This window comes from Cryptomeria japonica, chromosome 3, assembly GCF_030272615.1.
Source record: "Cryptomeria japonica chromosome 3, Sugi_1.0, whole genome shotgun sequence".
NCBI classification, from domain to species: Eukaryota; Viridiplantae; Streptophyta; class Pinopsida; order Cupressales; family Cupressaceae; genus Cryptomeria; species Cryptomeria japonica.
The window spans coordinates 270,885,697-271,029,875 of record NC_081407.1 but is presented as its reverse complement, the minus strand read 5'-3'; the positions used below and the strand labels follow the sequence as shown (position 1 = coordinate 271,029,875).

At 36.6% G+C, this 144,179-nt stretch overlaps 1 protein-coding gene across 4 annotated transcripts; it reads left to right on the top strand.

The window, feature by feature from the left end:
• The first annotated feature begins 29,661 nt into the window (after positions 1 to 29,661).
• Positions 29,662 to 138,624, top strand: LOC131041790 (uncharacterized). 4 transcript variants are annotated; one of them, XM_057974999.2, is made up of 15 exons: positions 29,667 to 30,084; positions 30,180 to 30,245; positions 31,872 to 33,985; positions 67,692 to 67,844; positions 93,088 to 93,255; positions 97,263 to 97,289; positions 97,733 to 97,853; positions 112,012 to 112,111; positions 114,308 to 114,407; positions 117,125 to 117,203; positions 120,150 to 120,321; positions 120,683 to 120,763; positions 134,283 to 134,539; positions 138,061 to 138,106; positions 138,472 to 138,624. In XM_057974999.2, exons 3-13 carry the CDS (start codon positions 32,006 to 32,008, stop codon positions 134,482 to 134,484), a joined length of 3,183 nt encoding a protein of 1,060 aa, XP_057830982.2. In that variant the 5' UTR covers positions 29,667 to 30,084; positions 30,180 to 30,245; positions 31,872 to 32,005; the 3' UTR covers positions 134,485 to 134,539; positions 138,061 to 138,106; positions 138,472 to 138,624. The 4 variants fall into 4 exon arrangements, with proteins under 4 accessions (XP_057830984.2, XP_057830983.2, XP_057830982.2 ...); XM_057975000.2 differs by lacking the exon at positions 138,472 to 138,624 and having other exon boundaries at positions 29,666 to 30,084; positions 112,048 to 112,111; positions 138,061 to 138,457; XM_057974998.2 differs by lacking the exons at positions 30,180 to 30,245; positions 138,472 to 138,624 and having other exon boundaries at positions 29,668 to 30,084; positions 138,061 to 138,456.
• Positions 138,625 to 144,179: the final 5,555 nt, after the last annotated feature.

The following is a 144,179-nucleotide window of genomic DNA, read 5'->3' as shown; positions in this document are numbered from 1 at the left end:
ATCTAAACTCTTCCAGTTTGGAGTGATTGGAGAGGATTAAAGGGGGGCTATTCTCAAATTTTGACTTTGTGGGTGGCATTGTGCAATTGTTATTGTTGGATTTTATTTTTTTGTAGTATGTACTATCTTTTATACATTATTAATAAAATATTATATATTATCGAACAAAAAAAAGAACTGATTATGATAGGAGATATGATGTAATTCCATGATATAATCAATAATAATTTATTAAAATATCATTTTTTTGAAGTTTGTTGCAAATTCAGGGTATTATAGTGTTCATTCATAGAAGCTAGTTTGCTTATCTCTATTGATTTGCAAAGTTTAATCTAAAGAAGTTTAAAAGAATTTTAAATTTAATATTTTTATTTAGAAAGGGAGATTACACATAGATGTTCTTACTTTTTTGATGCGAGAAATCATACTTTTAATTTAAGAGGTCAATTGGACCCATTTTTTACATTGAAGAGTTTGAAGAGATCCATGTCCTACGAATTTGTGAAAGAGATGTTAAACTACCTAGCATTTTTTTTAGGGCCTAAAATGTCTTTTACAACCCAAAAATTGAGTTATTTTTGTTTGATAGTTTTTAAATTACACTTTCTGTAGTTTTAATATTAAATCCACGGTTCATAATCACTTAGTTCAATGGGACATTGAAGCAACTAGGACTCTTAGGAGTTACAACAGTGCGTTTTGTTTCTTTTTAACTATCTTGTTTTGTGTTGGTTCATCAATGGTTGGTTGTCATTTGGCTATGGTTATCTTTTAGGCAATATTTATTTGCAAAGGGCTTTGAGTCCCTTCAAAACCCATTTTACCTTTAATAAAAAATATTAGAACAAAGTTTGAGACACATTTTGTATCAATCATGGCCTACAACTTCATTAAAATCGCCCTTGCGACTAATAGAGTATTAAAAGTTTAATTTAACCACTCACGACATCAAAATTTGTTATTATTAAAATAATTGTCAATTATTGGTCTAAACCAATCTAACATCTCCTAATTATTTTCTAAATATGTATGCTTCAAATATTAATATTTTTGACAGTCGTGTTCTATAATGAAATCATAGTAGTTAAATTTCATTCATAAAATGGTGGAAAGTTTCCAAGCAAAGATAATGAAAATTGATGCACGTGTATCCGGGTGCACAAGCGATTCTACACAACCAAAAAGAAATGCATTATTTATTTAATAAATTTGGTTGTTTTTAGTTCTTACCTGGGAAGAATACTATTGCAATCATTCAATTCAATTTTTCAATTAATTTAACCAATTAGTGTCCAGAATTAAAAATTTTGAACCAAAATCTATAGTTTAAATTTAATTTTAATTTTAAATGATTATAAAATGACATTTTTCTCAATTCTTATTGGTAAGAGTAGATGCAAAATTTAATTTTTCAAAAAATAATAATAGTTTTCTATGTTTTCAAAGCATTAAATACCTGTCAGTTTACCCAACTTCTTGCCCAACTTCGTTAATATATAATTTAAATTTTTTTAACCAAAATATCTATAGTTTAAATTTATTTTTTATTTTAAATGATTATAAAATGGCATTTTTCTTAATTCTTATTGGTAAGAGTAGATGCAAAATTTTATTTTTCAATTTTTTTTTACAGATTTCTATGTTTTCAATGCATTAAATACATGTCAATTTAACCAACTTCTTGCCAAGCTTCATTAATATATATATTTAATTGTCACGTTATAGGTCAAAATTTTGTTTATTTAATTCATGACAACATGATTTGATAACTTTCGTCGAATTCTATTATATACATTTTTTTTTGTTGTTGGTTGTTTAATTTACACACACACACACACACACACACACATAAACAATATTGGATAGATCATCCAAAAACCTTATCTACCCATGGTGGAAAGTGGACGTATCTAGTGACTTCTTCAACTTTTCACTTTGTTACCATAGAATAATATAAATGCATAAATATTTAATATTCAATAGTGATAAAAATGTTCAATAATTCATATATATTATTTTAATTAATTAATATTGGGAGGTTATAAGTGAAGATTTTATAATAAAAAAATTAATATAATCTTTTAAGTTTTAATTTCAATTTCTTAATTAAATGTCATTGTGTTTATATATCATATATATAAAAAATCATTTAGTTAAATAATTATTTTATTTTTATTCAATAATAACAAATTTACATTAACAATTTTTTATATAAACAATATAATCATGTTTGATCATGCTTTCTTAAAATCAACTTTTTCTTTGGTCAATTTAGTACTTTAGTCTTAATATAGAAGTTTTCTCCCAATCCTATTCATTAATATTAATGGGTTTTTTTTAATTCAAAACTAACAAATTTATGTAACCAATTTCTTTATATATAATATAATATAATCATGTTTTATCAAGCCTTGTTAAAAAAAAAATTTCCTTTAATTTAAGACTTTTAAGTCTTAATTTAGAAGTGTTCTTTCAATTATATGCATGACCATTTAATGTGATGAAAAGTAATAATTAGATTATATATATATATAAGATTAAAAAAAAAATTGAATAATGAAAAATTTATATACCCAATTTTCTGGCATAAATATAAATCATGATTTAATAATTATTTTTAAAATCAACTTTTTCTTTGGTAAACTATAATTTTGATGCATTATATTAATCATACATTGATTAAAAAATATTTTATATTCTATATAATTCAAAGTTTGAAATGAAAATTGTAACCATGGTAATATACTTAGTCATGACAAGCAATGACTCTCTCCATCTCCATCTACATATCTCTACCTTCCTTTCTAACTATTGGCAGGAACTTGATGTATTGCGTCTCTTGTTTAGTTTTTGGTCTTATAGGTAGGATTTTTCTTCAAATTTTTGCTCTCCCACAACTCTGCAAACCATTATTAAATTAGGGAGTTTATTTTTCTAAGTTAAATCTTGTTTTTTGTTTTTTTTAATGGTAAGAGCTATCTTTAAAGGGGATAGCACCCTTATATTAACTTTCAAAAAGTATTACAAGACAACTTCCAGGCTTGATAGCAACTACATATGCCTTCTTTTCTACCCACCCCTGTATACAAAGTCTGATCATATAGATATTATCTATCTACTCCCCAATCTGCTTAACTACCTATCACATCCGCTATATTCTTGAACCATTGCTGAAATAGTATAACCAAAAACAAAGACCGTCTTATGGCCAAAGATGGGAACAACTGATACAAACATTATGCACCTCCATTGAAAGTTTGCATGATGATCCCGACAAACTCTCCCACACTGATCACGGTTTTTGTTGCTCCAGCCGAGAACTTCCATGTATCAATGTTTGTCACTCTACAGAAGGGAGCCATATTCTCATTCTGCACCGCACATCTGAAAACTTCTCAACATTCTCCCTGAACGTCCTCATCATCTCCTTTAGTTCTTCCTTCTCCAAACGCCTAGCTTTGACCCTATTTCGCTCATTGTCATCCGACATCTCACTCCCTTCATCCTCACTCTCCTCCTCTGCATCCTCGGACTCAGTGGGTAGGAACATGTCCAACTAAAAATATGTCTTTAGGATGCTAAACCACACATTCTCTGGTAGACTTAAAATGGCATCGGCAATGCAGTTCCCATTGATGGGTTTAGCAAAACCGCACAACAATTCCACATCCCTTTCCCTATTCTCAATGATGTCCACTAGAGGCATAAGGACCGCTTCATAAATTGTGGAGTCGTACCAAGGCCGTTCAAAATTGAGTGTTATCCCAACCAATCCTTTTATCGCCCCATAGACATACTCATCTGTAATAAACAGGTTGCGGATTTGGGCATCAAGTGTTTTCTCATAGTTCATGCAACCAACTCTACCAAAGTATGCCATTAGAAGATAGTATTCTCCTTCCCAAAAACTTGCTCAACACTCAAATTTAACAGTCCTTGAGGCCAAGCCATAGGGAGAGGGTCTTTTATAGACTATGAGATATCTAGTAGTATTTTAAAAAAAATGGCGAGCAAAGCATAGAGGGAAAGCAAGGTGCAGAGGGAGTGCGAGGAGAAGAAGGAGTGTGGATCGCAAATAGCATCGAGTAAAACGCAAAGGGTTCCATATAATGGCCAAACACAGGAAGATGAAGCCCTACATGATACGCATACACGGAAGATAGAAGGCTTCAATGGCGATCAAAAGAAGATGCAGTCGTCGGATAACCGGACAAAATGGCAAATAGTGGAAGTGGATTGGAATAATAACGGGTCGATTCACAGAATTCAGAATAATGAACAGACTCCATTCAAGGAGATGGATGAATCTCAACCAAAATTTATCGAAGAAACCAACATAAATAATCTGATATCAATTGATTTAACGGATGAAGTGGTGGATGAGAAGTGTATTTGGGAAGACCTAGCGTTTATAGCCCAAATTATTGGACCTAAACAACCAAGGAAATGCATTACGCCCTGGGTTGAGAAGAATTGGGGTAGCCAGGTGGTGGTAAAATACCTTCCAAAAGGTTTCTTTATCATAATTTTTGCAGCAAAAGAAGAAAGGGACTGAGCCCTAAACGTGAAAAACTGGTATTTTGAAAAGTTTCCACTATACATCCAACCCTGGACACCCAACTTTAATCCATTAAAATTGGCGATCTATGATTCACCCATATGGATTAGACTGTTCAATCTCTCGATTGAGTATTGGGGGGACCCGTGTCTTGAAAAAATTGGTCGATCACTGGGTACCTTATTAGAAATAGATGAGGGCATTATTGATAATGACTCTTATGTGTATGCGAGGATGAGAATTGCAGCAGTTAAATAGATTCCCTCTTGTTTAAATTTAATAACGATAAATGGGATTTGGAGGCAGGATATAGAAATTGAGAAAGATTTGCAGGAGTGTCTAAGGTGTGGAAGTAGAATACATCTAACCAAGAAATGCAGATTATTTCTGTGAAGGACAAATAACAAAATTTAGAAGGACAAATAACAAAATTTGGCTGGAGAAAATGAATACCAGGCCTCGGATGACTCCTTAAGATCTGATGACACAAACTAAGGATAGCATCCATACAGATCATATCCCTCAGCCTTGTCAGATGGACCCTAAATTTGTCAACCCAGAGTGGGAAGCCATCCCAAACCTAGGTTTGACTCACCCGATAGAGTTTCCTACTACGAATGAAAATGAGGATTGCACCATAGATTCTGATACTAGTATTTCGAAGCCAAAAGAAGATGGAGATGCTATTGACACTCCAGTTAAATCTTGTTAATAACATATGGTTGGAAGTTATTGTAAGACGTTGAATCATGAACTTCTTGTTCAAATAGTGCGAAATGCTTGGTTGATCCTGATCACTCCAACTGGATGATACTTCTGTTTTTCTCCAAGTCTGTTTCATTGGTTGTTCTATGAAACTTCAAGTTTTTTTTGGATAATTAATGCATTGTAAAGTCTTCTATAGTTTAAGTTTGTAGTTGTTACTCCTTTACGTGGGTAACATTGTTTTTAAATTTGAATAAGGATATGTATAGATATCATATGGTTTTCTTTAGAAAGCTAGTTAACTAGATCATAAGTTAGCCGTCAATTCAGAGTCTCATTTTCTGTAATTCCAAAACTTGTTTTACTCCCTCTGGGGAGCCAATTGCAATGAAAATTTGAAGTTGATTTGAGATATCTGTGTTCGCGGATCGCACTAGAGGAAGAACAAGGCCTACTCAACTGAAGGGAGGTGATCCTAAGTATATTCTTTGTTTTATTCAAATATTGCATGTTCAATTTAGTTACATTTCTTTCTGCATATTCATAGCAATTTTAAGAATTGTAAATCAATTGCAATACGTAGTTTTCATTCACAAATTGATTCAAAAGCTTTTGAGATAGATTAATTCATTCACATAGGTTCCGATTTATGTTTTCTTAGTTTAGTCTAGATTGATCAAAAGTTGCATTCCAGTATAATGTTAATCTTGTTAAAATAGATGGCAATCGTGATTGAAATTGCAATTAAGATAGAAACTTCATTAAATTTATTAATGGAATTTAGTTTGCTCGAAATATTATATAATATAGATTTCGTCTTCTTGCAAGCATAGATATATTTCATTTTCGAGAGTAAAATAGGGTTTGAATTTGTGTTGTAGTTTAGATGTGGTTTAGTCCTAGTTAGATAATTTCATGAATCAATTCTAATTGAAGTTTTGTCTATATTGCATCAGAAACACCAAAGTCTTCCTTAGAGTAGATTTATATCTTCAGTTTCAGCTTGAAGTAAAGTTTCATTAGCATAGGATTCAGTTCTTAAAAAGAGATCCTGAGAGCTCCTGATAGAGCACAACCGAAGCAAAGGTCATTTTTCTTACCAGTTGTGACACCAATGACCTCAACCATCATTTGAACCAAACACATGATTACTTACAACCATTACCAAGTTATTCCAACTTTCTAGTAATGAGCACAAAATCAATTGAGCCCTAACCTCACCATCAAAGGTTACTTTAATAGAACTTAGCTAACTAGTGACCATGTTAAACTCATTTAAATGATTGACAATAGACCCACCTTCAGGCATCTTCATATTAAATAAATGTTTCATCAGAAATACCTTATTAGAGGTCGAGGGTTTCTTATATTGTTTTTCTAATGTTGACATTAGACCCACTATTGTTGTTTCTTTTTCTATATTGAAAGCCATCGATGATGCCAGGCATAGACATATTGTTCCCAATGCCTTCCTATCGATAATATCTCATTGTTCATTTATTGTAGTCGTCGAATTCTTTGCTACTCCAACCAATGGTAAATAAAGATCCTTTTGATATAGATAATCTTCCATTTGCATCTTCCATAGTTGATAGTTTTGGTCATTAAACTTCTCAACCTTTAGCTTGCCTTCTTCTACCATTACTCCCACTTGAATTTGAAAAAACCTACCAAATGACTAAAAAAAACATAACTTTGGTACTAGTTGTGAGGTTTTTAAGGTAGATCTAAGTAATAAACAATTTTAAGTATAATGCAGAATAAGAAAGGCAAAATAACAAAACACAATAACTCAAAGACTTGACATGGTTCACCCAATGTGGGCTACATCCATTAGAGAAATAGTAATCCACTTATTTTCTATTATCCAACAAAGAGAAAATTACAATATATGATATTTTTTACTTTACATAACCACTTATTTATAAGTCTTTTTGGTGGTTTATAAAAGTCGGCTTACATACCAAAACCATGGCCAATTCCTTTATAAAATAATGGGTAAGTCCCATAGGAGGGGCTCTACCCCCATCCATTCCCTTGTTAAATAATCAGGGGGGAATTGTAGCAGACAATTTTACCAAAATTTAAGCCCAACATCATGATCAGTTTCCATATACCAACATGTGGAAGGTGGTGCATGATACCTAGACTCTCCGGAAATGATCATGTCCACCAAGACATCAAGTTGGCCTATCTCAGCCATGCTAGATCTACATCCATATGAGCCATCACATGTCACACTTAATGATGAATGTAGTGGACTATGCAACTGAGATGACATTAATGATGTCTTTGAATGCATCAACAAATCCATATAGCCTATTGTCTTCTACACCGTGTCCAATTCAACATCCTCTGGGTCAAGCTCATATGTATGATGCTCTACACTCGCCAAAGGATTTGCAGCCTGTGTGTCTCCCTTTGTAGCAACAAAATGATTCATGGGTGAATCCTGATGTGCACTGGTGTTGGGACCAATTGGGTGTGAAAATGATGAGAGCCTGAATGTGAATGAAAAATAGAATCCACATGACCTCAGACCTTCGCTATAGGGATATGATGCTTTGATAAAATAAAAACATATACATATAATATATCCTCAACAAAACTAGTCAAAGTAACTTAGGATATTTTAAAGCGGAAAATCGTGATCGAACCCTAAGTGTTCCCCCCACCACTCCAAGGAGAGAGAAAGGAGGTCACTAGGGTTGACGGTTTTCACTTAGGGGAGACTTTACATTCAAAAGAGGGGTTGAAACCCACAAGATCCAATCCCACACAATGCAAGATTGGATTCTAAATGAGTTTCAAGGGTTAAGACAGCAAGGCTACTCTCTTTTGTGAAGAATGTAGATAGAAGGATTGAACTAGGAATGCATGTAAAGTAAGAAAGATTCGCTTATAAATAGAGATAGGAATATAGGATGAAGCTGCGGACCTGGAATTAGCAGTAAAATGTCGAGACGGCGCTGTCCTGCAAATTTGAGCAAAAGTTGACAAGACGATGGCGCCCGGCGTGCACACGGTCCTCCGAAAAATCCGCGAAATGAAGGGGGATCCGTTCGTCTTTGCACAAGGATTCCAGATCTTCAATTACAGCCGCGTACCTACAACCTACACACAGAAAAGAGAGGACGATTGGGGGGTTAGGGATTAGAGGTTTGCCCTTAGGTCAAACCCCGGTTTTGGAATTAACCAAGAAATGAGAAATGTTGTAAATGTAAATGATTATAATGTAATAAAGTACCAATACCTTGTTGTAAGAATGTTTGTATTCTTACATGCGAAGGTGTAAATGTTGTTGTATGTTGTATGTTGTAAGTGGTATGTGATCTCCTCTTCAATGGTTGAATCCTTGTCTTGAATGCAACACTTAACCTTGAATGGAGACTTAGAATGCTCAATTGCTTGAAGGAATGCTTGAATGCTTGAATATTTGAATATCGCTTCCGCCTTTTTTCCATCTTACCAAAATGGGAGAGGAAATCTAGTTTATATACTTGTCAATTAGGGTTAAAAGACTTATTTTTCCGACCTTAGGCCGACCAGGAAACATTATTTTCCAATTTGCAAACATAAAGACCCGAGACCCAAAAGAGACCAGGCCCAAAAATAGGGCCAGGGACCAGGGCGCTGGGCGCCATGGTCCCACCTCCAGGGACAGCAGGGTGCAAGGAGGATCAGGCCAGGGTGCTGAAAAATGCAGTTTTTGATGTCATGAACAAGTTTTGGGGTCTCCATTCAGGTTCAGTGTTGCGTCGCCATCGTGAAGACCCAAATGCAGTCAAAATTATGAGTGTCGCAATTTTAGGACGCTACAGATATGTCTCGTATAAGACCCTCCAAGTTAGTGGGTGAAGGGATGTCTAGTTGACCACAAGGGTCATCAAAGCTGCTACTAGGCTGTGTTGTAAAAATTAAGGTTTGGAACATGGATGACTCATCAAATATTAGCCCACTTGATCACTAGATATCAAAGTGGTCACAACTATAATGTCATTGACTTTGTCAATTTCTCCCTTGAGTTGGGTAGCAAGGACAATCTCATTCGTTGTAGGAGATAGGATTAGGGCAATAGTTGGTGCCCTATTATCAACAAGGGCCCTATATATTGGAACATCTCTACTTTCTCAATGATAAGGGTCCCTATCAATGAACCTACCATGAACATGACCCAAATATGGAGGTAGATCATAGTAGTTGGCATTGCGGAACAAATGAGCCTCAACATACAACTGTTTTGTAAAATAAAGTGGAAATTTGGTCATTATTTGGATAATGACCATGTGTTGCAAGGAAGTGTGGGTATATCAAAGTAGCCATCACAGGATCCTCACATCTTGTAACCTAATATCCCTTCACCTTATTCTTACCCACATAGAATGGAAAACAATGCTCTTTTAGGGTCTCCTTGGGCACCAAACCCTAAACCTCAGTAAGGGACAAACCATGACAAACTTCTTGTTGCATCCTGGCAAGAATAGCAACTATAGACTTAGCTAAATAGGCACTAGTGCCCCATATATTATCTCTAATAGTCTCCAAGCTCTCTAGTATCCTTTAACAAGTGTTCTTATAAACACTTATTGATACTACTAGCTAATCAGGCTCTCAATTTTTCAATCTCAAAAATTTCTTGAGGTGGAATTAACTCATCTACCATGATGTGGATAGGTACCGAAGGACAATTCTGTCAAGCCTTGGATTGCTTTAAAATATAGAATTAAAAGACTAAATAGATACATTCAATTTAAATATGATAATACAATTTACTAATTCCATAAATAAATTACAAATACACTTATAGATCAATAAAATATAATTAGCTTGAATCATAAACATTCATGAATTTCAAACTAGTATCGAGAAAATTCATACATCACATGTAACAAATCCTTGAAAGTTAATTTATGATTAAAATTTATGATCTTGTAATTAAATAAGGATGTAAGAAAATGTCACTTACATTCGTGCATTAAAAGCTAATGAACTATCATGAGATGTCTCGACATGAAAAATAATATAGTAGATCATATCTAGATAATATGACTCACACATATGACCCGTTCATGGGTTTCCAAGGGTTAATCCTGTTTGTAAGAACCTTGGAAACAAGGAGGAGATTTGGTCAAAACTTGAGTGAGAATAGGTTAAGATCAACTTTGACGGGGCATCTAGGGGTAACCCGTGTACTTCTGGAGTGGGATGTGTGGCTTGCGATGATGAAGGGAAGGTTTTATTTAAAGGAGCAAAAAGCTTGCAAGATGGAACTAATAATGATGCAAAGGTGCAAGCGGCTTTGTTAGCAACTAATTTGGCAATGAATATGAAGGTTTTGAAAGTCCATTTAGAGGGATATTCTCAAGTTGTGGTTAATGCAATCATGAAAGGAGTAACCCCGAGTTGGAGATTAAATAATTTTATCACATTAATTTTCTCAAAATTAAAAACTTTTCAAGATTTTTGCATTTCTCATGTAAGGAGAAGTGGAAATGTCACTGTTCATGGGTTGTCCAATGTGGCATGCAATCTAGCTAAGGGAGAGGTGAGGTGGTGGGATGGAAATGACAGTACTATTCAATGGAGTTAAGATAATACGTTGAGTACGTGTTGTCCTCATTTTTGTTTTCAAAAATGAAGGACCACTACGGTGAAATTTTTATGAAAAAATTGAAATTTTTACTCTATGGCATGCTTCCCGAGGCAGAATTTCAACTAATCCTTGGACTGGCTTGATCCTCAGTCCATTTTCGAACTATGTTTCGAATTTCATCCAATTCTGGGTTCGTTTGCTATGCCTTTCCTTCAATTTCGGGTTTTAAAACTCAGACTGCAGGTGGAGAATTTTCTTCAAACTGCAAGTTTTAATGATATTCATTGTTATGGTCTTTGTAGGGGAATTTTTGATCAATTACATGTGCACTTTTATTTTAAATATGTCACTTTTAATTTATTTTAAGTTTCCCCTTTAATGTTTTTATCTTTTTATTGTTTTTTGGTCATTTTTAGTTAAAATAGGGATTTTTTGGCTCAACTGCAAGTAAACTTGCATTTTGTTCAAAAAACCCTACTTTAATGGTTTTTACATGTAATAGGGATTTTAAATCCCCATTACATATGTGCAAGTGTTTTTAACTTTTTGTAGGGATTTTATTTCCCTTTTACAAGGATTTTTAAACTTGCAGTTTGCTCCAAAAAACTCGATTTTGCCTTGCAAATGCATTTTTGACAATTTTAAACTTGTCATTTGTCCAAAAAAACCCGATTTTGGCTTGATGAGTGAAAAAGTGAAAAATTAAACTTGCTATTTGTCTTAAAAAACCCGATTTTGGCATGAAAGTGGGAAAAGTGAAAATAAAACTTGTTATTTTCTTTCTAAAACCCGATTTGCCTCATTTTGGACAAATCGAACTTGTCATGTGTCTCCCAAAACCCGATTTGCATGAAAAATTGATTTGTTGAAGATTTCAAAAGCAAATTTTTGTGGAGATTTTTTAGGGAGGAAAGGCATTTTTGCTTCTACCCTATTTTCATGCAATCATCAACATCTTTCATTCCAAATGGAGGTTATATTGACTGGTTTTTGGAGCTAAATCAGCAAAAACGTGGTTCTTTAAACCCACATTTTGGGCGCTTTTTACTTCATAAATTTGTGCACTCCTAAATTGTTTTGTCCTTTCCTACTAAGGCGTGGAGGGTGAGAGGTTTTTCGCACCATATGATGATGTCGTTGGAGTTTATTATGGTGGCCACGTGATTTCCTTTGGCCACGTTTTCTCCCTTTGGCAGCGTTTTCAATCATTTGGATCATTGCTTCTTCTTCTACCTTAGGCGTTTTTCTCTAATGCACACTCTCATTGGCATTTTGGTCCTCCAAGTTTAAGATTGTTGCTATATTTGGGGCATTTTTACAAAAAACGTGATAAGGGTTTGACATTCCGGATTGCTCCTTTTCACCGGTTTTGCTTCTTCATTTCGAGAATTGTTGCATTATTGGAGAAGCATTTTGCATTTTTTTTTAAGAAAGGTATGTTCTCCTTCCTTTCTTCTCTTCATTTTATTATTTTCTTGTTTTCTTTATTTTTCGTTATTAGTTACATTTTTTGGCATGTGATGTTCTTCCCCCAAAAAAATTGGTTTTCATGAAAGAAATCTTCCCCTTGAAATGCAATTGTTGAATTGCATTGTTCTTCTCAAAATTCCTTTTTAACTTGTATTCGGGATTTTTAATCTCGATTACAAGTTCGCTGGAAATTTTTGTCCTTCCCCTACAATTAAGGAATTTAATCATTTTTGGTTAAAATTCCAAGCTTGAAAAGTGTGAAATACCCCTCCCTTGCAAATTAGGGTTTTAAAAACCGAATTACATGTTGAAGAGTTCTTCCCATTTTCATAAAAATGACTTTTCCGGATATTCCCGTTTCTATTCATTCACGTTCCCCATATCCGTACTTTCTATTTCCATCATTTCCCGCAAGTCAGAATCTCATTTTTCATCCATTTCTCCATTTTTGAATTTACAAGTGTACTTGTATTCGGGTTTTAAAACCCCGATTGCATGTATGTCCTTTCCAACTTGTATACTTGCGAAAATTTTCCCAAGATCCGAAATTGGTCAAAGTCAAGATTTTCCCATTTCTCCATATCTCCCCTCTTCCTCTCACAAAACCGTAAAATTCAGAGATCAAAGTTTTACCCATTTAAAGAAGGAAGAATGATATTTGCAGCTGATTATGATGTTGCCTTAACTCTTTTAAGTCTTCATCACAACATTCTAGGTTCACAATCAATGTCAAAATTGTCGGCATCGCCAACTCCAAAGAAAATGAAATACAAATATGACAAATACTAGAATGAGGTTGCACCTTCCCAGGTTTCTTCTCCTTTGGATTGCATCAGGGACACGGAAATAGGGCACACTGATATGGCAGAATTCATCAACAGGGTAGAAGATCCATAGGATAACAACTTGCAACGGCTGTTGGACAGCCATATCCATCATGCATCTTCTTTCCCAGTGGTTGCCCTAGAACCTGAGTTTGTTCTTGCATGCGCCCATCATTTTGACAAAGAGTTGAGAGTCATCAAAAATGATGATGGTGAAGCTATAATTCGTCTTGATGCGGATACAATCGAGAAGGTCTTCAAAATACCTCCTGCACTTGTTTATATGGAAATCACCAAAGAAAGTGCATTAGAGTATTATGTGAAAAGGGAAAAAGATTGCAAGCGACACATCAATAGATGGATCCAAGAGCCTCGTCCTTCCTTCTCAAGATGGCCAAAGTTGTACCATTGTGATTTCAAGTGGGAGATAGGAGACACCATCACTCTTCTCAGCAGGATGATGGGCCTTGAGCACTCTAATGTCTTTGAGCCATGGATGTATCAATTCATTATGTTCATACGACAGTCGCATCACATTTCATGGGGTGAAATCATCAGCGATGCTTTGTGCGAACAACTTGCAGCAGTTCCTACCACTATGACCTTCTTCATGAATTCTTATTTGGTATATTTAGGAGCGTCACTTAGACACTTTCCAGGTCTTTCTACCAAGGGTGATCGCTCGCTTATACCAGTTTGGGAATATTATGACTAGTTGCCATTGAAACCTGGTAGACTGCATTTCAGAAGAGTCCAAGATGCATTCTTCAGATATTTCATGCGTCAGTTTGACGTGGATCTCAGAAACAAAAGAGTATCAGATGAGGCATGGGTCAAGGTGTCTGAGTATGGGTGTTTATTCCTGCAATTTCCCACCTTCACCTATATGAAGATTGGATGCTATGATGGACAACCATACATGCTTCCAAGATACCCAACCGATAAGATAATTCTTATGGAGTTGCGAAGACAGATCATGGCTGTTCATACTTTTCAGTCTACTAGACACAAGGTTGGAATGGGGATCTCTAGCACAAACCCATTGAAAATTGGTCGATACTCCCTTGTCACATCTGTGAAGGCTAAGGCCATGGAGGCTGAATTGTAGGAAATCAAGCTTAAGAGGTTCAAACCTAGAGCTGATTTTGATTATAGAGGTATGAAGGAGAAGATCAAGAAATCCTTTGTGCATGTTCATCGCATTGAAGACATCTAGGTAGATCTCCGCACGGAAGCCGAAGTTCTGAAGATGGATTACTGCAGGCTCACTGTTGAGCAAATTGTTGACTTGAACTTGGTGGATATCCCACAAGGGATGATCGATGATGGGCATATACTTGATCCTGAATACATTTCACAAAGGGTTCAGGAAGCTCCACTTCCTTTGATCCAATGGTCACACAAGGAGTGCGTCTCCATCCTTGACAGATTTCAGCCTATCTTGGCCAACACTAACGCATGGCTGAAAAGTAATGTTGTTAGACTTATCAAAATCAAGGTTGGTAAAGAAGATGATTCTACAGGGCCTCTTGGATGGAAGTCTGAGATTCAGATTGATAACAAAGAGGGTGCTTCATCTTCAGGCACAAGGATCAAGTTACGAGTTAGTCGTGCAGTAGTGCTTCCTCCTAAGGAGACGACTACTCGTGGGAAGGAGAAATCACGGTTCCATGTTCGGGTGATCGATCTGGATAATCTAGAAGAGGGGCAGCAATCAGTCTCCAGTTTCAGACTCACCTCATGAGATCATTCCTCCAGTTTCCATTGAGACGCCTCTTTCTCTTCCTGATTTGCTCGTAGATGAGTCTCCTCATAATGTAGTTCCCATTTCAGCATACGAGCCTTCTCCTGATCGACAATGAGAAAGTGTGTTGAAAGTACCTGAAGATAATCCCACTTGCATTCAGTTATCAGAAATTGATACTTCCACTTCTAGTTTTGAAGAATTCATGAGGCAATCTTCATGTCCATTGGTAACAGAGCAAACCATGGTCGCTATTCAAATAGATATTCCTCCCAGGGTGACCACGGTAATTCAAACAGAAACTGCTTCTCCTTTGCCTACGACTGCTACTGGAAGTGAGTTGATGACTTTGCCTCCGTGGCTTAGTTCTTTCACCCCGAAAAGAAAGAAGCAAGAGATCTCACCTGATGCCTTTGACTACCAGCAACTCAAACAGTCCAGATCCAAAGTTGCTAAGAAGGCGAAGACTATCTCTAGGGTAACTGTTGATAACAACAAGATGAAAGTAGCTGAAATTATGGAACCTATTGCAGATAAACCACTTGATGAAATGTCAGCTGCTGATTATAAGGTTACAAGGGTAGAATTGGGCAAGCAAACACATGAGGTCATTAAACATGATGCTCAGTTTTTTGTTGCTTCACTAGTGCAAAGGTGTGACGATCTTCTTGCAAAGAAAGACAAGCTAGAAGAAGAAAACCGACAGCTCATGGCAGCCATTCATAAAATCACAAAACTTGCTGCTGAAGGGAGTAACTCCATAGGTTCTTCTGGTTCCCAAGAATCGATTCATGGAGTGGAAAGGGCTGCTCAGAAAGTACAAGCACTAGATTCCTGGGTTGATCCGCTTCATGATCAATGTATACAAGTGGTAAAAGACATTTTTCAAATAATGTCTAAGTTGGAAACCATTGAGGAGAAACTGGATCAGACTTCTAACACTTTCAAAAAGAATCTAGAAAGCCTTGAGAAAAGTCTGGCAATCTGGCGTACCATGCCCCAACAATAGCTGAGTATTTTGCAGGAGCACACCATCATCTCTTCCAAGGTCATGTACTTGGAATTTGAGGAACTCATGGAAAACAAGACCCTTGTTCTTAAATCCCTCATTGAGGAGATCAGTGATGCAAGGAGATTTCGAGATGAAGTCTATCGAGGTATTGTCTCACGTTGTGAAAGGGCCTCTTGCAATATAGTAAATAAGGATGGAGAGCTGATTCTAGAAGAAGAAGTTCTTGCTGATTTACAGATGAGGATTCATAATGAATGGAGGAGCGAACAATTCTCGACAGCTTCAATTCAAGCATTGATGAAACACCAAGCCTTTCTGCATGAGATCCAGTCTATCCTGGATAAAAACAATTCCGCGCTCCTCCGCTATCACGACACTATTGTGAAGATTATGGTTGTTGCTAAGAACACCCATGAACCGAATCCTAAGGAACTACAAGCGAGCATCCAGAAATTTCAAGGATTCATGTCTTCACAAAATACAACTTAAGTGTTTTTCAACACTTAGTTGGATTTTCCCTCTTTTTGCAATCTTTAGTTGTAATTTTGTTTTGACAAGTTACATGTAAAAGTATTTTTTGTAAAATGCAAGTTACGCATTACTTGCACTTTTGTAATTACATGTAAGGCAACTACAAGTTGTGTCCAATTAGGACTATAGTTGGAATAAGTCTTAGTTAGTTAGAGTAACTCTTAGTTAGTTAATGAAGTCTCAGTTATTTATTGAATGAGTCTTGGTGGTTGAGAGAATCTCTCAAAATTAGTTAGGATCCTCCCACCTTTTTCTCAAGGCTCCTCTTCTATAAATACTTGAGAGGTCCATTGTAATTATCATCTTTTGGAAAGCAAGCAAAAACTCTGCCAAATTTACAGCAAGAAGTCTTTGAGCTTATGTATGTGGATTGAAAGTTTTTGAAGAATAATAAAGAAGGATTACTCAAGTTTTGAGTCTTTGAGCTACATGTTTGAGTTTGAATCTTTTACTTCTTCTATGCCAATTGTTTCTAAAGGAGCTTAGTTCAATCTGATTTGAAGTCTTTGAGCTGCAAGTGGAGAAGATTAATTAAAATAGGAAACTCTCTTGAAGGAGCAGCAAGTCTTTGAGCTTGCATCCATTCTTGAGAAAAATTATTGTTTGATAAGAAATAGCAGCAAGTCTTTGAGCTTGCATTAGTTCTTGTCTTTGTGTTAAAAGAATAAATTATTCCAGTCTTTAAGCTGTTGTCTTTTATTCATTGTAAAATTTAGTATAGCAAAGGGTAGATAGGACTTCCAATAGTCAAGTCTTTGAGCTTGATATTGTTGTTCCATCCCAAAGGAAGTGACAGAAGTCTTTGCGCTTTCAGGAAACTTCATTTCCTTTCTCTTATTTCACTTTAAAGTGGTTACTGTTGTTATTCAATCGCTATCCTTTTCTGTGAAGAGAAAAGGATATTGTCTTTCTTGAAAAAAGAAGAAAGATTGTTGTCCCATCCCATTTTACTTTCCAAGTTGTAGTTAGATAGGGGGAGCCTTCCCTTAATTAGGAGAGTTTTTACTCGTGTGCTATGGTTGAAACCACAATTTTGTATATTTCCTCAAGTGTACAAAATTTTCAACCAACAGTACAGTACCTTGTCATACTTGAAATGTGTTTCTTTTCTCTTTGTTCTTGTGCCCAGGCTGGCTTGAGTATTACGGGCAATTAATGTTGAATTCCTCTGCATTGGTGATGAGAATCGGGAGAGATTCATTTATTGTTAGAATGGGAATTTTCATTCACTCATTGTGGAAGTCGAGTGATTTTGGTGGTGGTAATAGTGGTCTCTATGCAGAGTTAGGTGATTTTGTGGGGAGCGTGATATGGAAGCCAATTTCACACTCAAAACAACTAAACTCATGCCTACTTTTTGGGATCCGATCCCTGCAAAATAGCTGCAAAACATGTTAATTCTGAAGGACCCCCTATTCTTGAGGGTTGTTCAGCTGGTTCTTGGTGAGGAGGTGGTTGTTATCGGACATAGATACAGAAGAAGGGTGGACATCTATGCCTTAATTTTGGTGTGGGGGTTCGAATTTGGCTATTCTTGTGTGGAGGTGAGAAACGTGATGATGGTGATAGTGCCAAAAGATTATTTGATCAATATGGAATCTCTGTTGGAGTGGGTGGTCCCGGGATGGGGCTTTAATGTTTTAGAAGGCATCCCGAAGGAGCACATTGAGCTTAGAGGCAGGCATATGCAAATTCTTTTTCTGAGATGCCGAGAAGAATTAAAAGCAAGATTTTAGGATGATGCGAGGAGAGGGTGGGAGGGCCTGAAAATGTACATTCAAATCATGGAATTGGAGGAGATTATTAGGCAAGCGAAGGAAGAAGCTTGGGTGGTGGAGGAGGAGAAAAGGATGCGACCAATAACCAGACACCTATCTGCAAAAATGGCAAAGCTGAATATGTTGCGGGCTAACAGACCGACTGGTGAAGTGTATAGGGCTAGGGATGTTGCAAGCTCATCGGATGTAGAGGCGGTGAAGAAAGAGAGATAAAGATACTATAGGCCAGGGTACCTCTTGGTGCCATTTCTTCTTTCGGTTAAATTCTTATTTTGAAAATTTGAACTTTCAGTTAGAACGATTTGAATAGTATATGCCAAGTTTTGTCTAGCATAATGTATACGAAACTATCGTACTTGTAGATGTTGGGCAGAGTTTGTGCAGGCTACTAGTTTATGTATGTTTTTTTTATGGGTGGTTTGGAGTTTTTTGTGGGTGTTTTGAGGGATACAATCTGGTTGAAGATGTACTGTTTAGTTTTATTCAATAAAATAAAAAATATTGCCGATAAAAAAAAAATGATTCACACATATCTATATAGATAAGAGTGAACTCACCGCACATATTTAACTTAATATATATTTGAAAGACAACTGAAATAATAGGAACTATAATATATTCAAGAAATTATTGTTAATAGGAACCGCATTGTCTTAAGGGGTTGAATTGAATGTCATAAGATACATGTTAGGGGGACCCTATGTCTCAAGGGGTCATAGGATGCCATACCTAGTGTGTTGGAGATAGGAGGGAGTCTTAGCATGTGTTAAGGGATCCTATGCCTCGAGGGGTCCTATGTCTTAATTGGTTGAATAGGATGTTATAGGATGTGTTAGGGGTCCTATATCTTAAGGGGTCATAAGATGTGTTAGAGATAGGAGGGAGTCTTAGGAAGTGTTAAGGGATCCTATGTCTTAATGGGTTGAATACGATGTCATGTGTAGGATGTGTTGGGGATCCCATGTCTTAAGGGGTCATAGGATGTGTCAAAGATAAGAGGAATCTTAGGATATGTTAAGGGGTCATACGATGCGTTATAATGATTAAATTTTATAATAGTCATTAATATGTTTATATGGCCCTTGGAAATATTTAAATAGGTCATAAATAATAACTCTAAGAGCCATATTAAATTTCAAGTACTTTTTTTTATACTTGCCAAATCATCGAATCTGTAAATGGACCATGATGTAGTGAAAAAAACCACTCAAAAGCATAATCCTTTAGGGTTCATAAAAACATAGCCTATAGCATGTCTCAATAGAAATATGCATGTGTAGTAATAAAATATCTTAAATGAGGCACCATACATACCATAGAGGATGTGTAACAATTTCATATGATAATGGTGAGTATCTAGAATCTTTAATTTCTTCATTTTCTTGTCCATTTAGTCTTGCATTTGTACTTTTCTCTAATTGATTAATCTTAATTTGCACGAGTACATATAGGATAGACAAGGGAATGGTGGCAAGAAAAGGTTGAGGGTCCCTCGGAGTATATGTAGGTATGAATATTATTGGAGTGGAAATGAAAGAGGCAACACGTTGAGAAAGAAGCATGGAGGAAGTGCAATGAAGTGTATAAATGGACATGTATGATGGTATGAAATGAGAAGTAGATAGTGTAAATAAGGAAGTGGTGGAAGTAGGAAAGACACAAGTGACAGGGGTAGTGTATTATTTATACTCCTTGATTTAATTATTTTCCACATAATAGATATTCAAAAAATAATATAATGGAAAATCTATGAAGCAAAAAAAGGGTAGTGAGGAACTTGGTAGACATGGGCACAATAGATGTTGTAGATGTGGACACAAGAGATGGTGTATGTGCCAAAAGAAGCCCCCTTTGCTTGCTTCGGTTTGCCTCTAATTCACTACAAATGACTATAAAAAATGACAATATAACTGCCATTTTTGATAGTTATACATTTCTTTAAAAAAACATTAAATAAAAGGGTTTGTTCGAAGGGGGTCTTTGAATGAACCCTATTAATTTTTTTTTTTTTTGGGGACAACATGACCTTCAAATGAAATGAAGGTGAATTCACCTTCGTTCAAAGACCGTTGCTCATTTGAAGGGGTAAAAACAATTGTTTTGGAAAAATCACAAGATTTGCTCATTAAAAAAGTATAACCCACTATTGTGGGTTCACCTGTGTGTATGTTCCAGATTCTTTAAGTATAAGGTACCATGAATAAGAGTGTTGCTTTTTAATGCTTTTTGAAAACCACAAATTTGTACTTGAGTTTGCTACAATGATTGACAATTCATTCTTGAATTCTCAATCACTGAGTTGCATAAAAAATTGACCTATCTGAGTGAAGTACTAAATTGCTACATATGTTGGGATGTTTTCATGAAGGTTGTCATAAATAAGGAAATTGACCTATCTGAATGAAGTATCTAATTTGTCACTTATGTTGGGATGTTTTCATGAAGATTGTCATAGTTAAGTAAATTGACCTATCTAAATGAAGTTACTACCTTTGTTAATAACCATTAGTTGCTCATTGGTAAAAATAAATAAACAAAATAATAATATTTATTGACATGAAATTTTGAAATAAATTATAAATGATGACAATTAATGTGCTCCTTATATTTTAAAAAAAGTTTTAGACCTTGGTGAATAATTTAAAAAATTAGGATCAATTTCAACTCTTTTTTGGAAGAATTTGGATATAGAAGAAATTAAAAAAGAAAAAATGTTGTTTATTACTGAAGTTAAATAGAGAAGCTATATTCTTTTAAATTGTAAGTGTATGCATTAACTTCTTTATTTTAAATATCATCAATGGTTTTTGGTTTACACATTTTTGTCAAAAACTTAATTGAATTTTGCAACATGCTTTCTTTTTACAAGACTTATGAATCATAAATAAACTTATTTCTATGGTAAACTATTATCTATCAAGGGTTGGTGTTATTCAATGTAAAGTAGTATAGATATCTTAAATACATCTATCTTAAAAATGGTAAGAGATATTAATTGGAAGCTATTTTATTAATAAAAATTACTTATATAATGTATATATAATGTAGCATATTGAAGGAACAAAATTTTATAAAATCATGACATATAGAAACAATATTAAAAATATCATGATATTAACTATATAGAGGTGATTAGAATGCCACACATAACTTTAAATTTAATAATAAGATAAGAAAATATAGGTTTGGTATAATTTCTAAGTATAACAAAGCCCACATTAATTTTAGACTTATGTTGTTGTGTACAATATTAGCAAAAATAGGTTTGACATAGAGTGCCTTGTATAGAAATATCTTTAATGTTTGCTAGATATAAAAATGGTTGTAGTCGACATATATTTTCAAAGTCGAAAAATGCTTTCAAGGTACTTTGTTCCCCTTCTAGATTATTATATAACATTCAAGTTCTACTCCAATACTGAAGGTTTTAAATTGAAAATAAACATTATCTCCACATTGGATGGTATTATTTTCATCAAGGACACCCCAAACACACCTTCAACAATGCAAACATAAAATTTTATTTTCAATTTTCTTATTTGGAGGTATGTTAGTACTTGCACCTTTATCTCCCTTATCATAGTTTGGCCACAAAAGACAATGTTTAATTGTAGCGAACCTCAAAAACAAAGGGAACATGTATAGTATGAATTATAATAATTCTAATGATTATTTTCAACACTTCTAAGAAACACCTTTGAAGTTTATGCAATCACTTTGATGTTTGCCATGCACAGAAATCTAGATTATAACAATGCATCTAATATTTGTTTTACAACATGTATAGAGCATAACCACAAAGCTAATCTTACTCATATAATACAATGGTAACAAAATTGTGCTTGTAAAAAATACAAATATAAAATGAATCCCTTCAGCTCTAAGCTATAGCCAATCAACACAATGAAACTAAGTGGTAATGCATGAAACAAAATCAAATTATGTTTATGAGTAATTAGTTGGAATTGTCTTGTTGGTTGAAAATTTTGTACACTTGGGAAAATATACAAAATTGTGGTTTCAACCACAGCACATGAGTAAAACTCTCCTAATTAAGAGAAGGCTCTCCCTATCTAACTACAACTTTGAAAATAAAATAGGATGAGACAACAATCTTTATTCTTCTTTCAAGAAAGACAATATCCTTTTCTCTTCATAGAAAAGGATAGCAATTGAATATGAACATCAATAACCACTTTCAAATGAAACGAGAGAAAGGAAATGAAGTTTCCTGAAAGCGCAAAGACTTCCGTCACTCCCTTCAGGATAGGACGACAATATCAAGCTCAAAGACTTGATTATGTGAAGTCCTATCTACCCTTTTCTACACCAATGCTATAAAGAACAAGTTATGGTTGCTCAAAGACTGGAAAACACTATTCTTTTCTTCTTTAAAACAATGAGAAGTAGTGTAAGCTCAAAGACTCGCAACTATTTCCCACAAAATCTACTCCTAAATTCTCTTAAGAACAAGTGAAAGCACAAAGACTTGCAGCTTCTCTCAACAAAATATTTATTTTAATCTATATTAAACTCAACTACTTGCAGCACAAAGACTGCAAATCAGATGTGATTAAGATTTTTAGGAACACTTGCAAGAAAGATAATATAGAACACTAACTCAAGAATATAGAACACTAACTTGAAGCTTGAGCAATTTCCTTCTATTCCTTTCAATTCTTGAATTTACACATGAAAGCTCAAAGACTTCTTTGCTGTAAATTTGGCAGAGTTTTTGCTTGCTTTCCAAAAGATAAAAATTACAATAGACCCCTCAAGTATTTATAGAAGAGGATCCTTGAGAAAAATGTGGGAGGATCCTAACTAACTTGAGAGATTCTCTCAACCACCAAGACTTATTCAATAACTAAGACTTAAATAACTAACTAAGACTAATTCCAACTACAGTCCTAATTGGACACAACTTGTAGTTGTCTTACATGTAATTACAAAAGTGCAAGTAATGTGTAACTCGCATTTTACAAAAAATACTTTTACATGTAACTTGTCAAAACAAAATTACCACTAAAGATTACAAAAGTGGAAAAATACAACTAAGTGTTGAAAAACACTTAAGTTGAATTACGTGAAGACACGAATCCTTTAAATTTCTGGATGCTCGTTTGCAGTTCCTCAAGATTCAGTTCATGGGTGTTCTTGGCAACAACCATGGCCTTCACAATAGTGTCATGGCATCGGAGGCACACAAAGTTGTTTTTATCCAGGATAGACTAGATTTCATGCAAAAAGGCTTGGTGTTTCATCAATATCTGAATTGAAGCGGCTGAGAATTGTTTGCTCCTTCATTCATTATGAATCCTCATCTATAAATCAACAAGAATTTCTTCTTCTGGAATCAGCTCTCCATCCTGACTTACTATGTTGCAAGAGGCCCTTTCACAATGTGAGACAATATCTTGGAAAACTTCACCTTAGAATCTCTTTGCATCATCGATCTCCTCGATGAGGGATTTAAGAACAAGGGCCTTGTTTTCTAAGAGTTCTTCAAATTCCAAGTACATGACCCTGGAAGAGATGATGGCACGCTCCTGCAAAACACTTAGTTCTTGTTGGGGCATGGTACACCAGATTGTCAAACTTTCTTCAACACTTTCCAAATTCTTTTTGAAAGCATTAGAAGTCTGATCCAGTTTCTCCTCAATGGTCTCTAACTTAGACATCATCTAAAAAATGCCTTTCATTACCTGTGCACATAGATCATGAAGTTGATCAACGCAAGAATCTAGTGCTTGTACTTTCTGAGCAACCCTTTCCACTCCACGAATTGATTCTTGGGAACCAAAAGAACCTATGGAGTTACTCCCTTCAGTAGCAGGTTTTGTGATTTTATGAATGGCTGCCATAAGTTGTCAGTTTTCATCTTCTAGCTTGTCTTTCTTTGCTAGAAGCTCATCACACCTTTGCACCAGCAAAGCAACAGAAAACTGAGCATCATGTTTAATGACCTCATGCGTTTGTTTTCCCAACTCTATCCTTGTAACCTTATAATCAGCAACTGACATTTCTTCGAGTGGCTTATCTACAATAGTTTCCACAATTTCAGCTACCTTCATCTTGTTGTTGTCAGCAGTTACTCTAGAGATAGTCTTGGCCTTCTTAGCAACTTTGGATCTAGACCGTTTCAGTTGTTGATAGTCGAAGGCATCATGTGAGATTTCTTGCTTCTTCCTTTTCGAAGTAAAAAAACTAAGCCATGGAGGCAAAGTCATCAACTCCCCTTTAGTAGTAGTTGTAGGCAAAGGAGAAGCAGTTTCTGTTTGAATCACCATGGTCATCCTGGGAGGAATATTTGTTTGGACAATGACCACATTTTGTTCAATTATCAATGGGCAGGCAGATTGCCTCATAAACTCTTCAAAATTAGAAGTGGAAGTATCAATTTCTGATAATTGGATGCAAGTAGCAATATCCTTAGGAATTTCCAACACAGTCTCTTGTTGATGATCAGGAGGTGGCTCATATGCTGAAATGGAAATAGCATTCTGAGGAGATTCATCCAGAAGCAAATCAGGAGGAGAAAGAGGCGTCTTAATGGAAACTGGAGGAATGATCTCATGAGGCGAGTCTGAAACTGGAGACTTACGAGCATCATCAGATTGCTGCCCTTCTTCTGGATTATCCAGATTGATCACATAAACATGAAATCATGATTTTTCCTTCCCACGAACTGTCGTCTCCTCAGGAGGAAGCACTACTGCCCGACTTACTCGCAACTTGATCCTCATGCCCGAAGATGATGCTCCTTCCTTGTTGTCAACCTGAATCTCAGATTTACATCCAAGAGGCCCTGTAGAATCATCTTCTTTTCCAACCTTGATTTTTATAAGTCTAACAACATTATTTTTCAACCATGCGTTAGTGTTAGCCAAGATAGACTAAAATCTCTCAAGGATGGATATGCACTCTTTGTGTGACCATTGGATCAAAGGAAGTGGAGCTTCCTCAACCCTCTGAGAAATGTATTCAGGATCAAGTATGTGCCCATCATCAATCATCCCTTGTGAGATATCCACCAAGTTCAAATCAACAATTTGCTCAACAGTGAGCCTGTAGTAATCCACCTTCAGAACTTCGGCTTTTGTGCGAAGATCTACCCAGATGTCCGCAATGCGATGCACATGCACAAAGGATTTCTTGATCGTCTCCTTCATACCCTTGTAATCAAAATCAACTCTAGGTTTAAACTTTTTGAGCTTGATTTCCTGCAATTTAGTCTCCATGGCCTTAGCTTTCACAGATGTGACAAGGGAATACCGACCAATTTTTAGTGGATTTGTGGTAGAGATCCCCATTCCAGCCTTATGTCTAGCAAACTGAAAAGTGTGGATAGCCATGATCTGTCTTCCCAACTCCATAAGAATGATCTTATTAGTTGGGTATCTGGGAAGCATATATGGCTGACCACCATAGCATCCGATCCTCATATAGGTGAAGGTGGGAAACTGTAGAAACAAACATCCATATTCGCACACCCTTTCCCATGCCTCATCTGATACTCTTTTGTTCCTCAGAGTTCTGTCAAATTGGCACATGAAATATCCAAAGAATGCATCTTGAACTCTTCTGAAATGCAATCTGCTGGGTCTCAATGACAACTGGTCATAATATTCCCAAACTCGTATAAGTGAGCGATCACCCTTGGTAGAAAGACCTGGAAAGTGTCTAAGTGATGCTGCCAAGTATACCAAATATGAATTAATGAAGAAAGTCATGGTGGTAGGGACTGTTGGAAGCTGTTCACACAAGGCATCACTGATGACTTCTCCCCATGAAATGTGGTGAGACTGCCTTATGAACATGATGAACTGATACATCCATGGCTCAAAGACATTAGAATACTCGAGGCCCATCATCCTGCTGAGAAGGGTTATGGTGTCTCCTATTTCCCATTTGAAATTGCAATGGTACAACTTCTCCCACCTTGAGAAGAAGGCTCGTGGCTTTTGGATCCACCTGTTGATATGTCACTTGCAATCTTTTTCCCTTTTCACTTTCTTTGGAGATTTCCATGTAAACAGGTGTAGGAGGTATTCTGAAGACCTTCTCGATCGTATCTGCATCAAGACAGATTATAGCTTTGCCATCATCATTTTTGATGACTCTTGACTCTTTGTCAAAATGATGGGCGCAAGCGAGAACAAACTCAGATTCTAGGGCAACCACCGAGAAAGAAGATGCATGATGGACATGGCTGTCCAACAACCGTTGCAAGTTATTATCCTGTGGATCTTCTACCCTCTTGGCGAATTCTGACATATCCACATGCCCTATTTTTGTATCTCTGATACGATCCAAAGAGGAAGAAACTTGGGAAGGTGCTACCTCGTTCTGATATTTGTCATATTTATACTTCATCTTTTTTGAAACTGGAGATGCCGACAAATCTGACATTGATTGTGAACTTGGAATACTTTGATGAAGACTTAAAAGAGTTAAGGCAACATCATAGTCAGCTGCAAATATCATTCTTCCTTCTTCAAATGGGAAAAACTTTGATTCTTGAACTTCACGATTTTGTGAGAGGAAGAGGGGAAATATATAGAAATGGGAAAATCTTGAATTTTACCAATTTCGGACCTTGGGGAAATTTTTGCAAGTATACAAGTTGGAAAGAACATACATGCAATCGGGGTTTTAAAACCCAAATGCAAGTACACTTGTAAATTTGCAAATGGATGGAAAATGAGAATTTGACTTGCGGAAAATGACGGAAATGGAAAGTACGGATATGGGAAACATGAATGGATAGAAATGGGAAAATCCGAGAATGTCATTTTCATGAAAATGGGAAGAACTTATCAACATGTAATCCGGTTTTTAAAACCTGAATTTGAAAGGGGGGGTATTTCACACTTTTCGACTTGGAATTTTAACAAAAAATGGTTAAATTCCTTAACCGTAAGGGAAGAATAAGAATTTCCAGTGAACTTGTAATCCAGATTAAAAATCCCGAATACAAGTAAAGAGGGAATATGGGAAGAACAATGCAATTCAAAAATTGCATACCAAGGGGAAGATCTCTCTCACAAAAATTGATTTTTGGGGGAAGAACAACATATTTTAAAAAATGCAACTAAGAAGGAAAACTAAGAAAACATGAAAATAATAAAATGAAACAAAGAAAGAAAAGAGAACATACCTTGTTTCAAACTGAAAATGCTTCTCCAAAAAAGCAATCAAACTTGGAATGAAGAAGAATATCCAATAAATAGAAGCAAACCACAATCCCCAAACCCTTGCCACGTTTTTGGAAAAACGTTTTTAGTTGCAAAAATGTGGTTATAGATGCAAGAAAATAGGCCCAAATCCTTAGGGAAATACCATGTATGAAAGTGTCAAAGCCAAACGCCTAAGGAGGAGATGAAGAAATGACATTAAATCCTTCCAATACGCAGCTAAAGGTGGGTCACGTGGAAAAAACATGGCAACAAATGCTTCTTGAATGGCTCATTAAATGACTGAAAACTTATCACAAACTCCACGCCTAGGTAAGAGAGGTAAAAATGAACTAGAAGATTGCAACTTCATGAAGTCTTGATCCCCCAAAATGTGGCATTTTGGAAACACGTGGTTGCTGATTTGGACCAAAAAAATAGTAAATGCAAACCCCAAATGGCGTGATAAGTGGTTTCAAATGCATAAGAATAGGGTGAAATCCAAAACGCCTCTCCTTCCTAGAAGATCTCCACAAAAATCGCTTGAAAAATTCAACAAATTTGCTTCCAACTGAAAATTGGGTTTTTTGGAGACAAGAACAAGTTCGAATTTGCACATACATGTGAAAATCGGGTTTTAGAGAAGATATGACAAGTTTGAATTTGCACTTTTTCACTTACAAAGCCAAATTCGGGTTTTTGGGAATGAATTGCAAGTTTAAAATTGTCAAAAATGCACTTTATGTGTAAAATTGGGTTTTTTAGACCAAAGTGCAAGTTTAAAATTGTCACTTTTTCACTTGCAAGGCAAAATCGGGATTTTTGGAGAGAGATGCAAGTTTTACTCACTTGTAAAGGGGAAATAAAACCCCTACAACAAGTTATAACTTACTTGCACATATGTAATAGGGGTTTAAAATCCCTATTACATATAAAAACCATTAAAGTAGGGGTTTTTGGAGAGAACTACAAGTTTACTTGTAACTTAACCAAAAAATCCCTATTTTAATTAAAAAAGCCAAAAAACAATAAAAATAATAAAAACAACAAAGGGGAAATTTAAAACAAATTACAAGTATTCATCTTTTAATAAAAGTGCACATGTAATAAGCTAAAAATTCCCCTACAAAGACCAAAACAATGGACATCATTAAAACTTGCAGTTTGAAGAAAATTCTCCACTTGCAATCGGGATTTTAAAACCCGAAATTGAAGGAAAGACATAGCAAACGAACCCGAAATTGAAGGAAAGACATAGCAAACGAACCCAAAATTTGATGAAATTCGAAACGTAGTTCGAGGATGGACTAAGGATTAAGCTAGTCCAAGGATTAGTCAAAATCATGCCTCGGGAAGCATGCCATAGAGTAATTTTAAATTTTTTTTTTCACAAAAAATTCATGCAATGGTCCTTCATTTTTGAAAACAAAAACGAGGACAACATGTCTCTTATGTACAAGGAGAAATGGATTATTTTTTTAGATTTTATGAAATATTTTGAGTACGTTTTACGAATAGATTAAATCACACAATAACATTGCATATGGTATATTAATGTTGTCAATGTAATGTTGTTATGATTTTCATTGTGCTTGTTTTCTAAACGCCTCGAGCCACTTTTTTGTATACATGTTTGTATTATACACAAGTTATTGCAATATAAAACACGAGTATGATATAAAATTAATATGTTGTTTTGACATAACTCAAGCATTATATATAGATACATAACTTCACAAATATTAAATAAATTAAAAAATTCTTATAGATGATACTCTCAATACCCTTTCTTGACATTATTGCAAATAATAATGATTGATATTGATAAATTATGATATATCACACTTCTTTTTAATATATTCTTCAAAATCTCTTTAATTAATAAATCTTTAAGATTGTTATACATTAATAAAAGCACTTAAAGTTGCTATTATATGAGTAATAGACACACACATATATAGTGTTGCCATATAAGTGCTCCATGACATGATTTTGATGTCAATTTATAGATATATAATACTCGTCTAATAGAACTATTTTACATGTACTTTTTGACCATCCAATAACACAACAAAAAAAACTCACAAATTGACAAGAATACTAATCTCCTTAGAAGAAACATTATTGAGCAAAACTATGATCCCGATATATATTTTAGAGAAATTAATGAGATTCACATTGTTCATAGAAGTTCCCCAAAGTCGCACAATATAATCCCGAAACTAAGAAACAAACAATAGAACTCAAGTTACCTCGTAAGATAATTGATGTTGGCATTGACTCAATCAATTATATCATGCAAAATGGATAATGGTTTGTATTCCATCATGGACCAAACAACCATTCTAAAACACAAAAAAGGGTTGCAGTTAGTCAAAAACGCTGTACTGTAATGGGTCTTAAAAAGGGTTCAAAAAATTAGAGGGAAGGTCCACAAACAGTAGTGATTAAAAATTAATCATACCAAGTTAATCCAAAAATGTGTCTGACAGGTTTCGAAAAATTAGAGGGAAGGTTGGCCTAAATGCCCACCAACATTTATGATTAAAAATAAATCATAGTAAGTTAAAAAGAAGACTTCCCAATTCATCCTGGTAGAGCAGAGCCTTAGCAGTATAAACAGTTGTCAGGTAAAGAAGAAGTGGTCGATCGTCTTCCCGCCTGTAATGCCGTTTATGAAGACCACCTAAAAAGTAAGTAAATATATCCAGTTTTTCAAGGCTTCTGTTTAAGGCTTGTTTATTTTACACTGTTGGTTTTTCTCATAGAGAGCTAAAATTATTGACAGTGGACATTTTACTTTTGCATTTGGGCACCTGTGAGAGTCGAACTCTTGACCTTTAGGAAGCTTAAGGTAATTACATCTAATGGAATAGCGTTGAAATATTTTTGTTGTCTCTTATATAGCTTGGATTCGTAGATTGAGCTAAATTTTATTTGTATTGAACAGGTTTTTTTTTTTGGTTCATGGGTACCCGCGTGATTTGAATCATTGCCCATTACCCGGCTCATAGTTGTAAAATATAGTGGAAAAGTGTTGATAGTTTAATTTTTGGTGGTTGTATACTTTGCACAGCGAGTATTCTTATACTAAGCTAAATTTCATTCTCACTGAATAGAAATACTTCCATTTTGTTTTTAGTTAACTTTCAGCATGGAACATTGAACCTGTAGCCTTAGTAGGATTTTGAAATCTACTAAATACAAGTTTTGAAAATTTAATGTTGCTTTTCTTTACATTGCCAGTATTCTTATACTGAGCTAAGTTTACTAACATTGGACGAAAAATGCTTGCTTTTCATTTCAAGCAGCCATCGTATTCAAAACCTTGTCCTGTAGCCAGATCAGGGTTATGAAATTAAATGGAAAAGTGTTAGAAGACTTTTTTGTTTGATGGTTGTTTTATTTCACATAGGTAGTATCCTTGTATATAAATTCTTATGAATGAAGAATTTTTGTATGTGTGTTTGTTTTTGGGTGACTGTGACTGTGAGAATCAAATCCTTGACCTGTAGTGAGCTTAAAATTATGATAGCTGAGAGCCAAAACTGTTGAAGAATTACTCTTTAGTGTTTGTTTTACTTTACAATTCTGGTATTCTTATACTAAGCCAAATTTCATTCACATTATAATAAAATGCTTTATTTTGGGAAGCTGGAACTTGACCCTGTAACCAGCTCAGGGTTATTAAATCTGTTGGAAAAATGTTGAAACGATTGAGTTCAATGTCTGCTCTTTTTTTTTTTAATATTATGAAGGTTTGTCCACAAATTCGTTTTTGCTACCTGATATGGGAGCATGAGAACCTCTTTAGCTAAGAGCCAAGGACTGAGAGGTGTCCATTCCACTAAATTCCCCCCAGTACGATCCTGGCCTCATCCCTTTTTGATGTTGGAGCCTTGCGCTCAGTGAGACTTGATCCGTGGTTGGCTCATTAAGAGCTTTTCAACTTCACCAGCAGACCAAAGACCCATTAACTGTCTGCTTTATTTTATATAGCTACTATTCTTATATTGAGCTAAGTTTTATCAAATGAATAGTATGTTTTGCTGTCCCACTTTTGCTAGCTCTGTTACCTGTGGCCTGCTCAGGGACAATGAATATCTAGTGGGAAAATAATGGAATCGCCCTAAAGTGGCAGGTTAGGACCAACAGAGTAGATGAAGTGGATCAAGTGGCTACGACTATTTTTCTTGCAACTTCTAAGGGAAGCCCAGACTGCCCTAGCTCTCATTGTTGAGCTGATGGAGTAGTGCCAGTGGGGATTCATTCGTATTTTTAAAGATAAAATAGATAGGATGAATTTTGATGCCCTTTATGCTAAATTAAATTGTCTGTAAGACCTATCAAAGCATGTTTGCTTGTTTAGGAGGTTGTTTTCTATGAGTTCTTTTAGTTTCAAAATGAATTGCCCAGCTTTGTTTGTTTATCTTGATTTAAAGATTTCTAGTTTATGACTGCAAATATCTGCATGTTGCAGGGAGATCTGAGAAAGGGCAGTTGCATAAATTTGAAGAGGAAAGAAATGTTGATGTGAGATGAATCTAATGGTTGGAAAGTGGACATATGTTTTAGAGCAGTCTTCTTGTTGACTGTTTAGTGGAGGGCTCTAACATGTTTGATTGTGAAGTCCAGTCAGCAAGAAAGAGGAGGCTTTGGGGAAAGTATTATACTAGGAAATGTAATGTGAAGAGATCAGTTGATGGACAAAATGAGTCTTTGTCAACTCCAAAGAAAGTCTCTTTGCCCAGACAAGGTGCAGGGGCATGTGAAAATACTTTGGGGGGGCAGTATTCTACTTCTCTTGTTGAAAGCTTTTTTTCCCATAACAGGCCTGATCGGGCCAAAGGGGATATTGCAAGCAACAATTGTGTGTATGCTGAAAATGTTTCTTTCTCACATGAGTTCGATGCTTTTTGTATATGCAGTTCAAATGTGGGGGAAAGGAATAGCCCCGTTTCTTATGTTCTATCAGAAGGGGAATCTGCTTCCAAATCGGAAGTATATGGAGTTTTTTGTACTGAGAATGGGCAGGAGAATGAACTTGGGGTTAGTATAGAAAATGCTGAGTATAAAAACTACCGCAATATTGAATTTGAGGTTGTTACAGGGAATGGTGTAGCTCCAGTTGATCATATTGTGGTCAAAGATGATACTGTCAAGAGCAAAACCAAGATACAGATTGAACTTGGTGGTATAGGGAATGTAGCTCATTTGGATCATTCTGCCATTGGAGATGCTTTTCATATATGCAGTTCAAATGTGGGGGAAAGGAATAGTCCTGTTTCTTATGGTCTTTCAGAAGGGGAATCTGCATCCAAATCAGAAGTATATGGAGTTTTGCGTACTGAGAATGGGCAGGAGAATGAACTTGGTGGTAGTATAGAAAATGCTGAGTATAAAAATTACTGCAATATTGAATTTGAGTTTGTTAAAGGGAATGTTGTAGCTCCAGTTGATCATTTTGTGGTCAGAGATGATACTGTCAAGTGCAAAAATAAGATACAGATTGAACTTGGCAGTATAGGGAATGTAGTAGCTAATTTGGATCATTCTACCATTGGAGATGATACTGATGAGTATAAGTATGGAGAGAGAACAATGGGAGGTTCATTTGAAAATCCGTGCACAGAAAATAAGGGACATATTCAACTTGGGAATGCTATGGTAAATAATGTAGTTCTTTCTCATCTTATTGCAGTTAGAGATGATAAAGCTGAGTGCATGCTTCAGGAAAAAACAGTGACAGAATCAAATGCAAATTTATGTAGTGAGAACAAGCAACAGATTGGACTTGAGGATGACGTGGGGAATGTTGTGGCTCAGTCAGATCGTATTGTGGTTCAGTCAGATCATATTGTTGTCAGACATGATACTGCTCAGCATAAGCATGGACAGAGAATGTTAGCAGAATCGATGACAACTTTAAATGCTCAAAATAAGACACTTATTGAATTTATGGATGATAAAGTTAGTATAATAGCTCCATCTGATTTTATTGCAGTCAAAGGTGATGCTTCTGAGTATAAGCCTCAGGAGAAAATAGTAGCAGATAAATGTGTAATCAAAGATCAAAATCCGAGACAAGAACATGCAATGCAGGTCGAGGTCATTCCATCAAATGTAAAACCAGATGAAATTCAGGATTATTCAACCAAGTTTCATGCCACTAGCAATGCTTGTGGCAGCTGGACAGAAAGCTCTTGTTTGGTTACAGGAAAATGCACTGGTCTATTGAAGTACAACAAAGATTCAGATGATTTTCGTCTTCAACAACCAATTAATTGCCATGCTAATGCATGCCAACTCATCGATCATGACAGACAAATAAAGAGAACAGGTCCAATTTTGAGAAGTAGAAAGATTTATTTAGCAACTTCAGTGGTTAAAAAACATCAAAGAAGGATAATGTCTTCAATGCCTTCTGAAGGGGGGAAATTGAGAAAAACTACTTTCATTGGCAATAGGCTAAAAAAAAATGCCGTAAAGGGGCTTTTAGAGAATTATTTAAAAGATTGGATGGACAAAAATGTGCAGGAAGGAAGTTCTGAAAATGAACATTGTTTGCCTTTTCTTGTTAATGCTCCAAAAAGGGTATTATTCTCTGCTTCTTTTAGCTCCTCCTTAATTTTCCAGATTTATTTCTTTTCTCATGAATTTGCATTTCATATTATTTTGTAAGCCACATTTGACATTTTGTATAATGATAAAAGATGCTTCTTTGGGATTTTTTTTCGTGTAGTCATACAATTTAACAAACCAACCAAAATTTAGACTCTCTTCTATCATTTTGCTGAAAAGTATTTTCAACCTGTGTACTTCCCTTGTAAATTCAAAGCAGGCATATTTCTAGTTGGATTACATTAGCATTTTATGTCAGGTATGTATATAATATATATCATTGGTAGCATTAAATTACCAAAGAAAACATGGAAGTGGTTGTAGCAAGTCGGCATGTTGAGGGTTTGCCGTTCCTTTATTAGGGTTGTCTATGTTGTTTACATGTGTTTAACAATAAGGATTTCAGAAACCTTTAGAAGTGTTTTCAAGTAATGACACTGTCAAAAAGCATTTGCTACGAGAAGAGAACTTTTGATAGATATAGTTAGAGAGAATGGGTCATGGCACATGCATTTGAGTTTAAGAGAAGACACTCTAGACTATAATTTTAGCAAGCCATAATATAAAAAATTTCATTCAAATGAATTATTTTTAAATATAGTTTAAAGGAAGGTAATAAAGAGGTAAAATATGAAGGTACTATTTTAGGTCAGTGCCAAGTGTGATTTGGTTTTCTATCCACCTTATGTATTGTTTAACAAGGAGTACACTTAACTGTGTCCAGATGTGAACCTATGACCTCCATTATGGAGTACAAGTTCTTTACCATTAGGACAATTTTGGCTGTTACGTGCTATTGATTTTCTCCTTTATATTGGTGAATGTGAATTATTTTTTAGTATTTTATTTCAGCTTCATCAGATGTTAGGGTTAGGTAGTGTTGGTTTTGTTAGGTTGCATAAGATAAGTTTAGTGGTTGGCAGTTTTACCCATGTTAGTCTTGGCAGATGTTTCTCTAAGTCGTTCATTTGGGAGATGATGTATATTGGCATCTTACCCCTCATCTTGATTATGGCATTGTCTCCAAATGATTGTGTTCAAATCCCACAGTTACATATTCTGTTCCATGCAATCTGAATCATTCTACTCGCAAAAGGTTACAATAAATTAAAGCCTCAGCCAACACCTCAGTTTGATGTGGATTTGCATTTAAAAGAGAACTTATTAGTTCATATTCCCTTTTTTTCGTCATGAGGGTATCTTTACTTTAAGCAGATGCTTTTAATTTCATGCCATATGTTAAAAAGAAATTGCTCAAGCTACATCCCGAGCCACTATTGAATTCACTCAATAATGTCTTTATCCAATTGCTTGAACTTGTCTTTTCTCCAATTGCCCATGTGTTCATGATCATTACTTCATAGAAACCTGAGGGTTTGTAGTTGTGCAACCTGTTATGATGCCCCAAGGTTGGTTCTTGTAGTGGCAATTTAATTGCCTGGTGGATCATTTGGTATGGCTGTGTGCTTAAAGCTTTAAAGCGACATCTTGTGATAAACATGCAAATTTGCTATGAAAGGAATCCAAATTGGTAAAAGAATAGAAATATTTTGAAGAGGCAAATCACTTTTGTGAATAACATTGAGCTCTAAGGGTTTGTTCTCTCCCCAAAAATGAGGAGGGTGTGATATACATTGATTGTATAATACTAATTAAGATATTCAAAAACCTTGCTTTATAATCTTTGACTCCTTGCACAGAATTGCATGGTGCATTGATGACGGACTTATTATTTCATTGGTATTCATTATTGTTGTTAACCTTGCTGAGTTGTTTCGTTTACTGGTTCTCACATATATGCATATACCTTTAAGGGCCTCTGATTATCTTTCTTCAAGTTATAGAGGTCAGTTGTAAAGAAGCAAGGCAAATTTGAAGGCTTTAACTCTGTTCTCAACTATTCTCTTTGGCAGACAAAGAAAAATCTGCTTGAGACTGGTGTTCGAGCCTTAGGTTGAGTTTCACTCTTTATATTTGTTGGTAGAGCATTTGAAAGTAATATTTATCAACTTTTCTCTACACCTGTAGCCAACAATTTTCTACGTGTGAACCTTTTTTAGAATAAAAAGGTTGAAGGATATTCTCATTATGGAGAAAATTTTAAGCTGGGGTCATATAAACTGTGAGATTTTGCCAAGATTGAGAGCTCAATGAAATGTACAAATAGAGAGACAAAATATAGGACAAGAATAAATTGTATTCTCATCAATAGATAAAAATGGTTGTTACATACGATGTAGATGAGCCTGCTTATATAGGCAAGGCTCTATGGATATGTGAGCACACAAACGTGACATGTGGCTCAATAAGAAACAAGGGTAGGTAGGAAATAGGTGTGGTAGGTAGGAGAAACAATAAAATATTCCACATGAGGTGGATCACCCACTAAAGGTGGAATTATCACTCCACAATAAGTGGATATGATAGAGTAGTAACAAGATCACACCATAAAAGTTGGAAACTCTCCCACACACACTATCCCAATGTGGCACAAACACCCAAGTGTCTCATACCCAAACTACTATGAAATGCATTTTCTAAATAAACTTAAGGTGTAATAATATCCAAGATGAATAATTTTTTACACCAACACCCCCCCTTAAGTGCAACTTAGGGGAATGCATTTAAGTCTACAATGCAACTAAGCAATGCAAGATGGGTCTCGGCTACAAGGCCATGCTAGGTACCCATGTGCAAATGCAAATGCATGAAAACCAATGCAATGAAATCTCTCACAAAGCGGGGAAAGAGAGAAAAACCCAATGGGAAATAACCCTCCCCCAAAAGAGAGATGAAAACTATACAAGAGAACTCTTATAGAAGTATGTGAGGAACAAAACCCCATGTGAGGAAAAAGTCCCCCCCATATGAGAGAAGAAGAGAAGCTAGGAAGCCCCCCCTCAATGTAGAACCTGCACCAATGATAGAAGCTCGATGATGTATGAAGAAACTGCTCCACGAACGTCGAACCATGTTCCTTTCCTTAGGAAGAGACAAAACCAAAGGTGTATCCATGAAGTCTCCCCAATCATGAAGGGAAAATATAGGAAAAAAACTCATGATGAATGGAATCTCTGAAAACGGCTCAAGTGTCCCCATGTCGATGCTGAAAGATACCCCCTCCAAAGGTGGTAAACTGCTCCACACTGCTGAAAAGGGTACTCCAAGATCTAGTGGAGATGAAAGTAGAACAAGTCCCGAAGACTCACATGTCTCCTCTAAACATAAAGAGACCTCCTCCAACTGCTGTACATAAGTATCCACAATCATATCAACCTCAAAAGAATGATCATGTAGAGAATGAACAAGAGGGTCAGAGTGTTCCCTCGCAACAATCAAAGAAGGATCATCTTCATCAAAGAGAAGATGAATGTCATCAATGATGTCTCCCAAATCTGCAATGTAGGATTCCACAAACAAACCTGCAATGTCTATCAAGTAGTCATCCCAATGAATTGAAGTTGGAAGACATGAAATATCCTGCTGCACTGAATCACATGAAGGCAAAACTGTTGCACTAGTTGCATCATTAGGTGCAATAGGTGATGTGATATCAATAGGAGGAGATGAAACACAAGGCTCAAGAACGTGGTCACATGTGAGAATCCCCAAGTTCAAGTACCCAAAGTTCTCCTCAAAATCTGAACCATCACAAGAAGTGTGATCATCATGTGTAGAATCATCATTTGTGAAATCATCATCACCAACAAAATCTGAAAAGGAATATAATCGAGATGCATGATCAACCACCCCAGTCGCAATGATAGCTCTAGTCTCCAAGTCTCTAATGAAAACTGACTCAGGTGTGAACTCCACAATTCTCTTAGTTGCGCCATGTGTGATTTGATAGATGGAAAGGAGATTGTTTGTCAAGTGGGGTACACACAACACGTCATTGAAGGAGTTATCCCCAATGGCAACAGATCCTTTCCCAATCACATCCATGTATGTATGATTGCCCATCAAAATCTGCGGCATGGTGCAAGGCTCAAATGTGGAAAACATGGACTGCGAAGATGCCATATGATGAGAAGCCCCTGAATCTAGAAGCCATCTCCCTGAATCATGACTTGTATTAGCACAAAGAGCTTTTCCTTTTCTTGTCCCAAAAGAGTGAGACTTCCCACTTGTAGAAGCCATGAATGCTTGCCCTTTCCCTTTTGAATGTGAGGAAGTGGAAGTTGATGAATCCTCCTTCTTGTAGGCATTAGGCAAATCAATGTTGTGCTTTTTGAGGATATGTGTGAGCTCATCAATCTTCTTAGAATGGCAACGACGCTCCTCATGACCAAACTTTTTACGATAGGCACAAGTAGGTCTCTCCCTCTTTGGTGAATTGTCCCTCTTGGAAGAGGATGAATCTCCTTGTTGTGGAGAAGGTGATGCTTTCTCCTTAGGCTTTGATTGCCATTTCTTCTTGTTTGAGTTGTCCTTTCCTTGATTTCCTTTGTTCCCTTGATTTGCCACTAATGCTTGAGACTTAGAAGCCTTAAGAATGCCCATGCTTATCAACTTAGTTTGTTCCATCATCAACATTTCGGCGAAAGCATCAAATGTAGGCATTGTGTAGCTTGAATCCATTGTCATCCTATGGGTTTGGAAACTAGAAACAAATGCTGCATATTCGTGTGGAAGTTTGCCCATCAAATTGAAGATCAATTGAGTATCCTTCTTATCAATGCCACAATCCTTGAGTTGTGCCTTCAATTCCTTTGCCTTAGTGACATAATCTTGTATAGTGTCAAAATTCTTGGGATCTAACATGGTGAGATCATTATCAATCTAGTATCCTTTAATTTCATTAACTTGACCATACAAGTCTTGATACTTTTGTCAAGCATTTTTGATTAGAGTACATTTCTCAATATGAAAAATGAGATCCTTTGATACATACTTTCTTAAGGTACCAATTGCCATGATATTTTTAGTGAGCCAATCCAAGTGACCAACAAGATCGGCCTTAGGATCAGTGGGAGCAACAATAGTTCCATTAATATAACGAGTTATTCCTTTTTCCATAAGTTTACTCCATGCATCAATTTTCCAAGTAGCATAATTATGAGGAGTTAAGAGAGGAAACTTAGAAGAATCCATAGCAGCAAAAAGGAAGGAACACAAGAGTACAAAAGCACAAGAGACACCCCCCCAAATTCAATCAATCAAAGTACGCCCCCCAAAATGATGATTTTGACACTTTATATGTAGTGCGTGTACTATAGGCCACTTGCAAACAATGGCAAGGTGGAATTCTGATTTTGTTTTACAACTGCCCCAATAGGCTAAGAACTACAATGCAAAAGACCAACAAGATAGGTCTATGCAATACAAATGCCAAATTGGCCAAAAAAGACCATATGATGAAAGTACAATTTCTACCTAAAATCGCTGCAAATTGATAGCATATTATGAGAGTAGACAAAAAGTTATGCACTTTAAAAAAAACGGCACCTGAAAAGGAGTTCATATGAGCCCAAACATGGTCTCGGAAGTTGCAGAAACGAGGATTGGATAGGTATAGTCACCAAAAATTGAGATTTCTGAAAAATCTGTCCATCAAAATCAGAAAATAATGCCACCACGAGAAAGTACATGAAATTCTAGCCCCCCCCCAAAAAATTGGACCAAAAAAGGAGCAAAAATGAGCAAGATATGGCCATTTGAACTTGAACTGCAAAATCAAAAAGCTCAATAGAGGGGGCCTGCAAATTTTTTTTCTTCTAAATGATGACGTCAGCAAACTACAAGCCTAAATTTGACGGCCGTATGACCATTGCAAAAACTTCGTCTCCCTGCTTGCATGACGTCCGCACTGTACGAACGAATGACGTGGCCAGTACGGAACTGCAGAGGTGTTGCACGACAGGGTGACATGTCAGCTGAGGTGCGTGTTGACTTGTGCAGGTGATTTGGCATGATCCACATGGCGGAGGGCTGACAGGTGACGTGGCTGGCGGGTGAGGTGGCCGAAGCTACAGCGGGAGGCCGCCGGGGCTGGAGTGTGGGAGGCGAGGCAGGTAGGCAGCAAGGTCGGTGCCGGCGGGAGGGAGCCTGGTGCCGGAAGGAGGTCGGCGACTGGGGGGTCGGGAGCAAGGAGAGCAGAGGGCCGAAAGCTAAGGGAGCTGGCAAGGAAGATGCCGACAGAGATTGTCGAGGGAGTCGGAAGACCGGGGGTCGGCAGGGAGGTTAACGGTGAGCGGTGCCCAGGCCGCCGGAAAGGGAGCAGTGGCAGCAACGGCGATCTGCAGACAGAGAAGTACAGGGTATGGTGAGGGGTTGATCATGGGACCCCCCCAATATTCGATTTTTTTATTTTTTAAAATTTTTTTTTCAAAAAAACTTTTATGCCTTTTTCAAAATTTTGAAATTTTTTTTTTCTGCGGAAAGAGATGAGATTTTTTTTTTGCAGAATTTTTTTTTCAAAATTTCAAAATCCATACCGTACCGCCCAAATTGGGCAAATTTTTTCCTCCAAGCTCGAAATTTGACTTTCACCAAAATAGGCCAAATTTATACTCAAAATTCATGGAAACGGCCACTCAGATGCAATGGCGAGGTTGGATCTGGTCTAGGACGCCTCTAAAAGATGTTGCTCCTAAGACCTGCCTTTTGACGTTGCAGTAATGCCTCTCAAGGACGAATCAATGACGCTCTAATGGCTCTGATACCATGTGAGATTTTGCCAAGATCAAGAGCTCAATGAAATGTACAAATAGAGAGACAAAATATAGGACAAGAATAAACTGTATTCTCATCAATAGATAAAAATGGTTGTTACATACAATGTAGATGAGCCTTCTTATATAGGCAAGGCTCTATGGATATGTGAGCACACAAACATGGCATGTGGCTCAATAAGAAACAAGGGTAGGTAGGAAATAGGTGTGGTAGGTAGGAGAAACAATAAAATATTCCACATGAGGTGGATCACCCATCAAAGGTGGAATTATCACTCCACAATAAGTGGATATGATAGAGTAGTAACAAGATCACACCATAAAAGGTGGAAATTCTCCTACACACACTATCTCAATGTGGCACAAACACCCAAGTGTCTCATACCCAAACTACTATGAAATGCATTTCCTAATTAAACTTAAGTAAAGTGTAATAATATCCAAGATGAATAATTATTTACACCAACATAAATGAACAACATGCAATTAGTGTAAACATAACTTTGATGGCATTCAAGAAGATGTCAAAACAATTAGATTTGCTTTTTAATTTTTTTTCTGAAACAAGTTGTGAGGACTTTGGATTGTCATTTGATCGAATGTGTCAGTTGCTACATGTGATCTATTACTCAAAGTTTTTTCTCCTTGTGCCTTAGCAAAGTGCAAAATTGTCAAATTCCTTTCCAGGGTGTTCCCATTGACATTAACATTTTTAGACCAATGCATCCTTGAATGAATTAATAGATCACAACTATATTGTGATTGGTTAGTTGCAAAGCACATGGGTTTGAGCCTTTGACCCCCACCCTTTTCCTTTATCAAAAAAACATTTTTGCTTTTATTATTTTGTTTTTCAATTTCATAACTGGTTGTTATATGCAGTCCTAAGATCATAACATGTTTTATAACCTTGCCAAATGGGTAAGGCATTGGGATTGTGGATGGAAGGTTCCATGTCTGAAGTGGTGAAGATGTATTTTTATGAATAAATTTGCACCATTTTGAAGAAACTTAGATGGTTCATTATCCACTTCTAGCACCTAGAGTAGAGGTGCTTGGCCCTTTTTTAATCAAGAGGTTTTCATTCTGAGATGTGAACCTTTACAAGGGGCTTTGGATTGTCTATTTACACCCCCTAGCCTTGGGACATTCCTCTCTAAACATCAGTTGATGCATTGTCCCATTTGTGGTGATATATGATAATGTTGTCGGTTCTTTTAGAATGAACCTTGCTACAAACATGGACATCAGATGTCTCCTATAATGTTTCTTGCTTTGATTTTTTCTACATCCATGGCTCATTGAGGGACTCTTCTCTCACATGTTATATCCATTCCCATACTAGAACAGTATGAGAGGCCATTCTACTTGCTTGGGAAGAAGGATGGTCTTAATTTTTTACAGAGGAAGACCATGCACTAGATTGATTTAACTCTGCAATCCAATTGTCATGTGGACCGAGGAGGTGTGAGTCATGTCCTTTTTTCAAAATTTTCCAAAAATAGAAATTTACTAAAAATAGCATGGCCAACTATCCCAAAATAGTGAATCAGGGTCACATGACAGTTTGAGAAATAATATTAATTTAATATTTGTTTATTGTTGCAAATTCAAATTTCTCACAACAAACAATGTTAAATTAGTAACTTCTTCTTTTGGGTAGCATCTTGTTGGTTTTGGCAAGTTGGGTAGTAGTGGATTGGTTTTTGGAAAGTTTCCTTGGCAACTTTAGGCATCTTTGGCATCTAGTGGCTTTATGGAAGTTTCCATAAAATTATTATTTTTATTTCATGCAAGTTTCCTCCTTTTCAAGTAGTGGGATTCTGGTGCCCGATTTGATTTTTGAAATTGGTTTCATATATGTTTGGTTTTGGCTCCAATTTTGAGGATTCTTGTTGCAGATTTTATCAAAATTTTTTCTTGTTTCTTTAGTTGCCGATAAACCAGTGGAGGAGATTGTAGAACGGGAGTTTGAAAGTTTCCAAGTGATCTAAGGATGGGAGTCAAAGGATTACCAGTTGATCTACAACAGGAGTCAAGTATTACCATAGTATAATCTCATTGGGAGATTATCATTGTGCTAAACAGTTTCAGATTTCATAGTTTATTTCAGGAGTTTGGAGATAGTTATTGAGTTTGTATTTTAAATTGCTGTAGCTTTATAACAGCATAGATGCTGTATGTTGCTGTTATTTCATTTCCAAAACTGATATTTAATCATTCAAAATAGTTGTGAGATTGGTGAAGTTTTCCTGCAAAACAATGTTGTTCTTTTGTGCCTGCTGGCACCATCTTTGCTTTCTGTTTTGAAAAGTTTATCGCAGAAGTCATTTGCTGAATAAAATCAATTTATGACAGTAAAATTATTTGTTTCTACATGTTGCAAATCGGAACATTCATTTAGATATCAGTTTGTATGGATTTATTGAATTTGGGCGTGATTATTCAAGCTTATTCCTTGGCAGTGTGTGATATAATTTCAGTTGTTGGAAAAGTTTTTATTTGAGAAAGCTGAAAAGTTTCAGATTTGATAATTTATTTGCTAAGGGACATTACACTGGTATCAGAGCCTTGATTCTGCCAGCTTGAGGGTTTACACATACTCAGATTAAAAAAGAAGATTTTAACAGCTTGCAATTCTCCTAAGTTGTTGATCATGGGAGGTTTCTACAGATCTTTTTTCGAGGGTTTGGAAATTGATATGTTAGTTTCCGAAATATCAAGATGGTTTGATGAATATTTTATGAAATGTATAATTTCTAAGGAATCTATCACATTTTAATATTTTATGAATATGCAAAAATAATAGGGAAGGATATGCCTCAAGAATGAGAGGTTTTCAGAATTTTTGAGAAGTACCTTTTAGTGAACAAATCTGAAGTATCATTTGAAGATTACCTCATGAGAAGAAGAAAGGAAGAAGATCAGTTGAATAAGGTTACAAAAATCATGGAGTGAGAAGAACGGTTAAAGGTAGTGTGATGTCCCCATTCTGGACTTAAGACAAATAGATTCGATAAACAATTACATAAGTTTTAATTAAAGATTCAAACTAATCATTATGAGAACTAGCATGATATTTAATACATGGTATTAAATATTATGGGAACTACCATGATATTAAGGAACCAACATGATATTAAGGAAACATTACATTGATGTCAAAGTTATAAAGACAAGATTGTCATTTATGTCAAAGCCATTGTGAAAGGAATTCGTTTTCTGAATTTATGTCAAAGAATGCTAAATTAGTTATCATTAATGTCAAGGAAATGACTGTCAAAGTATCAAGGATGATTGACTTTATTGCATAGGTAATACACCTATTGATGTCAAAGAGCAGATTGTAATTATACTATTACAAGCTAAGTCACCGCGTTTGAATTCGAGTTCGAGTTTGGCAACTATAAAATTCGGATAAGATTCGGCAAGCGCAAAAAATTCGGATGAAATTCGGCTTATATAAATTATTATTATTTTTTAATATACGTAATATTTTTCTTTAATATAAATAAAAATAAATTATTATTATTTTTAAATATATATAATATTTTTCTTTAGTATAAATAAAAATGATAAAATAATAAATATGAATAGATTAAAGATTAAATCTATTAAAATTAATATGAAATCTTTAAAGATTAAATCTATTTAATAGATTAAAGATTAATACTAAATCTATTTAAGGTGAAATCTATTTTTATTTAAAGATATCATATTATTAAATCTTTTTAATATTAATATGAAATCTTTAATCTAAAACTCTTCCTAACATACATTCAATATCAAATCATAAGCTATCGAGCAAAAAAAAATCAAATCGTAAGCTAAGAAAGCGATGGAGCACTGCGGGGAAACAATGGCGATGGGGGTATTGTGGGGAAACAACGGTGGCGGGGCAGGGGTTCACACGCACATAGCACGGACAAAGTGTTTCAATGGTGGTTTCAACATGAATAGGCAACTTACGTCGACGGACAACAAGAGCAGAAATCCTTCAAAATGGACAGACGACCTTCAAACCTCTGCAAATATAACCTAAAAAAATGCTAACCTCTATGCCATACGAATTTCAGACGAATCTTATAACCTGAAGCCAAAAATTCGGTGAACACGGTGACTTAGATTACAAGTACGAATCAATTTTGATTAAGCCAAGTAATGCCAAAGGCAGCGAATATTATGGTAAACAACATCTTAAGTTTGCAATGGTTATGGTTAAAGACAAGTCAGCATTTATGGAAGATTTACAAGAGAGAGCAGCAATCTATGAGACATATGGATTATTAATGAGCGACTCCTCAAAGTAAATTTGATCAGCAATAAAGTTAGTGCTTGCTTTTTAAAGACAAACAGCAATCAATTTTTACCAAGGATGACTATAAGTTTGCTTACAAAGATATCAACAGACCAAAGCAATGGTCGACTTCACACAATCAAAGACAATGGAGCAGTGATCAAACAGATTTGTTTGATTAAAAATAAAATGAGAAATCAGTACATCAACAACGATGAATATATTCTTACGACATTAATCCGTAGTTACAGAGATCAAGATGGAAGTCTATTCAAAGTACATCATATAATAAAGTGACTAAATAAATATACTGAAGCAAACAAACAATAAATGACCTTATCTAGAGGAGCAATTTTGGTTATGAAGACAACCTGTATCTAGACAGTGATCATATTCACTGATTGCCAAAGACTCATAAGACCATATGGTGCGCAATGTTTTTATTAGAGACAAAAGAAGTGATGGAAAGTAAAGGAAAACAAATAGCAATGATAGTGATTAAATTAGTTAAATCACCCCAAGTCGGCGACAATAGTGGAGATACATATATTTAAGGAAGCATCTAATAAAATTGATCTCCAACTGTTCTATTATGGCCGACTCCCACATAAGCCAGAAGTGATTCAGTTTGTGAAGTTTTAAAACAATGTTGGAGAAAGCCTGGTGCCATCAAGGAAAGCATCAATAAAATAATTAAAGCAAGCCCTATTCATTGGGGACTCAATCAATAAACAAAGCAGTGATTTATATAATTCAAACAAGCTTCAAAAAGGTCAACAATTTGGTTAAAACATGCAGAAGGTGCAATTTATATAATCCAAACAAAGTTTACAAATAATAATTAAATAAGTGGTGTGATTTGTTTCTGATTAGTAATTCTTCCTTCAAAATTATATAGTGCGATTTAGAGAAAAGAATATTAAGTGAAGGGTTGCAATAAGACGTTATGCCTTCTTAAATATTCAAAGGGTATGAATCTTTGATGTAAATATATAAATAATGATTGAACAAATATGATATGGGGGGATGGGGTGTATGTATAAAAGGAAGACATATTAAGTACATACATCAATTTAAGAAGAGGCAGAATTTTATGAAGATTATCTCAGATTTAGTGAAGAGAATCTAAGAAGTGCATAGCAGATTTCTAATAGAAGATAGTGGCCATATTATTGGATGACTTATGATCAAGTCATAGCAGAATTGAAAAAGGGGATTAATATGTATTTTCTTTCACAGCCGAGTGCTAAGACAGCCAACAAAGGTGGTGTATTCACCATTCTCCAAGGCCTTTGATGCACACAAAGAAGTATTAAGCAAGCAGGAACAACACCCATCCATATCGCAGGAGCACAATGATCAAGATCAGACAAAGCGACATATTGAGGCATAGCCTCTCCTTCAATCATCGTATGGTATATTAAGGACAAACCAGGCACCGTGAACTTAAGATCAAAAGATTACATCAGAGATAGCAACTCAATCACTATGAGCAATTATCAGACAAGATCATAGCATATCTCCGATAGTTCACATACTCGGACTTGGAGAGTACTCGGCAAGCCCAAAATTTTGAACTTGGCAAATACTTGACAAAAACTTGACAACTTTGAAAGTACTAAAAATTAAAATATTTTAAAGGAACATTTTTTTTTTGTAAAATTCAATTACAAAATGTATTAAATTAAAAATTGACATCTCAAAGGAGAAAATGCATGGCTTTATTGCAAAAACATGTGAAATACGCATTTAAACCAGCGTTTTATTTGTGTTGATATTTTTACCTATGTTTTGTTATGTCTATAAAAATGCAAGAGTTAAACTTGTGAAAATTCATCCAGCAAAAAAAATATAGAGTACTCGACAACTTGGAGAGTTTGCAAACTATGATATCTCCCATTGTCAAATCAGAGAAAGCTATCAAGATAAGTTCTACCTTCCGAACTATTCTTAGAATTTTAAGTTAAATATTATAACAAAATGTCTTCAGATTTGATAAAATTATATTTATAAATGCATTACAATTCTCACCTTAAGTTGGGATTGTTGTCTCAGAACTAAATTAAGGTAAATCCCAAAAAGAGTCATTACAGGTAGAGCCAGAAAATATCATCAAGCAGATCAATGAGAAAGACCCAGAAAACAATACCTTAGAACCAAAAGAGGTTATGTTTGTAATGGAATCACAAAAGATCAAGGAAGAAAAGATTGAACTAGAGTCTAAATCAGCTCCAAAGGAGGAAAATGAACCCACATTGGATGTTCCAGGTAAAGATTCTATAATGAATATTTTAGTTTCCTCTAATAAGCTATCACACAGAGAATATGTATAGCAATGAAGTCAATGAGAAATCAGCTTTGCATGTTGAAGATATATGTTTTAAACAAAACTCGATGTTGTGTAAGGATGGTCTACTAGGAAGCCATATTGATAAGAATGAATTCAAGAAGAATGATTTAGATGAACCCTTTTCTATTGCTGAATTTTATTTTTGAGCATGATAGTAATGTTATATATCTTTCAAGGAATTAAAAATCAGCAATAAGAGATATGGGATGGAAGGGAAGTCTTTCTTCTCAATTGTTAAATATCTCATGGATAAAGTTATGGGATCTAGGTAGCTTGGACATAATCAAAATGCAGGTTGAGGTCATATGTGAGGACTTTTAGATGTGGAGACATGTACTTCCCTCAATACATTCAAGGATTATGCCAATGATGAGACATGTACCTTCCTCAATACATTCAAAGACATTGCCAACGATTGACTCTCAGATGAAAGGAAGTTTTGAAGGCATCCCAATTTTATCTCTAAATGCAAAGGTGGATAAACATGCTTTCAACATCAAAGTAGTGCAATGGAAGCTTGGTGATGTCTCCACCAAATTCAATTCCCATGAGGAGGGTGAACTCTTAGCTGGCAGCCCAAGGTATGGAAAACATTCTCAATTTTCAGATTTGTTGCCTCTTTCTATGCCAATACAAAATTTCTGTCAACAAGAAAGGCATGCAAAAATAAGTGGGAGTAAGGGGCACAATTTGTAGTTTGGAGGATGTGGGCTTTTGGTTTTATGTTTCCAATTTTTCAGGCATATGGGATCAGAGAAATCTTCTAAGGATTGAATTAGAAAAAATCATTATTGATACCATTGAGTCATCCATTTCTTGCATTTGGAAAGAGATGAAATTTATGAGGATTCACATAGGGTTTTTTGAGCATTCTAACCACCTTGTAATGAAACAATGTTCATGGTTCATAGTGTTTGCCACATATGGGTAAACGATTAAATGCAGAAAGTAAATGCACAGAGCATAATGGGAATATATTAAAGAACCAGTCCCTGTATTAATTCAATAGTCCATGTACATCAAGTACTTATAACATCACACCCAGATACGACCATCATGATGCTCCTTCGAAGGAAAGGTATGCTATATATAATAGCCGAAGGGGTGCGACCAACCGTCGCGTCCAACTGCTCTTCGGGAAGACTAATTGACTGCCGTAACCCACAATTATCGATGACAACATAACATAATACGACAACATAACGTAATGATTATTCTCGACATCATCCCCCCCAAGAAAAGAAGTTGTCTTCGGACGACTTAATAAAAAATAGAGATGAGGTTCATACACTAAATAAAATCAAGGTATAGAAGAAGAAGGGGGCTGAGGGGGCGTCCTTGAAGCAATAGGTGGTAGGGCTGTGTTGACGTGTATTTTGTACACTATCAAACACAGAATAAAATACCTAAAGGTACCTTATCCTCTCTTGAGTAAAGCCTCTGAATGCTGAAGATGTCGCGAAAAGGATCAATCGGGATGACTTCAAGGTTCTTGTATGTAGGGTATCTACGTGTGGATAAGCTCTCTGTGGTATGATGTGATTTGCTGGAATCACAAGGGGACTTACATTTGATGATTGAATGTCTGATCTGCTTTGAATATTGCTGGAACACAGGATCTTACTAGCTTTGACTTGTAAGAAGGAAAAAAGACGAGGGCGAGGAAAGGATCTAATCCTAACACTAAGAATGTAAGAGCAATGAATGATCTTTGATGAAATTCTAACTAAGTCTTGTTTTGACATCCCAGGACCATCTCCACAAGGTTAGTGCGATCTTCGAAGGAAAGCTTTATGATGTTCAAATCATCACTGCAGGCATAGACACCATCAGGTTGATACATATCAATGAAGAAGCGACAATTGAAGTTAAGCTTAAGCTGAATGATTCCAGTTGACTACACAAGGCAAGTCTGCAATCAACAAACTGCTAGTAGTATGGATATACGAATTTCACCATCAATCAAGCACATTTCTTCCACTCATCTAATAACATGAAATCAAATATGAGAAGTATAAAGACCATGCAAATTGTCGAATCGACCCGCAAATTTCACCATTTCTTCAATGAAGTTACAAGTCTTTTACAACAACATTTGGGCAACAATCTTTGCCTTCTCTCTCTACTCTACTTTAATTGCTATTCTATCAACTAGCTAATCACCTTCTAACTACTCTCTATCTATCTTCTAACTGCTTCCAACTATATCTCTTATCTCTCTAATGCCTTTACAAATGAAATGCCAGGGCTTATATAGTACCCTTAATACAATTCGATGGCTAAGATCAATTCGAGATCAATGGCCAAGATTTTACAATGAAAACCCTAATTAGGGTTTGTTACAACCATTACATAACATTTAATGCTCGACCAATGAAATAATTGTATTGCTTGGACACATGTCCTCTCTGGAAAATTCCACCAATGGATAGCTGGGGTAGGTACATCGAAGTTTGTGCCACCTTCCATGAGTTAGGTACATTGAATCTGGACATGCTGAGGTGGACCAATCCGACTGGAGAAGTGATGACTAAGATGCCACCTCGTCTGACACTTGTGACTTGGTAGATATTCAACTTGATGTTGTTGAGAAGCTAGCTTTAATTAATTCATCTGGAACTATCTGCTTCTTCAACAAACCCTTGTTCTAACTTCTTGTGTCCTTGATGTGCTGGATGATTGATGTACCTCGCCTTGGAATGCTGGATTGGAAGAGGTCGCCCCTTGATGACGTTAGTCCAAAGAAGGCCGTCCTTGTCGATGCTAGGCTGGAGGAGGTCGCCCTTGTCCTTGCTTGATTGTCCTTGATGAGAACCTGCCGACTTGTAGATCTTTCGAGCTTGGGAGTCGCCATCTTGACACCTACACAACATTTCACAATTAATAATATATCTTGAAATCTAAAAATTAAACTTTAAAAGGAAGATTCAAGATTATAATTAGGAAACCTCATGATAAATCTTGAGTTATCATTTCCTAATTTAGGACTTTCAAAGCAAAATTTAAATCTTCAAAAATGGTGCCAAGATGATTACGCCATACCTCCACTTGGGAATTAATTCTAAAAAATGATGTAAAAATAGATGAATTTTGCTAGGCAAAGTGTAGATCAAAGCTCTCCCTTGGATAAAATGCACCTCCTTTAGCTTGGAAAAGAACTCCACCTTCCACTAGCTTCTTCAAGATCTGGAAATTCGCCTTCAAATGTCTTCAAAAATCTGGAAATTATCCTCCAATCTAGCAAGAAATTCTCCTCTCCAATAGCCTTCAATATGAATTTCGCCCTCCTCAAATTGCTCTTCAAGTTCGCATGAGAGATAATGCAAGAATGATTTGAATTGTGAAAAAACACCTCCAATATATAGAGCGCTCACCTTCCACTTACCCATGAGGCCGACCTTGCAAGTAAAGGCAAAAAAAAAAAAAAAAAAAAAAAAAAGAAGAGGCTGACTTGATAAAATGAATAAAAATAATACCTCAAGCGCTTCATCTTTTAAATTTTAATTTAATAATAATTAATTTCAAATGCCTCAATTAATTAAAAAAAACGATTTTCCAAGGCTTAAAATTAATTATTACATGCTATGCATTTTTCATTAAATGCCAATTTAATTAAAATTTTTAAAATATTTCGAAGCTTTTTAGCGAACTTGGCATCTAGTGCGATTTGCTAAAATAAGGCAAAAAATAATGAAGGTTGATAACTTCGCTCTGGGCCCTTGGAGAGGGACAGGAGCGCCTTGGCAATTATGAGCTCACTTATGTTTTGCTAATTTTCAAAATTATCTTCAATGGACCGATTATGCCTCCCTTCATTCATCTCAAACATGAAACTTGTTTTACCTTTCCCAGAAATTTGTCTTGTGAGAAAATTGCTCTGGTCCCTTGGAGAGGGATAGGAGCGCCTATTGCCATTTGGGTTGATTCTCTTCTTTGTAGCCTACTCAAGTTATATTCAACGGGCAAAACATACTTCCCTTGACCTCTTCAAATCGCGAAATCACTTAAATCTTGCAAGGATAATGCAAATTTGGAATTCAAGCTCCGGTCCTTCAGTGAGGGACAGGAGCGATTTTGCAAATCCAAGCTTATCCGTCCTTTGTTAGCCTTCAAAATTATATCCAATGGATAAATCATGTTTTCCTTGGTCTCTTCAAATCATAAAATTGTCTTGATCCTGCAAGAACAGTGCAAATTTGAAAATCAAGCTCCGGTCCTTTAGTGAGGGACAGGAGCAAATTTTGTCTTCTAGGCCAAAATGCTTCACTTTTCACCATGAAATGTCTTGGCTAAGGAAGATATCATCTTGTTACACGCCATGAATAAGAGTTCAAGTCTAAGAAAGGTCTAAAAATGTGTATATAAAGAAAATCGCTCTGGTCCCTTGGTGAGGGACAGGAGCGCTTTTACCTTTGTAGACAAGAACTCCATCATTTCATTGTCTTTGATCAAGTCTGGATGCTCTATCATGCTCATTTCGTCCTTCACCATGCCTTTGATGTTTCAATCTGACCAAACAAGGCCAGGAATGACTCAAATAAGCCTTTTGGCCCTGGACCCTTGGTGAGGGATAGGAGCGCTTTGCCTTGGTCCTTTGGAGAGGGACATGAGCGAAATTCGCTCTGGATCCTCAGTGAAGGACAGGAGCGAAATTTGACTTTTTGAACTCTCTATCAGGATAATTTTTATGGAATATAACATTTAAGTATAAGTTTTCTTATACTTTAAGTTATATTCCATATATACTTTCAGGATGTTTGAGAGTGGTTTCAGACCTCCAGGAGTTATATTGCAAAATCTAGTTTTTTGAGGTTTTTCAGTTTCCAGACTTAGTCAAATTTCAGGATCAGGACATTCCAGACTTAGCCAAATTTCAGGATCAGGACTTCACTCCAGTAGGACCTGCTATCCTATTGATCTCCCCGACAACACTCAAAATGCAAAGGCTAACTAACAAAACCCTAAAGGACCTAGAAAACAAACCCTAAAAAGCAAAAAAAAAACATGGGTCCCCATTTGCAATGGGGCGATGTGTGAAAACGTCACAACAGGCTGATGATGATGCTAGTGTCAGTCGTGCGTGTAGATCGTACACCTGTTGTGTCCGCACCTGTAGGTCCCACTCAACAACCTTTCTGTGCTCAATTGCAGACTTAACCATTCGGGTAGCCTCCAAGAGATTTCTCTCCTTGGCATCCACCGTCTCTCGCGCCTGTACTAGACTAGTGCTCAGGGTCGCCTGCTTTGCCCTTGCGTCCTCCAACTCTGCAGCTAACCGTGCCTTCTCGACAGCAAATTGAGACCTCTCGGCTTCCCATGCCACCTCCCGACAATCCAAGTCTCTCTGCACGACCTCAACTTGGGTGGCCAACTCCTCCCGAGCTCTCTTCGTGGCCACCCTCGTAGTTAGATGTCCTGCAGACACGAACTCCATTTGGCGAAGAGTGTAATACCCTTCCTTGAAGGTTTGTTCAATCTGACTCCCAAGAGACTCCACTCTACTCTCCACTACTGGCGTGTTCACTGCCCATGCGGCCAACATCTCTGCCGTCTTAGTTTCTGGCCATCCGCCTCTCTCAAAACAGGCAGCAAATGCCTGCGGACAACCCTCCCCCATAAACTTGAGCAGCCGCTCCAACTCCTGAACAGTGCTGTCGAGGCCCTTTGACTGAAGAGAGGTGATAACCTCCCGCCCTCGGCGGACCTCCTCCTGCAGATAAGTCTGTACTAGTTTCTGAAAGTAAGTCTGCCCTCGGCCCACCATATCTTGGAGGTAAGCCTCCACGTCTACCCGACTTGGTTGCCTGTTCTTTGTGTGGATCTCTACCCTGTCTCGCTGGCTGTCCATGTGGACCTCCGTCATCTGCTCCAGTGCCAACTCCCTGCCCTGCACCTCCGTTGAGTGTGTCACATCCCTTGGAGAACCTTCACTATCTAAGTCCACAACCCCTGCGTCTAAGTCCTCCCCAGGGTCCCTGTGCACGGGGTAGCCCGTGAGGGAGAAATGGTAGTAACCGGCCTAGGCGACATGGGTGTCATCTCGATCTCCCTGCTCAACCAACTGTCCTCCTCGAGGGGGTGTAGTATCCCCCCGCCTAGTGTTGCTGCTGTCGCTGTCTGATCGTGCCCCTGCACTTTCCCTGTGGGTAGGGATTCACCCACCTCTTCTGATGGAACTATCTTTGTCCTCCCTTCCTCGGTCCCTGATGGCAACCTCATTACTATTGGCGGCCTCTGCTCCCTGAAGGCTGGGATGGACGCAATGCCACCTGTAGGCGGACTCAAATGCGTTGAGGCGGTCAGCATGGGTGTGGCGAACAAGACTTGGGGTGGGGGTGTGGATGCTGGTACGACCTCGACTAAGCTTGCCCCATTATCTCCGTCTGAATCACTCGAGGCTTCCGAGGTCTCTTCCCACCCGCTATCAAAGTCGTCAGACTCGGACACATCCTGCCTTCGCCTCTTCTGCCTTGCCGTAGGTGTCAGCTCTACATCCATATGTCGCCAATAGAAGATGGGTGGCTCACCTGGTGCCAGACTACCTACCGGTTTGATGTTGACTTCGTCCTCCGGCAGTTGGGAATGCATGTCCTCCAGGAACAACCCAATGGCATAGTGCGGCATGTAGAAGGTGCGGTGATGTAGAGTCATGAACTCATACATCTTGTCAGCAAGTATTGTAGCCCAGTCGTACTGCACCCCATTCATAAGTCCATTCATCAAAATAATTTGTGGTAGGGCGATATTCGATGCATGGCTGGACTCGGTAAGTCGGCTCTTCACGACATCCATGATAGAGCAGCAAGGCCCTTCGGCTACAAATGACTTTTTCATTCCCCTATTTTTTGTGGCGTTGGTCACAAAGGCAAGTTCAGTCGGTGTAAGGTTGCGGGAAACCATCTTCACCCAGTGTTCCTTCATGTCCTTATTCATTTTCTTAGCTTTTAACTCCACTTTCTTCCCATTGCGGCTTGGTATGCCAAATACCCTTGTAAAATTGGCTGTTGTGAAGGAAACCCTTAGCCTATGGTTGCCATAGTCAAACGTGCTCGTTCTGGAGGTGGCGTCAAACACGTCGACCATCATTCGCAGTGGTACCTCGAATTTCTTATGGGAAAAACAAGCATCTGGATAGTCCAGTGAACTCCTGCTCGCTGTAAATTCTTTTTTACCTCGTGATCTGCAGCAGTCTCCTGCCACCACTTGCGGCACTCGGCTCCATCCACACCCTCAAACACAATAGTGTCGGTGGTGACCTTTCCCGTGGTTGTGGCTGTGGCTATCTTTGGCCCGTGTTTCTGTTTGCTGGCGTTGGTGCTTGTATCTGTGCCTCCTGCAACTCGAACTCCGGATGGTAAAACCCTTGCGGTCTTGTCCATGTTTGTCTGCAACTTTGCTTGCCAATGGCGTTTGCCGGCTGAATGCATTCCCCGTATTTTGCCTCTCCTTAACATGCCAACTAAGATATGGCTAATTGTAGAACCGTTACACCACTTCCCCTTCCTTGCGTCAATGGTTGCGTACCCACGTGACTGCAACGACCCCTTTCTTCCGCGGCGGATATGCCAAGAATCCCTTCTTCCCCAGGACTATCGCCTTTTTCTTCAGGTCGAAGGTCGATGGCTGCGTGTGCGTGGCTTAGAGCGGGTTGTTGTGGCGGTGGTTTGTGTGGTGGTCCGTCTTATTTGCGCCGGCGTGTTCACAGGCTGTTGCTGCGGTGGTTTCTACCGCACGGGGTTCCCACTGTGGGTGGTCCCATCGCATGGTGGTTCCACTGCGACCCTTTTTTTTTTTCAATTATTTTTTCCACTTAGGACTTGCTGGTGCAGCTGTCGCTCGTGGTACTGTTTCAATTTGGAGCCATTCACAGCCTAGGGCACCTGTTTTCCGTCCAACGTTGTCAGTTGGATGGCCCCGACTTCGCTAATTCGGAAGGGTCCTAGCCATCTCACCTTAAACTTCCTTGGTTTGATCTCGTTTTTCCCGTTGTATTTCAAAACCAGCTGTTCCGGGGTAAGTCTTACCCGTTTTAAATGTTTGTCATGCCATACTTTTCTTTTGGCTTGTGCGACTTCCTTGGCCCACTGCGCCACCATTCAACGCTTGTATAGCTTGTTCAAGTTGTAAAGCCTCTCCCGCAGGCTTTCCATGTCTCCGAGTCTATTTTCAATTGCTATTCGCAGACTCGACACCATGAATTCCACAAGCACTACTGCTTCTTGACCATACATCAGTTGAAATGGAGTTTGATCGGTGGTCACCTTGCAAGTCATTCTGTAGGCCCATAATACGGAGGGTAACTTCTCCTCCCAGTCTTCCTTTTCTACCCCGCAGGACTTGTAGATTACCGACACCAATATTTTATTAGTGGCCTCAGCCTGCCCATTGGCGCGGGGGTAGTACGGGCTCGATAATGAGTGGAAAATCTTAAACTCGGTGGTCAACAACCGTATGACATGGTTCACAAAGTGGCCCCCTTGGTCACTTGTTAACTGAATAGGTATGCCATATCGCATAATAATTTGTTCATAGATAAATTTAGCTGTACTTACTACAGAGTTATTCGGGAGAGCCCTCGCTTGCACCCACTTAGTCAAGTATTTTGTCGTGACCACAATGTAATGACACCGTCGTGTACGGCTAGCCTTAAGAGGCCCTACAAAGTCAAGTCCCCATCGTTCGAAGAGTTCCTGTGCGTGCGAAGGGTTGAGGGGCATGAAGACCTGCTTCAAAGGTTTACCCACCCGTTGGCAAGTGTTGCACCCCACGACCCACTCCCTGGCACCGTTGTGTACGGCTGGCCACCACAGCCTTGCCAACAACACCTTGCGTGCCGTAGTGTCTGGGTCCATATGTCCGCCTGCGGGTCCTTTGTGTACCTCCCTCAATACATTGGGGACTTCCTCCTCCATGACACAACGCCTTAGTACCTGGTCTGGTCCCATTTTGTAGAGTAAGCCATTGATTAGTGAAAAGGTCTTGCTCCTTAATACTAGCTTCCTCCGTTCCCTTGGAGGCATGTCCTCCGGGAATCGGGACGTCGACAAGTACTCTCCAATATTCTTGTACCATGAAGGGAGTACGGCTATTTGGAACAAGCGTGCATTCGAGAAGTCATCATTTACTCCCTTCGGAGGTCCCCCGAGTTAATCCGAGACAACTGATCGGCTATGACATGGCTTCGTCCTGGTCTTACCACAATTGTAAACGTGAACTCCTATAGTAGCAATAGCCAACGGCTTATCCTTCCTTGAATAATAGGCTTGTTTACCAAGTAAATTAGTGCCTGGTGGTCTACGTAAAATGTGAATGGTGTAGCGAGTAGGTAATGTTGGAATTTCTGTACGGCGTAGACCATGCCGAGGGCTTCGCGTTCTGTGGTACTGTAGTTCTTTTCAGCCTTGGAGAGCAACTTGCTCGCAAAATAAATTGGATGGTCCAACCCGTGTCCCCCTACCTAGGCTAGTGTAGCCCTTATGGCATAATTTGAAGCATCCACGTGAACGTGGAATTCCTTATCCCAGTTTGGGTATGTGAGTATGGGTGCTCTCATCAATCTCGTTTTCAGCTCTTCAAATGCGTCGCTCTATGGCTTTGTCCAGATGTATGGCTCCCCTTTCCGTGTCAAACTATCCAACGGGTGGGACACCTCAGCGAAGTTCTTGATGAACCTCCTATAGTACCCTACATGACCAAGGAAAGACTTCACCCTAGTGACGTCTGTAGGAGCTTCCATTTCTACTATGACCCGAATCTTGTCAGGGTCCGTTTTCAATCCTTCTTTGCACACAATGTGTCCAAGCAATCTTCCTTGTGGTACCATGAATCTACATTTCTTCGGATTAAGGGCCAACCGTGCCCTTCGACATCTCTCCAAGCACTCTCCGAGGGCCTTTAGGTGGATGTCCTGCTCGCTGTAAATAGACCAATCGTCCAGGAAAGCTTTGAAGTTCCCTACGGACATCTTGTCAAAGATGTGCAAGAGGATGCGCTGAAAGGTCGCCGATGCATTACATAGGCCGAATGGCATTTGGTTGTATGCATACACACCATCTTCCACCACGAAAGTAGTTTTCAACTTATCTTCCTTGGCGATGGATATTTGGTTGTACCCAGAGAACCCATCCATGAAGGAGTAGATTTCATGTCCAGCCACTTCCTCGAGGATGTTGTCGGTGAAGGGTATGGTAAACGGGTCTTTAATAGTGACAACGTTCAGACACCGAAAGTCTACACAGATCCGGATCTGATTGGCCTCTTTCTTGAGGGAAATCACAATGGGAGACACCCATTCGCTTGTCTGCACTTTGGAGATTATGCTCGCTTCCAACATCCGCTTAATTTCATCATTCACCTGTGCAGCATAATTTTTGTTCATACTGTAAGGCCGCTTCCTTATTGGTTGAGCTCCCAGTACCAATATTATGCGGTGTACACATAGCTCTGGGGGCACGCCCTTCAGGTCCTTGTACGTCCATGCAAAAACATCCTTGTATTTGAGGAAAATTTTGAAGGCTGCGGCCTTCAGCACTGGATTCCAATCATCTCCGGCAAGGATGATCTTGGGGTCACTCGTCTCCCCAAGATTGGTCTCCTTCAAATTGGCTTCTCAATATTTAATAGGTTCGCACTTCGGGAAATGGTGTGTGGGAGTGTCATTCACAAAGGCCTCCCCTTCCTTGTACTCTCCATATTCTGGAGGAAATATATCTGGTTCTTCCTCGATACTCAATACATTGCACGAGGGTGTAAACAATTCATAATCCTCCATTTGCCAGTGGAAGAGGCCATTCATGGAATCCCCATCATCCCCTGAGCATGCTTCCAATTCTAACGCCCCTCCGTCATTGGGCTCCATACGACGTCCGTCTCCATCCTCACCCAACTAGTCTCCCTCAGATTCTGACTTGGAGGAGGATGCCAACTCCTCTCTCACCATCTGCGTACGGAGATTGATCACGTACTCCCTCCCTGCGCTTTCCAAGGAAAGCGTATTTCGCTTCCAGTTATGGTTCACCTTTGCTGCAATGAGCCACCCACGTCCGAGAATGGTGTCGTACCCTTTCTGCTTGAGTGGAATCACTACAAAATCTAGCACGAATGGCTGCATGCCAATCATCACCCGCTGGCCCATGAGGGTACCGAGGGGTTTAATCCCATGTTGATTTGCCCCTAGCAGGTTGAACGTGGGGGGCCACAATGTAGGCTTTCCCAGTTTTTTCCATGTCTCTTCTGGGAGCACATTTACTCCTGACCCTCCGTCCACAATGGTGTCTGTCAAGGTAGTCCCCAAGATGCCCATTTCTACCACCGTCAGGTGGCGTTCGCTGTTGACTACTAACAACATAGGGTCGACCGTGGGGCTTACGACCTCCCTCGTTTTGGCTTGTGTGGGTACGGAGTTTAAGATAGCTGTTTTCAATTGCGGCATGGTTGCAAGGAGGTCTTGAATCTTCATGGGTACCTCTATTTGCAATATTTGCTGTAGGATTCTCTCTTCTCCCCTCGTCCGTGACGGGCTTGTGGCCTCGTGGCTGTTTTGTCCTTGTGCGGCCATTTCCTTTGTGATCTCGACCCTTGCTTCCCGCACTCTCTCAGTCTTCGTGCAAGGATCTGGGTATGTAGCCTTTTTGGCTTGTGCCCTTGTGATTGCCAACACTTCTGCCTTCGTGGGTTCGATGTTCAAAAGGTTTACTCCTGGCTTCGGGCAATTTGCATCCTTATGGTCACTTGGCCCACACCATCGACAGAGGTGCTGAGGGGTGGCTTCCTTCGTGCAATCCCGGGCGAAGTGCCCCCATTGATTGCAGGCCCTACATTGGATCATTGGTCGGCCCTTGGAGTCATACTGGATATGACTTCGGGTATTGTTATTGTTGTTGTTATTCCTTCCGCCACCGCGTCTGTTGTCCCGGTAACCTCCAGATGATGCCGTTGTGTTGGTTTGCTGAGCCGTGCCTGCTGGTGCGGATGTTGTGGCCTGCTCCGTGAACAACACTTACGTATTTCGAGTTTTCATATTGTATGGGCACTCCTTGATGGAGTGTCCCATTACTTGGCAAATTTCGCAAAAGGCCTTCTTCGGGCATGTACCCTTCGTATGTCCTTCCTCCTTGCACTCCGTGCACCACACGTCTCCTTCGGTCCAACTAGTAGAGCCTTTCATTGCTTTAAATTCCCTCATCATACGCTCCATGTCCCTCTGCAGGGCCATCACTTTCTTTTTCGACTCCTCGTTACCACTCTCATCAGAGGAAGAGTCATTTTCCTTGGAGGAGGACTTTCCCTTTTTCTTGGATGTTTTGTATTCACTTTCTAAGTCCATAGCCCTATTGTATGCATCATCGTATGACGAAGGAGGGACTATCTTCATTTTCTTCTTCAAACTGGGTTTTAGGCCTTCTATGAACCACCTCTTCTTGAGTCCGTTGGTCGACTGACTCTCCATTTTCCCAATTAGCTCCTTTAGGTGCCTTTCGTAGGCACAAACTGATTCCTTTTGTCCTTGTTTCGTACTGTATATCTCTGCCACTATTTCATTATCATCTCGGAGTAGGCGGAACTCCTTCTCGAAGGCTTTCCGTAGTGTGTCCCATGTGGCCACTGCAGTTTTATCAATCTCCGAGTACCAGCCGATGGCAACTCCCCGTAATGTTGTTGGAAATTGCCTCGTCCATTCGTCCTAGTCCGTGACACCATTGGCCGTCCATATGGTTTTGCAGGTTCTGCAGTGCCTTACGGGATCTTCCTTCCCGTCGCCGATGAATTTCGGTAGCTTCTGCCTATTGGCTATTGATGGGGGTCGTGTCCCCAGAGGTGGTTGTTTCTGTCGTGCACTCGCGCCACTCCCTCTTGCGCCAGTGGTGTTTCCTGTTTGAGTGAATGGAGGTACGGTGTTTTGTACCCGCGTGCTTGGTGTGATGAGTCCCAAGAGGGGGTCCTGTTTCCCGTGTGCCTGTGCCTCTTCCGTACCTACGGTCGTATGGTTGCCCTCTCCTCCATTCTCACCCTCGTCCTCTGTTCGCTCCCTTCGGTGGTCCTCCCTGCGTGGTGTAAGGGATAAATTCCTCAACTGATCTCGGGTCTCTTCGACCAGATTTCTTTGTATCCTTGTTTCTTCCAAAAATTCTTCGTAGTTTCTCACCCTATGGCGTTCTGGCGACACGTAGAAATCTCCTTCGACTTCTGCTCCTGCACTCTCCATGACACCTCCTTGGTTCCCTTCGAGCAACCCTTCGGCAGGTCGTCCTTTGACAAGTTGCCTCAGCCTCCGTCTACGTTCTACTTGTTGTTCCAGAATCAAGGCTCTCTGTGCGGCCTCCCACTCCTCAATTTGTGCCTTCTTATTTCTATCCTTATTTAATAAGTTGGGCATTAATTCCCGTACATCTTCATAAATAGCAACAACACATAAAAAATAGAACACTTCTTTATTAATTCATCCCGTCAGATACAATTTATGTTAGTAGTACGACACCATTATTAAAGTGTAGAATGTTCTTTATTCCTCCTGGAGGTTCAGGGTTCAATATCCCCTTCACCTCTTGCCATCACGCTCCGCTTCCCAGCGACGATTGTTTTTTTCGTATTGTCGGAGGACCTGTTGGCGTCGCTCCTCACGGGCAATCTCCTCCAGGCGGGTTCGTTGTGCCAGTGATGCCTGTGCAAGCAACCAGGGGAGGTGGTTCATCAGCCGATTCGCTGCGGGGCTAACTTCCAGTGCGGTCCACACGGCACTTGTTGGGACTTCAGCCTCCGTGGCCTCTCTTCGAACGTAGGTCTCGATAGCCGCTTGAAGCAAGATTGAAAATTCCCTCGTTGCAGTGTCTTCTCCGTCGTAGAGCTCCGTGGCCTCTGGGTTAATCTCTCCAACGGGTAGGCCCATCGTGTCCGTACGCCATCCGCTCCTTCCTTTCCCGAGTATGTCTAGGCAACGGCGCCAGATGTTTGCCACATATGGGTAAACGATTAAATGCAGAAAGTAAATGCATAGAGCATAATGGGAATATATTAAAGAACCAGTCCCTGTATTAATTCAATAGTCCATGTACATCAAGTGCTTATAACATCACACCCAGATACGACCATCATGATGCTCCTTCGAAGGAAAGGTATGCAATATATAATACCCGAAGGGGTGTGACCAACCGTCGCGTCCAACTGCCCTTCGGGAAGACTAACTGATTGCCGTAACCCACAATTACCGACGACAACATAACATAATACGACAACATAACATAATGATTATTCCCGACAACACATAGATCACTCATGGGAGTTAAATGCCACAGCTGAAGACCATATTGTGGGTGATGGCCAAATGAAAACATTCAACTTGGGATGTTTGATGTAGATCATGATAAGCAAAAGAGATTTCAATTTAATGATCAATATCTTGTAACTTATTATGCTTTGATATTTTTGATATCTAGCTACAAGCAAGTTGAAGAAAACATGAAGAATATAATGCTACAAGCATCTAGCTTCTTGAATTTAAGAATATTGGACATCATTTCGAGTGAACATAAGATATTCAAAGACTTCTATATCTTAGTTCCAAGAGCTGCAATGGTTATGTTTTTGAACTGGGCTAAGATATTTGAGAAGCCTATGGAGGTAATCAACTCATGTTTTGTAATTATTATTTCTGATTTCCCTCATACATGTGTAGAAGAGTATGTAATGCAAGAGAAAGTAAGTGGGAATTAATCTATTTGGTATTGAAGAGCATGCAAGTTGTGATATTCACCAATGAGCATCATAGATCTCATTCTATAATTCTACTACTTAAAAATCAACAAAGGAGAATGTTCAGATATGTGCTTCTAGGATCATTTTTGGAGAGGAGATTTCAGCAGACCATGGGTTGTAAGATTATTAATGTTATCTCTTATTTTGATATGGCATCATGTTACTCTTAGTTATCTATTTTTAAGGAGCACACAAACTGCAAGTTTTTGCCTTGCAGCTTGACCTTTCAATTCATGATAAATTAGTTGATAAATTTTGATCTTATTTATATTGATAATATGTGGATTGCAAATGAGGATTGGAAAGATTCTTGGAATCATTTAGATATAACTATAGTTATATTCCATCAACAAGAGCTTTTTAATAAAGCATTTTATTGGGAATTTGATGACACATGAGTCAAGCTATAGGTGCTGAAAGAATACATGCAAATACTACACAAGAAGATTTGGAATGGATTGAAAAGGTAACGTATTCATATGTTGAAGTTGTTATTTCAGATTTTTCTCAAGGATTTTCTATAGTGGTGTGCTTCAGAAAAGGGAGTTATTGGGATTCCAAAGCAAAGAGGATTCAAGAAATTTGATGGCATGAAAGATTAAGGGTTTGAAAAAGGATTTCTCAAGGTATTATGAGATACTTTCTGAATAAAAATATCCTTTGATTTATGGCACACATGTGATAGATTACATTGGAGTGACAGTATTTTGGGTTCATGTTGAGTCACTGATGGGAACTAGGGGATGTAGATGTTGATGCAATTTTCAGAATATCACCTTCTTTACATTTTCCTACCGTTCGTAAAAATTGGAGTATTCCCATCATGATGAATGGTGCCAATGACATGTTCACTATTGAGACTCTTTATGGAAGGTTTAGAAGTGTCAAATATGTGCTCATTAATGCTTTCGGGAAGTACATTATCTTACCACAAAGTAAGCTGTTTGCTATCCTGGTACACAGAGTATCATGGAATAAATGTTGTTGCTGTATGATTACCTTTTTAGCATTCCATGGGACTAGAAATCATTTCTTACATGTTGAGATTTGTATCACTAACAAAAGCTTAAGGAGTCCTGGGCACAAATTTCTCAAAGGCAATACTTCGATCGCTGAAAAATCAAGACAATTTTCAAAATCAATATCCAGAGTTTGGTGGAGTTTTGGATGTTGTTACAATGTTATATGATGTCATTTGCTGTCCCTCAAATGTGTTATTTCTGTTCCAAATCAGATCCTGAAGTTACATCTAGCATCCTTCATGCAAAGGCAAAGTTTGGAGCAGTTAGTGTTGATCCCTGTAGGGAATGTCTCTACCATTTCAAGGTAAAAGAGGTAAATGTTTCCAAGAATGGTATTCACTTTAATGAGAGATGTATTATCTGCTGTGACCATTCTATAGGCTGCAAAAATCATATTTATACGTTTGAGAAAGCTTGCAAGAGATTTGGTTTAAGCTTTCTTTGTGACAGTGCACATACCGAATTCTGGAAAGGAGCTGAAAAGAGGAAGTTATTGATGGGGAAAGATGCAAGGAATACTGTTAAAGCTTTTAGGTAATATGGAGTAAGATTTTTCATATTGAACATCATTTTCTCAATATTACAGAGAACAAAAATACTTTTCAAATAAATATTAAGGATGCTAGGGAGGAAGATGCAGCTTCACACAGGTACAAGATCATAATCTGTTATTCAGTTTGGAATGGTTGAATATTTTGATAATCAGGAAATTGAAGCATCATGTTTGCAATTCCTCGAGGACAAGCAGTTTTGGGAAGGGGGACTTGTCATGTACCTTTTTCAAAATTTTTCAAAAATAAAAATATACTAAAAATAGTATGACCAATAGTCCCAAATTAGTGAATCAGGATCACATGATGGTTTGGGAAATAATATTAATTTAATATTTTTTTGTTGTTGCAAATTCAAATTTCTTACAACAAACAATGTTAAATTAGTAACTTCTATTTTTGGGTAGCATCTTGTTGGTTTAGCAAGCTGGCTAGCAGTGGATTGGTTTTTGGAAAGTTTCTTTGGCAACTTTGGGCATCTTTGGCATCTAGTGGCTTTATGGAAGTTGCCATAAAATTATTATATCTATTTCATGCAAGTTTCCTCCATTTGAAGTAGGGGGATTTTGGTGCCTGATTTGATTGTTGAAATAGGTCTCATATATGTTTGGTTTTGGCTCCAAGTTTGAGGATTCTTGTTACAGATTTTATCAAAGCTTTTGCTTGTTTCTTCAATGGCTGATAAACCAATGGAGGAGACTGTAGAACAGGAGTTTGAAAGTTTTTAGGTGATCTAAGGACAGGAGTCGAAGGATTACTAAGTGATCTAAGACGGGAGTCAAGGATTACCATAGTAATCTCATTCAGAGATTATCATTGTGCTAAACAGTTTCAGATTTCATAGTTTTGCAGCAGTTTGTAGGAGTTTGCCAGAAGTTTGGAGATAGTTATTTTGAGTTCATATTTTAAAATTTTTAGTTGCTGTAGCTTTTGTAACAGCATAGAGACTGTATGTTGCTGTAATTTCATTTTCAAAACTGATATTTAATCGTTTAAAATAGTTGTTGTGAGATTGTTGAAGTTTTCTGGAAAACAGTGTTGTTCTGTTGTGCCTACTGGCACCATCTTTGCTCTTAGTTTTGAAAAGTTTATTGCAGAAATTATTTGCTGGATTAAATCAGTTTATGACAGTAAAAATATTTATTTCTACATGTTGCAAATCTGAACATTCATTTAGATATTAGTATGTATGGATTTATTGCATTTGGGTGTGTTTATTCAAGCTTATTCTTTGACAGTGTTTGATATAATTTCAGTTGTTGGAAAAGTTTTTATTTGAGAAAATTGAAAAGTTCCAGATCTGATAATTTATTTGCCAAGGGACATTACAGTGTGGTCATTGTTTTTGAGATTACAATTATTTTGCAAGTTCAACCCTACATTGAGAATTGTGCTGTATCATTTGAAAGATTGGTTGGCAAAGAAGAAAACTATGGTGATGGGAAGTTGGGAAGAGCAATGAACTGTTCGATGCCAGAAATTTTTGAAAGTGATGCAAATTGGAGGTTCATGCTAATTGCAAAGGAAATGAGATACGTAGGCATCCTTACACAATATCTCTTACTGCTTAGAAATAAATAAATAGCCAGAAGTAAGTTAAAAGAATCCTAGATTATAATAAAGAAGTTCTAGGATAAAAGAATCCTAGATTATAAAACAACTCAGCAATAAGGAAGGAAATAAATCATACCAATATCTACAAATAAGCAACTAGGTATTTGAGTGTAAACAATATAATGGGATGCTATAAAATCTCTAAAACTTGAATCATAAAAGCCAAGTACAAATAGTCCCCTGAGGGTTGGACCTCCTGCAAGGAAGCTTAATATATTTCAGTATCAAATTTAGTGCCTCCCCAAAGAAACAATCACAAGTCATGGATGGAAGGTTATCAAGTTAAATGGTAGCTGGAGTCATCCAATAAGAAGACATGACTTACTGAAATTTATGTTGAACATAGACAAGAAACGCATTTTAGCTCTCAAATTGAAATAAACGTAGCTCCCCTCTTTGAGAAATTTTAAAGGAGCTGCAAGGAGGAGATCCCTTTAACACAACAACAGGTTCTAGATTATCTATATCATACTTTCTTCTTGAAGGCAACTCTAGTTATAAGTTTTTTTTTTTTGGATTTCTCACTTTTGTAAATCCCTAGGAATGAAGCAATGTAAATTTTTTGCAAGGCAGTTTACTTGAGACAAATCATATATATAAGTAATACTGAGGGCATGAATCTCATAGACAATATTTTCATCAAGGTTTTAATCTTGATCTTTACTGGAAAAATGGGTGAACCTGCTGGGTGTCAAGCTCATTATTCATAACCTAGTTCTACAGAAAATGAGGATTCTGATTGCTCAATCAAATTTGCACTTGAAGGTTGAGACAATGATAAGTAAAGCATGTTTTTGAGTAAGGGTATGTTTTCAAAGATTTATATTTAGTCTTGGATTTTCTCGCATTGACATGTTGGTGAAGACTTATTATAACAAGCATTTCCACGGCTGTGATATATGTGGTCAAATTCCAACATTAAAATTTCGTTGGAAGCTAGGTATTTACATTTGTATTGTGAAATGCGTACGGTTCTGTCCAGATTGTCTTTCTGTCCAGTTGTTATTTATGGCTCTGATGGTTCTTTATGCAATTTATTAACTGAAACTTTTGCTTTGTTGTTTAAATATAGGATGCATTATATTTTCCTATGTTTTACTTGGTTGCTATTGTTAAAATTTGGCACATGGTATGCAGACTCTGCATTCTAGGGTTTGAAATAAGTTGTCAAAGTTAAACTTTAATCAGAAACCTGCAATTTTGAGGCAATAAGCTGCACACACAAGCTTCTGAAAGTACTGAAAAAACAAATAAAAATTGAGATCTGAGTATCTCATTTGCTGTCTAAAATATTTTATTATTCTGAGTTTTCTGTGTATTGCAACATGTGTGCCACACGCCCTAAATAGATCTCCCAACTTGGGTGAACTGAAAACAATGCTTTGCTTTTAGATATCTTCATCTCCAATAAGCCCAACAAAAATAAACTTACAGTGCCCAGATTAAAGCAAAAAATGAAATCAAAATGGGGCCTAAAGATAACCTAAACCAGTGCCTATCATTAGCTGCTTTACACACTAATAGTATTCACAAAATCTGCACCCAGATGAAGGAGAATAATCGCAAAATAAGGTCTGATTTTACTACATTTAGCGCTAGAACACCAGCTGAGCCACCCATAACAATCTAACAGCTATTCTCAATTCTGTATTATTCTTTGAAGTTTGGGCGTTTCCATAAATGTATATTTTTTTTGTCTCAATGTGCATTAGTCTGCTAAAAGCACTTGTTTCTAACTGCTTTTCATTTATTTTACTGTAAGAATTACTGATGCTTGCTATGAAGCTTGGAGTTCAGCTAATAGTGATGCAAGTTTAATGTATACAAGATAGAACTCACGTATGCAGTCAACTCAAACAAATGAATACAATATTGGATAAGGTTCTCAAAGTATGTTAAATCAAATTAAATTTACTGCCATTCTTCATCTATGTATGCTTGAAAATAGATTAAAGTCACGTTTTCTGTTTTATCATTTCAAAGCTTATTCACAAGATTACAGGGAGAAATCATTATCTTTCTTCTGGTTTTATTGTACTCGTTTAGTTATTATTCTCGATTCCTTGAGCATAATCAACATTTAGTTCTATTTGTTACTTGTTTTGTTGCTTGTATAGAGCAAGATGTCTGAATGCTTTATTCAGTACTTATCAATTGAGATCCTACAATGCAGTGCTATAATCTCACTGGACATCCTAGTATTAGTTTGGCTGCACGCAGGTCTCATCCCTTTTTGTTTGATTCAGAACCTTCTATTGTGCTTCAAGTGGTATCTCAACAGTGGTCTTATTCTCATAGTAATATCTGGCATGTTCTGGTTTGGTAATAATAGGCAAGAATGAGGGCACTAAAGTATCTTAGTATTATTCTGTATATTTTTTTATTATTATATTTATGGACTTTGACTGAATTATGTGCAGGTGGAGTGTTTCCAGTGCAAGGGTTTGGTCATGCCAGGCAAGGAAGTAATGTGTGCAAATATCAAATGTCGGCAAGTTTATCATTTGGTTTGTGCGAAACAATTAAAGGGATCTCATTGGTTCAAAAAAAGGGAGTTCAGATGCTCACATCATGTATATCCTCAGAACCTCTTTTGTATCCTTCAATCTCTGATTTCCATGATCGGTACTATGTTTTAGTATTTCCTCTCTACAAATTTAAAAAGACTAGAGGGTACATAAACTGTTGAATGGGGAGAAAAGATTGAGTTTGAAGGTTGGATTAATAATTTAAGTTCATTCTCCTAAGGTCTTTAGCTCTTTTCTAGCCCAGCATACCCTTAAAAGTTTAAAATTTCCTGAATAATAGTCAGTTTGTGTTAAAGGATAATTATTGGTTTCCTATTAACAATTAAACTTTTATAGGCTCTTTTAAAGCCAAGTTGTCATACAGCACCTTTCTACAAACTGTCAGGGTCAACAACTCAATTGATTTCTTCCATTCATAGCATGCTTACATGTTTCATTTTTAGCTCTGAATAATTGCTCCAAATGGCTTTAGTTGTACTATATTACCTTGAGCTAAGTTTGATGCAGTTCCTTGTTGTGCCCTCTAATGTTTGACTTGTAAACATGGTTCCTGAAAAGAATACATCAACTGCATAGTGTTGATGGCAAAAATCGTACTGCTACTCCTTCCGGTCAATACATAATAGAATGCTAAGTATCCTATCCTCTCTTGAATAAGGAGATCCCTAATACTGTTATGAATGATCAAAGGGGACAACCTCAAGGTTCCAAATGTCAGGTATTGACTACGGGATAACTTAGCGGTTTGATGTGTTTTACTGGTAAACACAAGGGGGCTTATGTTTACAACAAGCTGGCTTGCATCCGACGATGCTGCGATTCTCAAGCTGGGAAAATAAATTCAAAAGACATAGGGTTTAGGGATCCTAAGTGCAATGGTAGTAATGGTTGGTGTTGCGGGTAGACAGATTTCCATACTGCATAGTGTTGATGGCAAAAATCGTACTGCTACTCTTTTTGGTCAACACATGATAGAATGCTAAGTATCCTATCCTCTCTTGAATAAGGAGATCCCTAATGTTGTTATGAATGATCAAAGGGGACAACCTCAAGGTTCCAAATGTCAGGTCTTGACTGTGGGATAACTCAACGGTTTGATGTGTTTTGTTGGTAAACACAAGGGGGTTTACATTTACAACAAGCTGGCTTGCATCCGATGATGTTGCGATTCTCAAGATGGGAAAATAAATGTAAATGAGATAGGGTTTAGGGATCCTAAGTGCAATGGTAGTAATGGCTAGCGTTGCGGGTAAACAGATTTCTATAAACTAACCCTTGCTTCGCTATAGATATACTCACAACTTCACAGGGATAGTGCAAGCTCCAAGGGAATGAAGGATTTTCAAAGTGGAGGTACTCATTTAGGCACCCAATTCTGGCACAGGACAAACACCTACAGTTGAACTAAGCACAATAGTAAGGTTCAAACAAACCACACACGGTGACCTACAATCAACAGGCCCCCAATGGTATGAACCTGAAATTCATCAAATACCCTCACACTTCACCATCAGAATCACTAAACTCTACTTTACCAACTGAAGGGAAACCATGCAAATAGGAGAAAACAAAAATAACAAACATCATACTTCAATGTCAATTGCCATTACAACAATTTCTTCCAACAACACTATTCTACTCCTAATTCTAATCTGCAAACTGCATCTAACTATTTTAACCTCTAAAATTCTAACTACTAAAGATCTAAACTTCTAACCCGTTACAAAGAGAGAGGCACTGCCTTTTATAGATTTTTACAATTTTGAATGAGTGGCCAGGATTGACTACATCCAACGGTTAAGATTTGCCTTCTAGAAGCCTAGCAGCTTTAATCCATGCCTAGTAACTTCCATAACTTCCCTATTGCCTCCTTCAACCACTTTCTTAGCTACCTACAATTGTTTGACATAAATTTGGTCAATCAGGTAGCTGAGGAATAATTGGCCCATGTCCCTTTGTTTTAAATGCATTAATGGGGTTCACATGTAGCTGTTTTACAATAAGGCAATATTGTTTTACAAACAAAATGACTTTTTGGAAATTTTTGCTGTGTAATTTTTGGTTCTACACATTCTTGGGTAGCATTTTGAGTGGTTTTATTGATGCCTTCCAGAAATTTGGAACATCATCACTTTGGTCCCAATTTTATGACATGCTCTTCGATGCTTTGTGATCACCATTTTGCGTGCCATGATTGTTTCCTTCATCTGGTTGAATTGGTTATCACCATGCTTGTGCTTCGCCTTCACTTTTTGGCTTGATTGCGATCGCATCTTCAATCTGCGTTTTAGGTTTCTCCTCGGCTCTTTTCAGCAGTGTTTGTAAATGTTATTCAATTTTCAATTCAAGATGCAAGTTATATTCAAGGTTATCTTTTCTTTCAAGTATATGTTATTTCTTATTATAATAAATCTGATTATTATCTGGTATGTTGCAAATGGAGAAAGAGCATTTATGAATTTCGATGTTCTCATAATCACCGATTGATATATATATATGTCAATAAGGAGGATCAAGCAATACCTGGACCGGTCATGTCTATTAGACATGACCGATCAAGATATTACTTGATCACACCTCTTTAATCATAATCGTATTTAACTTATACGAATCGGTGCGCATATAACTAACAAGTTTAACCAATGCTAACCGGTGTGCATATAATTAACAAGTGAAACCGATACTAATCGGTATGTATGCAGTTATTAATAAACCTGATAACAATCGATATATATGCAGTTAACAATAAACCCGATAACAATCGGTATTCCGTGCATTAGTTAAGAACCCGATTATTAACAATGTTATATATAAGAATCGAGGGATACGATCACAACTAGATCGTATATCATGCATACCCTTATTGATATAATATAAATCGAAAATGACATATCGAAGAGTAATTGTATTTATCAGACGAAGCAATGATGACTGAAGTCTTATCATAGTCTATCGATGAGATAGATGATTGAATGAGAGACTTCATTTATCTCTCATTCAATCATTTATCTTACCGAGGCTATCATGTATCAACACTCCCTCTTAGCTAGGGAAGATAAATGAAAGACAACATATCTAGTATCACGTTTCTCATGATGGTCAGTATTCCTTACGTAATCTTACTCTCTAGGGAATCATATCACCTAGACATGTGACATGAAGTATCATCAATCATCTGATACAAGAAATCACATCACCTAAACACGTGACATGAAGTATCATCTAAACGCGTGATACACATGTTCATCACATCAACTTGTGATGACAAGATATCACTCAAGCACGTGATATCAGTATTGCCTAAACACACAATACTTTAAGAATAAGCACATGAGAATAGTCAAATTCTCAACTTATCCAAGTTGTGGTATATGCACTTTCATTTTATTCAAATGTTTTACCACAACACAATCATGGCACATCCATGGCATACCGGAGATCCAACATGATAACTGGTTTGAACATCATAAGATCGTCACCTTTTAATGTCTACATACAAGTGTTCATTATCTGAGAGATTGTCACCTCTTAGACATGAACTCAGGAGGTTAAACCCATAAAAGTCTTAACATGACAAAAAAGTTTACACATAAAACATCTTAATAAGTATAGGAGTACAAAGCAAATTAAATTTCAATCATACCAAGACCTTTTCTGAAGTGCTCAACTTTCACCCTTGAAAGTGGTTTGGTAAGAATATCTACTGTCTAATCTCCTGTACAAATATATTCCAATTGGATCACATTTCTATCCACCATGTCTCGTACATAATGATATGGAATCTCAATATGTTTGGATCTTCATGAAACACCGGATTCGCTGAAATTTTTATACAACTTTGGTTGTCGCAATGAATAACTGTAGGCTTCATTGGTTCATCGAATAAACCCACAAGCAGCTTCCTAAGCCATATTGCCTCTCGAGTAGCCATGGAGGCTGCAATGTATTCGGCCTCAGTGGAACTTTGTGCTACTGATGACTGTTTTCTGCTGATCCAGGATATCATGGCTGAACCTAAACTAAAACAGCATCCTAAGGTGCTTTTCCTGTCAGTTACACTTCCAGACCAATTCGAATCTGTGAATCCGTGTAGATCTAGTTCAACTCTCTCATATTTGAGACCAAGTTTTAGGATACCTTGTAGATATCTCATGATATGTTTTACTGCTACCAGGTGTATCTCCTTTGGTTCACACATAAATTGACTCAAGGCATTAACTACATAACAGATATCTGGTCTCGTATTTACAAGATACATCAGGGACCTAATCATTTGCCTGTATAGAGTAGGATCCGAGGGTTGTGATTCTGCTGCTGCTTCCTTAAGTTTATGAAGGTTTGTTTCCATTGGAGAGGTCATGGTTCTGCAGTTTAGCATTCCAAATCTCTTCAAAATGTCCAAGGTATATTTACCCTGGTTTAGTATAATGCCACCAGAATTCTGCCATACTTCCAAACCTGGGAAGTAATGAAGAAGTCCCAAGTCCTTCATATCAAATTCTTTAGCAAGATCTTTCTTACATTGATCTATGAGGTGATATTTTCTTGTGATTAACAAATCATCAACATATAAAATCAATATCAGCATATCACTTTTATCCTGCTTATAGTAGAGATTTGGATCTGCATCATTCTTTGAGAAGCCTAGCCCTGAGAGATAAGTGTCAATTCTTTCATACCAGGCCCTAGGAGCCTGTTTAAGCCCATAAAGAGCTTTCTTGAGTTTACATACATGAGATTCTACATCATGAATCTCAAATCCTTCAGGTTGCTCTAGGTATACTTCTTGTGCAATCTCTCCATTAAGAAATACTGTCTTTACATCCATTTGATGTACTTTCCATCCTTTTGCTGTCGCAATGGCTAAGATTGTTCTTACTGAGGTATATCTAGCTACAGGTGCAAAGGTTTCTTCATAGTCAATTCCTTCCTTTAGTGAGAACCCTCTGGCTACAAATCTAGCCTTGTGTTTCTCAATGCTGCTGTCTGCAACATGTTTGATTTTGAAGAGCCATTTGGAGGTGACAATAGATTTTCCAGCTGGCCTAGGAACAATCTCCCAAACATCATTTTTCATAATGGATTGGTATTCCTCAGACATGGCATTCTTCCATACTTGTTGTTTAAGTGCATCTGATACATTAGTAGGTTCATCTTTTGAAAGCTCATTCATGAGAGCAACGTAGTTGGTAAGTTTGTTAGGCCTTTTGCTTTCTCTGAAGGTTCCTGAAGGGGCAACATAATTCTGAGCTTCTTCTACAGTTTTGGTGGTCCATAGTGGTCTCTTCTTGAAATTTTCTCTGGGTGGGTTTTGAGTTTCACTTTCATTTTCCTCAAGACTCTCCCTCTGAAGTTCAGGAGTAGGGTCTTCATCTATGCTAGGGGTAGGGATATAGACTTTAGGTTCGATTGAGCTTTGGGCTCTTTTGAAGGCTAAGTCTTCTTCAAAGATTACATCCCTACTCAGTTCAATATTCCTCTGACCAGGTGTATAGATTCTGTAGGCCTTGGAGGTTTCACTATATCCTACAAGTATTCCCCTTTTTTTCCAGAAGGCTCTAATTTTAATCTTTTCTCCTTAGGTACATGAATATAGACGAGACACCCAAATATTCTAAGGTGGTTGATATCTGGCTTTGTTTTAGTAAAGACTTCCTCAGGGGTTTTATCTTCAAGATGAGAGTGAGGACATCTATTTTGTATATATACGGCAGTGCTGGTTGCTTCTGCCCAAAGATTGGTATTTAGATTCTGATCAAGAATCATGGCTTTGGCAGCTTCTACAATTGTCCTATTTTTCCTCTCAGCTACCCCATTTTGTTGAGGATTATAAGGTATAGTAAGCTCCCTCTTAATCCCAACATTTTTACCAAAATCTTTAAACAAATCTGAGGTGTATTCCCCCCCATTGTCAGTTCTTAAGGTTTTAACTTTATTTCCTGAGTAGTTTTTTGTTAGTGATTTAAATTCCTTAAACCTATTAAGGATCTCTTCTGATTCTTTACATTTCAGAAAGTAGATCCAAGTTTTCCTAGAGTAGTCATCAACAAATATTACATAATACAGAAATCCCCCTAAAGAAGATATGGACATAGGTCCACATACATCAAAATGAACTAACTCTAAAACTTTGCTTGTTTACCTAGTACTATTTTGAAAAACACCCTTAGCATTTTTACCTAGGACACATCCCTTGCATGCCCTTGAATGATATTGCTTTAACTTAGGTAGGCCTGTGACAAGGTTTCCCATTGATGATAAAGCTCTAAAATTCAGGTGACCTAGTCTTCTATGCCAAACTTCATTAGCATTTGTAGTTTCATGGATTAGGGCTAGGTTGGGCTACGTGCACAACTCATACAAGTAGCCTTGTCTTTGACTAATGGTTTTAGCTTTCTTGATAGATGATTTCTTTGGCCAAGCCAACACTCTGTTGTCCATGAAGGTCACTCTGTACCCATTATCCTCTAGTGCTGATATGGAGACGAGAAATTTCTTGATGCTTAGGACATATAGTACTCCTTTAAGTTGCAATGATACGCCCGACTTTAGTTTGATGGTGCAGGTTCCAACTACTCTGATTGGATGTGTGGAGTCATCTCCGATAGTCACTTCCTCATCATTCTCCTCTATCATGGAGTCTAGCACTTCTTTAAACCCTGTAATGTGTCTGGATGAGCCACTGTCGATCACCTAGGAGTTAACCTTGTTTAATGCTTGGTTTGTAAGTGCTGAGTAGAGTACATACTTCTCAGAGTCATCTTCCCCTTTAGATTTTCCTGCTTTGGCAAATGTGGCTTGTTGTTTGGCTCTTTCCGGACATTTGGCAACATAGTGTCCGAATTTTTCACATCTGTAACATTGAATCTATGAAAGATCTTTCTTGAAGGTGTTCTTGCCATGGCGACCTTTCCTCTTCCTAATTGTTTTTTCTTGCTTTTCTTATTGGAGTTTGTGTTTAGGACTTGAAGATCTTCATCTATATTCTTTTGTTTGATCCCTTTCTTATTTAACCTTGATTCTTCTTGGAGACAGTTTGCCTTTAGCCTTTCAAACTTTGGAAATTTATCCTTTGCACTGATGCCTTGGACGAATGTTTCCCATATACTAGGCAACCCATCTAGAGCAATGAGTGTTAATTCTTTGCTTTGGATCTCATATCTAAGGGTTGCTAGCTCATCCCTTAGGGTTGATATCTGCATGAAGTAGGCATTGACTGACTCCCCTTTGATCATAGCTATATGATTTATTTCTCTCTTTAAAGCCAAGGTTCTACTAGCATTGGATATCTCAAATGCATCTTCAAGTGCTTTGAACATGTTGTAGGCTGTTTCATGTTTCCTTATGATGGGCATAATATTATTCCTCATCCCATCAACTATGATTTTGATGGCCTTTCCATTTCCCTCTATCCAAGTTGCTTTGTCAGGTTCAGTCTCAGGTTCTGTAGTTTCAGTTTTTACAAATGATTGGACTTTATTCTCTTAGAATTATCTTAATTCTGAACTTCCATGCTGAGAAGTCATCACCTCCTCCGAGTCTATCTTCGAATCTAATGTTGCTAGCCATTTGGAGAAATGTGATGTTGAATATATGCTTGTCTTGAATTTTTCACAAAATTGAATAGCCTCGGGTTCGATTTAACTATGGCTCTGATACCATGTAAATGTTATTCAATTTTCAATTCAAGATGCAAGTTATATTCAAGGTTATCTTTTCTTTCAAGTATATGTTATTTCTTATTATAATAAATCTGACTATTATCTGGTATGTTGCAGATGGAGAAAGAGCATTTATGAATTTCGATGTTCTTCTCATAATCACCTATTGATATATATATGCCAATAAGGAGGATCAAGCAATACCTTGACCGGTCATGTCTATTAGACATGACCGATCAAGATATTACTTGATCGCACCTCTTCAATCATAATCACATTTAACTTATACCAATCAGTGTGCATATAACTAACAAGTTTAACCGATGCTAATCGGTGTGCATATAATTAACAAGTGAAACCGATACTAATCGGTATGTATGCAGTTATTAATAAACCCGATAACAATCGGTATATATGCAGTTATTAATAAACCCGATAACAATCGGTATATATGCAGTTAACAATAAACCCGATATCAATCGGTATTCCGTGCATTAGTTAAGAACCCGATTATTAACAATGTTATATATAAGAATCGAGGGATACGATCCCAACTAGATCGTATATCATGCATACTCTTATTGATATAATATAAATCGAAAATGATATATCGAAGAGTAATTATATTTATTAGACAAAGCAATGATGACTGAAGTCTTATCATTGTCTATCGATGAGATAGATGATTGAATGAGAGACTTCATTTATCTCTCATTCAATCATTTATCTTACCGAGGCTATCATGTATCAACAACGTTGACCTACAAAATAAAACAAGTTCAACTTGAATCAAATACCTTGAATATATAAATAATTGTGGCAAATATTAATTGCTTTCAAGGTGACGCTGGGCTTCGCTCTGACAAAAATGATCACGCTTTACCCCTCTCATTACTTCGTTTGTCTTAACATCTAGCCATTTAAGGGCAAAGTTAGGTGATTTAGAACAAAAGTACCAAAAAGTTCCCTCTATGATTTCACTTAATGTTATCATAAGTTGTTCCCATATCACCGAACTTTTTCCTATATAAATGCAAGCTCCTAGCCATAAGTTGTCCCCAAATCGCCGAACTTTTTCCTTAAGTTGGCAAACTGAGGAATTAAAATGGAGGGGAACTTTTTGACACTTTACCTTCAAAATGACGAAGTTTTCCCTTTGAAGTGGCCATGAGTTGAGTAAAACAAAGGGGGGGGGTGGGTGTCCTCGATAGGCTTATAAACTAAAAAAAGGGGACCATAAGTGGAAACGCACGCTCCTAAAGTTGTCCAAAGTCTGAACTTAAAAACATAAAACAAAAAGGGATGATAAGTGAGAAAGTGCATGCCTTTGTAATGAGATGTCCAGTTTCAACTCAAAACACAATAAGAGATATTAAGTTGAAAAGCATTCACCCTTGTAAAGTTTGTATCGATTTTCAACTAAAAAACAGAAAAAGGGACATTATGTAAAAATGTACGTGCCTTTGTAAAGAGATATCAATTCAGGCTCTGTATTGCAATTTTCTGTAACATACACCCTCTAATGTTTTTCGGAAACAATTTACCAATAAAGTAAGGCATAAATGCATAAATGTCTCTTGATGGCATAAAGGTCTGAAACCAGCATCCAATGCTCATTACAACTGCCGTTCTTCAACTTGGGATGAATTATAGTTTTTGAAACTCCATTGAAATAAGGGAACCCCCATATTTAGAGGGGACAATTTCTGACACAACAAATCTGTTTGTCTGGCTTTATTATATTTTATCAGCTGGGAGAGTTTCTTCTAACTGCCGTACATGTTCTAAAGAGGAAATATGTCATGCCCTGCCAAGTTAGTCAGCCTTATTTTGGATCGCCAAGATAATAAAGGCTTTTAAATGAAGTTAAGGAATCATTAGCAGCAATTACCAAAGACATTTAATTAAAATTAAAAGGGGGCTCAAGACCAGCGATTAAGGATGAAGGGTTACACTCTTTCAAAAGGTAGCAATTGTGAAATGTTGTGACTCCCTCAATGACAAGATATAAAGGGAGATCAATTCAGTTTAGAAGCGGCAAAAGGGAATGAATGAATTCAGCAGAAATAAGAATAATCAAGTTTGAATTGAAGAAGAATTCAGAAATAGACCTGAGTTAGAAATTAAGAACAGCATTTTATAATATCAAGGGAAATCTGAAAAACAAAAAGGAAAAATAAGATACGAAGGCAAAAATAAATATTATCATCAGCAATAAAATATTGTGAGATAAATTTAAAAATATAAATATAGGATAAGTAATTATTTACCTAATTTTCATCAGCAACCATGTTTGGAATTGATGTGAAATGTTTATAGGAAGATGCAGCAGTACCAGTCGTCGTTCATAAAGTCTACCACCCCGAGATGGATTGGCTGGAGGTCTTGCCATACTTGTGGGCCAAAGGGTTGAATTGATTGAGGTTCATTCCATGCCCTTGGGCTTGGTTGAGGAAGACAGTCTCCTGGCGTCCTATCAAACTTTTCCATTGGATTCCTAATATAGTTGACTATGGAAATATGCTATGAAATATATATGAATGATTTTAGGATACTTTGATATTAATAAAGATTCTTGATATTAATGCTTTAATGTTATAAATATTGTTTATAAGACCTAAATTAAGATTTCCTCTAAATTGTCATGACAATTAAGTAATTTTATTATAGAGTTCTATTTGTAAATGAATTGCATTTGTTGGAATCGTTATTTTTGGGCAAAATCAGGTATATCCCACAAGGGGATATTACATTGTAGTATATTAGGAGCTTGATATTAATTCTTTTGATGTTAATTAATATTGTTTATAAGACCTAAATTAGGATTTTCTCTAAATTGGCATTACAATAAGTAATTTTATTATAGAGTTCTATTTGTAAATGAAGCGCATTTGCTGGAATTGTTATTTTTGGACAAAATCAGGTATATCCCAAAAGGGGACATTACATTGTAGTATATTAGGAGTTTGTCAAAAAGATGGTGAGCAAACATTTTGTCAACTTTTTTTCAAAGCAGCTGTAGATTGGTTTCATTACCTCACTCTAGGTTACATTATTGACTGGGAGACCTGTTGTGACGTTTTCACACATCATCCCATTGCAAATGGGGACCCCCCCCCCCCCCGCCCCCCCCGCACTTTTTTCTCTAGGTTAGTTTTTTGAGTCTTTTAGCTATTTGCCTTTCATTTGAATAAGTGTAGTTGGTTAAGGGCCAATCAAGTCAAGTCTCTCTCTAGTTCAATCAGTCAGTTTCCAAAGTCAAGGAGGTGAATGGTTCACATCTTTGCTCGCTGTAATCAAAATTGGAAATCAAGAAAATTTGGCTAAGGCATGGAAAACAAGTTTTCCGTTCTAGGCTAGAATTCTAGTCGTTCCAAGCTAGAACACCATCCGTTCTAGGCTAGAACACCAGTTGTTCCAAGCTAGAACAACATTTGTTCTAGGCTAGAACCATTTCATCCTCTCATTTAGAAGCATTTATACAATTGCATGATCAAGCCGTTCTAGGCTAGAACACTTGTCGTTCTAGGCTAGAATGAGTGGAGTGATCCCAGCTAAGCCCGCCTTGAAATGAGGATAGAGGTGATCGCCTTGAACTTCAAAACAATGCAAGTCATTTAATGAATGCAATGAACAAAGACAATGACAACCTTAGTACATGCAAGGCGTAAGCATTTGATGGTGCCACCTTAAGAATTGAACTCCCACGATGCAGTTTGTATAGGCATATTCAATGACATATAGCTGGCTATTCATAATTAAAGTTTTAATTTAAAATACCATGCTGGGCTATAGATGATAATTGCAACACGTTTAATATGTGGCATTTGCATTTACAAAATGATTGAAGGCGATAACATTTAAGAGGTTTGATTGCAAAAAGTTCGAAATCCTTTCTTGGTGTCAATTGCAATACATTTAAAGTTTGGTGATTACATTCTATTTAGTGATTGCGATACATTTAATGTAAGTGGTAAAACAAAGCAAAGTCATTTTTAAAGACACCATGATTTTGAGGAAGGATACTTTTATTTAAATAAATGATTTTGAAGCAATAAAAGAATGCAACTGGGATCCCATTGCTTTAATCACAATGCATTAGATGAGTTTTGCCAGGTTATTTGTGGAGTAGTACCGATTCTTTGTAAGGCGTTATAAACCAGCATTGATCATTTCATTTGATGAATACTAAGTTGATATTTTCATTGCCCTTGCAGCGATTCTCTCCAAACATCAGCGAACTCATTATTGGCAATGATTTGTGTTTGATCAAAATTGGTATTCGATCATCTTTCAGCTCAAGATTGAATCGTACAGAGCTACAACAAATTTACCTTTGGCGTGTGAATTTCGATCCAGGTTGTACCCAGATTCGCAGTCACATCACAGTGAATTGCATCATTGTCTTGGCAGCGATTTCCAACTTTAAACAACAGCTTTCAATTTAAGAGCAAGGGTGGTTATTGGAGGTGGCGACTTAGATCATTACCCCAGCGAATAGAATCTCTCCATAGCGAATTTGTCCCCAAGACTAGCGTTTCCAATCTGCATCACATGTTGTCAAATTCACCATAGGAGGTTATAGCAAATTGCCTTATAAAGAAGGCAATTTTGACAGGCAGTGCATTACGACAAAAATCAATCGAATCTGTATCAGAATTTGGCAAGATCTAGCACCTCAACCAAGGGGCAATTTTGTTTAAAGAACATGCAATTTCATCAAAAGTGCAATCAAATTGATATATCAGTTCACTTGGAAACAAGTTGCAGGTCTGAAATAGAGTATATTTTCTCAAGTTGAAATTGGATCGGGCCTTATCTATGTTCAATTTGGCCTCTCTTTATTAAGTTTTGTTTTAAGAGGGTTTGTTTAATGCGTATCACCTTAGAGCTTTTTATGAGGAATTATCATTAGCCGAGGATGATCATATTCGATTTAGGGCTAGAGATGCAACCTAGGCTTATAGACTTATCATTCTAAGGTTAGGAATTCCTAGTCTAGATGGCTAAGTTTTATTTGCAAATAGAATTCGGTTAAGTTTTATTTGCAAATAGAATTCGGTTAAGTTTTATTTGCAAATAGACTTATCATTCTAAGGTTAGGAATTCCTAGTCTAGATGGTTAAGTTTTATTTGCAAATAGAATATCACTTCACAAAACTAATTTGAACAACTCTTACAGGTGAAGGATGATTCTAGCATGACAAACTCTCGTCAAGGAAGACATTGCACTTCAAGGCGTCCTAGACAAGAACATGGTTCATACTGGACAAGAACGAGGCCTGTCCAAGGGAATGACACAAGGCATCTTGGATAAGAACGAGGTTTGATGCAAGTGAGATGATATGGAAAACATGTGATGAAGATTAGCTCCAAGATGAAGGAACATCTACTCACATATAGGATCGAGATTTCATCGGATCAAGTAAGACATTGCATCACATCAAGTCTCCAACTCATACAAGGCAGCTGATAGCAATCAACATCGAGCACTTAAGGTGGAAATTTTCACAATCTTGAATTTCCTTTGGAAATCCAAGAATCATTGCCAGCATAGCCAGATGAAAGCTCCAAAATGCAAGTGATCAAGACAAGAGATGGTTTCAAAAGAGTTAATCAAAGTTAGAAGATTGACATGAGCAAAGTCATCAACACATGAGGAGCTTGGAAATGTTGAGTATCAAGAGATATTCCTCATTCATTTACAACTTGTGATGAGTTACAAAGATTGAGCAAGTTGAGGTGGTGCCTAGTCATCACTTATCCAATCATATCATTTCAGGCTAAGGCGTCTAGATTCAATGAACTTGACCCATCCATCAAAAGAGGATAACTACCACATGGGCACAAAGTTCGATGCACCTACCTTCACCATCTATTGGTTGGATTTTCTAGGAAGGACATGTGTCCCATCAATTGTAATTTTGTCATTGGTTAAGCATTAAATGCTTTTCAATGGGTGTAACAAACCTTAATTAGGGTTTCTATCTTTCGATCTTGGCCATTGATTGTGAATCGATTTGAGCCACTGAATTGTAATAGGAGCACTATTTAAGGCTCCACTTCTTCATTTGTAAAAGTTAATAGCAAATAAAGAATAGACAGAGCTCAAGAAAGTAGTAGAGTAGAAAATAATTAGAGTAGGAAGAGAAGGTAAAGATTGCTGCCAAGACATTGTTGCAAGAAGCATGTAAACTTCATTGAAGAGATGGTGAATTCTATGTGTCGATTCAACAATTTGCATGGTCTCTACTTCTCATTTGATTTTTAAGTTGTTTAAATGAATGGAAAAACTTTGTGTATGATCAATGGTGAAATTCGTACATCCATACTACTAACACCTTGCTGATGGTAAAGTGTCTTGCGTAGTCAACTGGATTTATCTCAGCGAAGCTTAACTTCAATTATCGCTTCTTCATTGATATGCATCAACTTGATGGTCTTGTGATGATGATTTGAACATCCTAAAGCTATCCTTAGGAGATTGCACTAGCTTTGTAGAGATGTTGCTTGCATGTCAAAGCCTAGCTTAGTTGAATTTCATCAAAGATTGTCCATTGCTCTTACATTCCTAGAGTTAGTTGCTCTTACATTCCTATAGTTAGATTAGTTTCCTAAACCTTATCCTTTTTCCTTTTTTGTTTAAAATCAAGTGAAATCCCACGTTCCAGCATTCAAGCATTCAATGCAAGTCCACCTTGTGATCCCAGCAATGTCACATCATATACAACTAAGTCTATCCAAGAGCACGTCAAGATCTGACATTCGAGAACCTTGGAGTCGTCCCACTTGATCACACAACTTAGCATTTGGGAGTCTTTGTTCAAGAGAGGATAGAATACTTAGTATTTTATTTTGTGTTGCATAGTGTGTAAAAACGCCATCAACAAGACCATGCACACTAAATTCCTCTCATGGTTCAAATTGAAGATGGTTATGCTCTTTGTGCTCAACTCACAAATGTAAAGAAATATCATAATGATCTTATGGGAGAGCTTGTAGAATGACTACAAAATTGTTGGAAGAATAAGGCCTAAGGCCTTCTCCACAAATTCTCTTGAATTACTTATTTAATGCTTTTCCTTCAAAATTTGCTTTTTTCTTCAAAACTAATGAAGTAGATTATTAACAGGAGGCTCAAGTACAAGCAATTAAGCTCAAAAATGATTTGATTGTTGCAGTACAAATCATAAAAGTTGCCAAGCCCCTGGTTGTAAGACTTGCTAAGCCTTTGTTATAGAAAGTGGTGATTGATACCACTACCATGAAAAGACAATTTCAATAGAATGTTTCAGCTTAACAGATTCAAGGGCAGCATCAAAGGGATACCACAATTAATTTTTGCTCTTTGCAAGGGACAAGCGATCACAATGCTTGAAATTGCCCAAAGATGTATCACATGATGGAACTCTTTGCAGCTTCTGGATCAATGTATTGAAGGTTTTTTAACCTTCAACATCTTTGAGATGAGCTCAATGGTGACTTTATTGATAGAATATATTCAGGATAGACTAGTTTGTGCCAAAATAGTAAATACATTCAATGATTCTGCATGTTTGTGGAATCAAACAGTTGTGAAAGAGCAGGGATTTCAAGAAGAGAAAATGGAAGAGGAACATCCATGGAACAAGCCACCAATAGTCATTTGTTTTCAAGAGAGCGCATGTCATTTGTTCGTTGATGAGGATAAAGACTCCCTAGAATCAATAGAACATGGTGATGATCTAAGTATTTTTGTTGAATAAGAAGAAATTAGTTGTGCTAGAGAGGATGGTGATGAATATAATAGCTTCTTTTCTTCATATGACAATTGCTCAAAAGCATGCACTAGATGTAATAAAAAAGAAGACAATTTTTTTTCTCTCCTAGGTGGATTCAACTTCGAATTCAACTTTTGCTATAAGCACTAATTCTAAGGAAGTTTAGAAGATATCTAATGAAGAAACAAAGCATCTCATGCAAGAAATTGATATTTTTCTTCAATGTCCAACTTTGTTGTCAGATGACCAAATTGTTTCTTTATTTCAAGAGGTTGTTACTATAAGTTTTGTGGATTCAAAATGTGGTTTTGATATGAAGTTTCAGTTCTAGGAGGTTGATATTATTAATTATGTCAATGATAGATCATAATTAGATGAAGAACAGTTTCCCAACATAGTTCAACTATAAAGGCAATCATTAGATCAGAAGCCCATGAGAAGGATTTTGTAAACATCTTGATAGTTTTGTACTAGTCCTTGAGAGCAAGATTTCAATGAAGGGCACAATGAACTTTGTTTTGGGTTTTGATTCAGCCCCATATTCAATAGATCTCATATGTGTTAGTGAAGGAGTGGATCTTCTTCTTCAAGATATCAAAGAAGAAGAAGAATGGCCAATCAAAGAAAATGAAATGCCATTAGAGTAACATATTTTTACTCTTGCGTAGGTGATAGGAGACAACAATGATAGGATTGATAATGAAGAACCTAATTCTTCTTCTCCTTCCTAAAGACATTTTAATTGAAGTTGTGTGCATTGATGAACTGAAGAGACTTAGGTTGTTCAAGGATTGACACTATGAAATGATGGATGGCATAGTGAGATAGGTGAAAGGTAAATATTTTTTGGTAGGTATGATTTGATAATGACTTAGTTATTGAAGATTTAGACCTGTTGTGACCTTTTCACACATCGCCCCATTACAAATGGGGACCCCCTCTTTCCTGCTTTCTGGTTTTGTTAGTTTAGGTTTTGGCAGTCAGGTGACAATTTTGAGCTTTTAATGCTCGATTCTCGTCCTTAGATGTGGTCATGTTCAAAGGTCTTCAAAATGCAAACAATGTTAAACCTTTAAGTTTTGAGGTCAATGTTGAAAAAATGTTAAAATGCGAAAGCAATCCTAAAATGTTGTTTATTTTTCCAAGTGTTGAAGTTGCAACTTGCCTTCAAATGTGAGCAAAAAATGATGAAAACGTTGCAAATTGGTGTGAATTTTGTGCTAAAGTGTTAAAAGCCCCTATAGGAGTCATTTTTACACTCCTAGGAGGTGAAGATAGACTTCTATTTTCCACCCCTCAAATCTTGAGAAAATGTTGAAATTCTCGATGGAAATAGAATTTCCACAGCATAAATTGATGAAATTGGGTAAGTTTGGAAATTTAAAGTGTGAAAATCAACTTAGTCTTGATGGAAAATGTTTTTCTACCAAGCAATTAAGGCATAAAACCGAAAGTCCTGATGGGGGGCGTTTTAACACTGAGCAATGAAGATGAAAATGGACAAAGTCTCGATGGAGCATGATTTTCTACTCCATTTTGAGCTTGAAAGTGTTAATTTAATGTTGAGGATTATGAAAGTCTTATTGGAGGTCGTTTTTCCACTCTAGGACTGAGTGTGCAAGTGATTTTGTGGAAAGTCTCGATGACTCAGGAATTTCCACTTAGGACAAAACATAGGACAAGATGAGTCTCGATGGAGGTCGTTTTTCCACCAGGCCCACAAAAATGAAAATGCATAGGGAGAGTGAGTGTAGTTGGCATAAAATGCTTATTGTTATGTTTTATCATTTTGGTTACCTAACAGTGTATTAATTAATTGTATTACGTGGGTTGTCACTCTCGGGTAGCTATGTGTCGGTTGGTTGACGGTTGTGTACCTCTTGACAACCATCGGGTTCTTTAAATATATTGTGTACTGCCAAGGGAGATAGTACAGTATGGTTGGGTCTATTGTAATCCTTGGCCGACCATCTCTGGTCTCTTCTTTGTAATAATTGCAGGTGTGAATACAGATATACTTTACTGCCGTGTTTGGTATGCATTGTCATGTACATTATTATTTCATGTATTTAATTTATTAATTGTAGCGGCAAACTTTTTGGCACTTTTGCCTTAAAGGAAATCGGGTCAGCCTTGAGTGATTCATGTCCATAGACCCCAATAAAGGTGAGAAGAGACCATAGGGTGGTCAAGACCAAGCAATTAAGTGATCTGTCGACCCTTCGCCGGAGGGAGTACAGGAACAAGCTAGAGCCTAGAAGTACTCGGAGTGTTGGGATGCTGGAAGTGGACGTGCAGAGGACACGCACGTGGCCGAGTTTGCAAGGAAAGCATCGAAATGTAGCGGTTTGAACAATCCACCTAGGTTCAACACACCTGGAAGTACTCGAAGTGTTGGGGACGCTAAAGGTGGACATGTAGAGGATGCCTACGTGGCTGAGAGTGCAGGGAAAGCACTGGAACGTAGCAGTCGAAACAGTCCACCCAGGTCCGACACAAGGTGAATAGACACCATACCTTTCGAGTGAAAACAATGATGAACACTGAGGTGAAGCAGAAACTCCCGAAGTTCTCAGGGGATGGATCAAAGGACCTCGTATGCCATTGCAAGACATGTATAACGATATGGGAGGCAAATGGCCAAGATGACAAGGACTGTTGGCTGAAGGCATTTCCCACCACCCTTTGGGGGATTGCCATTGATTGGTACACAAACCTTGACGCTAAGCACAAGGTGAGATGAATTGATCTAAAGAAGGCGTTCGAGGAGGAGTTCAAACTATTGAGGGATGATAACGAAATTGTAGCAAAAATCTACAATACCAAGCAGGGTAAAAATGAGAGTGTATGTGCTTACAATCGTAGGCTCAAGGAACTATTGAACAAAATGGAGAACCAGCCAGCCGATGGGTTGAAGAAAGGTGGTTCACAGAGGGATTAATCCCTTTGTTGCACAAGAAGATGAAAGTAATACCTCCGTCCTCGTACACCGATGCTTACAATTGGGCGATGGACATTGAGAGTGAAAACAAAACCTCCTCCCAAGGGAAGAGGAAGATCAACGACGACGAGAGCATCGAAGGTAGCAGTGACGAAGAATCCAAAACCGCATAGGCCCTTCGGTGGGATATATTAAGAATGATGAAAGAATTGAAGGCCGAAGGAAACAATAAAGAAATTAATGAACCATGGTGTACTGAGTGTAAAATTGAGGGGCACACGAAAGGTAATTGTCCTAGAATTGTGTTTTGTGAGATTTGCCAAGTGTTGGGGCATTCAATCAAGGAGTGCCCATACAATTTGAAGATGAGAAGTACGCACCTACTCTTCACACAGGGAGAGTCCTGCCCATCGAAACCACAAAATGTATCGCCTGGCGGCAATGGAAATCAACGATGGCGAAACCAAATATAGTATGACTCTAGAGGACGTCCTATCATACAGTACTGACAATTTAGTGAATTGGGGACACTTTGCGGGAGATTGCCAGAACAAGAAAGACAATGTACAATCATTGTGCAAATGGTGTGGACCAGGTGACCATGAAGATGCCAATTGTTCGAAGTAAAAGGGCATTAATATGCTGGACGTAGAGGAACAAGATGAGGCAATTCTGACAATCACAAGAGCACAAAAGAAGGTGATGTACCCAGATGTTGGTACGAAGAAGGAATGACTCCGATAAGTTAGAGTCGAAGTAGAGCGAGTGTTGGCGAAGGAACGAGTAACCTCCAATGGAGTTGCAAGTACGCCATTGTGGGAGTCAAAGAAGAATATAGTTCAACAGGTGCTACATATAACCATACCCATCAAGGTGGCAAACCTTCTTCAAACATAGTTAGTGACAACACAATCATCCAAAAACAATGTAAGCCACATGAGGAGGAACTGATGGGAAAGCCACCACCCGAAGGGAATGCATCCAGTGATCCAATGTTGTTGACGGTGAGCATTGGAAGGAAGCCGATAGTTGTCGAGATGGAAATAAAGGGGAAGAAGTTGAAAAACACCATTGTTGATGGGGGTTCGGGAGTTAATGTGCTACCAGAAGATACCTGGAAATGTCTGGGGAAGTCGATGCTCTGGCCGCCAACCTTCCACTTGGTATGTTCCGACTGACACGGTATCCAACCGTTGGGAACATTGATGGCACAAAAGGTAATTATTTGGACACAACAATTTTTCTTGGATTTCGTAGTCATCCCATTGTAGAAGGCAGCATGCGAAGCACTCCTTGGGAGGGGATGGTTGATTATGGGCAAGGCAAATTATAATTGGAAGCGGAACACACTCTCGATTGAGAGTGACGGGAGGAAGTACGTCATCGACTTGAGGAATCAAGCGGTGAGTAAAGAAAGGGCATCCTCCAACTTAGATTTCGAGGGTGGAGAGCTAGGTATGGAACCTAATGATGAAGGGGTGCTCGAATTGGAAGATTTCTCTAAAGTTGAGACAAGTTCCCTGAATGGACTATTCCACTGGCAAATGTAATACTACGAGGTACTTTTCCCAACATGTAATTTTCTTGAGGCTACAAATTTGGGTGAAGAGAAACCGAAAGCGAAACGATACATCTGATAGTACAAAGATGGAAAATGGAAGGGCAAAGAAAAGGGAATCAAAGAAAATAAAAAAATTAAGAAGGCAAAATAAGAAAAAAATTGACAGTGGAGGTATTGAATTGGTATGACACTCAACACTTGTATGACGACATAAACCTGGGAGTGTATGATGTCAATCTTCTTGGCACATCATATGATGGGGCTCCATTCAAATTGTATGACAAAATTTCGTACGACACCCTTGGCACCATAGATAACAACTTGCTATCACTCTCGTATGACAACTTGCCACCACATCTATACGACACCCCTTGTTTTCTACCCGTATGACATCCTTGTTTTTATCTCGTACAATAATTTTCATCTAATCTCGTACGGTGGAATTTCATTGCCTTTGTACAACCATTTTTTGGTACTTCTGTACAACGAGATCTTGGCACACTTGTACCACTTCTTCAACAATGTACGATATCAACCTCTAGTGGTGGCATGACATTCCACGTACGATATTATTTTATACATGTATGACAACTTTGGTAGCTTTCCCTCGTACGACAAAGGACCCACCACCTACGGCAATTTCCCGTACAACTTCCATTTCCTCACCCCATACGACAGTGTATTGCCATTCAGCACATATGATGTTTTCCTCTTCAAAATGCACAAAATGTATGGTGGTGCTGCCCATTTGAGTTCACAGTACGGTATTGCTTGGTCGTATGACAATCTTTTTCTAGTGTATGAGTCATAAAAAACTCTTCCACACCATATGAGAACATCTTCCTAGCTCATGGTTTGGCAATGTATGGGTACGTCTTCCTCGTTTGTGGCATGTCGTACAACATCTTCAGGGGCAATCCGTACATTGTCTCATTTGCGCTGTACAACTTCTTAGTTATTCAGCAAGACAACTGTAGGTTGTGGGATTGATACGGCAATGTTATGCAAATTTTGTATGGCAACTTTTAGTATGGCCATCAATACTAAAGTGGAGCATATGATTTGATGAGAAAGTTGACATCATATGTTCATTAAACACTACCAAATTTTCAGTTTTTGGCTTCATCAACGTGGCTTCAAACGTCTTAAAAAATTAGAATATTGATGCACACCATAGAGTTTCATGTGGTTCTAGAGGTTGTAATTTGGTGCTGCCCTTGGACCCCACTAGGGGTGCTGCCCCCAAACCCCTGTTTGATTTGGCAAGTACACTACAAGTTGGGGTTGTTTGGTCCAAGTCATTGTCTGTCATTAGTATTAATTAATTGTATTAAGTGGGTTGTCACTCTCGGGTAGTTATGTGTCGGTTGGTTGATGGTTGTGTACCTCTTGGCAACCGTTGGGTTCTTTAAATATATTGTGTACTGCCAAGGAAGGTAGTATGGCATAGTCGGGTCTATTGTAATCTTTGGCCTATTGTCTATGGCCTCTTCTCTGTAATAATTGCAGGTGTGAATTAAGATATACTTTACTAACGTGTCTGGTATGCATTGTCATGTACATTATCATTTCATGTATTTAATTTATCAATTGTTGCGGCAAACATTGAATCTCGATGACCCATGTATTTCCACTTAATGGTAAAATGACCAAGGTGAAGTGAAGTTTGTGTGTCTTGATGAGGTTCAATTTTCCACTTGAGGGGAAAATGATCAAATGAGGCAAAAATAACATGAACAATGTGTCCTGATGGAGATCAATTCTCCACTTGGGATAAAAATGCAAGGATTTGACTAAGTTTATGTGTCCTGATGAACATTGATTTTCCACCATGAAGTATTTAACTATGTTTTGTGAAGATTTTTCAAAGGATAATCAGTCCCAATGAAAGGGGAATTTCCACTTGGAGGAAATGTGTAAAGGAAAGCAAATTAATGATAAATTTGATGTCTAGATGAAGTTTGATTTTCTGCCAAGGGCTGGAAATCAACATTACTTAAGGAATTTGGGGACAATCAGTCCCAATGGAGATCAATTCTCCACCATTGCATTTGGTGGACAAACAAAGTTGAAAATATTGTTAAATTTAAATGTTCCTATGAAGTGCGATTTTCCACTTGGGGAGTCAATGTGTTTTTTAATCTCACATGCGTTGTGTGGTGAAAAGTAAAGGTGAAAAGATGACTAAAAACCCCAGGTCAGCGACTATTATAATATCATTAAGTGACTGATTCAGCACCTGGAGAGCTGGAAGGGGGAAGTTTGAAGTTCACCATTGCTGGGAGGGTGCAATTTTATGCCTAAGGCATCAAGTGCGCCACCATTGGAGAAGTTTGTAACAGAAAAGAGGGCGCCATTGCTGGTCAAAGACACCATTATTAGACCTGAGACGTTTTTACCAGTCACCTTTCCTAGGCAAAACGTTGCTTCGAGCCATTGATTCAAGAAAAGACGTGATGATTTCCAGTTAATTGAGGGCAGATCGCTTCAACTACAAGGGTCACGCCATGAATGTGATCATTTCCAGCCATTGAAAAATAATTTGCAGAGGTGTTCTCTGACATTTACATTCAGAAATCAGACCTGGAACAACATATTGAATTGCAAATCAATCATTTTCTGAGCCTTTGAAGGGTGTATTCAGATTTAGACATCAAAATCAGACTTAACCTAAGTCTGAAAATCAGGTTTATTGAGGAGGAATTTTCCAGATTTTGATTAAGACCCTCACATTTTTCAGAATTTGTGTTACATAATGTTGAATTTCTGATTTTAATGAGCTTACAACTCTGAAAATTATTCAAAATCAAAACTTAGAACAATTTTGAAAATTAATCATTAAAGTTATTTTACAAGGTTATTGACCTCTAGCTTCATATAGGTACCACGTCAAAGTCAGGGATAGCTGCAAGGAAGACTCAGTTGAAGAATGTACTTGAAGGATACTATCCGGAGTCGCAGATATCTTCCAAGTGGAAGAAAGTTGGAGACACTAACATGGAGTACCTGGATAGGAAGAGAATGAAGTGGAGAATGTATGGAACGAAGAACCAATTACCCTCTCCCTCGTTGGTCAACATCATGAAGAGTGGAAGCTACAATGCAGCTGGCTTCCCACCATCTATACAATGCAACAAGCTTATGGTTGAGTGTGCAAGGCACTATGATCCACAAACCAGAACAATCAAAACACCTAAGGGATTGGTGCTTGCATACCTATCTAAGGAGTCAATAAGAGAGGCGTTTGAAATTCCTAGATACCAAGACATGCAAACAAGAACCAAAGAGGATGCTCAATCTATGTTCGAAAAACAATTCGGTGGGTCCTTGAGGCAAGGCATCGCCACTCCAAGTTACCTAAGCGACTCCTATGCTTAGATTTCAAAGAGGAGTATAGTGACTTAATATTTCTACTCAACAAAATTATGGGAGCACCCCAGGGAGCTCTATTCGAAACGTGGATGTTCTATTTTATTGTCGAGATATCGGATGGAAAAGTGATGATCAACTGGCCGAAGATTATAAGTGACAACCTAGACATTCAATTGAGGAGTTTGGAGAGAACGAAGACTTTCTACATGACTTCCTACCTAGTCTATATGCTTGCAAGGCAAATTGTATACAAAGGACTGATATGCAAGGGTGAAGTTGGAAACGGGCCTAGACAATACAAGGTGTATGATTGTTATCCACAACTCCACCTACATGAGAAGGAACAATACAAAAGGGTGAATGATACATTCACCATGTACATGCTCAGTATACCTTCATCCAAGGATAGGGACAAACACTTCTACCATGGAACCAAGGATAGGGACAAACACATCTATCCAATGTCTTACACCAAGGTTGGATAGGGACAAGTGCATCTATCCAACATCAAGGTTATGAACATGGACACACACATCTTCTCACAACAATTATGATTGGGGACACATACATCCAATCATAATCACCAACTGTTGTGACTGGGAACAAACACATCCAATCACTTACACCATCTTTTGAATTGGGACAAACACATCCATTCACAAACAACCTACAATAATGATTGGGGACAAACACATCCAATCACAAACAACCAACAATAATGATTGGGGACAAACACATCCAATCACTTGCATAAAAAGTGTGAACACCAAGCCCTCTTTGTCACATATGCAGCCACCATTATAGATCATTGCCACTCTGATCACAAATGATATGAGACACTTTCTGCTGCCACTTGGAAACTGATCTTGGCTTTAGCTATTTTGGCACAATTAGTTTTGTCACTAATGCAATTTCATGACCCTGTTGCTAGTGACTGACGAGAGGTTGCTGAATGTCCTCCAGCCTCTTGTGCCTCCATCCTCCAATAGATTTGATTCAGAGAACATATGTCTCCTCACTATCTTCTTGTGGAGGGTTTTCAGTTGCCACCCCATGAAGGCATTCTTCATCATCATCTGTAGCCAATGCCTTATTTGGATTTAACTTGCCATCAAGGAGATCCTTGGCACACTGAGTGCAGTTCATTACAATGTGTCTCTTCTTGCAATAGTAGCACAAAATTCTATTCTTGAAGAAACGGTTTCCCTTTGATGTAGAAGAATTGGATTTGACGGAATGGATGGGCTTATTTTTACCAAACATTGTAGTTTCCTCTATAGCTGGGTCCATTTTCTTAGCTCCTTCATCAATTAGAGCAGATATTGTATCTTCTAGGCTAGCATCTACTTTGTTTAATGTGAATACAATATTACCATATCTAGGAGGTTAAATAGCTTTTGAATCAGATATAGCAGTAAACAGTTATCACTGTTAAAATTATACAAGCATCCTCAAAGCATAAATCACAAGCTTTACCTTTCAATGACATGGAATGTTGTCCATAGTTACAAGGTTTGGTCCAAATCTGAACATTTTGGGTCAGGGAAGCTTGTCTTGACAAAATCCCAATCCTGATTTGTAATTTTTACCAATATGAAAAAAAGAGAATGAAAGGAAAAAGATGTGGAGAGTCCTGATGGTCTCTGTTGTTTGGGAGAAAAATTAAATGATGAAGAAAAGAAAAGATGTTGAGAGGCTTGAATACCACCCCCTCCCCCCCCCAAATTTCTTTTTAATTATTATGTATTTGTAAACAACTAAGAAATTAAATAATTATGGGGCAAGTCTATATACTTACCCGTTTTTAAGCTTACAATGATTTTATTGTTTTCCTACTTTTTGAAATATATTCAATAATTTTTGTGGACCTGGTAAGTATGGTTTTGGCTTTTTGTTTTACCATCAATGTTATGTAGGAATGGGGCATAGAATTTTAAAGAGATAGTAAACTGACTCATTTTGTACAAACATGTGATATTGATCGTAAAAACAGGTGTGTATGGTTTGTAATTCTAGACATGGTTTGTGGCGCTGTGTGAGATGTCCTGTAGCTGTGCATAAGGATTGCTCTCCATGGCCAGAGGCGATGGTTTTTTTGAGGGAGAGACCAGGGCCAGTTATCTGTTGGAGGCACAATGACGATTGGAGGTTGGAGCACAAGGTTATATTTTTGTTTCCATCCTATTTTTGTAATAGACTATTTCAGAACCTTTTCTATTCTGTAATCAATTTTGTTTTGCATTTGCTAAGAAACCATTTTTTACTACATGAATATGAATATTTTATGTCGGTTGCTTATGTTAAAAGTTAAACGAAAAATCTCTATAATTAGATTCCATCAAATGACTATCTTTATAATAGTCACTAGTCAGCTATTGCTGTTCCTTAATATCTGCTCACATTTATTATAGGGAGACTGCCATACAAGCAACATGCCTATCATTAACTGTACTGGTGTAGTGTATGGAAGAGTTAGACACAACACAAAAGCTGTTAAATATATGATTTTACTACCGTTATCTTTTTATCCCATACATGACTTACCCATTTCTTGTTTATTTTTGTAATTACTTCATACATGACTTACTAGTTTCTTGTTTATTTTTATAATTACCTGGAGATAGGTTTTGGTCAGGGACAATGTGAGGGTACCAGAAGGTGCCACAATAAATAAACTTTTAAATGTACGACTGTACGTAAACTTCATAAAATAAAAGTATTACCACATTTGTAAATAAAAATACCTATGTTACCCCAAGTTTTCGGGATGGGGGACGGGGAAACGGGTTTCTGGGACATTTTTTTTTCCTAGAGTAGGGGACGGCAGGGGACGGAAGTGGGTACAGCTATATAAAAAATAGGGAAAATTTAAAATATATAGGGAAATTTTAAATATTCGTATAAAAACATGGATAAAGCATGCTTATATACATTATAAAACCTTAACCTATAACGTTTGTGTTAAATAATTTAAATTGAGAGTTTGCATGAGAGTGGAAGTCAAACAAATAATCAAAATTCAATCATTAATTTTATGGGACAACTAGATTACAGGTTTCCGAAAGTTTCCGATTTTCCGGGACATCCCTGTTTCCGGGATGGGTCAAATTATGCCGTAAATGCGTCCCCGGGTAACACTGAAAAATACAAATAATTGAAACAGTGTTCAAATTAGAGAACCCAGCACATTCAGGTGACATTAAAAAAACTAGCTGGTTCAGTAATTCTTATATGAGAACAAATAAAAATCCGAGAACTCCATTAAGTCATTGGAGATATATGTTTAATTCATTGTTTTAGAGATCTTTTATTTGGGACTTTTAAAAATAATTGTTGAATATTTGTTCCTACACTTTGCTGTATGGAACAGTCCTTAACTTATATTGTGAGCAATGGATAGATAATCTTAAATGCCTTGACAAGAGATGGATGATCTTGAAGGCCATTCTGTAGAAGCAGATGACTATAAAATATAGGCCAATTTGCAAATGTGAGTCAGGTAAAGCTATAGTTTAGTAGCACAAAGTTACTAATATGTAGTATAACTCTTTTACACTTTGTTCAATTTTTCTCTTTCTATTAGTGTCACTGGACTTGGATGAAAAAAATCTAGCAACAATCTATTCCCTTACATTTTCAATGAAAATAGATGCCTATTTTTGACGTTTATCCCCCTTCAAACACTTATTGGCAGAAAGGAAAACATACTATTATATAACATTTAAGAATCTTCTATAAGAGAATTTCTATTTTTTAACAGATGTCAACTCAGATTTCAATTGTTTGGGGACATCCTTTTGTGTATCTTTGAGATGGGGATGTGTTTGCAACAAGGGACTGGGATACGACTTTCCTAGTTACTATGTTTATTTTATTGTTTTTCTTTAATCATATAATGAACTTTGACTGGAGACGCATTAAACACTCTTGTTCATGTCCTGAACATGTGGCATGCTATGGTGTAATGTCCCCTACCTGATCTATTTCAATATACTAAAATTGATTGATATTCTTCAATTAGTTATTAACAAGTTCTTATTTATTTTCCTCATTAGATGATTAATTTCATTATTCATAGTTCTTAATATAGTTATCAGACCCTGCTGCTACTTTAGTTTTAAGGGAGAAGGGTTTATCTACGTTACCAAAGTGCTTAGAGACCAAATACAATAGGTTCCCTCAAAGTTTACAGATCCAAGCCCTTACCTATCTTGGGTCTATACCCTCAAGGCTTATGGGTCGCTGATCCCCACCCTATCTTAGGACTTAACCTATTGCTTGGATTTAGACTGCCCCTCTTTGGAACATCTCATTCCCATCTTCTTAATACTGACAGTGATAACATGATTTAGACTATAAGTATACTAATTTCTTATTTATTATGAATATATATGAAATTAAGTATGATTGTCATACATATTGCAGTCCATATTAATGTTACTATTAGTTCTGCATAAGAACAGTATCAGGCTTCATATATTAAGCATACTTATCAAGCACAACCCCATGCATACCACCAAGCACAAAGATGATATTGACTGTAACTTACTAACAGTTCTGATCTGATCCAATCCATGGTGATGTCACTAAATGCTTTTAATATCTTCCCTTTATATCTCTCAATGTGAGGGAGAGGTCACACCTCTTCATCATGTATGCCCTTTGGCAAGAGACATACCCTTTCACCATTAGCAACCTTTGAAAGAGTGCAACTCTTCATTATTTCTGCCCTTTGAAAGGGACACAACCTTTCATAATCAGATGTGCACTTCTTATTTAAATCAGATGTGCACTTCTGATTTCCAAATTATCCCCCTCTCAAATGAGGTTCTCTTCCCCCTTTTATATCTCATTGTTGAGGGAGTCACAACTTTTCCTTCCATGTCTTTTGACCATTCATTAACTTAATTAAATTTAATTAAGTATCTTTAATTATATTTTTTTTATATTTTAATTTATTTTTTTATTTTTATTCTTTTGTATTTTAATTTTATTATTATTATTATTAAATTATTTTTCAAAGTAGGGACATTACACATGGAGATTCTCCCTGGGCTTGGTGTGGTTCCCTCCATGTCAAAAACACCCTGGGAGTGGTGGAATGACCAAGGATACAAGATGTCCATGTGCCATCCACCCTAACTTGTCAAACATGTGGATGTCTCCTTGTACTTTTGTTTTTACTAGGGACATCTCCAGACTGCAGGCCTATTTAAAAAAAAAAACAAAAACAAAACCCAAAGACAAATTTAACAAAAAGCTGAAGTTCGAGTGTCAACTAATGATCAGGATACGAAATCCTGTTCCAAGAGCCAAATGAGTCCAGCAGTTTCGGTGATGAGGACCAATTCATGGGTTTTTTGTTTGAATCTCTGATGTTGACTCTGACTATTGAGCTTGCAACTCAATGCAACTAGGCGCATTGTTTTCATTTTGTGAGTTTAATTTTCCATGTTCACTTTCTAACCTCATATTTATACTTGATGATTAATGGTTGTTGCTATGATTTAAAATTATAATACTGGCATTTGAATTTGAATGTTTAATTTTCAGCCCTTTGTAAACATTAGAAATAAATGCAGTAATGTCATTGAATGTTGGATTTTGATGTTTTTTAATTAAATATTCAGCTTCTTTCAGTTTTGTTTATAATATACAGTTTTATTTTGTTCAATTTATTTTATTTTAAAAAATATCTAATTTAATTATCAAATATTATTTATTTACATCTTAGTAGCCATCCCTACAATCTGGAATTTATTTTTGCTATCCCTCAAAATACATCCCTGTGACCTGAAACTAGGGGAGACATTGCAATTTCCAATCCTTGTGGGATATTTGTGCATGATATTTTTTTTTCTTTCATTATGTTTGTATTTGATTATGTATTTACAGTATATATAAAAATCTTAAAATATTGACATCACAGCATGGTTGTATTCATCCCCTTTCTACCTCTTTGTAACTGTCATCAATCCTTCATTGCCAATTGAATTTTGCCTATTTCATTGTTGTAATTTTAGGCTGTGTATAATTTCCCTTTAAAATAGTTTTATGCCTCTTCTTGTATTTTGATGTTTATAAATTTAGTATAATCATGTTGTTTCATCTCATGTTTCCGCGGGTTCTTTTCCTGACAGAGTTGGTGGATATTCTTTCATGCTGCAGCGCCAGGATCGGACAAATGACATAAAGGTCAGAGGAATTTCAGAGCTTTTTCAAAAGCATTGAGTGCTGTTCCATTCAGGTCTTCTTTTGTTTTTCTGCAAAAGGTGCTGTTCCTTGTGAAAAACTAAGTTTGACAGACATTAAACATGTGTCAAATCACCATCATGGCCCTAACAAAACATGTGACATTAAACATGTGTAGTGTTGCTATGTTTTCCGTGTGGATTTTGTTGGTTTGGGTTTCATTTTCTTTAGTTAATGTCATGCTTTTGTATGATGAATGTTTGGTCCAGTTTTTGGATAAGGAAGACTGAAAGATTCTGATTTTTTACCAGCTCATCTGAGATATTACTACGTTATGTCTGCTTATATTAAGTCAGAATGTTTACACTTTATATCTCAGGTTCTTCATTTTCTTGAATTTAAATTTGTTATTTTTCTTAATGGGTTTTGTTTGGAATCATTCATAGGAGGCTTTTCTCAGGCTGCCAGTTCCATACTTCGTTGAAGACTTCAAAATTGAGGCACACTTTTGGCGAGATGTGATGGGGAATGAAAATGAACCACAACCTTATGTGCAGATCAGACGCAGTATCCTTTGATAATCTCAGTAATACTTAAGGAATTGCAGTCATTGACATATAGTCTATTAAATCAGAACGTTTTATTTTGAATCTTAAAAAGGTTTTCTTCTTGGGTAAAAGATCCTTACTCTCAAATTTATGTGATATAATGGAATCATCTTTCACATGCAAAACTGAAAACCCTATACAGTATATTTGATTTCAAGCTTCTATATGAATTGTGTTTTTTGTAAGTGATATTGAAGAAAATCCAAATAATTGAAAACTCAAGTTTAAAATCATCATGATAGATTGGATGAACTTCGTACTGGTTAAACCCGTTAAAGAAATCAAGGGTGGATGGTTACAGAAAGGTAGAATTTCGAGCTGCATATGTGACCGACACACAAACGGTCTTTTGACATACTTGCATGATTTAGTGAATGGGAGAGATATTGCATTCTTTGTACTTCTGTTATCTGTTGTTTTGCATGTATCATCTCCTCTTAGTTGTTGAGGCTGTTGACCATGCAATTTTCTCAGCAGCTGTTTATTACACAATCCTCATTTCTGTAAATCATATAATGGAATTGGCTGTCCAGATTACAGCCTTCAAAGTAGATCTGAGATAGCATCTCATGCAAGTGTTATGCTGAAATTTTCTCCTTTCATGCAGCTTTGACAGTAAAATTTTCAGTACAATAACACTACGCTGCTTTTTCTGTCGAAGTTTTGATTAGTTTTAATTGCCAGATAATATATATGTTCTCTGGTGAGAGTTTTCTGGATAAAAATGCATGGTAGATTTTACAAGCTAAAATCCAATTTTTTCTACAAGATTTGTCAGCAGGGTTTTGGTGATTTTGAGGAATTAACCAAAGTTCGTGGTAAATAGATATATCTGGTAACCCTAACTTATTTCAAAATTTAGATCATTTTTTTAAAGAAAATATTCAATAGAATCAGAACAGATCTAAATAATATTATAATTAAGTGTGGGTGCCATTTTTTAAGGCTATGTATAATGGGTCTCTAGGCATGGCTAAGTTGTAACCCTTTGTCATAATTCAAGTTATTATATTATGAAATTTCTCAATCCTTAGGAATTCTGACAATCATCCTTTCATGCAATGTTTCTTTCACAGTTATTTTTACATTGTCAATAGATACATTAGTTTGTCTTGCTGGAAGTTTTTTCTTTGGTTGATAGTTTCGTTCTATTATGTGTTAGATGACAAAAATGCTCTGTAGTCTTGGTCTTACAGGATCTAACTGTTCACCCATATATTTTGAACTACAAAAATGTAGGATCATGTAGACAGCATTATAATGTTTAGAGTCAATAGGGTCTTTGATGCTTTTTAGTTTATTCATCTTAACATTTGAGGGAATAAAGATCATTTTAATGTCTTTTTCTTCATTGATTTTAGAGATTTTATTTGTTGTACCTTTTATGTAGGGAAGAAAGTTCTCTCCTTTGATTTGTATTTAAGTTAGATGCATAACGAAGTTCCTTTATAGTCTTTCAATATACCTTCTTTATTTGTCATTTTATATACCCATTCCTTTTCGATTCTTATTCTTCTAACAGTGAAGTATATAACGTTCTTTTCATTTCGAGGGGGTGTTGTGAGTAGGCTTGTAGGTAGAGATTCATATGCATTTTTTAATATACATTTCTTCTCTGAAGAATGATGTGTAAACGCTAAGAACCACAGCTACTAGAAGATAGCAATTGGTACTAGTATGGGATATGGTTATGAGTATTGGTACGCCATTTTTGAAAAAAATGAGAGAGGAGTACTTTGGAGGGCATAAAGAAAAATTCTTTAAATTTTATTTACTTAAATTTACAAAAAATATAGTTATTCAATGGTTCTCAACTTTTAAAAATCTAAAATGATTAAACATTACAAAACTAATATTCAAAAGTATACTAATAGATTTCAATCAGAGCAGAGGTTAATTATATTGATCTTTGATAATTGCCATCTTGATATCTTCACAAAAAATGAGTAGTCAACTAGAAAACTGTATATCTGCTCAACTAGTATATGTTAGTAACCATCTGCCTAATCACATCAGTAATTCCTGCTACCACAGAATGAATCTGTGTCATTTAGAGGCAGGTCGATAGCTGATATATCATCATTAGATCTGACAGCTTCAACTGTAAATGCATCTCCTTGGTTGATGTGAAACCTTGGTAATAATTTTTTCTAGCATTCATATGCATAATTACTAATTTTCTTGCATTGATAATCCATAGTTTGAAGTCTAAGCCATAGTGATTAGTATATGGGACATAGAAAAGTTGGTATATAAGTCAGTGTGAGTCCAAGACAAAATCACTATGAATACTCATGAGTACTTGGTGAGTCAGTGACCCAGACTCCCAATGCATTTCAGACACAGGCAACAGATAAAAATGGCCCCAAACACTGAGAAAACACACCTTTTCTTGCCTTCATTAACTTTGTTTGACCTCCATTTCATTTTGTATCTCCATTGAGCAATTTAAGGTGACTGGAAATGATTTTTCTGCAATTTTCAAAGTTTTAGGTATGTTTTATTTTCTTATTTTTTCCAAGCTTTTTCAGATTTCTTTTAAATTTCTAAAATTTTGCTTTACATATTTATTTGTGTTTTACATACATTCAAGTTAATCCAGGGTTTCTACATTTAAAATTTGTATTTATAATTTTTTGAAAGCCATAGTTCTAAAGTGATTTCATTTTTTTCAATGCTATGATTTACAGCAATTAATTTTCTTTTATTGTTTCTCAATGCCAAGGTTTGCACTTTGTATCCAATGGCATTTGGATGTCGAAGCCTAAGTTTAGCAACTTGGATGCTGTATAGAAGCAAAGTGTACCAAGACTGACTGGCTATTTGCAACTATTGTTGGTTGAAGATGAGTGGACACATCAATCAGCTCAAATGCCACCTTGCGTGGATTGTTGGTTGCAATGTCAAATTGAGTCCAAATGTAGAGTTGGTGTATGCAAGATGAATTCCGCCCTCACATTGAAAAAATGGAGAGGATGGCATCTGTAGTCATTGCAGCAGTGATGAATTCCAACGTGGTGCAAGAATTGGAGGTATATGCTATAGAGATTGTCGGCTCCACCTGTGGTGCATGGATTCATTGTACATCCACTTTATCAAGCTTCAACATAATCTAGTCAAATGATTTTTTTGTTCCATGGAACATGCCAGGATCACTGTCTTTGCTTGAAGGTACATGTTAAAACTAGGAGAAGTATGACAAAGCAAACATGTGTAGACTTTCGACACTTAATGATTATCCTTTCAACATGACAAGAATCTCTTATTGGGAGAATTTGGTCACAAACTTGACTATTGCAAGGAAAGGGTAAAGGCAACTACTCGACATGACTTAAGTGGATTGTTGCTTCATAAAGTAGTGTGAAATTTTTAGACAATTGTGGAAGAGCACAAAAAGCATTGGCACAAATATTGATGCACCATATGATTTAATGGGTGGATTGATGGAAGTAATCACATGCTCATCATCTTACTAGTGGCTTCACATGGTAACATGGTGTTCTTGAGTTCAATGGATGCCTTAAACAAAGTCAATATTGTAGAGAATTGTGACCGCTAATGCAGCAGCATATGTAGTGGCAGTGAGCATATGAGAGGTCCTCAACACTTTTTTGGACCCTTTGCATTGCCCATTGCTTCACTCTTCTATTGAAGGATATAGGCAAACTTGATTGGGTGAAATTAGTGGTAGAAGGCACTAGAAACATCACCAAATTCCTTTATAATCATAGTTAGATGCTTAGCTTGATGAGAGATTATTCCAAGGAGTGGGTGCCACATGGTTTGCAACTGCTTTGCACACCTTGTACAGTATTTATAGTTTTCTAACAACTTTGAAGCAGATTTTTGTGAGCCAACAAGGGATGTAGTCCTCTCATTCAATGGAGATGAATGGAGAGAGGGTTGTGTTTATGAGGGAAAAGTACGCTAATATTTTGGTCAGCACAAATTGGAATACTGAGCTAATCCCATTCTCTCTTGGATAAGGGAGTCCCATTCTCTCTTGGATAAGAAGATATGTGTATATATGCAAGTTGGAGTTTTAAGGAAAGGGGAGATGATTTGCAACTTGGAAAGCGCATATAAGCAAGCCCTCTGTCTTCTGGAACAAAAACTCCGGGAAGAATGCGACTGGTAGGATGAAACCCCTACTTAGTACTTTGTTCTTACATTGCACATTCTATCCACAATATTATTCAGTTTACATGCAGGTTTGGCGCAAGTATTGACAGGTTAGCCACAAGTTTGTGAGGGACACTCAGATTCAGTAAGCCTTGATCTTCCATTGATTCTGCCAACAGAGTGCTAGCCACCTTAAGGTCATCTGCCAGGTGCTCAAACACCATCATGATTACCTGGCCTAACTGTAATGTCCCTAGCCAATTCTGATGAAGATTTTCAGACTTTTGCCCTTGAAAGAAATTATGACAAACACTTTGCTAATGACTGATATAAGATTTCAAATTTGGCAAGATATTATAAACCTTTTTATTCAATAAGAATGACTTGCTAATCATATAACAATGGTTTAGGGAGATAATGCTACAATAATACTTAATGTTTGATTCAATGACAATGAATTTTGGTGTGAAGAAGTAAGATGACAACTGACTGTAATTAAGACAAACAGTTGGCATACAACATAAGAATACTATCATATTAATGTAATCCAAACCAAATTCACTTCCCTTCTTACAATATGCTGTCAAAGATCAATTATATGGACTAATTGCAAGGACCAAATCTCTGAGTTCTTTCTGAGGACTAATGACTGACAGAAATTCACATTTTCTCCTTTTAAACAATAAAATGAAATGTGAAGAAACCTGGTACAAATCGGTGAAGGAAGCAAACACATCCTCAAGGATAATGGGCTCCGAAGTGTGAGGTGGTACCAAGTGACATGCCGCCCCTGCTGTTGCTGTTACCAAAGTCTGAGAACATTGTGCAAATCTGCGTTCTGGTCTCCAAATGTTATTCCAAACTGATCACCTATGGTGTAGAGATATATCGCCTTCCTTATGTAGAGTTAGGAAAACAAATGCCAAGTTTAGGGATGTCCCCTTATGGGTTTAGGGATGCTTTAGCCATAATTAATCAATTTCAAGATACTTATGACTCAGACTGAATATAGTAGGAGACAACTCCACCTTAACATGCATCAAATCAATGATATTTCGCAAATCAATCAATTAAATATTCATAAATAAATTATTCGTCCATCAAACATCCCTAGTTCTTAATGTAAGTATCAAACCAATTGTAATGTCCCCTATTAGGAACATCTCCTTCCCCACTTCTTAAATACTGATAGTAATAACACGTTTTAGATTATACGTATACTAATTTCTTATGTATTATGAATATATATATATGAAATTAAGTATGATTGTCATACATATTGCAGTCCATATTAATATTACTATTTATTCTGCATAAGAACATTATCGGGCTTCATATATTAAGCATACTTATTAAACACATCCCCATGCATACCACCAAGAACAAGGATGTTACTGCCTGTAACTTAATAACAGTTCTGATCTGATTTGATCCATGGTGATCTTACTAGATGCTTTTGATTCCTTTCCTTTATATCTCTCAATGTGAGGGAGAGGTCACACCTCTTCATCATGTATACCCTTTGGCAAGAGATACACCCTTTCACCATTAGCACCCTTTGAAAGAGTGCAACTCTTCATTGTTTCTGCCCTTTGAAAGGGACACAACCTCTCATAATCAGATCTGCACTTATCATTTAAATCAGATCTGCACTTCTCATTTCCAAATTATTCCCCCCTCTCAATTGAGGTTCTCTTCTCCCTTTTATATCTCATTGTTGAGGGAGTCACAACCTTTCCTTTCATTTCTTTTGACTTTTCATTAACTTAATTAATTTTTAATTAATCATATTTAATTATATTTAATTATTTTAATTTAATTTTAAATATTTTAATTTTATTATTATCATTTGTTATTGAATTTTATTTCAAAGTGGAGACATTACACACATCCTCAAGGATAATGGGCTCCGAAGTGTGAGGTGGTACCAAGTGACATGCCGCCCCTGCTGTTGCTGTTACCAAAGTCTGAGAACATTGTGCAAATCTGCGTTCTGGTGTCCAAATGTTATTCCAAACCGATCACCTATGGTGTAGAGATATATCGCCTTCCTTATGTAGAGTTAGGAAAACAAATGCCAAGTTTAATGAACCCCAAATGAGCCCACTAATGTCTGCTCCTGTATATGATATGGAGAGGTCTGATAACCACTTACAATCTGCATTTATGAGCCCAAGAACTCCTTCCAAATTGATCGGATCCTTCCCTAGAGGACATCGCCTATCTCCCAAGGTGGTTTCGAGCTATCATTTGCATCTCACAGTGAAAATCGAAAGTCACAATGGCCACGGACCTGACTCAGGTCGGATGCTTGATATAAATTGAGTAGACACCAAATCGTCCTTCAACTGCCCCAAAAGGTATCGCCTCTCCCTCTTATGATTTTTAGAATCATCACATGTCAAAATTGATGACCATAGGAGATGGTATGAGCAAAATCGTGGGGGTAAGGTTCTGCAACTGATATAATGACAGCACTATATATTTTGACTTGCCTCCACAAATAACAATAGGAATCGCCTATTGACCTCAAGAGAAATTGCTGTCCATTGTCATTCAAGGAATGCATACAAGCAACTCACAAATCTGAAAGTCTGAAGCAAACTACCATGAACTGATATGAAAAGTTTCCAGAAGCTCCATGTGAAAAGCTGAATGCTCCTCACTCACAAAGCAACCCTTCAAAGGATCTTTCACCCCCTCAGTTATGCGATCAATGGGAGTTGACGTTCCCAAGGATCCTAAGTCTGCAGACACCCTTTAGGTTCTACAAAACCCTTTTTAATTCTCCAATCTCAAAATCCAAGTCTGCCTTCCTTCTCTTACCCTCGTCTATTTAACCTTTTCCATAACTCGTCATGAGACACCTTCTAGAAGGGGTAGGTACAATATATTTATTTTTAATTAAGTGACTATTAATTAATATTTTATTTTTATTCTTTAGTCACTTATAATTAAATTAATTAAATATAAAGTCACTTTTTAATAAATAATTTATTTTAGTGACTTTATGAGAAATTAATTTAATTAATTTCTGCTTATAACGCCTATTAGCCTAAAGGCTAGTTAGGGACACTCAGATTCAGTAAGCCTTGATCTTCCACTGATTCTGCCAACAGAGTGCTAGCCACCTTCAGGTCATCTGCCAAGTGGTCAAACACCATCATGATTACCTGGCCTAACTTTGACTATAATCATAGATGTGTGGCTCATCAGGACTGAGACATTTCGTGGTTCTCGAATCATTGTATACAAAGGCAGAAATTTATTGTATACAAAGGCAGAAATTTATAGTAATCAAATAAGAAGTGATCTGGAGATGCTTTAGAGGGGCGTGCCACTTCTAAGGCGCTCTTTCCTAAATCGTTCCACCAACCTGAGTTAAATTTTTGATTCAAAAGAGCCAGGTGTGAACTACATCAATCTGGAATAAACAAAAGCTTGTAAGTGCTTATGATCTGCTATCAGAATTAATGTGTATTTATGGTAGTCCATGATCTAAACTGTACTCAAGAATTTGAAGACTGTGATGATGTCCATCAATGCTGATATTGAAGATTGTGACAACCAAGGTTTCTATTGTGGCATAGGAAAATAGTATTGAGGAAAACAATTTCTATATCTGCACATTAATTGTACTGGTTTATCTTTGAGGTATTGCATAACTTGCAAGGAAATTTGGTATTCTTTTTCCATCTTTTTGTTATTTATTAGAGCATATAAATTTTGCAATTTTAAGTGCAATATTTCAAAAATTGAAATTAGAAGAGATTTACTCCACCTATGATAAGGAAATGTTGGCTATTATGCATGTGTTGGAGAAGTTCATATAGCATTTAGTTTGTGGGAAATGTATTGTGAAAACTAATCATAACATCTTGAAATTCTTCTTGAGCCAATATGACTTGAATGATCACTAGCAAAAATACAAGCCTATGGATTTGACAGAGTACATGAAGGAGAAGAAAAAATATTGTTGCTGATGGTCTCTCTAGGAAGCAAACTCTATGCTTGCTTTCCACAATTTCAGCTGATTGGAAGGATTATTTTTTAGTGAAATATGCTAAAAACACATTTGCTACTAACATCCTTGATGAACTGGTAAAAAATGACAATTACATGGTGGCAGATGGATTTGTTTTGTATAGGAACTGAGTCTTCTTAGCTCTCGAGTCTAAGTTGAAGGAAAAGATATTAAGAGCAGTTCATGACATGCCATCAGCAGGGCATGTCAGATTTTTGAAGAGGTATATCTAGAGTTGGGAAAGATTCTTGTGGAAGGGCCTCCTGGAAGATCTTCTTAGGCATGCCAGAGAATGCACTACATTTGAGCAAAACATGGGAGACCAAGTTTTTCTAGTAGGATCACTTCAACCCTTGCCCATTCCAAGTTAGAAGTGGGTCAGCATATCCATGGATTTCATCATAGGTCTCCTAAGTGCATGGTAAGGATTGCATAAATGTTGTTTTAGACCAATTAACTAAATATGCACATTTCCTTGCCATCCAATTGGGATTCAAGGCTTCTCAAGTGGTAGATTTATTTTTTAGGTGTTTAAGTTGCATAGACTGCCTGAGACAATTAGCGACAGGGACATTAGATTTTTGAGTGCATTTTGGTGTGAATTATTCCACTTATCAAGCACAATGCTCACCCCTAGCACAAGTTATCACCCCTAAATAGATGGTCAAATATAAATCGTAAATAAATGGATTAAGGGGTTGTTGAGGAATTACATTTCAAAGCAATAGGCAACATGGGTTAGGTGGTTGCACTTGGGGGAGTATAGATCTTTTCATATGTCAATTGGTATGTTCCCTTTCAAAGCCTTATATGGGAATGACACATTAATTTTTGTTGATCTAATATTTGTGGATAGTAGGGTAACGACAATTGGTGATTTGATAAATCAAATTGAAGAGATGTTGAGGTTGCTTAAAGATCATCTACAACAAGCTCAACATTGACAAAAGTTTTATGCAAAACAACACTGTATGAAGAGATCTTTTGAGGTTAGGAACAATGTCTACTTGAGATTGAAGCCTTATATACAATCTTCCTCAAAAGAAGTAGAGATGACAAACTTTCCCTTAGAAGAAGTGGAATTTGGAAACTCAAATCCATATTCTATGAATCCTATAGGATTGCGAGGAGGATAGGCAAAGTGACCTGTACATCGGAGGTTTTAGAGAATAGTTGATTTTATAATGTTTTCATGTCTCTTCTTTGAAAGGGTCTCTTAGTCAAAATATCAAGCCTTCGACAAATCTATTGCACTTGGATGATGAGGGTAAGTTGATTTCATCTTCAAGTTTTTTTGTGCTTGCTTTTTGTCAGGGTTTGGGACTTTTCCATCTTGGCATACCTTGCCGCTAACCTTTCGCTTTTCCTTTCCGTTATTGGAGTTTTGGATTTTCCCATCGACATGCCTTTTCTTGAATTATCCTTACCTGTGGCATGCATTTTGTGGTATCCCCAATCCCCAAACAATGACATTCTTTCCTTTTTGTAATAATCTTCCATCTACCTCCATGCACAATATTGAATGCCATTAATGGCTTGTTTTGATGTCACAACTCTTTGAAAGGGGATTTTTCCACCTAGGCAAACATTGTTAATATTTTACAAAGTGAATTTAATTGTACTTGCTACATCAGTGTGGAACATGGGATGCTTCATTTATTGTGATGGTTGTAGCCCCTTGGTCATTGTGAATCTTTATTGTTGTTTTTGGGTGGGAACTCATTTTTGACAACAAATATCCATAATATCAAAAGGGTAGCCGTGTTCCTTGAATTATTATTGCTATCTACTTTGAAACCCTAGTGAATACTACTTAGAGCATGTGTTATTTAGGGTGTCATACCTGAGGGCAACAACATTTAGATTTGTAGCAAAAGAGGATGGAAACCCTTTGGTCTGCAAGATCAAGTAAGAAAACCCTTTTGACTTGGTGAGACGACTTCATTTGGAGGTTGAAAGAGGATTCCATGGTTGGGGATTTGACCTATGCTGCATCAAGTACCTTGGCAAAATGTTGTAAGAGAAATTGTAGGGTATTTTCAGTTGTTGCTACCATTGTACCAGCAGCTATCAATGTTGACATTGTTTGTTATTCTTGTCGTGTAATTACTTGTAACGTTTAGACTTTTTTTTGGCTTGAAGGTTTTTGTAAAGGTTTCTCTTTATTTTGTATAGTTTAGGTTATCAATGTTTTGTAAATTTGTGATTAATCAAGATTTTGTCACATTGGGTTCAATAGTAAAAGTTGAAGGTAAATCATTAAAGTTAAATATCAGGGTTTTAAAGGAGAAAAGTTTGGTGTTCACTATTTTGGGGTTAAATATTAAAATGCATTTTTTATAAACCCTAAAATCTTTTGTAGAGATACTACATTATCTTTGACAATGAGTCTAGTGAGTGATAGTTTGGTCCAAATAATCAAGAACCAAAACTTGGCTTCTGCATGTACCGACCTCATCAATAGAAAGGTCAACTTCTTGTGCCTCTCATTAAAGATTTGGTTGTGGGCTGAACATAGAGAAATAAAATTCTTAATTCCCATAATTAGTCAATGTTGCACCTATGCCTCATTTTGAATTTTGATGGTGCTTCCAAAGATAGGCCAAGAAATTATGGGATGGGTGGAGTTCTTACCAACTCTTCAAGCCATCTAATTGTTGCTTATATGAGATAAAATGGCAAAGAAGTTAACAATATGGTTGTGTTGCTAGCCCTTGTACCAGGCATGCACTTTTCTTTGAACTTGTCAATTGAGATTTGAGAATTATCATGCATGGGGGCTCTAGAGTTGTGCTTGTTTTACTTGGAATCAATCCAAGGAGAGCCCAATCAGTTGGCAAATGTAGGGGATCATTGCAAAACTTGTCAATTGGCCGCCCCTCTTGAGGATGATTGAAATAAGACACCAGTTTTTGTCTATAAATCGGGTGGCCAATTTTCTAGCAAACATTGCTACTACTTTCCTTTTGATGACATGGGCAGCAATCTCCTTAGGGAAAAATCTTACCTTCTCTTTGAGGCATCATGGTTGCTAGAATCAATTATGCATCAATATGATCCCTTAGCAATGCATAGCTTGTCAATAAGAATCGATGGAATTGACCGCATATCTACTCATGTTGACAATGTCTTCAATAGTATCAACAAATTGTTGATGTATAAAGGTAATCACCTAAAAATTAATTAATCATTGACTAATTGATAAATTATTAGGCCCCTTTTACTTTTCTCATTTAAGCTAAACTTAGGAGTGCTTCCTCTATTATTAGATTGAGCTTTTTTAGGTCATGTTGTCTCATTGCATATGTTGAGGACACTTTTCATATTCTAATCTAATCCTCACCTAGGGTTTGATCTATGGTTTTCTTTTATAAGCATTCATCATTCATCGTAATCATTCATTTGGTTATCGCTATTGAGCAAATCTATCTTGTCGTTATTTTGTTTGTAGGTGTTTATTGGAAGTTGTGGTATTTTTCTTGAGTGTCAATCTCTCTTTCTGATAAGTATTTTGCTTGTAGGTGCTTTTTGGGAGTTGTGGGGCTCAATTATCAGCTCCAAAACAAATTGCCTAAATGGGTTCAATCTTATGGTCACTTTTCTGCCACTACCTTATAGATCCCTTATCTCTCCATAGGGCATCTTCCATTGGCAGCAAGTAAATGTATAGTCACCTTCATACCACCAATGCTATTCTCATGCTTTCGAGTTTGATCTTGGATGGATCACTTTAAGTGCCTAGGTGGAGTTCACCTCACCTTATTGCCTATAGCTACCAACTTATCCATAGATGCCGCTATCAAAGCACACATGGACTTTCCTTGCTTTCAATGCAATGGATGCTCACTATAGAAAAACTTGTATATCGACATGCTAATTTTCATACTTAACCCAATGCATGCTTTCACTCTTGTTCCTAAACCCAAGCACACCTTCAAGATGTTATTGTACTTAAGGCACTTGCTACCCAAAATATCACAAACCCTACAATCTCTCACATTAGTGGTAATTGACAGGTTTCCAAGGTGAAAAATGTTGCCTACATTGAATGGCTTTAACAAGTAGAGTTGGTAGTTTGCTTTCATCACAATGATTTAAGTTTAACCTTTCATTGCCATGAATATGCATTATGGTGCAGCAGTAAGGACACAATGTGATCCAGGCATAGATGGCTAGGATCTCCCTTTTTGAGATTCTCCTCTACTCCACATTGCCATTTCATCATTCAGTTTTTAAGACTCTCTTGTTTGATGCAATTATGGATGAGTGCAATCAATTCGTATTTCAAGGCTAAAATGGATTGCATTAAGTCTGAACCTTACATGATGTGCTCACCACCTCACCAAAATATTCTCAGGGCACTGACATAGATCCAATCCTTCATTCACTACATTAGCAGTTAAGGAATATTACTTATTTAAATTCCTTGGAATTCTGAGATACTTCTGATTTGCTAGTACCCTTTGGAACACTCATATCAATAATCAAATGAGAGGAAGAAGATTGCTCAGGATAGTTAAAAGATCAATAAGTAGAGGTATGACAATGCTTGAACACAATTACAAGCTTTCCTCACTTATAAGTGGAAAAGGAAGAATTCTGTAATCATGGCTACCACCCATAATGACAAATCAAATTATTGATCTTAATGGAGTAGTTACATCATTCTGGCTAAGGAGGCAGAAGGTGATGAGGCTTCTCTTTGTTTGATTACTGATGAGAGCACTAAGGTACCACAAATCAACCTAATTTAGCTTCTATTAAAGATATAACTAATTACTCTTCTACCTTCATCTCAGTGCAATCCTGTCTTGTTTTTCAACTTCAAATTTCCAATAGGGTTCACTATACGGTTGAGCACTCGGATCTCCTTTTCATCCTCCAGCATTTTTCATGATGCTGAATATTCCATTCTAGCTTGGCAGTCAATTTCCACTCGTTGGAAAACCAAGCACTCTTGCTGAGGCATGCATCCCTATGCATTCCTTGGGTTGCCATGTAAGAGAGGGAAAACAACTTCCAAACTTCACAAAGTCCAAAAACTCATCCCTTCAGATTGCACTAGCAAACATCAATGATTCCCTTGTAGGAATGCCCTGGAAACACACATTGCCCAGGATGACAACTATCATCATCTCCTGAGCTTTCTTTTCAACAACCTCCAAGCAATCAAGGAGAATTAGAAGGCCATCGTCAACTATCTTTCCAAGCAAGATGATATCATCTATATGTTTATCAAAACATTCACAACTGCAATTAAGCAATTAAAAAGCAGCTTGGTGCCTGATCCTTCATGAAGAGAGGACACTTCATGATCTCATACCATTCATAAAAGCTTTGCAAACAAAATATCTCACCCTGCCAAGAATAGAAATTCCTCTAAGGATGCTACACAGCTAGAGGATTTAAATTTCCAAGGAGGAAACATGAATCAGGGCGACAAACACAATTCTTGGAACTATAATGGCTGCACTGGTTCCCGAGCCCAAGCTGGTAAAAGACATTGCATCGTCAACAGGATTCTTGGTTGAATTCTGCTATCTAATGTTGTTTAATTCTTCTATCTAGATTCTAAATGCATGTGTTTGAATTGTGTCAACTTCTGTTAGTTAATCTTTATGAATGTGTCTTCAAGTCTTGTTTATTCTTTGCTTCAAAATATATGGTCTTTTCAGGCTGATATTCTTTTGGTAATTTAATCTCTATTCTTTCCCTGTAATCTCCCTTCTGTTGCTATGGACACTGTCAAAGCTTTTGTAAGCTATACTTTTTATATTACTAATATAAACATAGGCTTTATTAAAAAATATAAAGCTTCTTGTATTCAATTAATCGGTAACACAAATATAAGTTCTCGATGAAAGTGCGATTCTGTATTGCCAAAACTTGGTAGTTGTCGTTGTGAATTAGCAACTTAGATTCACTTTTGATCAAAGATTATGAATATTTATGGACCTTGACCAAGTGACAGATGTTTTCTTAACCAAGAAGAAACGTGATGATACAGATGATGGTGTTGGCTGCTCATGTGGGAAGGATGCAATTGTATGTGGTGAAAATTGTGAATGCAGGTATATGTCATGAATGTCTTGTAGTTCTGTCAATAGTTTTAAATTATGGTTGATTCTGTAAAATTCCAAATATTGTAACAATCATTGGTACTGATATGCAGTCATCCTTGTGTTTCATGTTAAAATTGCTACCAGCTATTATATTAAGAGTTAATGCCCTGGTTTTCAAATATATATTTCTAGAATGAAATTAATAATTTAGATGAAGATATTGTTTCAGATAGGCAAAGCTGATATTTTTTAGGACTAATGCAAATAATTCCTTCTTAATAAAAATGATGAAGTGAAGATATTTAATGTTTTTTCCTATGCTCCACCAAGTTTCCGGGACAGGTATGGCAGAGGTCAGAGGGATGCATTTCACAGGTGGGTTTTTCCAAAGGTCTTTTTAAGGGGACGGCAGGGGATGGCTATTAAAAAAATAAGGAAAAATTTGAAATGTAAGGAAATTTCAAATATTCATATGATAACATTGATCAGGCATTCATTATAGACATTATAGAACCTTTGTGAGTATGGGTAATCGAATAGGAATTATGATGTTCTTTATATATACATATGAGCATGAGTTAATAAAGACATGCCTGATTGTTGTGTATATTTAGGTGAGGGATTTATTAGTGAAGTTTTCCTAAGCTTTCAAGACTACATGTTCTCTTGTCAAACTCATTAATAAAGAGAAACAGTTAAGTAAAAAGATAACTGGTTATGTTCCAGTTTGACCTCAGCTGTGATACTAATAGATGGGATTGTTCTATTAATTGTCTCTGCAAGGCACGATTGATATGTTTTTGCATTATGAAAGTGGCAGTTCCTGCCACTATGACTTAATTCATTTTCAGTAGTATAATGATTGGAGCGTGCCACCTTTGTCTGTGGCAGTCCTTTCACACTGAATAGGTTGTTCAACGTATGAAACAAGATAAACCTAGACTGTGACTTTGACTGTGAAGATGCAGAGATATGTAATAGGGGATATGCATTTTTTATGAAACAAGATAAACCTAGACTGTGACTTTGACGGTAAAGATGCAGAGGTATGCAATAGGGGATATGCTATTTTAGATTTTGTGATCATTGGCCTATTACTTGGTCAGGCTTTAGTTTGGTGGAGGTTTGGAGGCCATGCCCCCAGCAAGGTCGAAGGGAGTGCACCTTGTGGGCTATGGGGGCAGCACTCCCAGCAGCCTTGAGGGGTAGCATGCTATTTTCACATTTTTTTGTAAATATTAGATGGGCATGTCATAAACCAAATAGGCATTGAAAGGCTGTAAGTTTAAGAAAAAGAAAGTAGGCATCCCCTAAAGAAAATTGTTTGTATCAAGCATGTTTCTGATTTTTTTAGCAAAATAGTGGACAGGATGGGGATGTTTCCTACCTGTGCCCCCATACTTGAAAGTTGAAACACCTCCTATAGGGGACGGTCATATTTAGCAGGGGAGGCGTCCTTGGGGAACATTGGTTTTTTCAATATTCAATGATTGATGTCAATTGAATATGCTAATGGATGTTGAAAAGCTTATGAATACTTCGAAAATTACTTAGTAGCTTTCTAAGTCTACCGGAAGATTTTATGGTTGTTTTCCTTATAATAGCTAACTGTTTTTATTAGTGCGTTTTGCATCCCCATCTTGAAAGTTTTCTAGCATTTTTATGTCATCTTTCCGTCTGTCTTATTTGGAAGAAGAAACATTGATAGATAGTTATTTACTAGGTTTTTCTCACGAGTGTGAATTTCATGACACCTTAAACATTTTGAAGAGTTTTAACTTTCCCACATGAAAAAAATGTTTAGCAGATACCAAAATTATTATTGACGCTCTGTTTGTGTAATTTTACTGAAAAATTACATCCAGAAAGGATAAGGCTTGGCTGAAGGATATCTGACCAAACATTCTCTTTTGCTGTATCTACACTGTTGTTTCTTCCTCCTTTGCAGGGCCTGTTTTTGTTGAATTCTTTATCATCTGTTAAAGATGATTTTTTTTTGTGTTTAGACTGTTTAAGAAACACAGAATTTATTCGTCAGTTAGCTGCTTAATATTATTTTATCTTTTATGCTGTTTGATATTAGACACACTATCAATTATGGAAATCTTTTTGTCATCTCATTTCAATTGAATATAGAAATGGTTTGCTTGTGTAATGCCTATGGTTTTTCTATGGCATTAAGTTGTGAAGTTGTATGAATTGCAGAGTGCAGTCAATGAGTTGTTCAAAGGCATGTCGGTGTTCGGAAGTAGAACTGTGCACAAACAAGCCTTTCCGTAAAGAGAAGAGGATCAAAATTATTAAGGTACAGACTAATCTTTGTAAAAGAAATGGTGGAGAGTTTCCTTATTTCTTATGCTCTTGAAGTCTTACTGTTTTTACCTTATCTTTATTTTAGATTTTTAATTGAAATCATACATTACATTCACATGGATAGAATTCATTATATAGTTCAATAATTCTATGTCTAGTCTTATTGTGCTATTTTATTATCATAGATTGAACTGAGCTCCAATGAAGCTGCTGTTATGCTTCTATAAACCTTTTTTTTTTGGTGTAAATTGTCTTAACAAAATGCAAATATCTCAGAAAAGGGAGGAACTAACTTTGGGATGGTGATGACTGGGTAAGAGCCTATTCATTCTTCTTACTGTTGTTCAGAGGTTGTTGGCCAGAGTCTTCATTTGGTTGGTATGGGAAGGATTATGAATCAGCTTCCCTTGGCCTTATGGAAGGTAGTCTTTTATGAGGTTTGTACAAGTGCCTCTGACAAAAGGATTATGGCATTTAGTTAATGAAATTTTGAGTGAAATCAATTCTGATTTGTTGTCTATATTTAGTATTATAATATTATCAAGGGATGTATCTTATAAATATGATGTGAATGATGTTACCTTAAAATTATTTTTCTTGAAGGTGTAGAACTTTTTTGGGTGTCAGCTGAAAGGTAGGAAGAACCGGATCATGTTAATGTCCATGAATGACCAAAGCTTGTCATTGGGATTGCAAATTTATAACTTTATGATAGTACTAGCAAGAGGGTCTAAAGAAGAATAGCAAAACATTGAGAAATTTAAATTGTCACATACCAATCCTGAAAAGATTTAAAAAAAATGTCATGAAAGCATGGAATATTTAAGAAAAGAGATTAGCTTAAAACAAACCACACAGAGTTTCCTCAAAATAGTAAACTATTGGTAAAAACTACAAACTATGAAATTGTAGCAGAATACGTGTGAGATCCATACTAAAGGTGTTTGGCTCTTCATTTTTGGGCAGTACTCACTTTTAGACATCATCTTCTGTGCAGGTGTGTCAGGACTGCTAGATTGGCTCTTTCCTCCTTATAGTCTATTTCAATCATTGGAGCTATCAAGTACCCACTGGATACTAAAGTTGCTAGTACTAATGGTTATAGATTTGTGAGTGGACGTTGTTTATTGAAAGTGCCCACCAGGGCATCTCAAACTTCTTATTCTTGCATCATTAGAAAATTAGATACCTCTCTTTTCACACAACAGACTCCAGGGGTAGTAAATTGCCAAATTTCTCTCTGCTTCTAGGGGATAGTCAATTGTGGATGTTAGGAGAGGCACTGAGAGAAGTATCTTTCTTCCTTGGATTCTGAATTTGAGCTTTATTAGTGTAAGTGATCCCAGGATAATAAATGATATTCTATTTGCCCTTTTATGGTGATTAATCGGGATGCTCTCTCAACTGTAATGGGGGCTAGAGCTTTTTTCCTTATGAGCTTGTTCTCTTGGCTATCTTGGCGTATTTTTGACACATTATTTCTCTTACAGTATTGATTGTCTTCTACTATTTTTTTATTTAACGTGTAGAGTTTTTCCTATTTGGGTTTAACAACAGCTTATCTGGCTCTTTTGATTTTCTACATCTTTTTTGAGATTCTTTATTTTTAATTGTTGGTGTTCTCTTTTAGTACTTATGTTTAGCTATTATAACTGGCACTTTTGATTCCAATTAAGCTTTGCTGATTTCTGGATATGAGGATAATTTTACTCTTTCTAAGCCAGAAACCCACTTCAGAAAAAAAAAAGTGGAAATGATATGATTAACTGCAGAGAATGCCACTGAGCTTATTGGCTGGTTGTACAAGATGGAAACAATAAGAGAGGTTGATTGGTGAGTTACAAGTTAAAGGTTTAGGTTGAAGTGAGGCTCATTATTCTTTTCAAGTTTTAAATGGCAGTAATAAATGGTAGTTGCATTCATTACAATTGCGAAGTGTACAAATCTTGTTACTTGATATGCAAAAGGCAACTAGCTGGATCTTCTTACACTTTTGACACTTATTGCCTTTTTTGTCATTTGAGTTGCTCCTCCTTACAACTATGACAATTATAATAACTAGAAGTGTCTAAGGGTGACCCAACTACCTCTCTATGTCAGTATGTTACAACTTAGTTCTATATGCATTCACACAAGGGCTTTTTAAATTAACAAATTTAAGTTTTGGAATTTAATCAGTGTAACAGCAATAAGTATATCATGATTCAGATTCATAGTTAATGATATAACAGTTAACACTTACAGTAATAATTTGGATTTCTGATTTCATTGTTCAAAAGAATCTCAAACTTCAAAATTCTTGATACGGTATTAGAGTCAGTTAGTATTGTCAATTACAAAAGAGATTAAATGTGCATTTGCCATGGTCTGGTACACTCTGGTATCATTGAGAAGTACAAACAAACAATTTCTTTCTGGAATGTGGTTGGCGTTCAGGCTTCTGCAGACATCTTACAACATCATTTTCATTGTCATGTTATATTGCTACTGTTATACTTCTGTTGGCCCTCAGACGGCTGTCCCATTGTCCCTATCTTGGAAATGCTGTGGAACATAGATTTTTTGTCTTTTATATTTTAATTTCGCATCTGTTTTGATTGTTTGCAATTTGAATTTTGGACATTTTTTTTAGCATTAAGTAAATCTGCAGTAGGAGATTTTTTATTACATTGTCCGTAGTGTTTAACTGTGGGTTTTATATACTTCCAGACCAAGTCTTGTGGATGGGGAGCAGAAGCTGCAGAAGTGATAAAAAAGGGAGAATTTGTGATTGAATATGTTGGGGAAGGTAATCCAACTTGATGTTCAACTTCAAACCATTCCATTATTTTTACAATATTTGGTTTATGAGTGATGCACTTTTTTTGGTGTTTATATTTTTTCTTTAAAACCAAATTGGATGCATGCTACACATTAATAAATTAGAAGTCCAATAAATACACATACAAACACGGTTACTTGGTCGTCTAAAATGTCAAATCTGAGCATGTATGTGATCTACAAGAAGTTGATACATTTCAACTAACCACCACTACTTTATGTTTATTATCTTGTTTATTATTACCTTGTCAAAGATACAAGTGTAATTGCATGACTAGGTTCGGAGCTTAAAATAGCCTATGAAAGACAAATTTGATGTAAGAAGGGAGTATGCATAGGCAATCACTTCTAAACAACAGCCTTTACCATTTTTAATCCTATGAAAAACTGGTTACTCTTGGAAAGAATTGCCAATCATAATGTTTCTCATAGAGATTGAGAAAAACGATTTAATATGTAGGTTTAGGTTGTTTTGGTGGTTAGGAGGTTGGTGAATACTCCAAGTTGGCATTAGCAAATTCACTAGCCAAAAGAAAAGAAAAACGATCAGCTCATCAAGAATTGGCTACTCTTGCTTCATAACATCTCATGAAAATTTGAAAATTGTTATGTTTGAGTAGGCTCCTAAGGAGGTGAAAGATGATTCGCCACCACTTCCAAAATGAGATATGAATGAGCATAATTGCAGCTCAACAAGGTATGCAAATAGAAATTCTTCCAATATTTGCTTCCCTTGCTAGAAGAAGGGCCATATAGCACATGAATGTTGGTATTGTCATCCATAATTGTTTTGTGGGAAGATCAATCATTGTGCAGAAATATGCTGGAAGGAGGAGTCCATCACAAGGTAGCCCAGGCACTTAATGAGGAAGGTTCGAAACTTGTACCACCCTCATATGAGCTAAAAGAGCAAGTGAATTTCCAAGTAGTCTAGACACCCACAGAAAGAAAGGCAGAAGATGGTTAAGCCAAGCTGTCCAAATATAAAGCCACAAAGGGGAAGTCCATAGAGGTACCCCTATTTCAAGCCCAAGGAGGTAGACATGAAAAGACGTCAGTTTTAGTTTCTTTGACACTACCAGATGGCTGTTTCAGATTTTGAACAGAACACACGGTTGGAAACAGTTGAATGGATCAGTTTTGGCCATGACTGATATTGTCATAGTAATTTGAGGGTTGAATTTGTCAGGCTGTCAATTATCAGACTGCAGAGTGCATAGGATAGAACTTCATTTGTTTCTTACTGCAGGATAGTAGAGAGATTGGTATCTCATTTTTCGTCAGGCCAAGTGTTGGATTCTTGTTTTGCGATTTGTGGTTGTATGCTTTTAAAGGACCAAAAGCCTTCTAATTGGGGAGGTATGACCAAAAATGTTTGGATAAGCACTTAAATTTAGTTTGTTGAGAGATCAGTCATACTGTGAGTGGATGGCTAAGTAAAGTTAGATGAGGATGAGTTGAAGAAGAGTAAGACATGTTACAGGTGATGATTCGATCACACTTGAACTCATGCTAACTCTTGATAATGTGAATAGGATACAGGTGATGGTTTTGGTTGTGGATAAATTAGTCCTATATAGGACAAAATAGCAAAACTGAAGACTAATCTGGGAAGTTGAATCAGTTCTCCATCTTTTCACATGAGAGAGATTCAATTATCTCTTGTTGAGTCATGTACTCTAGCACAAGTACACCTCTTGGTTAATGCTAGAAGACAGAGATATTGGGTGATACATTCTGGCTTAGCTAATAGGAGATGTAGTAGTATACTTGGAAAATGCATTCCAAACTGAGTCTTGGGTTTAATAAAAATTGATGCTGGTTGTCCATTTCCATGTTTCTTGAGATTTTAAGTTTATATGTGGAGAGAATCTATTAAACAGATGCAAGTATGAGAGTGCTCAAGTGATGTTCTTGGTGGCTGTAAGGAAGGGAGCAGCTTGTAAATATTTTTGACAGTGGATTGCTGGTGGAGTTTTCTTCCACATTGGGTTTTTTGGGGTAAATCACTTGTGTCATCTTTGCTTATGTTGTTATTTTCTTTCACTAGCATAAGCTAATTTATTTGCAATGTTTCTATGGTTCAAGTAAATGTGAGCATGTGCATCCTGCATCCTCCATTTAGTGATGCATGATGTATAGAAATCATTTTTGTTGTTCAATTGAACACTGCACTTCTGATCAAGTGATCGTTGAGTGCAACATTCATATTGATGAATTGTGCAATAGGACATTCACACTGATTAGCAATCAGTCTAGGCTGTGACTAAATCATGACCTTTACCTTTATCTCTAAATGCAATTGTATTATCTCATATTCTAGTTGGTAGTGGTTTAGAAGTAATTTTTTAATTAAAATTAGGAATGCTCGACAAGTGTATGGTTTCTCTTTCTAGATAGAAATGCAGTTGCATGTATCTTCAATAGCAGGGTTTGTTTAACAAAACAAATTGAAAAGTGGAATTCATATTATTTTTTGTTTTTGCAATCTCTGTCAGGCAGCAGGCCAACTTTTAGCACAATTGAGGAATTATTGCTTTGTGCTAATTGATTTCCTCTGTACTTTTTCTGTTTGAGATTATTGATTTGATCTGTAATGCGCTATATTTTTTGGCAGAAAAAAATGTCCAATTGAAAAATTTAACATGTGGATTTGATCTTTTCTTTTTATCAAGTGATAACCAAAAATTCTGCAGTGGACCTTGGTGTTGCTGGTCTTTATTCATCATATCTTAGTTTCCATCCTCTTGTAGATTTTCATTCATTAAATACGAAATGGAACTGCTGATTTCTCTTTTTATAATTAATTCTATGTACATTTGACCCTTATGGCTACAGTAATAAAAATTAGAGATGTGTGTGTAACTTATCATCTTCTTCCACTTTATTTAACGATTTGATATTGTGTTTCCAGTTATAAATGATGCATTATGTGAAGAAAGGCTTTGGGAAATGAAGCACAGAGGTGTTCACAATTTTTACATGTGTGAAATTGGCAAGGACTTCATAATCGACGCTACATTCAAGGGAAACCAATCTCGCTTTTTGAACCATAGTTGTGATCCAAATTGTAAACTTGAAAAATGGTTTGTTGTTTACTTCGCAAAATCTTAAAACCAACTATGAACTCAATTTGATAGAGAAGATTTGAGTTTTTTATTCTTTTTTTGCCTTCCATATAGTTTAATAGCATCTGCATGACATCTGTCTTGGATAATTCATTACTAGTTATTTCAGTCTCTGTGGCTAGGGTGGTGAGATACTAACTGATAATAATCGTATGCATGATTGCAGGCGTGTCATATATACAAGTACATTATGTGCACATACTTAAATATACCTTAAATTTACATGAAACATTAAACTAATGCATAGCAGTTTCTTTACCGAGCCAGCTGGATTACTGTGCAAGACAGGATGTTGATTTTATGTTCTTTCTGAAAACAGGAGGGTTGATGGAGAGACTAGAGTTGGTATTTTTGCAGCACAAGATATAAGGGTTGGTGAGTCACTAACATATGATTACAGGTATGCAACTCAAGGAAAAATCTGGTAATTGAGTGGTACATTATGTCTGCTGGATACTTGTTCTTTTCATTTTATTGTGAAACTAATGAATTTAATACTTATTGAATGAATCACTCAAATCTGTCATATCAAAATATATCACCAGAATATACTGAACATTCAATTATGATAAATGTACTAAACATATACACTGATGAAGCCTAATCTGCGTATGTGTCTGCAGGTTCACATATGTGGTGCTTGACCTGCTTTGTTATTATGAAAAATTACGTCCATAAACTATTACTACAGTTTTTAATACTTTAATATCATTTTTCTTTAATCAGGTGCATGTTAATATTCATTAACCATCTTTCATGAGTAGTTGTTGACAAGAATCTTATGGAGGTTGTCAATACATCTAACTTCTAAGTACAGCTTTTGAAAGTATAGCTGTGAATCACTTAAGCCAACTTATAATATCAGTATCTCTTGAATTTACATAGATCTAATGCTTCACCTCAATGCTTGTATAACTGCATCATAGGGTGCTGATTTACAATATGTCTGAAATTTGGCTCCATTTATGGCACTTAACTCTTTTTACTTGAGCTCAAGCTATGAAATCAAGGTTGACTCATTGAATCTAATAAATTTTGACAAGTCTCATTTGGTGTTGGACTTGTCCTAAAACTATCTAAGTAAGGCTATAGTTGGATGACTTGGATTTCGGCAGTCCAAATTTTTGATTGGGACTCGAGAATAGGCCAAAAAAAAAACATAATTACACCATAAAACCAGATTTTAATGTGTTCAGAGAAACACATGAGTCTATCCTAATTATCAATTTGTCCTAATTCAAAGATTACATATCATGCCCCGTAAATGCTCAAAATTTGAAATTTCAAAGTTCAAAAGTTAAATAACACATTGTATTACTACAAAATTATAAATAATGATTCTGTTGACAATGGACATGTTATAAATAGCCTAGCACAATCTACATTCTGCTCTTCCCACTCCTATCATAACTTTCAAGCCTCGAAGTAGAAGGTAGGTTGATATCAACATGAGAACTAATTGTTTCCTCAAATATGTCTTCATCTTCCTCCTCTGCATACACCTCTGTTGCTGATGCTGCTGTTGCTCTCTACAATTCAACGAGATCTTCGTTAGTGAACTTGATACCATTATATGCTTCTTTGACTCTGGCAATTCAATGAACAAATGAATCAATGTTTTTGATATTAAAAAGCAGAAAAACTAGGGTGCTGGCCCTTTACACAAACAGCCCACTGGTAGCATTAACAGTAACAACACTCTATCCGCATACTAACAGCAACATACTTATAGTAAGACAGAAAAACTTAAAAATATTAGCAGTAGTAATAAAATGATACCGAGTCTTAGATTTAGCAGAGAACAACAAAAGTCTGAACTAGAACTAGCCAAAACAAACTACTTGAGCACATTGCTCCAGTCTTCAGTAAGGAACTTTAAAGTTCCTTGTAATTTCCTTCAGTGTCAGCATCCTTGCCTAGAACCTTTTTCTACATGAGACACATAGAGTTAGCCGAACTGTGCATGACTCGTAGGCTGAATTTGGAGACACTAACCATTTTCTGTTCAATCTCCAACACCTTTTTCAGGGCTTCCAATTCTTCCATTGTGGTCTTGCAAATGACATAGTTACTTGCACTGTCACCTTTGTTGTCCATCTTTTCTGGCATCTATTCATGGGTCAAGTCCAAAGCTTCATTTTTGCCACTCAGTATAGAGGTCTTGCTAGTAGATTTAGCCGAACTTTCAGCTTTCCGTTGCCACATCTTTCTCATTGTTCGCCGCTTCCTCACTTTCAGCAGTGTCGTCCTCAAATTCTGCCTCATAGCCCACCAATTTCTGCTCACCAGCTTTACCCATTGAGTGCCTAGCCAGCCTGTTGGAGTTGCTATGGTTGGCACTTCCACTCTTGCTCACATCCTCCCTAGCCTCCATTTCCACCTCACTGTCAACCTCTGTAATGTCCCTCTTTGGGATTTTCCTTAATTTAAACCTGAGAAAACAATTCCAACTTAAGGTGATAACTATAATATATATATAAATATAATTTTATCAAATATGAGAACATTTTATTATAATATTTGACTTAAAATTTCTAAGAATAGTATGAAAGATAGAACTTATCTTTACAATCGTTGCTATCAATCTACCAATCTGGTATAGGTTTGCAATACTACTCTCGTCTTAAATTTTGCTATAGTGGAGCTCTTTATTTTTACCCTTAAAACTGTCCAAATTCTCTTCATGAATCTGATACGAAGTTCTTCGTATATCTTCTTTGGCATATTAGATATATCTTCTTTGGCATATGAGATATATCTTCTTTCTTACTTCCCCCCTCCATCATTCATTACCACTGATATCTTATACTTAATCGAACAGCTGTAATCTTTTTTCAAAGAATGCGTCTCTTTATTACAGATGCAACTCCCCATTGTATTTTAACAAATTACACCCCTTCATTTTTAATCATTCCATATTCTTATTAAGGTTTTGTTAATATTTTAATTTATTTTCTTTGGATCGCACTCTCTCAAAGATAACACAGATTGCACCACTTCATAAGACGTATCTTTCTCACCCATACGCTGTCCAAGGTATCATTCTCATAAAATTTGAGACGTAATTATTGATAAATGTAATGTCCCCTACTTGGTTCATCAATATTATGTCAACCTGAATGTGGTCGCTTAGGGGTGATTAATATTATAACTGGTTACTCGGTCAGGCTATTGACTCTCTAAATATGTTGTACGCAGTTGCCTGTGCAATTCGGTCAAGCTATTGACTCTCTATGTAGAGCATACCACCTAGAACAAGGATAGTACTGCCAGTATTTAATAACAGATCTGATCTGTTCTAAATCTGACACTGTATCTTCAATACACAGAACATTTATGCAGGAATATGCTAATCTTCTGGTGTACCTACTTATGTCTAAGACTGAAAATATATCCTTAAATACACAAAATACTAATACAGAGAATGGGCTAGTTCTCTGATATATACGCTATGTTCTGGGACTGAAATATATCCTTAATACGTAGAATATGTATACAGAGAATGGATGGTATTCTGATATCGATCTTCCTGAATCAGATTCCTTCTTCCGTTTGGGTATAATCTGGGCGTCATTTTTCCTTCTTTCCTCTATCGTGCCCTCCCGTTTAACCCCCCACGTGCACCTATGTATACATGTGGATCAGAGGTGATGCAAAGAGGAAGTCGTGACTTCTCCAAAAGTCACGACTTCTTTTACTGAAGTCGTATTTCCTTTGGAGCCCGATAGGATTAGTTTAGCTTGTTAATGTTTAACATCCATAATAATTAATAATTAATTTACTACTCATTAACAAACCAATCTGTTAATATATAAACATTAATCACACAGAAACTATAATTAATTTTATATACTGATACAATGTTAATTATGCATTTATTCACCAACTAAACATGTTAATGTGGATTTTAAATAAATCAATGAGATACATATATTTATACAACTATCGATATTCCATTACATGATGAACTAGTGGTTACAAAGTTATAATAATGGAGGGTTATTGGTAGCACATTGTAATTGGATAAGATGTTAATTGGATAAGATATTTTAAACTTTCCCTTTCATCTATTATTGCTACTATTTAACTTATTACTTTAATAACCACTTGAAAATGCTACCAATCTTAATCCCACAATTGTTCATGGGTTCTGTTATCTTTTTGGGTCAAAGATGGGGACATGACAACTATTATAGGCGATTTGTCAAGGGCTTTTCATAATTGGTAGAAATTGAACAGCTATCCATAATCTGATCAAAATTTGTATTGTATTTTAATATTGGTTCTATTTATGGTATCGTATTAATATGATATAATGTATTTTGACAATTCATGTTATATTTTATATTTATTAAATAGCACGTTATATGATAAGTGTAATATATTCAATATATCTATTTTATGTTTTAATAGTATTTTATGGTAAAATTTCTTTAATAGTTAATATATTATTAATAATTGAAATATGAACGTTACATTAAAATAAAACAATAATAATAAATAATAGTCATAACAAATAATAAACATTAATAATCATATATTAGAGGAAAATCGTGAAGTCTCATAAATGAGATGATTTTCCAATATTAATAAATGTTTTAATTATCGTATTTATTCAATCACAATAATCCAATGTCCAAAGAAGGGTTATGACAACCTCAATCCATTGTTTTTTTGGTTGCAAGAGAGGGTCCTTGGGTCTATCTCGTCTTCACCACCCTAGAGGTGGGGGCTTGCTGTTTATTTGGCAATGTAATAGGGTTAGGGGTCACAGGGGAGCTTGGGCGGGAAGGGGTTTCGGCACTGGTAGGCAATTTTAGGCGTTTCTTTTTTCTAGCCCTCATGGAATTAAGAATGGTAGTTGCAAGGAGCGAGTTAGAGCTTGGGACTTTAGGGGCAACCGTTAAGGTCAATTGTTTAAGATGACAAAGAGCAAGGTGGACATTGTAAAGGTGAGAAATTAGGCCCTAGTGAAGTGGTATAGGTTTCCAACCTTGATTTTTGTCCAACTCCAAAGCATCAAGCACAAAAATTTCAAGGGAGGTTAGTAGGAAGAAAGGAAGAGAATGGAGATCATGGTTTCAAAAGTTATTCAGCAGAGGAAAATGATAGAAATAGTACACCTTAAACCTACGTTACCGATTCTTCCCTTAAATGGCTGGGTCCTGATTTTGATTTTGCCCCGGTCCTGGTCCGAGCCCGATTCCGAGTGGATGCCTCCCGAGTCCTTCCCAGGTGGCTGGGTCCTTTGTGGGTTTTGCCACGCAGGACCCAACCACTTGGGAAGGACCCAGGAGGAATCCACGGGGAATCCAGGCAGACCAAATGGCTATCATTGGGGAAGCTTCTTGGTTATGAATTGCACTTGTCTGCTTTGTTTCATCAGCAAATGGCTAGAATAAGGTCGATAATCTCATTTACTTCATGCTCTTTACAACTATCAACAATGAAGCAAACAATCAAACAACTATTTGCATAATTCAACAATTTTTTTGTCAGTCTATCCATATTTTAAGATTTAATGCCTATAAGATTCCAAAAGTTTGTGATGGATTCTAACCTTTGATACTTGTTGGATTTTGATTACTTCAATTCTATATATGTCCCATCAATCTAGGGGGAATGATAATTTTTCTTCCTTTGTGTACAATTTGCCCACACTTAATGTGAAGATTTTAAAAAAATTCCGTAACAAACTTGGTTCAAACTCAAGGCACTACATGATCATCATCAAGGACCTCATTTTATAAGTTGGCGTCGATGTTTTCCTTCATGTAATTACTTGGTAGTTACAAAGGTACTATGGCATAAATAGTACCACTTCATGTATGGAAAGTCGCATTGTATATTTCATATTTGTATGGATTGTATCATTGTAATAATCAATAATGGCAGTGATAGTTTTTAAATTATATAATTATATTTTATAATTTTGATGTTTGAGCACACACACACACACACACACACATATATATACATATATATACATATACATACATACATACATACATACATACATACATACATATATGTATCTATATATATATATATATGTATATGTATGTATCTATATATATATGTATGTATGTATGTATGTATGTATGTATGTGTACAGATGTACCTGTACGCGTACCCAAGGAATTTTTTTTTGCCGAATCTACAAATTCGTACAAGATTCCGTATCCGTACCCGAATCGGTAACTTAGCCTTAAACCTACCTTCTAGGATAAAGAACTTTATTATCATTAAACACATGTGCCAAGGCTCCGACAACGTAGCCCGCACAAAACTCCTGTGCAGCTTCACCAGTTCTCAAGATGATGGAATCATAATTAGTACCCACAACATTTTTGGTTTGAAGGTGAAGGGTATATTAAATGAAGACAAGGTCATTGAGGCCCTCCTAGGTCCACCTATTTGTCTTCTTGGTGTGAACACTCTCAAATAGACTACAATTGTGTTCACACTCTCAAATAGGCTACAATTGTGTTCACACCTAAAAGCTTTAAAGGGTTGTTACACAACATGGATAGCTAGCTGCTGAAGATTTAGTGTGCTAGCACCATAAATCTCCCACTACTAATGTACAAATAAAACATTTTAATAAATATAAGAATTACATGAAAAATTTAGAACTAAAATTTAAAACATTAATGTTTCTACTTTCTAGTATCAAGTGTAAAATAAAGGACTCAAGTTTTTGTTAATGTTTTAGCAATAGGAGATTTCATTATGACTGCGATGGTTTCTTCCTACACTTCAAGAGAAGCTGATGTGTAACAGCTTCCTTAATAACTATCACCGACCTCCATGTATGACTTGCGGCTTCGTGGGAGCCTCATGCGTGCCGGTAGCGGTTTCTTTCCTCTTCGCATTTCATCCGATATAAAGATTGTCTATGTGGCTTATGTAACGACATGGTGTCTTTTGGCCTTCCGTCTACCTCCGACGAGATATTTCGAGCCTTGTCTTCTCTTTAAAAGGCATGTTGCTGTTTGTGCTTTAGGGGTGGGGGTGAAGTTCTCAAGAGAGAGTCTATATTAATATGTGATCATCCGTGTTGACTGTAGTGTAGAAGCTTTCAGTTGTTCTGAGATGTTATCGGCTTATAGTGCTGATTATTAAGTGTTAACAATCTTGCTTAAATCATTGCTTGATTAAGCTTGAGAGCATTGTATCAGATTTGTGTCTTTAATAAAGGTTGATTTTTGGTGTGGCTGGGTTTTTCACCCTCAAGTGGAGGGTTTTCCTAGGATAAAATTTTGTGTTTCTTGTTCTTGTAAGATTTTCTAAGTTTCAGATTGTCATGTCTTACCTTTCTTATTCTAACACTAACAGTTTTTACTTGGCTGCTAGTTTTGTTTCCTTTGAATGGCTTGAGTTGAAAAAAGCTTCCCTTCCACACCTTTGTAGACCTCTAATTCATCATGAATTTTGTCTCTAATGTCTTCATCTATTGCATCCTCTCTGTATGCACAAACTAAGGCTTGCATGACCTCCTCAAAAACCTAAATCATATTAGAGATGTACAATTTAAGGATCCGGTGGTATGCTGATAAGATCAACTATTATAATAATGGCAATAAGACAGTGTAGAAGATAGATTTCACATAGGACAAGAGATTCTCATGGGCCACGATGCTTTAATATCCAATATATGTAGAATAGAATAAACCCTTGAGAAAGGGTAACACCATAATATACTCCTTATGGAAGAAGCCACTCCAAGACATATCTCAAAGAGATCCCAAATGTACTATCATATTCAACACATAATCTCCTTTATTGAACCGCCTCCTAACAACATAAGGAAGGGGGTAATTCCAATGAAGGCATACTCATCACCTAATATAATTAATTACCATTGTTACTAGGATACTCGTCTCCTACCCCTGGAGACCCGTACCGGTACCAGAGACTTCTCCGGAAACTTCTTGATGCTTAAGGTGCTTTTGGCTGCCATCTCTGAAGTCTCCCGACCAAAATTTGACGTCTCCTTCTAGAAAACTTAGGGCAAAATGTAGTAAAAAGGCAAAAAAAATAATAAATCAAACAAATAAGATAAGCTTGCAGCAAAGCAAAGTCGTACAGAAATGACTCATAAGGAAACTGTTTTGCAGAAAGACAAAAATCCATGCAAAGTTATAGTGATCGGATCTATTGATAGTGTAGACTTTTTGAGAGGACTGATTTCTTATCATTGTAATAGTCTAAAGAGAAATTGCCTTCACTATTTAGCCGACAATATTGAGTGGGCTCAACATCTATATGACCTTACTTTCACTAAACAATTTAGATTGGCTAAGGTATCAGCAATATAAGCAATTTTAATTTCAATCTTTGTTCAATTTTATAGTTAATGTTAAACTTTACCACTGTTCTTGTTTTCAAAGTTCTCTGTCATGATATGTTTTGGAAATTATTAAAATATATTAAAAAAAAATTGGCATCTCCAAGTACCCCCGTCTCCTCTTTTTGAAAATTAGTTGTACCAGTACTGGTACCAGTCTCCGGAGTCTCCAAGTACCCCCGTCTTCTGGTAACCTTGTTAATTACAGAAGTTTTCCACACGACCTAGTATAATTAACTCAAGGGATGTGTGCCACATGTCAGCATCTCCATCCACCTAAATACATTATAATATCATGTCCCTAGGTACATAATATGTAATGTCCCTTCTAAGATTCTTTCTATCGTCACAATCTAATGGTTATACTTATGAACCTTGGCTAGGATCAAAGGTTTTAATTAAATCTATTGCAATAGATTTGTATTAAATTGCAATACAAGGATGAAATCTTCTTATTCGATATAATGTTAAATATGCAATGAGTCTAAGTTCTTTGTGATTCACAAAACATAATTTCAGATCTCAATCATGCAGGATGGCTATCCCTGCTCTATCCTTATAATCAACGCTTGGAATTTCCGTTGCTTTTGCTGATATCGTGAAATATCCCCTGTTGTTATAGGACTAACATTCAAGGGATATCGTCAAACACTTAGCTGGCAGCCTGCTGTTCCAAGTCTCAGTCTGCATAACCTGCGTGTTATGCGGTTTCTAGACTGTAGAATAACTTGTGTGTTATGCTGTTTGACTGTTATAGTTCAAGGAATATTAGCAAACAATTCTCATACACTCTTTGAGCATGCTGGACTGAGTTATCAGTCTAATAACTTGGTGTGATATCAATAGAAAGTGCAATTACAAATGGTTTGCTGTGATATCTAACTGCAATAATAACTCTTTGGGTCCTTAACAAATGCATATAGATGAATTTTTAGTGTCACAAATGCACCTACAGCCAAGTGGCATTTTGACAAACATTTGTCAAGTAAACTGACATCATGAAAGACATATCGGCAAGTAATGAGCTGCACTTATTCTCCTTTATTCATGAAATAATTGGTCCCTTACAATAACCATCAAGTGCCAAAAACACTCAGCAAGTCAACAATAAAGTTCTCGGAAAGTCCAAAGACTTATGAGAGCTATGTATTCATGGAAACCAACTGACATACAATGGAAACTAAGTGACAAAGCACCTGGAAAATATCGCCTAGGTTTAATGTTGAAGCAACAATTTTGTGTTGATAGGAGCCTCCACTATGCCCCAAACAAAAGATCTTCAAAATCGCCCCAGCTGTAAGGTATAATGTTTGATCACCAAATGATGAGTCTTCTTTCAATCCCTGAAGATCTTTGTTGTTCTCTCCCAAAGGCAGCGCTATACCAAATGGTGAATTTTGATGCTAGAACAAGGTGGAATGAGCTAATTTCGTGGGTAAACTGACTGTTCTGACTGGTGCAGGTCTGCAGACTGGTAACAAATAATTACCAGCTCTAAATTCTCGTCTCAATTCCAAAATAGGATCGCTGTCCTTTCTCAAACTTAGCGCTATCACCAAATGATTGATTCGATGCTCAAATAGGAAGGAATAAGCAAAATCGTGGGAGAAGATGAAGAGGACCAATTTGCTGCAGACTGATCTGATACCTGGAATCTTCTTCAATTCTTCTTCAACTGCTGCTAGGGTGAATCGCCTTGTGTCCCCTCAATAAAATCGTTACAAGTGAGAGCCGACTCTTGATTCCCGAAATTGATATAAATCTGAATATGAGTCCAAGTAAGATTGGCCCTTGGCCACCAATGAAAGCTCAATCGAGATGATTGAAGTATCACCTCCTCAATGCAACCCCTCGAGAGATCTTTCACTCCCTCAGTTATGCTATCTATGGGAGTTTTCGTTCCCAAAGACAAAATTCTGCAGACACCTCCTGGCTCTACAAAACCCAATCAATATCAAATCCAATCCAAAACTGATGAGAAGCTGAGCTAGATCCCCTTTTAAACTTTTTAGTCCATCATCCAAAAGCTTCTAGAAATAATATTAAAATAATATTATTTCACTTAAGTGTCTTTATGATATAATTTTTAATTAAGTCACTTTATTAAATTAATTAAATATAAAGTCATCTTCTAATTTTTAATTTATTGGATAACTTTATAAATAATTAACTTAATATTATTAATTAAAATAATAAATTAAGTTATCCATGAGAAATAATAATAATCTGGACAACTCAACTAATTAAGTTAACTAATTAATTCCTCTCCAAAAATGGGGACATTACATATCGTCTTGTAGATATGCAACCTTGACACTATGCCAGTTATGGCCTTCTCTATGCATGCACCTTTAACCTTGCAATGGAAGGTGTTAACACCCTCCTTGCACAAGGTCGATAATGGGCTTGAATGAGCAATGCAGATCTGCAAAAGTATACGAGAAAACAAATATTCGATGCCTTAGAAGATCATATGATCATCTATTAATAGTTCTTTGGGCAGTCATGATGTGAGGAGTTGTATTTCCTCAATTGTATCTCATCAACTTAACTAATCCTGCTTCTAATAGGGCTAGATCTCTTTGTTGATAATCAATATTGTTAACTTAACTAATCACTCGGGCAGTGATAATGTAGAGATAATCTCGTCCGAAGGGAGTCAATCTGAAATACTTTGTCAGCGATAACTTGTCCACTGACTTTGATTGTCCGTTATAGACAGCGATAAGGAGTAATTGCATGTGTTCCAAATGATATCAGTTGATCTGACATATTTACAAATCAGTATGCCCTTGGCCTTCTTAATGTTGATTGCCGTCTTGGTAACACATTTGTGTAAGTTCATTTTTGCTTGATCATTGTGGTTCTTTGTTCTGTCTTTTGTTTCCAATCTCACTCTCTTTCTCTGTCTTGTTCACAACAAAGTGTCCTCAACATGCCAATGTGATTTCTTATTTGTCTTCAACATTATGGAATTGGCCCATCTTATTTCTCTACTTGTCGAGCATTGTTTTTGATAAGAATGGGCCAAGGTTCCCTATGAATTTGGCTGAGTTAATGAATTTCCAATGATATATGGCCTGGATTAATCTTTTTTGAATATATTGCTTTTCGGCTGTCTTGTCCTTTGAATCTGTAGTATACTTTGATGATGATTTCTTGGGCATAGGTGCCATTTGGGTTTAATAGCAACTTGTTCATACACCTTGTCAATAATCCTGCTTGTCTTTGATACTGTAACTTTTACTTATGGAGATAATACATGGAGCTTCTCGAGGTATCAACAGAACTGTTTTGTCTTATAAACTTATCGTTTAACTATTCTAGCTAAGTCTAATTTATGTTTTTGCTATTGACCAACATGGAGGTGTCCTAGGCCTACCATGCCTGGACCGTCAAAAGTTTCTTTTGCTTGATTGGTTTCAGAGATTAGATGGGGATATCACATAATATATGCTAAGACATATATTGGCTATTGGAGTTGGTTTGTCCATTTACGATCAATGATGTGTCAAATGATGTCATCTTTTTTTTTGTTATCATCACAGTAATGCATAGTGGCTTCTTTGGTCCTATCCATGACCTCATAGAGGTAACCCATCTACATGGTATCCCCATCCACTATATGTAGAACCTTGACCGAAAGCTTTGTCACCAATTTTTTTTTTTTTTTTATTCTCAGAAAATTAAGAAATAATAATTAAAAACAAAAATACTGTCAAATATGTAATTTCCCATAAAACTTATGTTTGTAACTGTTACTTATCCTGAGTATCTCCTTTGAATTTTTTATGAACATGTCATCAAAAATAGTTTTTGTGACTTTATCCCCTTTGATTATTTTTGAATATGAAGAGTCCATTCAAGCATTGGTGACAAACATTTGCTAGAGAGAATGAATTGAGATTACAATTCTTTGTGAAATGAAGAAGTTGGTGGTAAGTCGTGTCACTCCCAATCACACAAGCTTCTTGCCATTAATGTGCTTGCTTATCAATCTAAGGATCTATGTATTGTTGTAGATAAATTTGATAATTTGTGTAGTATCTTCAAGCACACTTTTGGCCCATTTAATCTTCCCAATGTCCTCAAGCATCAAATCTAAGCAATTTGTTGCACAAGGGCTCCAACAAATAGAGGATGCCTCTCTTGAATAAGTTTCCTTGCAGCTACATATGGTGTTGCCTTGTTCTTGACAATTTGGGCAACATTCTCGGCCCCAGCCTTTTGGACCACCCCCTCCAATAGATTGTACGAAGTCTTAGAATTTTTGACTTAATGCAAGGGATCTATGAACTTCAAGAACACCAATGCGTAACTCAAAGCCATTAGGGAGAGTCTTGCTCTTGCCATTTGGCTATCCATTGAATAAAATGCCGCATCCCTTTCTTTGCCAGAAATATCTTTAATCATCAACTACAAGTCTTATATTCTTGATTGCTTCCTTTAGTAATGGGCCATGCGAATAGCCATTGGAGTCTTAAACCCCTTATTGGCAACTATCAATGCATTTACCAACCCTTCCCAATATGTGTTGTTCACCATATTGAAGGATATATTTTTGTAATACCCAAAGTTTGTAATTATCATCCTAGCATAATAATGTTTCTCTTTGTTCCAAGTGGTGCCTTCAAGCAGAGGTTGTGCCCATGGAGCATTGTGAGGAATAAAGAAATTTGGTGAAATAGGAAAATGGATAGAACTCTCAGGAGTTTCATCAATAGGGAAAGGTGGATGTTGAAATGGGGGGCAGTAAAATAATTTGTAGATGAATTAGGGCTGGAACTCATCATTGCTGCCAACGCAATTGCTTCCCATGTCCTCTTTCTTTCTATTTTGTGTATATCATAATTAGCAAGTACTTCATCCATTTCTCTTCTCATTTCATTAGGGGCATCGAGGCACACCTTCAAATCATGTCTGGATTTCTGAACAAAGTGAAATTTTAACTTATTGGTTCCTTCTTTCACAGAGTGCCTGCAAAAATTATAGTTCACCATGCCCTTGGTCTCACTTGCCATCCTATGCTTCCATGCAGGGTCTTTTCTACTTCTGCCTTGCATTGAACTTGCCATTGCCGATTTTGTACATAGAAAAAAAGGCCTGTATGGTTTTCAATCTTGAGAGAGGAATTAATAAAAAAGAAAAAGAAAAAGAAAGGTTAAACATTTAAAAGATAAAAGAGAACTCAAACCATCCATAGGTCTCTTCCAAACTTGATCTTTTTGATGATTACATTTTTTGGATAACCCATTAACTGGATGGAATTGGCAACTGATGGTAGTACTATTTTGTATTGTCAATTATCCTCTTTTATGTACGTATGTCTTTGAAGATTCCTAGAAAGTTTGATGATTGCATTCACTTGTGATGGTGATCTAATGTGAGCATTTAGAGGGCTGATGCTTGGAGTTTGATGACATTGTAATCCAATTTGGTTTTGTTAAAATCCAGCATGCCATGATTTGCATTGATTGTTCTATGGATTTTTTTTTTCACTAAATAGATTTTAACTCTAAGCTATACATTAATCCCGATTTTGACCTTGTAAATTGAAAACAATGAGCAGGTTTATACAGTTTGGACCAAATGTGAAGTGCCATTGTGGTGCAGCAAATTGTCAAGGTGATCTTGGAGAACCATTTGGAACGAATGGAGTCAAAACTGGAGGATCTCGAGCTGTAATTAGCAAACAATTTAGGGGTAACAGTGGAATAGCACTCAATACACAATTGTTACAATGGGGATCAAAGCGGGCAAGGTCCTCTTGATAGCGATTTTTTCCAGATATAAATATTCCATGGTTATTGCTTGAAATAGATTATGGTATGTCTCTTTCAACTCGTGCTTATCAATTTTCAAGGTTTTTCTTTAATGATATTCCAAAAAAAGCATTCTTAATTTTATTAAAATTAAGTGAAGGCTTTCACATGATTGTTTTATTATTTAGGAATTGATCTGCATGGTTTGTAGTGATCTCAAGATGACGTCAATGTGTAGTAATTAAACTAATGACATTATTCAGTGTTTATAATAATTGCATGGCAATGTGGGAACCGATTAGCGCACAAGCACCTTTAAGCAGTTTTTATCAAGGGGTTGAATAGTGAATACATTTGCTACATTTGCCTTCTCATCCTCTAGCTGCTTTCCCCATTGGCAAAGCTTTTGGAAATGAGGAAAAAGGTCATTAGTGTAATGACCACTGATGGAGGCCATCTTGAGATGACAAAAGAATGCATGGGTCAAATCCCACAAAAAATGAAAAATTTAATTTAAAATGTCATTTTAATTGTTCAGTTGTGTTTCTTAGGATATACTAGATTTTTCATATACATAGGATTATGTAATTACTATCCGAAGAAAACATAAGAGTCTTATAACCATTGCAAACTGACAGTATGTGAGTGGAAGTCACTTGTCCTTTTGTGGACTGATATCATTTCCTTCTCACGAACTTTATGTATTGGACTTTGTGACTATTTGCACCTGCATTATTAGTCTAGCTTTGTACTCAAACCAAGGTTTAAATATCAATCTTGTTAAAATGACACAACTATAAAATCTCTCCAAAGTAAAAATAAATACATTTTTCTGTTGTTTATCTTCTGAAAGGCATCTGAAATTTCACTTGAATGCCAATAAATTTGCAGAATCGATTACCTTTTTTCAGGAAATGATGCTCCACGATGTTCACCATAAGGAATATAATGCATCTCTAAAGAGGTTTTTCCATCTAGGAGACTGGATTATATGAAAAGCTGTAATCCCAGGGGAATTGTCAAGCAAGGTTTTCATCACAAAAACTCATTGTATTTTATATCATTTTCCTATCAGTTGTTGGTTTTACTGACTCTATTAGTCAAGACGCTTCCAAGACCGTAGCATACTTGTGAAGTGCATGAAATTATAATATAAGCTGTAGGAAGCATCATGGAAATATGTTCAACCCATGGATGTAGGGAGTTGTGTCTCTGATCCGCTGGGAGGCGTCTTGGGGACTGGGATGTGTTTCTCTGTACTGCAAATGGGGTGGAGATGTCCCCGATTGCAGAAAACGTCCCACCTGCGTTTCCTTGCATCTCTGTTGAAAAGAAAAATTAAAAAACAAAAAATTACAACCTGCAAATTTTCAATTTTTCATGTGAGGGTTTTAATGCTTTTCCATTGCTCAAAACAAACATGAAATATATTATACAGTTGTGCGATTTATATTTTGCTGTCATGTGAGTGTTTTTTTACACTCCAGACTCAAAGTTTGAAACAGAAGTAGGGACCAGTCAAATATGGGTTGAAGGTTGTTTGGTATAACATGTTGAAAGCATGGATTACCATTCAAGATCTGTGGGGGGGGCTCTATTATAATTTATATATCAGAAATATATTCGGACAAGCCAGGTTTGTATAAGATTCTCTCTCTCTCTCTAGATCTACCGGCACCAGTTTCCCATACCAGTACCAGTACCAGTACCAGTCTCCTAGCAACCTTGGTTCAAGCAATTTGAGATGGATTCAGTGGACTGATGCATACTACATAATGTAATAAAAAGATAACTAAGTTGGTAAAAATTCAAGAGTTGCCAAATGACAAGAACCGATACACTCCATGCAAAAAGCTACCAAAACCTTCATAAAGTTGCAGAGGAATTGCTTAAGAGGCTTGCCAAGACAAACCAACAGAAGTAATGTAGAAATTATGTGGGGGAACAACACGAATGTCCTATATTCAAGGTTAATTACTACCACTGAACAATGGCAAAGCTGCCTTAATGGAAAAGATAGTTTTACAATGAATTCAACTGTGCTCGAAGGAATTTGTTATTTTCTTTTTAACTTTTCAAACATGCACGTAAAGGATGTTTGCCAACTATACCTGAAATCACCAAAACTTGGAAGTGGACTATATTCTTGTTTAGCCAGTTTTAGGTAACGTATTGTTCATGATATGGTGATATTATTCAACAGACATGCTTTATTCAAACTTTAAATTGTACAGTATCTTGTTTAACATCCTTAATAAGTGATATAATGTGGAATCCTTTATTAAGTTCTATATTCTATCAGGAAATGCTTTATTTAGTCTTCTAAGGACTGCCTTCGATTTTGGAATTTCATGGCAACCTGGCTGTAACCACACAATCTTTGCAAAACTCTTTACTTGTTTTTCTCTTGGTTCCCATCAATGTAAAGCTAATTCAGTAATATTAAAGATTTAAAAAGTTTTGCAGTCCTATATTGTTTATGTGTTGATGATTGTTAGATTGTTTGCCATTTCTTGTAGGTCAGGCTATTCTAATATTATACGATATATTATTCTATTTGGCACTTGCATGCCATGAATAATCAGGTTCCAAGTTTATCAAACCTTTGATATTTTTCCCATTTATTATCTTGCATTTTTTGCTTAAGATCAAGTAAAGATGGTTGTTTCAGACTTTGTCTCATTCGAGGCATTGATTGCTTTTTCCTATCACTTTTATAGCAGTAGTTTACCCTGCCATCTCCTTGTTGTAAAGGACTCAAATTGAAGTTGCTTAGGATAAGTTTAATTTTATCTGCAAGAAAATAACATTTCATCTTGTGATAAAGAATTGATATTCATTTTAGTCAAGGAAGTTATTAATAATATTAAATATATTTCCACTTTCATCTTTGTTGTCAAAAAGTCAACATAACTCTTAGGGTTGGAAAAATTGTTTAAAGGAAAATTTAGAGGAGACAGAAGGGAAAGACATACAAATTGTAGAAAAGTGAAGGAAGTTTGCGAATACATCTACCCAAGGAGTTGCACCCCAAAGCTTGCTTTTGAATTGGAGAATCTTTATTAATGTGTAGTGCCCTTGTAAGCCTTCCTTGACTTACAAATCTTGCCAGTATGGGATAAACTCATACACCCATCAATTTTTCCGTGTTGAAGTATATAGGTAGATGTTAATGTGGAGTAAAATCCTCAGCAAGGGACATGTGACTATTGTATTGTAGTCTGTAATATTTGCAACGCTTACTTTGGAAAGTCGCAAGGCAAGAGGACACACATAACATGCAAGCATCACTAAGTGATGCCATTATCCTAGAGGATGGTGATACACATTGACCTGGGTACTTGCACCCTAAAGTGTGGTTTCAGGGAATTACTAGGATAGAAGTGTTGTAGGTTCCGAGAACCAACTACATTAGATTTCTTTTTATTCCTAAGCTGCCAGTCTAATGTCCTTAACCAACACTTATTAATGTAGTATGAAGAAGATTTATTTCATTTGATTCTTGTAATTTCAGATTTCTGAGATGTATGGAATAATCTAACTTTGATGATTATTAATTTATTGAAGATAATGTCATTGAAACAGGTTTATTATTGGGATGAATTGGAAGGGAGGAAAATTGTACAACACGGTGAGTGAATGGATTGATGCAAGGATGTCTAGTTTGAATAATAACTCGAGTATGGAGTTATCAAGAGTTATTTCAGTAAGATAATCTAGAAATTGTAATCATATTGCCTAATAGGGTGCACACAATGGATGATGGGAAACTTTTGCAATATTGTATTTTACTTCTAGCATTGGCCTATTAAATTTCAAGAAAAACAGTTCTGCCATCAACAAGATGCCTTTCTATGCATGTGTTTTGTTGTCTGTAATTAGTAGTTCTCTATTGAAAATTTGAAATAGAGCAAGGGTTTTTTAAAAATGAATTAAATATTAATTGTCTGGCTATACTTGGTTCCTATTTTGTCTGAATCGCCATGGCTTTGGCAGATCACAGTTGTGTCGACAAAGGAACGTATCACTTAGAAGACTTCTGATATACCAAAATCCAGTAGCATTTAGAACTTGTGTTTCCAGCTCTCCATGTTTTTTTGGTTTATATTTTCAATGCAATACATTTAGTTGCAATAAATTAGGTTAGCTCTATATAAATGTTTCCATGTTTTTACAGCAATCTAAATACATAAATCAAGAACTAAGACATGTTAGATGTTCCTTTTTGTGTTTTCAAATTGATGTTGTCAAATTTGACCTTAAATGACCCGTCTCTTTGGATATAAAGATCCAATCTATAAGGTCTTTGATAATTATTTCTCTTCACAATTAGTAATCCATATGGTTCATTTTGGGTTGTAATATGCTCCAATTGTTTTCACTTGCAGGAACTAGTGCTCCATAGATATATAGATTCAATGTTTCAATCTATATGTTGGACCAATATAACAAAAACAAATTTCCTTAAATGTTGTAAGTTCAAACTTATTAATAGTATTACCCTTTTACAAAGTGAGTTTGAAGATTATGCATATATATTTACTCCAAACTTTCCACCTGATTTGAGACAATTCTTTAATCTCATACATGCAAATTTGTTTCATGCTATTTTTTAAGGAACGATTGGATATTTGGTTGAACTAGGAGGATAATCTCCCCCAAGGGTTGAATTCCATCCCCTCACATATCCATGGTTTCCAGAACTAATGATTGAAGATGCATTGTTGAGCTTATTCCCTACCAAGCTAGCTGTTTGCACAAAATGAGACTTTGTAAATGGTGAAGAACGAATCAGAATTGTCCATTCTTTCCATAGAAGACCACAAGATTGGGACAATATTTTTGAACCTCTTCCAGATAATCTTTTGCCACTTGGATCCCATCTTAACTAGCACAAGGGTTTGCCTGTGTAGTGAAGTTAGCCACATTAAGATGTGACAACATGATGCAAAATTATGTAAAAAGCTAGGATTCCTATAGCCACTTGCATGTTTTAAGTGGATTGTTCTCACTTTTCAAGTATATAATAAGTGATAGTAAATAAATTTTCTAAATAGCGAGTCTATAAAAAATTATATAGATTAGTAAATAAATAATAATAAAGGGCCTACATGAGCTTGCAAATCTCAAAGTATGTACTCCACTATGGCAAGACTCTGAAGTACGTACTACCACCTACCACTCTACTTACACTACCTTTTAAAAGTTCTTGCTATTTTTTCATCTACTTTTCTTATCTACCACTCATGCTTACTAGTACCTCCATCCACCACTCATATCTACCAGTACTGTATCTACCACCTACATCCACCAGTATTTCAAAACTACCACTCACATCTACCGATAAAATCCATCTAACCTTGGCCTCCAATTGCTATAAATAGAGGCCTTGTAAGCTCCTTTGAGACATCAGGTGTTGAGTCTAGTCTTTGAGTATCAAGGGTGAAGTGTCATAAGAGTTTCTAGGAGCAAGTCAAGAGTATCCTCTACCCTTGCACTTCCATGCGATCTTGGGATTATGAGAAATTGTTTTGCATAGGTTATCAAGTCTATCATATGTAATGAAACTTTGATATAATATTGGCTCAAGCTTTTATTATTGTTATATGTAATGAAATTTTGATGTAATATTGGCTCAAACTTTCATTATTATTATTCCACTATAAAATTGGTATCGGATCCATGCAATCATCCATGTTCATCAAGGAAAATATGAGTCTATTATCTTCTTATGCTATGTTCCTCTCATGAGACTCTTGATTAGAGTATGTGTTATGTGTTGTTTGTTATTTTGTTCAAATCTTCTTGAGAGAGTGTGAAGTCTAAAAGATTGAGGGCAAGTCTTGCAAGTAGTTGTGGACCTTGCAAAATTAAGACCCGCTTTTGAAGCCAGGGAGGCGTTGTGAAGGGCAACCGTAAGTCGAGAAATTGTAGCAGTAAACGAGGGTCAAAATTTCAAGTAAGATCTAAAGATTTTCTCAACAGTATTGGCTCATAATGGTGACATACATGTAAATATGAATGCTTGTAGTTCAATATCCATGTTGGGACATAATAGTAATGATAAGAAATTGTTTGCTGGTGAAAATGGATGCTCTAAAATCTCAAGGCATGGCCAATCATATTTAAGGAATGAAATTAAAGCTTGTGTGCAAAAGGATATTAGACATACTGAGTTAAACCTCCAAGTCCGAGGTCAAGATATAATTACTGCTAGAATAGAAAATTATGTAGAAGATTTGAAAGAAAATCTTTAAGTAATTTAATTAGAGATCAATAGAGTAAAAGGTAGAAAATCTTACAGAGTTGTAGAAAATTTAATATCTAGAAGAATTCAGAAAGAAAAGTATTTGCAAAAGAGAGAAAGCCTCAACAATGAAAAGGATAAAATTGAAAAGGAAATGGAAATGCGGATAATGAAAATAAGGGATCCTAGAGCTAAACTTTTGCAACAAAAGAAGTTACAAAAAGAAGATGAAATCTTTTAGATTTAGAAAATTTCTGCAGAAAGCACTAAGAAGATTTTGGATAAGTTAAGGAAAAGAAAATCCATTCAAATTGAACATGAGAGATCTAAAGATGAGGGAATAAAAACACTAGCTGATTCTTCAAAGATAAGAAGCTTGTCTAATGAAAAAAGACACAAACTAGTATATGTGGAACATAAAGATTCAATGTGCTTTACATCTTTTGAACATAATGAGGCAAGTTTTTCACAAAATAATGTTGAATTTGATGAAGATATTTTTGGCAAAGAAATGCATCCAGATGAGGCTAAAGAAAACAAATCATGGTCATTCTAAAGAAATTTGTGTTCCTTTTAATAATAAGGATGATGAAAATTCTCCTTGAGGAAAAGATGTTTGTGAGGAGTTTTTTGTAGATACAAGAAAAGAAGTTTCTAAAACAGATAATTCGAATAATGAAAGAATGGTTGTAGACAAAGAAAGTATTGATGACTCCAAAATTATAGGGAAACAAGATCTTCCTAGGATTGAATGCAAAAAATACATATTTCTTCAAAGGCATGTACATCTTTTTAGCTAAATAAAGAAGAAATGATTCGAGGACAACAAGATCATCTAAATGCAGAAATAAGTAATAATCTTTGTGAAGAATTCATTCTTCCTAAAGAAAACAATAACCAAACTCTTTCTAAAGAAACTTACCATCTTGATCATTCTTTAATGCTTGTTGATAAGAATCATAATTATATAAAATAAAAATTTGTAGAGCAAAGGAATGGTGTAGATTCTAGTCAATATAAGTTCTTCAAAGAATCTTCAATACTTGTAGTGAAGAGAAGGAAGGGAAAGGAAAGACTTTCTGTTTATCATAAACCCTTCAGATAGGTTGCTTACAAGAAAATCTTCTCTAAAAGTGATGGCAAATCAACACATGAAAAGGTTAATATGATTTTCAAGATCTCAGCTAGAAATAAAGAAAATATCCAGTCTAAAGATATTAAAGAAACTCTAGCTAGAAATTGGGAAACAAATCAGTTCAAGAAAATCATAATACTTTGGTATATCTTGGATAAATGGATTAAAGATGAAAAGATATTCAACCAAGTAACAAAATTAAGTTTGCCAATAGTTGTGAAAAGTAATGGACTCTTCAATAATATCAGTTTCATTGCAAAAATGGAATTATTGAATCTTGTTTTAAAAGGTTTTCTTCCTTGCTTATTCAGTTCCAATTCAATTTATCATCTTTTATATTTCCAAAAGAGAAGGGTGAGAAAACTAATGAAATGATAAACTCCAGCATATGGAAGAAGTGGAAAATAAAAGCTATAAATCTTAATAAAAATTTTCAGCATACCAAAAGTTGAAAGTATGATTGAATCCTCTAATCAGTCTACTTCAAGTCATGCATTATCTGATCAACTCTGCATTTTGTCCAATCCAAATCCTACATTGTGTCATGATAGCCCAAAGAAGCTAATAATCATTGTCAAATTAGAAGGCCCGAGTCAAAGGTTCTATGCTCTTATAGATATAGGGTAAAAAATTAGCATTGCTAAGAGTCATGTCTTGCCTTCTATATATTGGAAACCTTAGAAGATCTTAATTAAGGGCTTTGGGGTAATGAAAATTGTGAAAGAAAAAGCCTACGACATTCTTGTAAACCTAGGGGATCTTACTTGTCTTTGCTCCTTTTGGAAAAATGATGATATATATACTGATATCCTCTTAGGTTGGAACTTTTTGAGTCAATTAAGTCTTTCTTTTTCTCACAGTGGGATGATCCTAAGCAATAAGGAAGAAGAATTTATCCCTCTTCCTCATAGCATAAATTTTGTTCATATTATCGTAACATTGGATGCAGATGTTCATGTAATTGAGAGACTTCATACTAAGATCGAGGATCCACAATCTTCAACAATACAAAGAAACAAAAAGCTTCCAGAAGAATGCTAGAGAAATATTTTAGAAAAACATTTCTTTCATAATCCTGCTCCTATATTTAAAAATGATGAATGGGGAGATATCCAGACAGTCCTAGAATCAAACCAGATTCATGTCCTATCTCCAATCTTGACAAAAGGATAACTGGTTGTGTTAAATCATTTGGTAATATAGTATACGAAAGCTCACATCATTCTTTGATGTAGAGATATTACAAGAAATTTTCTATATGGTTTCCATAATCTGCCAAACCTTTTGAATATTTTAATCCTTCTTGCAAGATATTGTTATCCCAACTAACACCTTTCAAGGTTGACACTGATTAAAACACTTTATTGCACATTCTCAATCTATGTGCACATTTAACTAGTAGTCAACTAGAATGGTATATTGAACATTTAGACAACAAAATAATGGAAGAATGGTACTCACATGATGAACAACCAGCTATCAAGAAATTAACACATTTTTATCACTATTGATATATTATGGAGTTTAGTAATCCTGATAATATTAGTGGTCTCTTGCTTATACATGATACTGGCAGATGACACATTCTAGACTGGGATCATGGTTAGAAGGAGATCAATGTATTGTAAATAATTAGTTTGTATATAATTAGGCTTGTAATAAAGCAATGATTGATATTGTTAGCCATTTGGTGTAATATTCCTCCACTCAATCTAGTTAAATATGTTTAAATCTTATGCCTTGCATATAACTAGCACAAGGGTTTGCTTGTGTCGTGAAGTCAACCACATTAAGATCTAACAACATGATGTAACCCTATCTAAAAAAAATGTCATCCATGTGAAGCCTTGACAACATGATGCAAACCTGTGCAAAAAGTAAGATCCCTATAGCCACTTACGGGTGTTAAGTGGACCATTCTCACTTTTTGGGTATAGAAGGAGTGATAGTAAATAAATTAGTAAATAGTGATTCTATAAAAAATATAGAAATTATTAAATAAATAATAAGGGGCCTACATGAGCTTACAAACCTCAGAGTATGTACTCCATTGTGACAAGATTCCAAAGTACGTACTACAACCTACCACTCCAGTTTCACTACCTTCCAAATTTCATCTAATTTTTCATCTACCACTCACATCTATTGGTACTTTAATCTACCACTCACATCTACTAGTTCCTTCATCTACCACCTACATCTACCGGTAAATTCCATCTACACCTTTGCTCTCCAGTTGCTATAAGTAGAGGGTTTGTGAGCCCATTTGAGGCATAAGGTGTTGTACGAAGTTAATCTTGTATAAAGTTAAAATCAAGTGTC

What these genes read in the sequence shown, in the direction of transcription:
- LOC131041790 (XM_057974999.2), top strand. Translation starts at nt 32,006, where the DNA reads ATGTTTGATTGTGAAGTCCAGTCAGCAAGAAAGAGGAGGCTTTGGGGA. An exon ending in TTGTTAATGCTCCAAAAAGG is followed by an intron (nt 33,986 to 67,691) that starts GTATTATTCTCT and finishes AATTATGTGCAG; the next exon opens with GTGGAGTGTTTCCAGTGCAA. An exon ending in GATTGAATATGTTGGGGAAG is followed by an intron (nt 117,204 to 120,149) that starts GTAATCCAACTT and finishes TTGTGTTTCCAG; the next exon opens with TTATAAATGATGCATTATGT.